At 39.1% G+C, this 144,179-nt stretch overlaps 4 long non-coding RNA genes across 6 annotated transcripts; all 4 read right to left on the reverse strand.

The window, feature by feature from the left end:
- Positions 1–16,181: 16,181 nt before the first annotated feature.
- Positions 16,182–23,546, reverse strand: LOC134161428 (uncharacterized). Its single transcript, XR_009963970.1, has 3 exons — positions 22,755–23,546; positions 20,283–20,355; positions 16,182–16,626 (listed from the first exon to the last, which is right to left on the reverse strand). It is a non-coding gene; the product is annotated as an uncharacterized LOC134161428 (long non-coding RNA).
- A 1,453-nt stretch (positions 23,547–24,999) lies between these two features.
- On the reverse strand, positions 25,000–37,056 carry LOC134161429 (uncharacterized). 2 transcript variants are annotated; one of them, XR_009963972.1, is made up of 4 exons: positions 36,818–37,056; positions 34,388–34,602; positions 27,309–27,360; positions 25,000–25,145 (listed from the first exon to the last, which is right to left on the reverse strand). It is a non-coding gene; the product is annotated as an uncharacterized LOC134161429 (long non-coding RNA). The 2 variants fall into 2 exon arrangements; XR_009963971.1 differs by having other exon boundaries at positions 34,388–34,642.
- A 2,769-nt stretch (positions 37,057–39,825) lies between these two features.
- LOC134161430 (uncharacterized) lies at positions 39,826–109,238 on the reverse strand. Of its 2 annotated transcripts, none has more exons than XR_009963974.1 (5): positions 108,385–109,238; positions 42,918–43,054; positions 40,951–41,023; positions 40,778–40,855; positions 39,826–40,114 (listed from the first exon to the last, which is right to left on the reverse strand). It is a non-coding gene; the product is annotated as an uncharacterized LOC134161430 (long non-coding RNA). The 2 variants fall into 2 exon arrangements; XR_009963973.1 differs by lacking the exon at positions 108,385–109,238 and adding an exon at positions 49,311–49,713.
- LOC134161410 (uncharacterized) lies at positions 45,816–47,123 on the reverse strand. The gene is made up of 3 exons (XR_009963965.1): positions 46,972–47,123; positions 46,357–46,451; positions 45,816–45,900 (listed from the first exon to the last, which is right to left on the reverse strand). It is a non-coding gene; the product is annotated as an uncharacterized LOC134161410 (long non-coding RNA).
- Positions 109,239–144,179: the final 34,941 nt, after the last annotated feature.

Here is a 144,179-nt window from a genome sequence, read left to right on the forward strand (position 1 = left end):
TGCAAGAGTTACAGCATCTTACCTTTGAGCTTCAAATGGAAAAGATTAACAGCTCTGGGTCAGGGCACTTCATATTGTAAAATCCATGAGGTCTCATGCATGCATCACAAGTCCCAGCATCAACAGGGAAAAAGGCTCTAACAGTTCCACCCCATGTCCCTGAAAATGTAAGCTCCTAGTTACCGCTAGTCAAACCAGGACACTCTGCATTCTTGTTTTTTTTTTTATTCCAAGTATTATATATTTCGCTGGTTCATACAAGAATCTTCAACTTCCTGCATGCAGAGGCATTCTCAGCTTTGCTCTCCGTTCCACGGTATCACAGTATGTTAGAGATTGGAAGGGACCTCAAAAGATCATCTAGTCCAATCCCCCTGCCGGAGCAGGAACACCTAGATAATGTTACACAGGAATGTGTCCAGGCGAGTTTTGAATGTCTCCAGGGAAGGAGACTCCACAACCTCCCTGGGCAGCCTGTTCCAGTGCTCTGTCACCCTCACTGAGAAGAAGTTTCTTCTCAAGTTTAAGTGGAACCTCTTGTGTTCCAGTTTGTACCCATTACCCCTTGTCCTATCATTGTTTGCCACTGAGTAGAGCCTGGCTCCATCCTCGTGACACTCCCCCTTTATATATTTATAGACACTAATAAGGTCACCCCTCAGTCTCCTCTTCTCTAAACTATAGAGACCCAGCTCCCTCAGTCTTTCCTCATAAGGGAGATGCTCCACTCCCTTAATCATCTTTGTAGCTCTGCGCTGGACTCTCTCCAGCAGGTCCCTGTCCTTCTTGAACTGAGGGGCCCAGAACTGGACACAATATTCCAGATGGGGTCTCAGCAGGGCAGAGTAGAGGGGAAGGAGGACCTCTCTCGACCTACTAACCACCCCCCTTCTAATACACCCCAGGATGCCACTGGCCTTCTTGGCCACAAGGGCACAGTGTTGGCTCATGGTCATCCTGTTGTCCACTAGGACCCCCAGGTCCCTCTCCCCTGCACTGCTCTCTAACAGGTCGTTTCCCAACCTATACTGGAACCTGGGGTTGTTCCTGCCCAGATGCAGGACTCTACACTTTCCCTAGTTATATTTCATCAAGTTATTCCCTGCCCAACTCTCCAGCCTGCCCAGGTCTCGCTGGGTGGCAGCACAGCCTTCTGGCGTGTCAGCCACTCCTCCCAGCTTAGTGTCATCAGCAAACTTGCTGATAGAACACTCAATTCCCTCATCTAAATCGTTGATGAATATATTAAATAATGCTGGTCCCAGTACTGACCCTTGAGACACTCCACTAGTTACAGGCCTCCAACTAGACTCTGCCCCATAGACTACAACTCTCTGGCTTCTCTCCTTCAGCCAGTTCACAGTCCACCTCACTACCTGATCATCCAGACCACACTTCCTCAATTTAGCTATGAGGATGCTGTGGGAGACTGTGTCAAACCCTTCACTGAAGTCAAGGTAGACCACATCCACCGCTCTGCCATCATTAATCCACCGTGTTATTTCCTCATAAAAGGCTAAGAGATTGGTCAAGCATGATTTCCCCTTGGTGAAGCCATGTTGACTGCCCCTCATAACCCTCTTATCCTTGATATGCCTTAAGATGGCACCAAGGATAAGGTGTTCCATCACTTTCCCAGGGATGGAGGTGAGGCTGACCGGTCTATAGTTACCCGGGTCCTCCTTCTTGCCCTTTTTGAAGACTGGAGTGACATTTGCTTTCCTCCAGTCCTCAGGCACCTCTCCCGTTTCCCAAGACTTGGTAAAGATGATGGAGAGTGGTCTAGCAATGACTTCCGCCAGTTCCCTCAGCACCCACGGGTGCATCCCATCTGGACCCATGGACTTATGGATGTCCAGATTGCTCAACTGGTCTCTAACCCATTCCTCATCGACTAAGGCAAACCGCTCCGTCGACCTGACTTCATCTAAGGTCTCAGGGGTACAGGGCTCTTCAGGACTGCCTGCAGCACAGTAGACAGAGACAAAGAAGGCATTCAGTAACTCTGCCATCTCCGTATCTTCTGTCACCAGGGCACCCATCCTATTCATCAGTGGGCCTACATTGCCTCTGGTGTTAGTTTTATCTGCCATGTATTTGAAAAAGCTCTTTTTTGCTGTCCTTGACCCTTCTCACCAGGTTTAATTCTAAGGAGGCCTTAGTCATCCTAGCTGCCTTCCTACATCCTCTAGCAGCAGCCTTATATTCCTCCCAAGTGGCCAGCCCCTCCTTCCATGACCTGTAAACTCTCCTCTTCCACTTGAGCATACCCAGCAATTCCTTATTTAGCCACGCAGGTCTCCTGGCCCTCTTCCTTGACTTCCTACGTGTCGGGATGCTCCGATCTTGAGCTCGGAAAAAGCAATTCTTGAATGCCAAGCAACTATCTTGGGCCCCTTTACCTTCAAACAGCCTTGCCCATGGGATTTCCCCTAGCAATTGCTTGAAAAGGCCAAAGTTTGCCCTGCTAAAGCCCAGGGTTGCAATTCTACTTGCTATTCTACTGGTCCTACCACACAAGATCCTGAATTCCACCATCTCATGGTCGCTGCAACCAAGGCAGCCCTCAACCCTTACTGCTTCGACCAGATCCTCCTTGTTAGTGAGGATGAGATCCAGCAGCGCTCCTCTCCTGGTCGGCTCATCCACCATTTGCAGGAGGAAGTTATCATCCATACACTGGAGGAACCTCCTGGACTGTGGCTGGGTTGCTGAGTCTTCCTTCCAGCAAACATCAGGGAAGTTAAAATCCCCCACGACGACCACGGCCTGTGACTGTGAGGCCGCTCTCAGCTGCCTGTAGAAGGCCTCGTCAACTTCCTCACCCTGATCTGGTGGTCTGTAACAGACACCCACAACAGTATCGCCCCTGCCAGCCTGCCCCTTAATTCTCACCCACAGACTCTCAACTCACTCGTCATCTGTCCCTGGACAGAACTCAGTGCATTGTAGTTGCTCCCGCACATAAAGAGCAACCCCACCACCCCGCCTGGCTGGCCTGTCTTTCCTGAAAAGGACAAAGCCCTTCATGACTATATTCCAGTCATGTGAGCTGTCCCACCACGTCTCTGTAATTGCCACCAGATCATAGTCTCCTGACTTAACACAGGTTTCCAACTCCTCCTGCTTATTTCCCATGCTGCGCGCATTGGTGTACAGACATTCCAGGGAGCGAGCTCAGCACACCGATTTCACCCTAAAATGGCATAAGAGAATATGCAGGTCTTGTGAGACTGCTGAATCCTGTTAGTTTCTCAGTTTACTGGGCAGCGGCACAGGGAAAAATCCAAACCAGTTTACCTCCACAAAAACCCCTGCTTGTGTTGAAACCAGAGAGACATTTTAATAGTTTGCCTGTTAAACATTAACTTCCAAACTATTAACTTAATTAAAGGCCTATATAACCCTATGGTGAATACTGTAAAACTTACAAGGGTCATCACTCTCTGTAACCTGAACAGTGTTGAAAGGTGTAGATTGGAAGCAAGCTATCTGCTCTAAAAAAAATTAAACCAAAGCAAGCTGTATCACCCTAAAGTGAATGGACATAGGCTGTATGTAATTGACATAGTTTTCAGCAGCAGTGCTGGTTTAATCAGTCTGCACCTCCAGCTGCTAATTCCCTCTGTTTCCTTTCAGTGTGCTGGGGCAGGTAGTTGTGCAGCTGTGAGGCTCATGCAACTCAAAACCACTATTTTCTCTGCTGGGTTATCTGTCAGTGCAATCACTTCCCTCTTTGGTTCACAGTGTAGCTGAGTAAACACACCAGGACACAAGACAAGTGTCGTGGTTTAAATCCTGTCAGCAGGTCAGCCATGAAGTCTACTCCCCCCCCCCCCCCCAGTAAAATGGCAGGAATGAGAAGCCAGTGCGCTTTAACTGGACGAAAGTTCTTTAAAGCTCTAGAGACAGTTAAGAAACCTTTCACACCTTCCCATGTTGGTAAAGCTCGAAGAATTCCTCTTTTTCCTAATGTGTACATCACAAACTCTTTAGTACACATTTATATTTTAAAAGACTGTGAAGGAGTGGGCTAATCAAACCATACATAGTGAATAACAAATCGTCCTTTCTGAACAGCTGGGTTCATTTTATCAGTGTAACTTCAGTTCACACGTGGCTGTATCTACCACGTGTATATATCTAGAGATTTTTTTCTCTCCATAGTGTTGTGGTTTTTTTTCTATAAATCAAACTTTGCAAATGGCCTTTCATACACATAAAAGAGGAGAGGGGGAAAAAAGTCTCTCTGCTCTCTGGCTGATGTTCAAGGCAAATTCTAAGAATTGAAGTTTCTTTTGTTTATTCACTTCTATGCATAAGAAAGGGACTTTAAGGGTCATACTCAGATGGTCACTGATGCCATTATAAAAGAAGACCTTTTTTCTTTATTTTCCCCCATATTTCTGTGACATGCCAGAGATTCTTTTCTTTATTTCAGTTGAGTGAGTTCTGCTGGCTTTTTAGGCGCACTTACAGTTTGTATTAGAGTATGAGTATCATAGTGCTTTTTCAACATCTCTGTTTAATACAGCCTTCCTTCCTACCTGCACACTCAGCTAGGATTCTTTATGTTTGGCCCCCTCAGGAAGATCTTGACCCCCTCAGGAAGCTCTCAGGAGAACTGGCTACACAGGATTTGGAGAAGGCTGAGGTTCTGAATGACTTCTTTGCCTCGGTCTTCAGTGCCAAAGGCTCTGACCAAACCACCCAAGTCTTGGAAGGCAGATGCAGGGACTGTGAGAATGAAGACCTTGTGCCCACTGTAGGAGAGGAACTGGTTCGAGACCATCTTAAAAATCTGAATGTGCACAAGTCCATGGGTCCTGATGAGATCCATCCGTGGGTCCTGAAGGAGCTGGCGAATGAAGTTGAGAAGCTGCTGGACATCATATTTGAAAAATCATGGCAGTCAGGTGAAGTTCCCGATGACTGGAAAAAGGGAAATATAACCCCCATTTTCAAGAAGGGGAAAATATATGACCCAGGGAATTACAGACCAGTCAGTCTCACCTCTGTGCCTGGCAAAATCTTGAAGCAGATTCTCCTGGAAGGCATGCTAAGGCACATGAAAAACAACAAGGTGCTTGGTGACAGCCAGCATGGCTTCACTAAGGGGAAATCCTGCCTGACCAATTTGGTGGCCTTCTATGATGGGGCTACAGAACTGATGGACAGGGGTAGAGCAGCTGACGTCATCTACCTGGACTCGTGTAAAGAGTTCGACATTGTCCCACACAACATCCTTGTCTCTAAATTGGAGAGACATCAATTTGATGGATGGACCACTCGGTGGCTAAAGAACTGGCTGGATGGCCGCACGCGAAGAGTTGTGGTCAATGGCTCAATGTCCGGCTGGAGACCAGTAACGAGTGGTGTCCCTCAGGGACTGATGTTGGGACTGGTCTTGTTTAGTATCTTCATTGCTGACATGGACAGTGGGATTGAGTGCGCCCTCAGCAAGCTTGCCAATGACACCAAGCTGTGTGGTTCGGTTGATACGCTGGAGGGAAGGAATGCCATCCAGAGGGACCTTGACACACTTGTGAGGTGGGCTGATGCCAACCTCATGAAGTTTAACCATGACAAGTGCAAAGTCCTACACCTGGGTCGGAGCAATCCCAGGCACAGCTACTGGTTGGGCAGAGAAGAGATTCAGAGCAGCCCAGCGGAGAAGGACTTGGGGGTGTTGGTCGATTAGAAAATGAACATGAGCTGGCTTCAGTGTGTGCTCGCAGCCCAGAAAGCCAACCGTATCCTGGGCTGCATCAAAAGGAGTGTGACCAGCAGGTCGAAGGAGGTGATCCTGCCCCTCAACTCTGCTCTTGTGAGACCTCACCTGGAGTATTGTGTGCAGTTCTGGTGTCCTCAACATAAAAAGGACATGGAACTGTTGGAACAAGTGCAGAGGAGGGCCACGAGGATGATCAGGGGACTGGAGCACCTCCTGTATGAAGACAGGCTGAGGAAGTTGGAGCTGTTGAGCCTGGAGAAGAGAAGGCTGCGTGGAGATCTCATAGCAGCCTTCCAGTATCTGAAGGGGGGCCTATAGGGATGCTGGAGAGGGACTCTTCATTAGGGACTGTAGTGATAGGACAAGGGGTAACAGGTTCAAACTTAAACAGGGGAAATTTAGGTTGGATATAAGAAGGAAATTCTTTCCTGTTAGGGTGGTGAGGCCCTGGAATGGGTTGCCCAGGGAGGTTGTGAATGCTCCATCCCTGGCAGTGTTCAAGACCAGGTTGGACGAGACCTTGGGTGAGATGGTTTAGTGTGGGCTGCCCGTGCCCATGGCAAGGCAGTTGGAACTAGATGATCTTAAGGTCTTTTCCAACCCTAACTATTCTATGATTCTATGTTTTTAAGCCAGGCAGCTAATTTTAGAGGTTTCTGTTCCTAAGCACTTGTTCCTGACCCTGTGCCACTGTTTTGGTTGTGCCAACACTCCTGCACCTGGAGTTACCTGGGCCAGAAAATATCTTCCAGGGTTCTCTGGTTTGTCATTTAACCTGAAAAATGTAATTGACTGAACCTACAACATATTTCTGTAAGTTCTTCAGATTGCCACAACTCAAGTGACAATAAATTCTGTCACAATGGAGGAAACATTGGTAAGGGTGAAGAGTGATGTATGAAATGCGAAAGTATATTTTGTCAGATAGTTTATGATTAATATGATATTTTTTATAAAGCTGTGTTTCTTCTTGAGGAGATTAAAATTGAAAACCAATGTTTTGTAGTCATTGATCGTCTTTTCTTCAGCACTGCACACTTTTAGACATACCCTTAATAACTTTATTCCTGTTAATTCGGTTGTGTGCTGAAGTGAGACATCTGCTCAGGTTTCCTTCTTCTCTCTATCAAATATTGTTCACTTTTGATCATGTTTATTTACTTGGAAAACTTTGTTTCTCTGTTGTCAATGGCCTGAGTTGCAATTTCCAATGCATGTCTGCAGTTCCTACAGATCATGTATTTGATAGCTAGAATAATAGCAACAAACCCCCAACATGTAAAACATAAATAGAGCATTTAAAAGTAGTACCATTACCAGAGAATTTGTTTCATATGGATAACACTTGCCTGGAATAGCTCTCAAATGAAATAATCTAATCTGTCAGTTCTCCAAGACTTTCACAAGTGGCACCCCCTGAAGGTTATAAATTCCTGCTCACAAACATTTGGGTTAGCACCTATCTGGAGTGTACATGAGCTTCTCATCATCATATCATTGTAATCATTCTTCATCTGCAGGCCTGTGAAGTAAGGGAGCTATTGCTTCTGTCTAAAAGTTGGCAAACTGCACTGCTACTCTTTCAAAATCATACACAAATCTGCAGAATATTTGGGAATAATCTGAGATTTTCCCAATTTGTAAAATAGCATGAAACTGCTGTTTGACCCTTCCTCCATCCACTAATGAAAATTCCACAAATAAGATGAAACTTGCATTGGCAAAGGATGACAAAATAATCTGATACAAACAGAAAGAAGGATCACATTCAATTAGAGGAAAGCTACAGCTCTATTTGTGCACTAGACAGAGATAGACTTCCTGCCATAGAAATTTCCACATGTGGAATCTGGATTTAGTCCCTTGCTCTTGCCTCACTGGGAGCTGGAGAATTATGAAACACCCTATTTCTTCTTTTGGATATGCTGCTTATTAAATTGTTCTTTAAAAGTGCTCAGCATAGTATAGTGTTAAGTAGCAGTGATTGCCTGGGCTGCAGAGCTCCAAAGCTAAGAGCTGTCACATAACTACATTTTCCACTTCCCTGTTTGCTGCTAAGTGGGAGAGAGGGGAGGGGACACCCTAGAATCAGTGACTTTATTGATACAGATTTCCTTTCTCCCGCCATAAATTGTTTACGTTCTCCCTGTGGGATTGCCAGTTGTACATGCTAGCAGGCAACAGCTCACTCTCTTTACACTTTGAAATCAGGACAAGCTTTTTTTTTTTTCCTCTTTTTTTCATAGTCACAAAATAACTTGTTTTAATATTTTCAGAATTGCTTTCCCCAGATTTATTATCATATCAGTGCAGTCTCTTCACAACCTCAGTAATTTCCACACCTGTTCTCTGATACTTAAAACAACTAGTTAATTCTTTACCTTCTGGAAGTACAGCAGGTTTATCTATCTTTACATTACTCTCTATTATTTAATCTCAGACATTTTCCTCCAGTTCTTTATCATTTTCTTTTCAGTTACATGCCTTATTAAGATACTCACGACAGCTTTCCTAATCATTATCAATCTTTTTTATTTCAGTTTGACATTTTCTCTTTTTATGTCCTTTACTTTTAATTTAACATAGTCTGATCTTCTTTTCCCTTTGGTTTTCCAGTAACCTGTTTTCCATCTTTCATCTTTTCCTATGTAATGAAACTCAAATAATTGTAGGGTTTGGCTATTAATTCCTCGATTATGAACTGGAGAGACTGTAAGGAGATTAATAGGCTTTGTGTGATAAATATTCTAGAAACACCTCTTTGGGTAGGTTTAAAATAAACAGGAATTTAAAAATTGATCTGAATTTAAATGAAGTGGAAGCCTAAATCCATATGCCAAACAGAGAACCTAATTTAATTTACCATATATAACATAGATATTTCTTTAAATAGCCAGTCACAAAAAATCAAAAAGTTCTTATGCAGATTTATTATCCTTAGCTCTCCCGGAGGACTTACATTAAAGACTAGACTATATCATGGTCTTTCCTTGTCTAGAGACATTACTGTGGTATCTGGGATAGTATCTCACAGGACTGCTTTGGTGCATAACTGCCTAGTGTTTGGAGAAATCATCAGCAACTTTCAGGTCATAAGAAAGATGCCTCAGTACTGGTAATAAGTATGTCCATTTGTTATCACTGAAAACTTGACAAACTTAAATTGGGAACATTTATATGATGGCATGTTGAGCAAAAGTTTTATCCTTTTATGTTGTGCAAAGCCATTCTAGTATCTACCTGGTGAGATTTGTGGACTGTATGAACTGTGATGATAGTCCAGGTGCTCTGAGAAATTGTATTGGTACTGCTTTGCTAGACTTGAGGAGCCCACTTAGCAGTCCATGGCACTATCTGTCTGTCATTCCCTTGAACTGACTTAAGGAGCTCAAAATACTGCTTTGTTACTGCCTTTCCCTTACTTTGTAAATTCATATGCCGTAGTCTGGGTCTATACAGTGACTGTTTGGGCTTTTTGAGCCCAGGAACATGAAACAAGTACAAGACAAATATTTCACTTCATGTTTCAGTAACTGTTTCTTCCCTGCTTGATTATATGACATCAGTTAGTGCCTGCTGTGGTTTGTATCTCCCTGTACAAACAAGCACTCAAGTATGTTGCTTCAGGTATGAGAAATTCTTATTAAAAACAGATCAATTATTCCAATAGGCTTATTAACTTAGAAACAGTTTAAACGGTTTAAAAGACTTTTAAAGTATGGTCTGATTTATGGCAGTTTAATTATTGTGAATTTGACGAATCTTTTGGATATGTGGTATCCTTATGGGAAACATGACTTTGAATTTTTTCCTTATATTGAGTTCACTGGAAATGTTCAACACTGATAAAGTTGTCTAAAATTCATGTCAACTCATTATAACCTTATATTTTCTTTCATTTAAAAACAATTCCCCTCCTCTGTCTACCCCTTTCCACAAGTAAAAAACACACTTTGGTGGAAACAGGGCAAAATGCAGCTCCTGAGATTACCTATTCCGCTTCTACTTTCAAGAGGAATGCAAAGGTTTAAAAATCACTGAAGAAAACAGGAAGCCCTTTATTATTTACATGAGTAAGGGTTGTACAGATGGAGCCTGACACAGGGGTGATTCAGCGGTGTGGGTAAAGAGAAACTTCTCCAAACCTTTTCACACAACTGGGAATATGTCTCATCTAGTGTTTTTCTGATGCCTGGAACAAAAAATACCCTTTTCATCCCTCTGTAGAGTTTGTATTTTGTATTTGTATTATGTGTTCTGGGTATTTTCTTCTGGTCATCTCACTGACTTAAATAGGCATTGCATCAGGCAGGCCTTACTAGGAAAAATTTAGGCTGGATCTGTGGCAAGTATAAATACATGTAGCTTTGTCAAATGGAGTGGAATTTTGCAGCTGAGGTGGTTTGATTGTGTTTTGATGAGACTGTAAGCCTCTCTACATGCATGAACATAAACAGATTGATATAAATGCATACAAAGTATCTGTAGAGCAAGTTCTTGTCGACAGTCAAGCACTATAGCATTCCCTATTCCAAAGGACTGTTTCTTGTGAACCAAATATGCATGCATTTGTGTAAGGTTGCAAAGCTGCCATTACGTGTTCTTCAGTTTTAACAAAATCAAAATCCAGAATTTGGAGGCTAAATTAATACTGAGATCAGTGTTTTGCAGTTTGAGAGCATGAGATAGGCCTACAGTTCTGTGGCTGAGTGGTTTTCTTAAAGCCTGGTTTCAAAATGTGTGATATATCTTCAGTTTTACTTTAATGAGATATGAGGGTAGATACTCAGCTTCTTGTTGATCTGAATAAGGTACAAAAGAAATGTAGAAACCTGATGTTTTCATTGAAAACATGGGAAATCAAGGGCCCTTAGCATCTTTGCAAATCCTGTGTGAAGTGCCTCTAGCAAAAATTGCAGTTCCCTAAACAGAACTCCAGAGTGCCTTTCACACTGTGAAAAATCTCCACTGACAATATTCTGGGTTATGGTATTAAAATCAATACAAACTAAAAATTAAACGAAGCCCCAAAAAGTAGTGCCAAAATGGATAACCCTAAATCTCCTGACACATCACCTCCTGCAACCCAAGCTGCATACATCCCTCAGTTGATACTGAAATACTTGGCATTAATCTATTGTTATGAATGTCACTGTTCTCTACAATTTGCTCAAGATTTTTTTTTTTTTACTGTAATAGTTGTAATGACTGGCAGTTTGACAGAGCATAAAGTATGAGCTAATGAGTTGAAAGAACAGAATATACTTGCAAATTCAAAGCATTTACATATGAACTATCTGCAGTGTCTTCTGGAAATGTGTATTCTGAGTACCAGGTTGTGACCTCGCCTGCAACTCCATTACCCCATATTCAACACAGAGAAACATTTTCTGATATAGTAGCTTCCCCTTTATAAAGAATTATCTTGTATTTTGTATATGTAACTCATAAAACGTCCTTAAAGTAATTGATGCTCTGCAAATTTCTCGGCACTAATGAAGGTCAGAAAGACAAACATGACCCTTTGCTTCCTCCTCTGATCTTTCTACAATCAACACTACTTACAAAACTTTCTAAAGTGGCAGTGTCGGGTTAACAGTTAGGCTCAGTGATCTTAAAAGTCTTTTTCAACCTAAATATTTCTGATTATATGACTATGCTCCTTATACCCTTCTGTATGCTGTGATCAGGAAAATTTTGGCTGTACTTTGTAGTCCATCTTCTAACTTCTTATGTGATTGTTATGTATTATCTATATATACTTCAAAATATGGAAGTCACGCCTGTAAGAATCATAAGTAGACTTTATACTTGATTAATTAAATACCGCTGAATTCCCCTTGGGTCTCTTTTTAAGTGATGAAGCAGTCTTAGTTTCAAGTTTGTCTCCATAGCAGCAAATGAAGGAATTCCTGTATGATTCCTGTGTGCAGTCCCCTAGTGCAGCCAGCAGCTATGATATCCTGCCCAAGTATCATCAGCCTCAGGCATTTTCTGGCCCTAGGACTTGACTTATACTGAAAACTATTCCAGAAACCCTGATGATTATAAACATCTCCCTAATTTCCAGCCAAGGTATCATAACTCTAATTAATAATCATGATACCCCCCTCGTTTTACACAAATAATGGCATCTCTGTTAAAATATTTTTACCTGCATACTCCAAATTCATCAAACAGATGAACAACTGAGAGATCTTGCTCATACACTGAAAGGGATGTGAATAATAAGAATGTTTAAAACTCACTGGAAAGTGAAATTCATGTTCGATAGGCCAATTGTATGACCAAGATAAGAAGGGGCTCTAAGTTGCCACATCTTTGTAGTCTGATAGGCTGATGTGATAGCAAACTAGTATACAGACATATTATCTGTTTTAGAAGTCCACAGAAAGGATCCAAAAGAATATTACAGTCCAGACTGTTATTAGCTATGTATTTTTGTAAAAATTTTATCAAATATTTAAAATCCATTTTCTGAGGCAAATATCCAGAGTGAAATTTCCTTCAGGAAATATACAAAGCATTTGTGTATATCATATATATATATATATTTGTATATATCAGTATAAGACAACGCAGAAAGAATTGCGCCCTGCCTATACCACCCAAGGAGACCTTTCGCTGTGCTTTCTGCAACCGGATTTGCCTATCCCACATTGGCGTTTTTAGTCATCAGCGCGCTTGTAGTGAGTGTGGGAAAAGCCCTTCCCAAATCTTCATTCCTGAAGTCAAGCCATGATGAATATCAGTATATATATTTGTTTTAAAGAGCCAATGCTGTTTGTTTGTAAAGGATTGTAATCTGACATCTACATATCCAGGTTTTGTTTAACTCTTAAGGAAAATTTATATTATTTGGAATCTCCTTCAAAAGCATTATACAAATGTGCATGAAACTCTCCTTAGTCATTTACAAAATCCTGTCACCGTAACAGAGAAGGTTTTCATTTGGCTTGGAATATGTTTAGTAGTGTCAGTTAATTGTAATAACACTAAATTATTTCATCGCTGAAAAGTGACTACATGAATGCTAAAATAAAATAACAAACTGTTTTCAATTGGAAGTTTTCATGCTATTAAACCAGCAGACAATTAAAACAGTTTGTTTTCATGCCTTTTATTATTGTCTTTGTAGAAAATCATTACATGCACTCAATTTTTAACCTAAGATTTCTAAATCCCATGGTTGGATTAGTGAGGTATTGATTAACTCACTAATTGCATGCAATAGTTTAACTATAGAAAAATTCATCACAGGACAATTTTTACATCACATGCTATTTAGCTACTTATTTGCAGTGGTGCCTCCAAATACAAGTCAATAATAGCACCGAGGCACAAGAAATAGGCAGAAATATGGGGCTGTTCATATATTAACATAAAAATATTAATATTAAATAAAAATTAAATAAATACTAATATAAAATATTAAGATAGTAACATAAGCAATCCTAAAAATATTCTTCATGCAGAGAAACAGAAAATGTTGAGTGTCATTGACAGATGATTTCTCAGATGGGGAGCAGTAATGGTTTACAAACCAATGAAGGATTCACAAAGATTCACAACTTGCGCCCAACCCGGTTTTAAACTCAAGCAAAAGGATTAATCTCATGATATGACAGTTTTAAGGTAATAAAAATATGTCTGGATCATAACTAATAAGCATGTACAGAGGTTAAACTGTCTCTATACTGGGAGTTAACAGAGATAAAAAACTTCATGGCCACAAAAAATCATCAGCTGCTGAACTGATAAGGATATCACCTATTTTGTATTTGTAACTGTAAGAAAGGTTGTGGACTGCTCTGCAAAGGCAAACTGATTCACAGAAGGCTAAGAACAGAATTTGTTTTGAGCCAGCAACTCCCCAGCTAAAGTAAGATGTTGCCTTATCTTTTTGTATCATAGTATTGGTCTCACCGTGATATATTAATAACCATTCTACTGTAACTTACTCCACATTAATTCCCCTGTATAAACAAGTCCTCACATTCACTGGGAGAAAAAGTTTATGAAAATAATACAAATATTTTACAGTGCAGGATTTACATTTATCAGGTGTCAGTGATTATGGAAGTTATAAAACTGTACTTAGCAAGTGATGAATTGGGTACAGTTGGGTGGTCTCTATGTTCCTAAAGCTGGCCTTGTTCTAGAAGCATAAACATTAATAGGTGGCTGCCAGCACCTATACAAATGCTCTGTTTTCTGCAGTTTTTGAGATATGGCATTACTTTGCATTTTGTCCTCACCAATTTTCTAGACTTGTTAACCAGTAACTTAGCTTGGCTTCTACAAGTGCTATATTTCCCTTTTTCAAGGAACTAACATGAATTCTTGTAAAACAATATGAACCTGTTATGCACAATTCTTGATTTTAATTGTAAGATGGACTAAATTTCTGATCAGGCAAAACTAGTGGAATACAGCCAAACTCCTAATATTGCTTACCAGTGTAGAGAATGGGAATGCCTTCAGCAAACCCAGCTCATTAAAGGCTTGAGGACAGTTCCTTTAAATTTATGCTAACATTGCTTCCCAATTTACTAGAAAGAGGAAACTTACACTGACAAGGAGATGATGTCGTGGGGGGTGCAAAACAGACACGATACAATCAGTGAAGCTAGAAGTGGGAGGAACAGCTGCTTCTTAAGTAATGATATATAAGTAATATTAGTCCCATTGGTTTAATTACATTGTAACCTTAAACAACAAACATGTTTTCCATGTTTTCTTCCCAAAGGCCCTGACATTTTCAACATAACCAAACCCTCTTATATTTTTCATGATAAAATAGTTTGAAGCAGTCAATAGTATGAATGTTTTTAGTATTTAACCCCCCCCCCCAACACATCCAATCCCAAAACCAAGATCCACATGAAAACCAGATCACAGTTGTTCTCACAGTTTTCTTGCCTCCTGTATTCTTGATTGTATGCTACAAAATGCAGAGATGAAAGATGGGGAAAATAGTAGATGAAGATGTATCTTTTTCTCCTTTTCTCCTGTCCTCATGAGTGTTTGCGGAGAACATATACCTATGATCTATGAGGCATACTTAACTTTCAGATCAATTCTGTTTCCAATATAAAAATAACTGGTGAATCATTGTGCAGATCTCAAGCATGTTTTTAAATTCTCTTGTGTTTTCCTTTCTCTCTTCAGTGCATCCACAAAACAACCCATTTTTAGGTTTTGTATGCTTGGGATATGATGCACTGCTGTGATAAAGGGTGAAGGAATCTGCACAAGTCCATGTGCCATACAGGGTGTTGGAGTGAATCACAGAAAAAGAGAAAAAAATCCTACAGGGCAAAGTCTTGTTTTATAGTAAAATTCAGTGTCCTGAAAAATTGTGTTTGCATGTACATGCTTCTAGATAGCAAGTAAAGGGTCCCTAGAAATACCTAAAACGAGACAACTAGGGAGGAAGGGTGAGTGGGAAAGGTAAAAGGTAAGCAGGCTGGATAGTCTGGCAAATATGGTTATGGGCTTGTCTGTTGGAGAAACTCACCTAAGATGAAGAACTCAGTAGTCTCCAGTGGAATTTATCTATGGTGTAGGAAATAATTTGTGAAGGATGATTACCAGTGCAGAATTGTGGACACAAATTACTATTGCAAGATGCTTTAAATTGCATTATGTTTCAAGAATGAAATGGTACATAGTAAAGATGGAATTCAGATTTAGAATGCATTTTAATAATTAACAAAAAAAATCGTTACACCAACATCATAAATTTTACAGATTACATGCATGGTACATACCAGATTAGCTGTGTCTGTGAAATGTTATACATCTGTCCAGTATCTGAAAGGGGCCTATAGGGATGCTGGAGAGGGACTCTTCATTAGGGACTGTAGTGACAGGACAAGGGGTAACGGGTTAAAACTTAAACAGGGGAAGTTTAGGTTGGATATAAGGAGGAAATTCTTTCCTATTAGGGTGGTGAGGCACTGGAATAGGTTGCCCAGGGAGGTTGTGAATGCTCCATCCCTGGCAGTGTTCAAGGCCAGGTTGGATGAGGCCTTGGGTGATATGATTTAGCGTGAGGTGTCCCTGCCGATGGCAGGGGGGTTGGAACTAGATGATCTTAAGGTCCATTCCAACCCTAACGATTCTATGATTCTATGATATGGAAATTCACAATTAGAGACACAACCCAAGACATTTCATTATTTTAAGTCCCTTGCTACAATGTACTGATTGTTAAAGATGTATTACAATAGTTCGAAAATAACTGCTTTTTACAGTGGCAAATAATATTTGCAAATACATCATATTCCACAGATAACTCTGATCTGAAAAATACACAAATAAGTGTTTGAAACATTTTTTAGTATATTCCAAGCATAATAGTAGTCATCTTCTGGTTTGTTATAAAAAGTACCTGAATTCAATTTAAAAGGGATAAAATCTAATTGGAATCTACAGAAATAAATTAATTTCGGAATGAATTCTTTGCACAACATCCTTTTTTGTTTTCCAAGAAGACTGTGCTGTCTTGCATGCAAAAATGGGTAATTCCCAGTTACTTTCAGTCCACCTAGCAGTTATTTTCAGAGACCTGCAATAGATTTTACTCTTAAAATGCTCTTTCTACAGTATCACAGCAGAATCCCTTACTTACTTGCTGCTTCCATGACACATGTTAAGGATCATACTGGAATAAGTGTGACAAATGTAGCCTCAGATCTTCCCGCCATTACCAATGCCAGGTATTCATCCTGATCCTTTTTTTTTTTTTTTTTGAGGGCTTTGCTCTCAACTACAGTCAGTTAATGGAACGTGCATCCCCATCTTCCTTAAGATTCTGAATCATGAACTGAAACAGCAGAGGCAATAGCAGACACTGTGTTCTACAGGCTCTGTTGCAGGGAAATAACCTGAAGCAGAAGAGGAGTGAGACAAAAACTAAGTTGTCATAGTAAGATTTTTGAGTTCATTTATCAGTATCTTGCCTGCCACATTAGCAGTCTTAAGTGTAGGAGTACTTATGAACTAGGATGAAGTCTGCTTTCTCGGTGTTGTATCTTTGATCTGTGATGGAAGGCCATGTTTTTAAACTGGACCTTCCTTCTTTTGGTTTCTTTTTAATTTGTAATTCCTTTGAAAAGTGACCATCAAAACTAAATGCATTAATCTGCACATTCTCACAAGATACAGCATCAGTGCTCCTAATCAGTTTTCTTCATATTAAGAGGCCAGCATTAAATTAGATATCTTAGCAAAGTATCCCTCTGGGAGTAATGATAACCCCAGGTATGTTTATATACAGCCTCCAATCTTGAAAAGACATCTGCATGCATTTTGGGAATAAGGTGCACAATTGTAGCTTCTGCATCTGGCCTCTGGCATTCAGTTGTGTTAAAATGCAAGTTTGCTAAGCAGCCTTGGAAGTTTTCCAGTGAGATTAACATTGAAATGAAGTCATTGGACTCCACTGGAAAAACCCCAATAAGGTTCCCCATTAACTCAGTAGCTTGCGATCTGTCTGCATCCTCTGGATTTTTCCATACATATTCCTCAATGCTAAATGAAATGCATAAAATCTATAAATTTTACGTGAACAGCAGACTGATCTGCTCAAAATTTGCACAGTTTGTTTGGTGACATTTAATTCCATAGAATTGGAAATGATTTGCAGTGCTGCTATTTTTGTATTTCAGTCCCCATTTATTTTTCGTCTTGTAGTATCTGTTTCTATACTTTCTTTGAGCTTGACTGAAAGCTGTTTTTCTTAATATTGCAACATTCAGTTGAAGCTAGAAATTGTTTCACAGTGTATGCTAAAGATATAAATAGGAAGTAAAAAATGCTTAAGTATGTGTTATTTGTATTTTAGATTCTGTTACACAGGGCATGTATAAACTGCTAACAGTGGTCAGGCAGCAGGCTCAATCACTGGATCCCTGATCATCCACACAGTTCCTTGTTTTACTTTGGATCATTCCAGTGATGGAATTGGAGTGCTTCCAAAAAACAGGATGATTCAAATCAGTGCATCAAATTTAGCTTCCTCTACCTACGCAGTCTTTTAAAAATCTACCTCAGAATGTTTAGTGCCCTCAAATGCACCCTCATGCCATGCTTAGGTCCTTCTTGTCACCTCAGTTGTGTGCCGTCAAATCAACCTCTCTGGTTGGCTGCCAGGAAGCATTGCTGTATTACAGACTCTTTGAAGTTCTAAAAGTGTACAATAATGATCACATATGAAGGCAACAGAGGGCCATATGGGGATGGGAAGACAGTGAGATCCAAAGGCCAGGTAGCCTGGATCTGGACAATCTACCACAATCGAGGCTACCCTTAAGTAGCGTAGATAGTAATTGATACGCTGTACTTGGTGTTGGAGTTGCTTAGGTATTTGAAATGGGTAGTGTCGAGCATGTGAGAAAAAACATTCAAGGTTGGGTTTCTGCTCTACCTCAATGATATTGCATGGGAGGAAGTAGTTTAAATTAGAAATTTTGTTTTGATCTCATTCCTAGTTAAAAAGTTTTAATTTTTCTTAGAAAAAGAAGAAAAATGTAATAACCTAAAGCTCTTTGCAAGAAGGGGTTTTTGTATAAGAAAAAGTGTAGTAGGACCCACTCATGTCATCTTTGTACCAGGCCAATCAAATGAAAGGTAGTGTTGCAATAAGATAGCATGAATGTTTTTCTTTTCATGATTTAAAACGTATATGTGATGTGTCATTCCTGATGATATTAACTTTAAGAAAAATATGTAATTGCAGATTTTCAAGGGAAAAATAGAATATTTGTTGGCTTATCTCGATTTTATTTCTTCACCTCAAACAACACAAGAAGTCAAATGTAAAAGCTTAAATCAGTCCTTCTTGCACTGAGTTGGCAATGTCTCCTGAGCTGTAGAAGGTGATGTTGTTAAATTTTGTTGTTGTTAAATTTTCACAGAATCTTGTTCTCTGTGCAATTTTTACCTCTGATGGATCTTGGCTTTGAGATGTTATAGTAGGGAATTATGGGCTGAGAAATGAGGTAACTGGTGGCTTGTAGGAAAAACATATTCATGCCAAATTAATGGGTATTTTTCATGGGTAAAATGAAATTCTTCAGAGGCTTGGCTGTAAACTCAAATGTCCTGATATATAGTGAAACAGTTTTCTTCTGTCATTTCTAGTAATATGTGATTAGTAATAGTAATATATATATATATAAAAGTAATATATGATTATGAGAAATTCTAGTATCTTGCCTCTATCACTGATGCTGTATGTTGGATATATTGGAACCTATCTTCATTTCTGTACCCAAACTCGACTATCACTTCCATTCATACTAACTCTTGTGAACAGCAATCTTCCCATCAGACTCAAAGCTTATGGAAGGGACCTCATCACCTTAAACAGCTGCTATGCTATTTAAGATGCTGTGGGCTTTAAATTGTAAAGGATATTAATAGAGAATACATGTCAATCAATCTGCAAAGACTGGATAATGAAAAAGATGGAAACAAACAGTAAGGTGGCATCAGCAGTGCTTGGCTCTACTACGTATGAATAATGTTTGAGGGAGCAAGCTTGAGAAGGAGCCAAATTTGAGGAACTTACTAGCACATCTGTAAAATTGTTTCCTTGGATGTTAGCCTGTCCTTGGTCTTCAGGTTTTAAGAGCCTTCGATTTGTGAGTTCTACAGTAAAAAGTCATAATAACTTTTTTTTACAAAGCAGAACAATGTAAGCTTTCCAGAAGACAAACTAGGACATTTTAGTCTGGCAAATAATGCAACACAACCTAGATTTTTCCTATTTACACTCAAGTAAAATGTATTTCCTTTCAAAATAAATTCACAGTGAGTAAGCTGGAATCCTTACTCTAAGTCAAACAATTAGATGAATACAGTAGTCAAGGGGGCGGTGAAAGGTCTTGCAGCTCACACCTTTGTGCTGAGGCATGATCCATCAACCTTTATTTGTACAGTTGATGTTTAAATGCACTTAAAATCCACTATTTTTGTCACTGGGAAGCTTCTGTAGGGCCTCATGATGGGACCACAGTATTTATCCATTGTTTTGTCCTAGGATAATGTATGTGTTTCCAAGCAGAAGACTTAACTATCTTCATTATATAATGCCAACTATTCAGACAACAGAAGCTAAGCCTGTTGTCAAATTGCATTTCCAATTGACATTCTGTGAGACATTAGAAGTTACTACATATATCTTTAGTGCATGTGGGAGTCATGACATTAAAAATGACATAAAACTTATTATGCAGACAGAAAATAAACATTTTCTTCCCTTAAAGAATTTAAGATTGATAGATAATTACTTTGCTTGCCAAGAAGAGACTTCCATAATCAGTATAAATCATAAGGTCATTAAATTGGTAGGGCAATGAGAGATAAATCAGTGCCCTGAAGATGACTTGTAATTGCTTGTTGGAGGATACATGGCTGAATGATATTTTGTAAAGACCATACTGTGCATCTATCTAATTGGGTTGGATGTGTTAGAGAGTCTATAACAGAGCTAACTGAATAAGTCAAAGACCACCCACATATGAACCAAATGACTTACGTGTCTGTGGGACACTCAGGAAAATCTGTACTTATTGCTCTGTCTCAACTCTATCAGGAAATTCCTGGGCTGTCTTAAAAAAGGATAGAAAAAGAAACAAAAGGTTGATGCAATTCATTTTGTATAATGCGTCTAAACCCAATGATATGGAGACAAAAGTGACATGCAGTCATAGCGACAGCGATGCTATTTTGGAATGTTCTGCATGTACATATTTCATAATTGGATTCAAATGACCAGAAAGTGACACTTCTCCCACAAACAGCCAGCTCTTCCTTGTAGGCAAATCTAATAAACAGTTCAGAATCAAAATTGCAAGAAATTAAGACTTTGCAGTTCATGACCTTTTTAGGACGGTGGGTTTCTAAATAATATATTCATCAAAAGCAACTTAATTAACATGCAGAAAGGCAGTAAATAACTGTTCTGAAATTGAAGTAAACTGTGATAAAGGATTATCAGCGGGCTTCACATTCTAGGGAATTGCCTCAAGTCTGTCTTGCAGCCTGGGCAAAATAATTGTGCATATATAAACCCCATTTATTCCATTGTTTTCCCTGTGGATTCTGGACTACTTTGTTCTCAGTTAACATCTATATCAGTCTGTTTGAACTCCACTAAAAATAATAGGATCATTCCAGATTTATATCAGTGTCATTTTGTTTTTACATGCCTGCTACTAGTGAAGGAAAAGGCAGGGATTTATTAAACATTGCTGATTCAACATGCTTGCTTACAAGCAAATGTGTTTGTTTAGTGTGGATGATAATGATAAAGTAGTTATATGAGATTAAGGTTTAATCAGTCTCTAATTTCTCATGTGCTGGGAGCTGTACAAATATAAAGATACCTTCCTTACCTCCAGACATCTTAAGATTACAATTGCAAATAAAAGGCTTGGCAACGTGATCCATTGTGCAAACGAATGGAAAAAGTTCAGTCAACGTAGTTTTGTTTATGTATCGTAGCTGGGTTGTAGGTTTTGTCTGTTTGGTTTTTATCTAGGAGAAGACATAACGGAAAGAGGAGACAGTAGGAATAGCCAGATTAGTTATAGCAAAGTTATTGGAAAAGTTATTGGAAAGGCATAAGATTCATGTTTAATCTGAATTCCTCAGTTTTATTGTTTGCTAACTGAGAATAGGCAGACACAAGTGTTAGAGACTCTTCAAAGTGCTTATTAAAGCACCTATTAAAGTGGTTCACGGCACAGTGCCATGGCTACTATCCAAGCATGTAATTCAAAGAGCAGTGAATGTCATAATTCAAAATTCCAAACATTATTCTAGATTTAAAATGTGTCTATTGTCCCAATCTGTATAAGAAGCCAAAGCAAAAACTGCATCAGAACTCCAAAGCATACAGGCTGATTCATCCTTCTGAATGTAGCTGGTCAAGATCTTTCTAAAAACAAACTAGACAAGTAAAGTAAAATTTTATTTTACACTTTTCTAATGAAATCCATATTTAAAGTAAATTATTTTTATATTTAATGTTAAAGCTTTGATGGCAAATTACTAAGACAACAGCAATAGAGCTTCCAGTCTGTCAAGTTACAGATAAATCTATTCAGTACATTTAGAATGAAGTATTCAGCTGCCTTGAGGATTTCATGGCTATCTCTACTTGCCTGAATTATCTTGAATTAGCCTTTAGAAGAAAATCCAAAAGCTTTGAATCAGGTGGTAACATGAGCAATTAGAAAATACATTACAGTGTTAACCATGATCAGTTTTAACATGGATACTTTGCTTCAGTAGTCACGGCCTTCTAGTAAAATGAGTTTGCCAAACATAAAGGGATAATAATACTCCTTTCATTGTTTGATTAAATTCTACTTTAACTTTCATCCTGCCTTAAAACTTTTCTGAACTGTGACAATTTATTTTTTCTGGTGAGAGTTAAACAGTTATCCTTTTCTTATGTTATTCATGAGTAACAATGAAATAAAAAGTTCATGCTTTCCTGACAGATTGTTGTTTCTGCCCTGGTTTCTTAGACATTGGGCTGTGCTTTCAAGTGCAGCAGTTGAGTGCTGTTCCATCCGATCTGATTCTTTTTATCTAACCAAACAGGCATTCAGGAGGACAGTGCATGGGAGAGGTAAACAGAGCAGACACTGGACCACAGGGCATTGAATTGCACAGGTTGCACTTGTACTTAATCATTATGATTGTGTGGTCTGTGCTTCACATGTTAGGTGGAAGCACTGGTCCTTGTGTTAGGCTTGTGAACTTGGATGCTTACATGTAAAGGGTGCAGAAGATGAGAAAACATTTTTGAGTCTTCATGACTAAATGTCTTTGAGGACAAATCAGACATTTAGGCAGGGAAATAGTCTAAAAGATGTTTTCTACCTCTGTTTTCCACAGGTCTGTGATAGCCCCATGCCATTGTTTTTCACTTTCTATATACTTGCATACTGACCTCATAAAAGAATTGCAAACATGGCAGATGAAATTTCAATATTACCTGGAGAAGCAGATAGAAAGAGGGAAGCCAAAACCATTTCTTATTTTGGTGCTTAAAGTTGAGGATAAGAGGTGTTTTCCCTTGGCCAGGGAGAAGGAAGGATATGCCAGCTGCTGTGTTACTCACGAAAGCAAGATCCCACTAATTCAATGTTCTCCACCTACATACAGAGAATAATCATCTCCTAAAAATATTTATACATCCATACTGATTTCAAATAGAACACGTTTCCAAAAATGTAATAAAGAGATGTTCCAATAATGAAGGTTATAAAATATTTAAATACTTCCTCCGCTTCTTTCAAGAGGAAATGCCAAATAGCAAAGAGGAAGGCGATTCCAACTTCTCTTGTATTTAGTGTGAGGTTCTTATTCCCCTTTGCTTTATCACTCTCTTCTCCCAGAATAAAAACCTATTACTATTTTGTGATGCATATCCTGATCCAAACTTCATACATATGCATTGCCATATGTTTCACACATCATATGCTTTCCTTAGTTTCATTTCAGGTTCAACATCAACACTCTTTACCCATCACGCTTATATACACATACTTTGTTCATTTCACACATCTTCCTATGTTTGCAGAGTGGAACAGAGAAAGTTGAATTGTCTGTACATCTTACGGGGAAGAAAAGACTCCAGCCTATGTCTAGGCCCTTCTGTGTCATCCTTACTCACTGCTTACTCTTGAAAAGAGTAACATGAGATATTCACTGACTATATGAATCCAATCTAAACTCCCTTGCTTGTGCAGGGATAGAATTTCAGTGAAATTAAGAAAAAAACAATTCTTTTATGTAAAGCATTAAGAGGAGATATCACAGTAAGATTTGGGTATCTCTAGGCAGCATTAAAAAATCAAATTTTAGATTCTCTGTCACTCAGTGGAATCCCTTGTTTTTGGTATGCCCAGGTTTTCCTGGGGACAGGAGTAGGGATTCACAGAAGCCAACTGCCTTGCACACATAGAGCGTAGATATACCTCCTTGCCTGCAGGCTGCGGGGAGAGCCCTGCTGCAGCTCAGGATGCTCAAGAGACCTAGAGATATGTTGTAGACTCCAAAGGTGGTAGCCTGGCTGTCCAGACAATGAAGTCCCAGCAGTATAGAAGTAATCCTGCTTCTAATGAGTGAATGGCAAAGAAAATAGGACATAAAGGAATGGCTTGAGGTGGCTGTTCCCAGCCCTAAATCTCCTAAGGAACTGCTTATGGAGGACTTCTCACATTCAGAGCATTCTTTGAGGATATTGAAATAGATAGGTGAAGTGACTGCTACACAGGAGAGATGTTCCCCCTGAAAATTTAAGTGTTGGTTTTTTTTTTACTGGAATTAATTATAACAAATTCTTCCCCTACCCCCAGTGGAAATGAGATGATACAGCAGTCCTTTTACTAAACTCTGCTTTCTTTTAAGACCATAATTATAACAGTCTGTTAATGTCTTTCAAACAGGCGTTGTAAAATAGCATTTCTTATCATGTTTAAATTTTACAGTCTGCACTTACAGTGTATAAGAGAATTAGTACTTGGAATTGTAAAACTCAACACTTCCAGATTTATAATAGTGCTAGGCATTCCACCAATGTATTTAGTATCTTACATGGGAATACTGCACACTATGCGTTTCTGTACAGGGATCTTTTTGATTTGTTTTCTAATTAGCATTTTAGTTATGGCTATGGATAGGAAGCATTTATGTTGTGCATCCTTACAAATTAAGACTTCTTAACTAAGAGTTCTAAATTAAGAGTTCTTTTATGCTTTAAAGAGTTTGCTTGGTTTGCTGACCTGTTTAGTGATGTGCTGGTTCCCAGACTGAGAGATCTAGTGCTGTTTGGTGTTACTCATGGACAAACTGACTTTTGAACCTATTCAGATATCGAAGAACAAGTTTTCAGGTTGTTTTTTCTTGAGATCCTTATAGTTATCAATGTAGCAATTTTATACTACTCATAATGAAGTCAATATTCTTACATAAGGGGTGGCTAACCAAAAATTTACTTAGGTAGTAATTCTGTTCTGCTGATACCTGAGAAAAAGCAGGTGGGTTTCACAAGTCATAGATTTTAAGGTTCTTAGTCTGAGGGGCATATAGAGTCTGGACATTTTCATTTATATCTCCACAGTCCCTATTTAAATATACTTAATTTTAAATTGTGTTTTGTAGTTCTATATCAGCAAGTGTGAAAATGAGATATCATATAAATTAACTAACAGTTTAGTGACTTGAGTGCTCACCTGGAAAGTGGAATACCTGAGTTCATCTTCCTTCTCCAAATCATGTCACGTAGAAGCATCATTTTGGGAAGAAGATAGGGATTTGGTGGTGTGCCAGTTAAGGGTACAGTTGCCTCAGAAGGATCCTGTTACAAAGTCACTAACTTGACCTGCTCGGAGGAACAAACCCCAGAGTACAGGTGTGAGTTATTGCTTTAGAATTCTGCAGTATCCCAGTTCATCATGTCCATTAACTTTTGTCAAGGGAGGCACTTCACTTGACCTTTACCCTTTTAGAGCCCTAAATATCAGAGGAAACAACCATTTTATATTTGATATTTATACAGATAAAAATACAGCTTTATTCTCATTTGACATTTATATACAGTTACATTATGGTTTTTCAGATAAATGTCAAATGAAAGGTTTCCAAATCTGACATTTTTTAATAGTATGCCTAAAAATGTTGCGGTCAGATGAAGGGCTGTGATTCATGTGGCACTTAGAATGGTCTACCTGGCTTCTGCACACAACTTGAAGGCTAATTCCAGCTAAACAGAGATCTGTATGGTAGCACCTGACCAAAAAGGAGGAGAGTTCTCTGTGGAATTAATCAAGTTGAAGTAAACCCCTTCTTCTTCAGTGACACTCTGAGTCTTACTGTCAAAGAGCTGAATGACCATTTTAATTCTGTCAGACTCTCTCTCTAACCAGGTTCTTATTTCACACATGGAGTGTTTAATGTTTAATACCAGATTTATTCATTTGTAAATCCTTATATAGGATTTTGATTCAGCAGAGTGATACCACAAGGTACTAAAATCACAACACATGTGCAAATGGCACTTCACAGAATACAGGAATTGCACTATACAGTAACCACAGTACAAGTGTGGGTTTTATTACTGGTCTTTATAATATGCTCACTGTCAAGATTATGGGTATCCCCAGTTGCCAGGAAGGTGTACATGGCTTGAAACTAGCTCAAGCTTATTGCTTTCTTCAGAGTTGATGCTGTTGTTTTTCCAGCTTTTATACTCTATTATTGGAGCCATATAACCACTCCCCTCGTTTTTGTCTGCCTAGCTCGGGAAGACACTCATACTCAATTGATGAACTTACTTAGGCAGAAACATTTTCACAACCAGGTCATCCACTCAGCTGATCTACAGCCACTCTCTGGTCCCTTTTATGTTCAGCTAAACTCAGTTTCCTTTGTACAGCTATGGGCAGTCTCAGTCTCTATTCTTCCCTGAGTTTTATCAGCATATTACCCATCACCCCTATGCTGTGAATCTTCTCCCAGTGTAGAGGATTATTGATCGGCCACAAACTTGTAAGACAAGTCCAGTTCTTTCCAGAAACTGATAGGATGAGCATTACATCAGAAAAAAAGGATAATGGCAAATCAAAACCAGAGTGATTCTTAATATATGCAAGCCAACTGTCATCTTTCAGGGATTTTTATCTATCTGCCTAATACAGTAAATTAAATTTTCTCTTCCAAAAATATGCAAAGTTCACTTGTGATCAAAGAGAGTTGTTCTTGAGTTGGCCCAGCAAAGGAATATTCTATTCCATTGAGATTACTTCAGAACAGTTTACTAAAGGCACATGGGATTTCTTGCAGCATTTCTGCAATGCTGTTGACCTCAACTGTTGATACTATATTCTGTGTGTAAGACCTTGAAATTATGTGACTAAATACTGACAAGTTTTCAGATTTGTCAGTAAGTGACTTTGCAATCTATTTTACAGTTGTAGAAGCCCTTTTGGAAAAAGTTTCAATTATACTCTTTTATTGCCTTACAGGATTTTATTTTGCTCTCCTACAGGAGAAAGGGACCTAGCCCCACAGCAGTTCATAAATGTACGTTTATTGGCACACACAGAATTTATGGCCTAATGATTAATAGATCTTCTAGGAAGGCTCTGTTTTATAGACACAGTTACCTCTAGTATCACTAAAAGTTACTGGCCAACAAGATGTTACCACTGGCTTTTTGATTGGTATCAACCTCTAATAGCAACCATTAATAAAAAAATGTATTAATCATATATTAACAGCTTATATTTTATGTATACGCTGCAGTGAATTATGCTCAAGAAAATCAGAGAGCTCTAGTACATTTTAGTCTCATACAGAAGTATGAAAGCGGCAATCTTACCCTCTCCAAAGATACAATTGATATTGTGGGCTCTAGACCTATCTTTTCAACAGGAGCATGCATTTCCTTGTGAGGTACTGGATCTCTGCTTTTCTCCTATATTTCTGTGAAATCAAGTATATGAACTTACTTCAGCTGTTCATGGAGCATGTTATTCAATAATACCACCTTATCCTAGCAGCATGCCAGAAGTATGATTCAGTGTCATTCATTACTGCTGTGGAACAAGACAGTGAAGAAAGTTCAGAGCGAGACAGTTTTCATTTTCACCCAGTCTTCAGGTTTTCTGGTTTGAAAATAAATTATTATGAATTATAAAAAGGTATTTCTTTTCCTTTAAGTGATAAGTTTGATGATGAATCAGAGAACATCTTGACATAAACAAAGATCCTATTACTGACATCCGTATTTTGATCATGAAAAGGAGTTTCTCCCATCAAGAATCTATAATTATATTGGTTGACCACGACACCACTGCAGATGTGAGCAAGCATAATACTTAAAGGCAGAAAGAAAATCTGCATAGAGAGGACTCTTTTCAGCATTTTGGTGTATGTGCAGATAAGTAATGACAAGATAGAAGGGAGAGAACTAGAAAAATGCTGGAAAGTAGAATTATGAAACTGAGTAACGCCGTGTTTACGCACTGGTTATCTCCTGGATATTTCTTCTTGGACTCAGGGATGGTGAGGGAGGCAAAGAAACCTTTAACCCATTCTTTCATGTTATTGGCTTTGAAATATACGAAAATGTGTCTTACCATTGCAGACTGATCACCAGGAGACAGATCTGTAATTGCCATACAAAACATTCCCAGCATGGCACTGCAAAAAGAAAACAAAACCAGGTACAGAGTCTTCGGTGACATGGTTTAGTGTGTGGTGTCCCTACCCATGGCAGGGGGGGTGGAACTTGACTATCTTAAGGACCCTAATTATTTTATGATTCTATGTCAAAATTCCATTTTTGTCATCTTCAGATAGAAAGTTCTGAACAAGACAGAAGGGTTTGTCTGAAGTTTGTTAGACATGGGAAGCCTATGGAAAAGATACAAAAGTGGATCCAGATCAGTCTGTTGCTTTTGATTTCCAGAGCATTCATAGGACATCGCTAAGGACATGATTATAAAATTGAAACCTCACTAAAAATATTAGGCCTGATTTTCTTAAAGGTGACTTTAACTGTCCAAGATGACACATATATGTTAAGGAACAAGAAATTTAACTCCTTGTCCTTAAATGCATGCAAGTTTTATGCCTCTTCTTTCATTCATGTCACAGGAAAAAAAATAAAATTGCCCAGTTTTCTCTCCAGGTTTGAATTTTCTGTATCATCACTGTTGGCTAAAAGACCTATTATTGGGAATGGACATAGTCAAACTTTAAGAAAGCCATTTGAATTTTACCAAGAATAACAAATATAATAATTCTTTTTGTCATATGATTAAATAAACACCTGAATTAGAAATACTTGTTTGGTGCTAATCATACATGGTATCTGCTTTGCTATTCTTCCTTTAAGACAGCAAATACTCCCATGGAAGATGCTGCACATGGATGACTTTACATTGCCCAAATCAGCAGCTAGATAGCCCTGGCCAATTCTTCAGGACTTCAGAGAGAGGTCTTTCAATTTCTGAACACCATAAAAGTAATTAAGCTTTTTTCTTCTCCACAAACTAATTGTAATGAAAATTTGCTTCACCAAAATGACACAGATGCCAAATATGAAATTGACAACTTTCATACATGATTTAGATTCAGATTTAGCATAGAATCATAGAATCCCAGACTGGTTTGGGTTGGAAGGGACCTTAAAGCTCATCCAGTTCCAGACCCCTGCCATGGGCAGGGACACCTTCCACTAGACCAGGTTGCTCCAAGCCCCATCCAACCTGGCCTTGAACACTGCCAGGGATGGGGCAGATACAGCTTCTCTGGGAAACCTGTGCCACCGCCTCACCACCCTCACAGGGAAGAATTTCTTCCTAATGTCAAATCTAAATCTCTCCTTTGTCAGGTTAAAGCCATCCCCTCTTAGCCATAAAGAAGTAGTTTAGCGTTAGTGCAATTAAGATGACTAATGGGTTAAGTCTCTGTTTTTACTCTATCTTTTTATTCTTATCTAAACTGCTATCACAGATTAATACATAAAGTAACTTGGAAAACAGAAACAAAATATTGTTTATTCTATGTTCAGAAAAAAACATGACACAAAACAATGAGATATTGAAAATGAGTTCCACTTTACCTGAACTGTTCAAAGATTAAATTTCCATTTTTTGTCATATATCATCAACTAAAGTACTTCTTCTAAATTTTATTAATTACCTATCCCTATATAAAGAAGCATCTTAACACGGATTGAAACAAATTAGACTATGCTTCTTCAAAAATGTGTACTTTAAATTTAAAAGAGAATGTAAAAAACCCCAAAACACAATATGCCTTTTAAAAATCAGATGGACCTGTTAGAAAAGAATGGTCATTGCTACACTTAGAGTTGTATTTCAGTGTCTGCGCCAGGTTTGCTTTTTCACCATAAAACCAAAATTCACATCTAAGTTTTTTTTAGTAATTTATAATCCCAACCACTGAAATTAGAAACAGATGCCAGTTAAATGAAAAGGCAGTGTAGAAAAATTACACAATGTGTTTTCCATAAGATGGGGGAAGTGTAAGAAATAGGAGAAAAAGATTGTGTCAAGTCACACAGTCAGAGGAACAAGGACACTCCTTCCCCCCCCCCCCCAATTATCATTAATATAAGATAGAATGTTTAGCATGATTTCATCCTTACATGTTAATATCTGAAAGAACTTGCACAGTCAACATCATCACTACTTATCTATCATTTATATCTATATCAGAGAACCTGAGGTAAGAAAGTTCATTACAGGTTTCTAGTCCGGTCTGGGTTTGAATTTGGGGTTTTGTTTTATTTTGGTTCCTCTCCCTCACCCCCTACTGAGCGATACGTTCTACTATACCAAACAATATTGTCAGCAAATAAGCAAACTACCAAACTAAAGAACATCTACAAAGAGAATTAAAAGGCAGACAGCACTAAAATTTTAGAATAGACAAACGGATGTACTAGAAGGGAGGACCAGATTTGACATGGTACAAGTGTAGCTGTTTGCACAGGAGTTACAGAATATCTTATTGGCTAGAATTTGTTGGCAGGAGGTTATTAAAATAATAACAATAAAAGAAAACATACATGAGATGACATCATTTAAAAAAGGCTGTATTAGCAATACAGTGTTTTCAGATAAAGTTCTTTACACTAATTAGGCTCCTAAAGGACAGGTTGGGTAGGAGACAGTCCATGTAGCATGTCATTCATTTTAAGGCTATGCTGGAACAATAAAACCTGATTTTTCTTGCTAGGAAAAAGCTGAGTTTATAGCCAGCATGTTAGGGGAAATGATCCTGTCAGAGCAGAGAAAACAACTAACAGAGCACTTGATAGCTAGTTTGCTTTCCAGTGCCTCCTTTGCATTCACAGAGCTTGAAAGTCACCATCTGTCAAATTGCTTCAAAACTACAGGAATAATTTTGTGAAACCCCAAAGTATGAACAAGATGTTTCATCTTTCCTTTCTCTCAAGATTTTCTATTGAGATTATAGAACGCAAGACTTTAAATTTAGGGGTATAAGAGAAGTCACAACATAAAACTAAATATAAGAAAACAGATTTTAAAACCTTTGAAAAGTATAAGGTCATGAAATACTATTGCTTTTTAATTATGATGATGTACATCTTGAGAAAATGTGAGAATTAAAGTCATCGTTCTCTTTAATCTGAGAGAAATCAGAATCAAGTCATTTTTGACTTTGTCTCCCAAGCTCTTAAGGTTGCCTAATTTTATAAAAAAAAGTGATGAATTTACCACATTGAAACTGCATTTAGTGGAAATGGAGATTGACTCCTAATAATTGTCCTGTGAATAGGAGAAATTAAAACAAAACTTCTTTTGCATACTTTAAATACTGTATTTATATATTACATTTATTACCATTAATTAAAAAAATCAGATGGAAGAAGACTATATTTGTTTCTTCATACTATTTTTAAATGGTATTATATTATTAATAAAAGTGAGAGTTCCTGATTTGTGTCCAAGAATGTTAAAATCCATGCTGTTAGAACTAAATGCAGAAACAATTAAAATAGTATTACCAAAGAATCTCTTAGCTCAATTAATCTAAACTTGAAAGAATATTGAATTATCCTTTCTGTATGAACAGTTTTGAGTAGTTAAGAACTTTGCAGTCAAAAAAGTTTTAATACAATATTAATAAGTTTGAAATTAAACAGCGCTGATTTTAATTTTTAGCCAAACCAAGGAAAACTTTGGTTTCATCAGGCAAGTTGAAGGGACAAGGAACATGTTTTGCTTCAGACATTTTCTAACATTTCTTTTTTCCATTCCTACACAGAAATACAGAATTGCCAAATATTTTATTAGAAAATTATCAGAATGTTTAATTTTGCAACAAACCAAATTACAATTTTTTCTTAATTTTTTTTTTCTCCTCTCTCATATTAGACTTTTGATGTTTTCACATGGTCCAAAACCTACAAATTCAGGCAGAGTCAAGTGCCTATAACTTTCATTTGCTAAATACTGGCAATGGGGTTTACTAATTTATTTATTGATATAATAGTGGTCAGGAGATTCTTGACAATGGGAATCTTGGATTTTTATCCTTGATTTCATATTTTGTCCAATGACTCTATAATGCAAAATACAAACATAGGAATACATGGTAGGGTAAAAGTTTGTCTCCTTTCAGGTTAGCTGTAAGTCCCAATACAATGGGCATCTCGTGATCTTTGATCCTTATGAGTTTAAGCACTTACCAGGAGCTGATGTCAGCACGTAGCTGTGGGTTCAGACTTAGGCATCTGGATTCTCATTTGTCCCCTAGACGGGTAAACCCTTTACCCAATTGTGCCCTAAACGCCTAAATTATATGTGTAAAGGTTAAATTCAACATGGCTAGGAGACAGGGAAAAGGAAAACATCTAGAAGCTGATTCTAGTGGTAGGGTCAGGAAGCATCAGAGCAGGGCAGACTATGTGCAGAGCTCTTACCTAATGATACAAGAAAATGTTGCATTCAAACCAAAACACATGGTGGGAGGAAGAGGGGGAGCTGCTTGCCAAGTCAAATATAAAAAGGCACTGCCCCTGCAGTGCCCTGCAGTCCTGAATTTAAGGAGTGGCACTAGACGGGAGAAGAGCTGAAGTGAGTTTTTCTCTGATGATTTAAGAAATTGTTATTATAGGCCTTTCTCAGAGAGGAGCACTACTGGAAGATCATAGAATCGTTAGTGTTGGAAAGGACCTTAACACCATCTAGTTCCAACCCCCCTGCCATGGGCAGGGACACCCCACACTAAACCATGTCACCCAAGGTTTGTCCAACCTCACCTTGAACACTGCCAGGGATGGAGCATTCACAACCTCCCTGGGCAACCCATTCCAGTGCCTCACCACCCTAACAGGAAAGAATTTCCTTCTTATATCCAACCTAAACTTCCCCTGTTTAAGTTTGAACCTGTTACCCCTTGTCCTATCACTACAGTCCCTAATGAAGAGTCCTTCTCCAGCATCCCTATAGGCCCCCCTTCAGATACTGGAAGGCTGCTATGAGGTCTCCACGCAGCCTTCTCTTCTCCAGGCTGAACATCCCCAACTTTCTCAGCCTATCTTCACACGGGAGGTGCTCCAGTCCCCTGATCATCCTCGTGGCCCTCCTCTGGACTTGTTCCAACAGTTCCATGTCCTTTTTATGTTGAGGACACCAGAACTGCACACAATACTCCAGGTGAGGTCTTACAAGAGCAGAGTTGAGGGGCAGGATCACCTCCTTCGACCTGCTGGTCACGCTCCTTTTGATGCAGCCCAGGATACGATTGGCTTTCTGGGCTGCCAGCGCACACTGAAGCCGGCTCATGTTCATTTTCTCATCGACCAACACCCCCAAGTCCTTCTCTGCAGGGCTGCTCTGAATCTCTTCTCTGTCCAAGCTGTAGCTGTGCCTGGGATTGCTCCAACCCAGGTGTAGGACCTTGCACTTGTCATGGTTAAACTTCATGAGGTTGGCATCAGCCCACCTCACAAGTGTGTCAAGGTCCCTCTGGATGGCATTCCTTCCCTCCAGCATTCCTTCCCTCCAGCATATCATACTACTGATCTATTTCTTAGAATAATTACTTTTTTTTCCTCATTCTGCCCAGATCTTTGTTACATGTCAGTATAAAAGAAGGCATAGCTCATGTTTCAAGTAATTTTTCATTAACAGAGTCATGAATCTTGTGACAAGTAGCACTGATCTTCAGACTGCCCAAACCAGAGCTTCTATCACTTACTTATTCAAGATGATACTTTCTTAACTACAGTAGGTTCTGAAAACAAAACCATAACAGATGACTGAATTTGAATATAAGAGATCATAATCTTTTTTAGGGAATTTGGCCACACAACAGTGATACTATACTCTGAAATCTGCTTTCTCTTTCATTTTATTGTGCTTGGCCTTTTAGCATATGGATTTTGGTGAGATCTTAAGGAACACAATTACAGTATTTTTAGAAATACAGTGAGGTTACTTAAATGATAATCAGATATTCTGAAAAGTCTCCAAGGTTTTTACAAAATTTAGTATTTGTGGAAAGTACAAAAATGGAACATCTTTTACCTGAAATATCTTAATGATCTGCATATTGTGCTAAAAGTACCCTCTTTATGAATGAAAATTTAACATAGTTCTTCATTTCAGCACACCTCAATTAGAATGTTAAATGACCTGTGGGAGACTCTGACTTTTTTTAATTCATTGTCTGTTGTGATACCAGTTATGAAAGAATGTCAACTTTAGAGAAGTCACAAATCTTATTGAATTGGCCTACCACTTTACTTGCTGTTGCAGCGTCATAAACAGTTGTGCAGCACAAAAAATTGTGTCTCTCCAGTAAAGAACCTGATGCATTTTTAAGTCATTCTGGGGAAGTTTGTATTTCAGTTTACTGACATTTACTGCCTAGACAGAATTAATTTTTTGTTAAACTTTTGCATTAATCTTGATTCAGTCTGTCTCCCCCTCTGTTCTGTTACTCTGTATTACTTTGTTTTTTCTTCCAGAAGAACTTTGGCAGTAAAATGAATGTTTCCAGTACCTGAAATATAATGCAATTACATGAATTTCCTGAGTTGAGCCCCTGTTTGGTTACCTTTGGGGAAGGTCCACCAGTTGGGGTTGTGACAGGAGTCAGCAGAGTTCTCCATGAGCAGGGAGGGGGCAGAAATTTCAATGCTTTGGAAAGACTGTTTCCTGCAGTGGCCCTTCAGTACTCACCTTTTGTTGTCCCACTCCAGTGAACGCATGATGGGAGTGTTCAGAGACAGCCCTCCAGTGATGCAGACAGAGCACGGTGAGGGCAAAGAGCTGGGAGGCAGGAAGGGGAGTAAAGCAGTTGCACACTTCACTGTAGAGCATAAGACAAGGCAAAAAACCCAAAGGTAAATATGTAAAATTTAACTAAGTGTATGCATTTGGAGGAATTCTCGAGACTGGTTCTAATGAACAAGGTTTATATGCACAACGGGGAATAAAAGCCACAAGATAGTGATTTTTAAATCTGAAATTTTAGTGTAGTATGTGTTTGTTTTCTTTGGCTGAAGCATCTTTTTTATTTACTACATTGAACGTATGACTGAAATACATGTGTGCTAATATACTGCTTCTCTCACAACAGTAATTTAAGGTGAATCTCATTAAAAGCCCTCTTTCTGAACAGATAAATGAAGCAATAATTTATTTCTAATGAGGTAAGGTGATTTCTTGCTGTGCAAATGTGCCTAGACCCTGTAAAAACAGTGTTCCCTTTCTACACAATGAGGATAATGATGAGTGTTTATCAATGCATCATTGTCCTATTTGCTGCTAAGACTGACCTAGTGAGCTACATATCAGAACTGGGGACTACTCTGCTAATAAAAAGGTCAGTATTGTTGTTGTGAAAGGGCACTGTTTCATTGTTTGAATTATTATAATGTCATTGGCATAAACTTCCAGAACTTTCTTTGAATTCTTTGTTTTTCAGGGAAGTATGGAAAGGACTGAAAAGAGTGGGAAAGGTGTTCTCCAAGCACAACATGACAGTCGTTTTAGAAAACAGCCAGAAATAAGGCTGAAAGTATACCTGGAAAAAATACCAGCTTCTGAGATTTCTCCACCAGTGATCCACAAAAAAATGACAGGAAACAAATTCCTCCAAAATAAAAGTAAATTGTACCCTGGATCCAAACCCACCTGAACCTCTTTTGGTCTACTTAACATAAAGCATTCTGGATAATTTGGGAATTTATAGGTGTCATTATATATTGGACACTTCAGATTGTATTAGGATAAGGTGACCAAAATTGCATGATTTTGTGGATTTTTTACATTATGCCTAGTTGTTTTTTTTTCTTTAGTGTTATCTAAATTGCTTTGTGACATTTTCATATTAGCATTACAATGTTTATTACTGGTTTACATTTGGCTTTTTTTTTTACATTTTACTCATGGTAACAGGTAGAAATTCTAATCTCCATCACAGACCTAATCCTAATTTATTTCGTAGTTCTCCTGTGGGGACTATATTGTATTTTACACTAAATAAATTCTATTTCTTACTGTCTTCCTAATTTTTAATTTATGATAGTCATGGGATTATTACTCGTACCTACATGTAGCAAAGCCCTAAAGTACAGAGTTATCTAATTTGATATAAGGCATTGGAAAAGTTCAGATTTATGCAAATATCTCTGCTTTTAGATACAGGCATAATGTAAGCAGAAACTTTCAAAGAAAATGCATACTTTGGTCAATCAGCATTTGAATTAGTATCTAAAAGATTAATGTACATTGCATACAAAATGTTAGACCTGAGAAAATCTTGGAAACGATTTTCCTTTAATTTCCTATTTGCTGAAAAACTGCTTCCATAAAATAATGATTAATTCTAAATTGGACTCAAAGAGGGTTTTAACACTGCTGCATTTGCAAGGGTATTTTGTGAATTATTGGCACTTTGTTTTTTTCCAGTTGGAACTTCCTGTGGAAACATACATGTATTTTTTAATTTTTTTTTTAATATGTACGGCCAACTCGTTAGCTAATCAGTAAAAAACCACTGAGCTAAACGTGCAGATTCTAGGCAAAGACAAGGAAAGTGTTTTCGGAGCTTTAAATTTCAGTGACTGGACATTAGTTCTGAAGAAAACAGAGCACTGCCATCTTTTGTTGGAAGAGACTAACTGCAGCTTTCAAATGTCAGCTGGAAAGGGTCTGATTTGGACGCACTACTTTCTGTTGGAAGGGTTATTTACCACGTAGGCAGATGTTCTTTCTTATTAAACACACACAAAAAAAAAAAAAAAATTTTTTTTTTATTTGGTGAATATTTTCTGAGGGAGAAGACTTCATACAGGTATGAATAAGACTCGGAACCTACCATTCTACTAGACTGCTTGTACCTGTATAAACAAAAACACTTCAGGCCAAATCCATAAGTCTAGATATGGTCTTTTCTTACAATAAAAACAATGCATTCAAGTTTGATTTGTTAATGCAGCTGAAGTTTGTAATGAAGAAAAAAAAAACCCCAAGTACCTACCCGTAACCCACGCTGCTGCTGAATCACAGTTTATTTTCTGAGAAGAGAGATCCAAGTCTGGGGTGGTCAGAAAGGTCTTTGCTTTCTATTGTGTACCTCAGGGAGGAAGGGGTGAAATATAAAATGGTAGTTAATGTACATGAAAAAATAGAAACCTTTACATCTCTGATTTTACTCACTTGTATTATGGCAAATAATAATTAACAAATACTGTTGCTTCATGAATGAAGGAGCTTGTAAGAAACAGTGACATTTCATAGTGCCACAGAACCGGGAGTTCTGTGGGTTTACAATAGTTATTAATTCTTAATTTCCTTAAGTAGAAAGACATGTCAGATCCACATCTGCCATTTTGGTACACATAATTTGCTCATTTTTACCTACTACTTCTTATTTGAGGGCTTTTTTTCTGACAGTTTTGTACTGTGGCAAATCAGCACTCTCAAATCTGCATTTGACTGCCGGTCTTTTTCTGCAGATGTACAGTAGATCACCTATGGGCATCTGTAGTTTGATGCCAGCACCTCAGTCGGAGTTTAAAAAAAGAAAAAAGAAAAAGAAAAAAGTTGTATATTCTCATAATTTAATAAATAAGCATCTCCTGTTCTTCCTTCCTCCCACACAATAGATTTCCACCTGGAAGTTCAAGATGGTAGAAAATGCTTGTGACAAAGGGAAAGGAGTGAATATGCCAGATGGTGGAAGGACCCTCATTAATGTGAGTGCTTGGCTTAAAGCATCTTTACCTGTATATCCCTACTGACAAATATTTGTCCTGAGTATGTAGAACTGCCACCAGCCATCATAAACTGCAGTGGGAATGTGAAAACTGAATTCTCCTCTACAACTGTGGCTGTAAAGTTTTCTTTATATTCCCCATTCAGATGCTATCCAAGTTTGAACACTGGGCATATCTAAAGGGCAGCCACTATATCCTTGTCTATCCAAGCCCCAGATGACCTAACCTCAGTAGGAAAATTTTTTTTTTTTTTTTTTTTCTGGGAATATCCAGATCTATACTATAAAGGTATCACTTTGCTTTACAACCAAAATTGTTTTCTAAACCACTCTCAATACTTTAATATAAAATGTCTTCTCCTTTGGTGTCTCTAAAATTAGTTTCCAGGTTACAGTGCTTGACCAGACATCGGGGAATCTGATTTATTTAGTTTCTAAGGTTTCAAATGGTCCATTTCCTTTAAAAAGTGTTGAATCAAAACATTATTTGCTTTATTTATATTTTACATGTACAGGGAATTAATTGGCTTGTATAAAACAAGAACTGTCAGATCTTAGTCTTTGTATATGTCAAGAGCTCAAATTTAGCAATGGCCCAGTAGCTTTACGAAGGAGCTTTGGAAGTGCATTAATTGCCACACAGCTCATCTTATTGAAAAATCAAATGGGAGAGAAGTTCACTCAGTATTAATAAAACATATAACTCTCTCCTGCCAGTTACCAAAATCTTTATGTTTCAGTGTCATTAATGCTATTTGTGCTTTCCATAAGCCCAAGGCTAAACAGATCGGTGTCACCAATGGCTTCAGCAAGTCTCTGAGTAAGTAGACTAATTACATGACCTCATGCATGTATTTGGATGTCTGGGGCATAACTGCTGTAAGCCTGAAGTTATGAAAGAAGAGACCTGTAACATCTTGTTATTCATCTATGGAATGGCCTACAGATCTCTGCCTTGCCCTTAAGAGACTATCCTTAAATCTGAGATATAATATTTAGATAAAATAAATATTCTCGTAACCCTTAGAGTTATATAACTGTCACCTCTTTCCAAGTCTGAAATCCAATTTGTGGAATAAAAACTCTATATAACCCATTTTGATAAAAGATAATTAGACTATTAATATATTAATATATATTTAATACATTAATATATTCAATCAATGCACTTACTTATCATGCAGTTTTTATTCTTAGTTTTCCCAACAGGCTATGGTAATGACTCTTTCACAGTCTCAAAAAAATGAACTGCAAAAAATCTCATTTGACTCTGAGTAAAATCTATTTGCTCAAACAGCAAAATGTTAATGAGCATACCCCTATTAATTTCTGTACCTTTTGTTGACACAACTTGTTAACAAGGCTTCACATAAAAATTATTGAGCAATTTCATTCTATAGTTTTTTTCTTGAATATGTAAGCACTGAATTTTGAAAGACGTAGATGCCACTTACTTAAGTCTTCTTTAGGTAACCTCTCTTAGAGGTCTGGCCATGCCAATGCTTTTATGAATATTAGCACAACTGCACATTACAGAATGCCCAAATATTTTGTTTACTACAAGGATAGTTCAGTATATTTACTGGAGGTACCTTTTAATACACCCATTCTATCCAAGCAATTTTTGCATAAAATAAGGTACCTAAAAATATTAACACTTTTGAGTATTTGCTATAGGAAAGGAAAAGTGTTTATGCCCAAGTCAAAGCTACAGTCAGTTGTCAACCGATAAAACAAAAGCACTGAATTCACTCTTACCTGCTTTAACAGACTTACTTTTCCCTTCTGTAAAAGAGTAAAAGTTCTAGAAAAATAAATATGCATGGTAAAAGCAAGGCTCCTCAAAAGTAATACACACAGCTGGGGTAAAACTGAGAACAATGATGCTTTTCCCGGCTAGGAAGTGATCTTGGACTTCTACTAAGTGAGGGGCAGTGGGCAGTGCTCTGTTTGTTTGCACTGCTAGCTCTCAGCTCAGTTCTTCATGCAACAAAATTGACATTACAGTTTTTCCAGCTCTAGTGTGTTAAAAGCTTGCATAGTAAAATCCTAAACTAGGGGCATGATGTGGGGGATTTTATTATTTTTTGTCTTTTTATATAATAAGCATTATTTTTGTAAACTGAATATGATGAGATGGTTATGGGCAATGCAAAATCCTCATTATAATAATAAATATAGAAGAACTACAAATCACTCATTCAACAATCACAATGAATTTCCTTCCAAGTCTGGGATTTTCAAACTATTCCCCCCATGTCCTGCAGACCAGCAGCCACCTGTTGCTGGAAGTGAAACTACTAGATTGGCGAATTTGGGCGCATCCTGGATTGTTTCTAATTCATTCATGATCTTGTACTTACTAACTGCTACTTCCCAAGTAATTAGGTGGTATCTACTTGCATGTAGTAGAATAACCTCTGTCTCACGCATTCATGCCTCATTTCCTCATTTAATGCTCTTTTCAGTCTTGTTATTTATTTTCTTTAATATTACACTTCCAGCTCTATAGCCAGATGAGTCACACTCTTTGCCATCCACAGCAGCATTCTCCAGGGCCTGTGAAACAATAAAGTATTTTATAAAAGCTTTTCCACTAAAGTTATATACAGTCAGAGAAGCTAACCTTTATTTTAGTGGCACTTGAATTAGGATGAAATTTCATTCAGAAAAGATTATTCATAATAAAATACAGAACATCACCATGTATTTTATATTATTTAAGAAAAAAAAAGAAGCCACAACTCCATAACTACACCACACAGCACAGTGCTGTGACAGGCAGTGCCTGACACTCACAGATTATTTTTTTCATTCAGAAATATAAAACCCTAAGAACAGGCTGAAAATTTCAGAGGAATTCCCTTCTTTGCCATAAAAAAGGGAGAACTGAGTTCTCAGAAATTCTACATTAAATACAGAATGACTGATTTATTTTCCTCACAACAGAAGAGTAATTTATCACGTCAGAAGGTTGTTTCCTTCAAGTTGCACGCGGTTCCCTGTTCAGCTGTCATTATCCATCTACGATCATTACAGTGTACAATTAGAATTTAGGATTAGAGAGTAACTGTTACCTTCCTGAAGGTGACACTGACAGAGAGACAAGTAAAATGACTGCGAGATAAAACAGAGGTAATCCCTTCTAACATGCATACAGAAAAAAATCTTGCTAGCCAAGATTAAAGGTATCCAGATGCCAAACACGGGAGAATCTATTACGTGTAACAGAGGGGGAACTCCTGTACTTTTTCCATGGAGGAAACTACTGTTGTTTCAATGACATCAGTAGAAACTGACCTGTGAAAGTATAGTACATTCCTTTGTCATTTTAACCACAAATTTCAGTTTATTCACTGAATGAGATGAAAGAATTGTTACTATTACTGTCTTACTTTTCCTTAAGGTAACTCTCTCCGTGGACTTCCTGTGGAATTAGGATCGGTACATCGAAATGCATGCTATGTTCTGTAAAATTCAAGGAAGCTTCAAGATGCTGGCCTGCTAAGACACTTTATAAAATAACCCACTGAAAACATTTAGTCAGATGCGCAGTGAACTAGAAGTCAGAACGCAGCACTGCTGCTTGCAGTGTGACAAGCATCACGATCTGCCATGTTTATTTCTCCAAATCCCTAAAGAATAAGATGGCTTGTCTCATTTGCAGTTGTTGAAAGGAGAAAGGCACAAATACTTAACAGCATTTCCATATCAAGAAAGATACCTCTTCACTTGCTGGGAAAAGAAAACTCATGTAACAAGGTATGGATGCAGAATAATTCAGTCTAATGTTTTGTTGCTCTTGAATTCTGTTATCTCGGGTTCCAGGGGACAAATAACAACATTGAACAGACAAATATTACTGAAATGGAGAAAATTTAGGGATTTGTTGAGTTTGTTTTTATAAATAAATAAATTTACAATTGCATGGTAGAGGAGATGGAAATGAAATGAAAGACTGATTCCTACACTTGTAATTTGAAGTTCAGAACATATCTAAAATGAAAGTATTTTGCCAAAGCAAAAAGAAAACTAGTCAAGCAACACAAAACCACCAACAGGATTACAAATTGGCATTGTGGCACTATGAAGAGTATTCCCTTCCCATTTAAGAAATATCTATATACTTCAAGAAATATCTATATACTACAAGTGTAACCTGACATATTCAAATATTGTAAGTTTTCACTAGTTTAAGAAAAAAAAAACAACATGCCAAACATTAAAAATAAATATCACTTTAATATCATTGCAATGCTATTAAAAATCAGAGTATAAAATTTCATGCTCAGATCATTGAATGGTTTGGGTTGGAAGGGACCTTAAAGCTCACCCAGTTCCAGCCCCCTGCCATGTTGAACTTCTGTTTAACAATACCCTAAGTCCTTCTCCCCAGGGCTGCTCCTAGCTCGTTCTCCTCTCAGCCTGCGTTAGTGCTTGCAGATGATGAACAGGAACATATATTTTATACCACCTTAAAAATCTACTTGTTTCTTCTTATAAATTGTGCCATTTTTCATACCTGCATACTTGTGAAGACCATGGTGTGTTAGAGGTCTGTGTAAATGTCACATACACAATTTTCAATCTTCTGGTATAGAAAATGTCGGATTTCTGTAATATTCTCTAAGAAACACAAGTGTCTTTGACTGCACACTGACATTGTTAGCAAAGTCCTTTACGACAATAGAGTACATGCTGTAATTTTCCCTAGAGCTAAAAACTCTTTCAAATGAACGTGAGTCAGGCAGTACTTTCGGGAATAATGTTGCAAAGTTGTAAATGCTACTTACCATCCCCATGAATGCTGCCTTTTGGAGACAGTACATGAAGTGTCAGACACAATGTGAACTCTAGATTGTTGGAGTACCTGTTAACATAGTGATATTTTCAAAGTTGTCTTGCTAAGTTTGAAGAGAAACAGCTATTTAGGTTGGCAAATGAAACAAAGGTTGCACAAACCAAGTACATGACATTGTCTGTGACTTGCTTAATGATGTAAATATGGGTCTAGATTCAAGGCTCATTGGCACTTTTTGATCCAGGATAATTTTATATGAAATACTGGTTATTCACAATCTAACACCAGCCTGTTTATTGGAGAAGCACTAACATTAACTAGCTTAGTTTTCAGCACTCTGGCGGTAGTTCTGAGAGATCTTTCAAAGACACATGCTCAGCTTTTCTACCTCCTACTAGGAGCCTGCCCCACTAGAACTGTGCCCTCTGGAAGTCTAGCCATGTGGTAGAGGTGATTACGATTACTTTAGTAATTACTTATAAGAAGCAGAAGAAACCACAAGGTAGCACAAAAAGAATTAAATCTGAATTCAACATGAATCATTTACTTCCTTCTGCAAACCTTTTCAGGAGAAGCTTTCTCCTTATTGATGATATCGCTGTTGTTTATTTCATGTAGGCTTCACAAAGGTGTGTCTTCTAGGGGTAGGTGCTGTCTTAGATTGTTGATGGTTTTCCTAGTTTTTTGTCAATATTGAACTTTAAAAAAAAAAAAGTTGTACATTAATATTTTCAAAATTGTCATGTTTCAAATGAATATTCAGAGTATTTCACTGTGTGACCAGATTAATAGTTCATAGAAATAAAGTTGGTGAAGCAGCCCTCTATTTTCATAGGCTGGGTGAATATATAGAGTTGATTTACAACAAGTATTCTAAGTAACTTTTTTTAAAGCGCTTGAAACAAAGCTGGGATTTCCAAAGCTGCATATGGCTAAAGTATTCAAAATCTCTTGTCCTGTATGTCCTTATGCCTTACATAGTAGTTCAGGCCTGTGTTTAATGAATGATGCATGAAGGGCTGTTAGGAAGTTGTGCTGCAGGGAAAGACTTTATTCTGAGTCATGAGCAGTGTTGAACTGTAGCCTCATTAATTTGATTAAAAGCATGGCTCATTATAGCCCAGCTGGTTATGCAATTTTTAAATAATACATAGTTTTCCTGAGATCTCATTAATTGAAGTTATTATGCATTTTATATATTTTTGTGACTCTTTGATCTAAACTGTTGCATTATCCTGCTGTTTACATCATGAAATCTGCCACTGGCCATACATGTGCAACACCTGAATGTTTGCAACATAATCCTTCTGATGCTTACCAGATATGTAGTTGAGTTTTCAGCTTTTTGGTATGGTTTGGCATTATGAATCACTAGAAAGATGAATAGATTGCATCCATTTTGAAAAATAATTATATAACCAGAAAGTACTGCTAATAAAGAAGTTTATAACAGAATTTTAAGTATGTTTTGAAAGAAACTTCTTTTGCCTTTTTTAAAAAGTAAATGCTAATAAGATACAGTCAACAAAATGATTTACTGAAAAATTAGTTTGATAACTGCTTTCATTCACGTACTTCTTTTCCCTGGTGGTCAAAGTTATTAAGGTCACAGTGATAAAATTATGCTTTCTATGAATTGCTCAGTATTTCATACCATGAGGCAATCAGCACTAAATCTAGCACAAACACTATTCTGAATCACCTCAAGAGATGCCAAGTCAGTAGGTAGCAAATAGGCAGTAAGTTTAAAAAAATAATTCATAATAAAGACTGAAAAAAACAATATTGAAAAAAATTCTACAGCAAAAGGAAAAATGTCAGCACTGCAAAGACAACTCACTTGAAACCTTTGGTTCATATTGTCCTTAGGTGAACTATCAATGCCATTTTTAGGAGGAATACATGATGATTTGAGTCATATCCAATCTACTGTCTCTAGTGAATACAGAAAGTTGACCTGTGTCATAAAAGATGCAGGAAACATCCTGGAATTTGACTCTAGGTGGAGAGAACAGTAATGAAAAATCTCCTTCAAGACATAAGATTTCTTATTTGTGAAGCCCTGGCTGACAGGCTGATGTTTGACATGTCTGGAAGTCTTGTGATTGTCTAGCTCTCATATGATGTGCTCTGATTCTGCAAAGAACTGCTTCATAACTCAATTATAGTTCACTGGGAATATAACACTTTCTAGTAAGGAACTGTGAATGACAGACAGATTCTTAGAACTCCTTGGGGGGGACTGGACTGTAGACCTTCTTATCAAAATCACATGTTCTTCTCCCTCATTGACAAACACTGGTTTTAGAGCTGGCAAATGCTGTTTCCAAGCTTGCCACTTTTGCCAGGCACTGCAAAGATGCATCCTGAAGGTCAAGCAGAACATAAATTACTGAGATTTTCACTTCCTATATGTAATTTTCAAAAATTCTAAGCCTTTACATATACAAAACTTCTAGTGTTGAATAAGAACCCCATCATCTCCCCCATATTAACTAAATCCAGAGGAGCTGTTAAGGTTTTCTTTCTGAATATTGAACTTAATTCAATGGATTAATCTAAAATATACCTGATGGGACTTAACCAAAGGAAACTTGGTTTTCTGGGAAGTGATTATTATGCTAGCTGAGAAGCTATGAGAACCATGATCAGAACTGTTGACCCAGGCTTTCTTATGAAACATGCTCAACTCCTTTCGTAAAATCTGGGCCATTCATACCCTATTTGAGGTGCTCAGGGTTAATGCATCTTTGTGGGATTTCAGCATTTCAGGCTTTCTAGTTCAAACACACGTTCTTCTACTTGATCAGTGTTCAACTTACGCAAAGAACAAGAGGAAGTCTCATTAAACAATATATGAGAAATTTGGCAAATGCCTTATTAATCTTACTGAGATGCATCTGAAAAACAAAGTACAGTCATATAAGTGATACAGCCATCTAAACCATAGAGCTGAAAACCACTGTGAATGTAAGATGGCATACAAATTACCTAGTATAATTCAACACTGTGCTATTACTCTTCTATCTCACAACATGCTGTTGAACTTTCATCCAAATTAACTTGCACCTGTCTTTGACACTGTCATGGTCCTTTCATCTACAACCAGTTTATCTGTATTTTATCAAGATACAATCTTGTCTTTAAATAAGGAAGAGATAAGCAGGCAAAGTTTGAAATCCACATACATGTGGATCTTTGAGCTAAGAAGCATGCAAAGTCATGCATCAAAAGTAATTGGTATTTGAAAATGTTAAAGTTTCCAAAATGTTTTATAATGGGTTTCAATATACAATGATAAAATATTTTGACTTGGGATTTTTTTAACAAACAGGAAAAATAAAAATAAAAACCTCATGAAAGAAAAATTTATATTCTTTTTGGTTTTCCCCTTTAATACACATGGTAATTAAGTGGTAATCTTTCCATTATTTAGTGCTTCTATTTTAAACCTTGTCTACAGAATCATGAATTGTAATTCCATGGACTATGGAAGCACTCCTGTGATAGACCCCTCTCTTCTATGGTCATCGTGATTTTACATCTGTAAAGAATCGTGAGTTATGTAAATATACTTCTTCTTATTAACTGATCAGAGTTTACATGTAGTTGCAGATTTGCTCTAGAGGGCTCAGCTGGTACACGAACAGAGTTGTCTTGACATTAGTTGTGCTGGGTTTGAATATGGGTTTTTATCAATAGGCAGATTTTAATGATTTTTCCCTACTGTTACTACATTCATATGGAATCATAGTCAATTTCTTTCAAAAAAACCCTAGAGATTTACCTATTCACCACTGCCAGCAGTTGGACTAGATGACTGTTGAAGGCCCCTTCCAACTGGAGCTAGTCCACTCTATTCTATTTAAATGAGCTATGGAGTTGTAGTAAATAACTGACATGTCCTTCTCTAGAAAGAGACCAATTTTATTTTGGCCAGTTTCACTGACAATACAACTGCAGTGTTGAAAACAGAAGTTTTCCTTACATCAAGTCTTACCTTGCAGTAGTACATGAAGTTCTCAGCTCAAAGTCCAACATCCACTCTTCATACTCAACCCCTGAAGACTTCCCAAGCATGAAAATGTAAATCGCCTGTTGGAACAAGTTGGGTTTTCTGAAAGAACGAAACCAAAGTGACTGAAGAGCCTGGGTTAACTTTACAAGACATCTATAGGATGAATTCCTTTTAAATCCCAGTCCAGTTATTATGCATTTTACCCACCACTCAAATAGACACAGGATTTACCCCAGGGAAAAAAAAAACAGAAATATGATTTCACAATTTATACAAAATAACAGGTAAATGAACAGTTTAGATAATAAAGAACTAGTCCTTTCAAAACAAATTTCTAGAAGACATGGTTGTGCAGCCAAAAGCTAGTGTAGAGTTAGTGAACCACAACTAATCACTTTTCACTGTCTCTTTGGCTGTCCTGACTGTTTCTCAACAGAAGCTTGGATGCATTTTTTTTTTTTCTGAAAACAATGAAAATGTAAAGTAGCCATTAGAGCACAGAAGTTTGGGTCTTTTTTGTCTTTTTCTAAAGCAAAACTTCAAAGTGTTGGGGGGGGGGGGGGGGGCAGGAAGGGGAATTAAAAAACCTGAACTTACTTTTTAGCAAAGTTAGCATATCAAGAGGAAAAAAACTGTCCTCAGCTGCTGCTTGGAAAATGGACCATCCAAGCAAAACACATCCCAGGAACAGAATTGTGGAAGACACCTACCTATTTCTGAGATGAAATATTTTGTTGAATTGAAGAGGACTGAACTTACTCAGGTGGAAAGACTTAAAGAAGGAAAACTGTCTGGAATCAAAGAACCATGGTTCAGTATTATCATTTATTTAATTTTTTTAGAATGAGCAGATTTGGGCAGGTTGCTTGTTAGCACAGTTACATTCTTCTGGGCAAATTGCTATACAAAATAGAACTCTGAACAGACACACCAGTTTTTTGGCAAGAGATAGATGAGCAGGCACAAGCATCCATCTTCACTGTGTGTCTTATCCTCCCAGGTGATGGCATAATTTGCTTCATGGTCTCTAAGCATAATTCTACCAATAATGATTAATTTTTTTTTTATAGGAGACATTTACTCAGGAACATTCAGAAGTATAAGAAATGGTTCTGCTTTCTAAAAAAAGACAAAATAGCTAATGTCCATGCTCTAAGAAACTTTTTGGAGCAGTATATGCATCAGACAGCTTGTTTATATAAAGCATAAGCTAAACTGTAAGATCACAAAAAGATCTAAATAATACAGATGTTTCTTATCTGTATAGCGTGTTTCCTTTCAGAGCATCTCTGATCTTTTCAGTATTATCAGACTTGACTTTTGGGCAAAAGAAGCAGCTTGTAACCAAAACCACCAGAGAATTCTTACTTTCTGGGTACATGCAGAGCCTCTATTTAAAGTCTCATACAAAAGGTTTCTATAGAAACCTGGAGGACTCAGCCAACCAGTACTAAAATGCTGAACCCTGAGGCCTATACAAAATCCACAAACATATTTATTCCTCCTAACAGCTCCTTAAGTCACTGATCTCTATCATGCTGAAGCATAACTACCTTCTTAATATATAGTGTTATACCTTACACTAGCATACTCTATCTTTGAAAATAAAACAATCTGGTAACTGTTAAAACCATGTTTTTAACTCAGGTCCTTAACTGATCCCATAGCTAGTGAATTGGAAATTAACTCTGATCTCCTTTCTGGCATATACTATCTCCTAGGACTTTTTTAAAGGAGATGTTTGTCCTATATATAGTTATGTTTCAAATTGTTACTCACTAAAAGAGCAAGTATTTTTGGTTCCTTCTGAAAGTCATATTTCCATAGTGATGCCGAGCTGACAAAAATATGCAATACATCATGATAACTGAAAATTAACTCACTATCACAGATACTGCTCCCAGATGCCATTTTAAACTTCCTCTGGAATATTATACTGGTACAAAATTCAGGTTCTCCTGAACCTGATTTTAATATATGTTCAGTATGAAGTATTCTCTCCTCTTAATTTTCAGTTTGTTCCTCATTTCTCTTTTGGGTTGTTTGAGTTAGTTATCCTAGGCTAAAGCAGAGATAAGGACTCATTTCAGGGTTCGCTCCTGAACAGCAGCTTGGATGGGACTGTGCTAGGTTTGGCTTCCTCCTCCCTGTACAGTGAAACACTCTCCTCATAAGCACTGCACAGTCCTCCAGCAGGCTTCCCAGCAGACTTCCATTCTTCATCTCCACAGCATCTCTTTCCCCTGTGCTCATTTTCACATTATAGAACCACCAGGGTCATCATTATTTCTCCATGTTTGTCCCCTGGAATGTCCGTAAATGCTTATGTTCTGCTGGCTTTTAGGGCTACACGGAACTCCAGAGAGAGATACACATTGGTTCACCAATGCTGAAAACTCACACTGAGCAGAGGGTATATAGCACAAGACAGATGGAAGTCAGCTCAACTCTCTCAGTTAATTTGGGCAGTGCTTTCAATGTGCCTGAAAGGACAGACCACGTATTTCTCACACCTGTTTAGTGGGAGGTTTTTCCTTGTGCAGAATCTTTCTGCTTTCTTGACAATAGTCTTAGAAATGCAGATTCCTTCATTTTCCTACTTCTGACATTCCACTATGGTTGAATCTCTGTTAAAATAACATTTCAAATATAATTTAAGTCCATAAATATAGTAATATTTCCTTTCTGTTAAACCAAGAACCACCTGCAGGAATGACGGAACTCCAAAGTTCAACAGCACACCAATATTTCACAAAGAAATGGCTCTCCAAGACAAATTGGGCATTCATCTCTCTCTTGAGCTTGCAGAACTATGATACTAGGACATACCACAGACACCAATTCCAAGGATAATTATTCATACCATCTATGAACAACTCGCCCAAATGTTGTGGAGTTTGGGGCAAGTTTATCTTTATAAAGAATTCATGACATACCTCCTTTCAATCATCTCACATCCACCCACACTGACATTTCACAAACCAAACTTATCCGTAATACCTCTCAACGCAAGGCATTTTCTACACATTTGTTCAGGTCAGCGTGCAAATGTTCTCACTTTCCAGACTTAAAAAAAGAGAAGGAAAATAAAAGGAAAAAAAAAACACATACTCCCACATTCTTGTACAAAAGACTACTCAAGGTCAAGATCAAGAAAAAAGCCTTTTGTCCTCCCCTTTTGTCCTCCTCTTAGCTTGTGCAGTACCTTCTTTCACAGAGTGCGCAATAAATTTCCAATCAGAATTTCGCATCTCTCTCAAGCTCTTTCTCCTAGGGGAAACAAGATCAGACAGAATCAAACAGACAAATGTTACAATCTTTGTCCAAATGCCATTGCAAAAAAAAAACAAAAAGAAACACCACCCCCCCAAAAAAAACCCCACCCAAATATAAAAAAAAAAAAAAAAAGACCCTCTGAAAAATTAAATTACAGAAAACAAAAACCTCAATCTTTATTTCTAAGTAAAATCCTCACTGTAGCTTATTTATGCCATGGTTGTTGGAAATACCTTTTGAAGCACTTTACAGCAGATTTGCTGCCTATGTCTTAATTGCCTGCTAAGTTCTCTAGACCATCTTTGATTTTTACCATTTTTTGATTTTTACCGTCTTTTTACATCTTTGATTTTTTTCAAAGATGTAAAAACTGCTGAACAGCCCTTTTCCCAATTCTAAGGCAACAGCTCTGCTTTTCTCTTGGACAGACCTCAATGACATACTTCACATTAAAAAAAAATGACAAGAAAAACAACGAGAGGGTTCTTTTTATGGCAAGGCAATAGCTGTCTCAGCTGAAGACAAGCTTCTGTGCATGACAGTTATTACCATCATATTGGATGAATTGCATTACAAGTTGGAATACTACTTGTAGGAAGTAATGTGGTATTTATGTAAAGGAATAAACATGAAAAAATATATCTACACTCTGTATGACTTAAAATGATGTAAAGGCAGAAAATGCTAACTCACATTTGCTGGTTCATCAAGACAATTATTCTACAGAATTAATTAAGTAGTAAACATTATTATTCTCCGATTTCCAGATTTTTGTTGTGGAAGTGAAGTCACTCACTCACAGCCTGCTAGTGTGTCACGACACTGGCTCTATGAAAATGAATCTGACCCCAAAAAGCACAAATGAAGGATCAGGCCTGAATGAACTAAGGATCCATTCCTGCAGTTTTAGAGAAGAGTCCTCACTAGCTTCTCAATTTTCTTGCTGTACCACTGAAGCACCATGCAGACTCATTCAAGGAAACAGCCTTCAGCAACCCATGTCAAAGGATGCTGAGCAGACTTTTCAGAGGCTTTTAATTCATTTTTAATCTTTGTTCCTAAATGTGGGGCTGATGCAAATAGAACGGCCAGAACAACTTTATTTTAGGAAAAAAGAGTCAGTTTTATGCCAGCATTGCTCTCAGGTAGGGCTGAAATGTTTCATCTTAAACTCCCCCAAAATGTCAGCTTCAGGCAACTCATCTCAAGTTAAAAATATCAGCTTTAGGACTGAACTACAATAAAGCAAATGAAAAGGGCCTGGCAACTGGAAGTGTTGGTAAAGCTTAACTATGGATGACACTGTCAGTTCCCTGTGCAGCACCAGGAACTACACTGTCTGTGTGGTAAATGGTGGGTTTTGTGATCTGGATGTACTTCCTAATGATCTGCACCACTTCCTAAATGTCAGACATGTGATGTGAATTTCTATTCATGTTACCACTTCAGTCTATAATCCTGAATAATCACTATAATCTGTTCTTAGCAACTGTGGTCATGGTAAGGGATGTACATCCACATCCATCAGAAATCATTGCCAGTTCTCACAGAAAACTTCAGGAGAAAAAAAGACTGAAACAAACGAAAACCCTTCATTCAAGATTCTACAATGCCAGTATGACTTGTGCCCTCTTCACTTCAAGCCCTTGAACACATGTATAATTAAGAACTTAATTAATTCCACTGAAGCAAATAAAGCTGCTTTATACACATCACTGTTTTGAAGGAGTGCAGTATTGTTCTCACAGCAGTAATATTTCATGGAATGCTGTTGAAAATTAAGTAGTATAATTTTTTAATTACATGGAATAAAAACCAATCCCCCCTCAATAAAACCCCCAAACCCAATATTGAAACTTAGGAGAACAGACATGCATCAATGTATTTCAAGATGTAAATTAATAGACCACATTTAGATCTCTGTCAGAGAAACTAGTTAGATTTAGTTAGAGAATTTAGTATTAGAGTCTACTTAGAGGACAGGCGCTTTTATGCGTTCAGAGGAAATACTGCTCCTATCTCTTTGCTAAATACCAGCACCAGTACTACAGAATGACTGCTGCTGCTGAAAAAAGATCCCCAAAAGCGATCATAAAGGCAATAGGCACCAGATCTGATTTAAGCACAAAATCACCTAAAAAAAACATGTCTGCATACAATGTAGCTGTAAGACAAAAGTAGCAGACTAGTCTAACCAATACAAATTGAGGTACTCAAAAAGGAATACTAGTAAACACATATTTGACATGCAAGAAAAAAACAAAGAAAAATAAAAGTAACAAATGCCACCAGTATTGTAGACTTTGTGTCTGAATATTCTACTAGAGCTAGTAGTATTTGTTACTTTGCCTTATAAAGGAATGATTGATTGATGACATTATTTCCTTAATTAATACATTTTAGCTGTATCACTTTTAGAATTTATTTGCTGAGCACAGGTTAGCCTGAAGTTAAAATCCTCTTAATGGTTCATAGCAATCAAAATAACTGAATGAAATTGAAACTGGATCAACTTAACACAAATCACGTCATTCTGTGGTAAAACACCTTACCATAATAACTAATACAGGCTTTAAAGTTCCATAAAATTGAATATTCTGACAATGTTCTGATCTGTCTAATGTTCAAAAGAAGGCTTCCAGGGAAGGCTGAAGTAGACTAGAACTACTATTTCCACCATGACTATCTTGGTAAAGGAGCTTGGCAGAACCAGTTTTTCAAGAAGGAATAAAACTCCAACAGAGAAGGATTTCTACAGAGTCTTGATGGAAAAAACTTTATCATTCCAGACAGAGGAGCAGCAGAGAGAAGTCTGTGACTAAGGACAACAGATTTTAGATGTGAAAAATTAATCTTGTCATTTTCTAATAGTTCTCTAGCAAGACATCAAGTAACATTTGAAAGCACCACTGATACAACTGTTTTAAGAGAGATTTTAGGGAGGTAGTACTATAGATGAGAATTAATGAAGGTAGAGACTGCAGAAGAAAGCAAAACACTTCATAACACATCTGGCTTCTGATACAATAATGTAGATATTGAAAAGTGCTCATTTACATATCAATGTATTCTAATGAGCAAGGACAAAACAAATCATAAAAGGAAGGAAGAAGCTGAGCTTTTTTTGTTCAAAGCTGAGCATCACACAAACACACAGAGTAAGGCAGGCCCTGGTGTTCGCTCCAGTTTCTAGGAGTAAAAGAATCTTGTCTCATCTTAGGCTATGTCAAAGAAAAAAAACAACCCAACCCTCACTTGAAGACAACTTCAGCAGTAACAACATTCCTTTCCTCAAGTGGCGGATCCAGCCCAACAAGGTGTTCTGTCTTGCTGTAATGTGCCACAACCAAATCCCATTTTATGTGTAACAGACAAGACAGGGAGCAGACTGTGGCCTGTGAGCATCGCTGACACAGAACCCTTTCCTAAACTTTTTGCTGACCCTTCAATTTAGTAGAAGCAAAATTAACCATTTACTCAGCGCACACCCTGCAAAGCATCTAAACTTTCACTAAGTCCTGTTTTTCAAAGTTAGTATCTTAAAAAAAAATGTAGCATCACACATACACCAGAATAACCGTTTCCAAACAGAATATTAACATTCCACATGTGGACTTCTGGATGTTAAAGAAAGATTAGTATTCAAGTAAAGGAAATAAGGAAGGTCTGGGTTACTTTGTTCTTTCATTCCTGGGAAAGGAACCTCATGCTTGGCTATCACAGAGCTTTTGCTCCTGTTTATTTGAAGAACCAAAGTGTCAGACTGTGCTCCTGCGGGCTGATATGTCTTTTTCACTGATCAGCTAAATTTATCTTTCCCTGATTTTTTGTTTTGTGGTAAATATTTCAGACATGAAAAATTAATCTTATAATTTGTGAACTATCCTATAAAAAGAGATCAAGTAACAGTTGAAATCAAGTGTTAATGAGACTGCCTTGGGACTCAGATTTAAGGAGGGAAGGACTCAACTCATTCCTGCTCAGTATCGTGCAGGGTGCTGGCCTGTAAGAAGTTAAAACAAAACCTGTTAAAACTTCAGACTCAGAAGAACATACCCCCAGAGTGTATTCCCTCTCTTTGCCTTTCTGATAAACAGTTGCATTATGTCCTTTGCCAGCCATCTGATATGTTACAGTCACGCTGCTCTGCCTGAACAATGAATCCTCTCGTAACACAGATACTAAGTTAGTTGACTAGGTAAATTTACTTCCCACTATGACAGAATGAAGTAGCTGTGCTACACCTGTTCTTTGGGTGCTGATATAATTTTCATAGGTCTAACTTGTACTGGTAGGAGACCAAACTTATTCCAATATATATCTAAAAACACACAATAAACTGCATGTCCTAAAACCAAGCAGGGAAGTAGAAACAGACCACAAAGGCACAAACAGAGTGCAGCTTTCCACTTTTCCTCATGTGACTTCACCCCATTACATGGGTAAAAACCTGTAAGTGCTATCAGATAAAATTTGGATTAGAATTTTAAAATTTTTATTTTTAGGATGGGACAACATGGAAGGCACTATGATAAGAAGTCTGAAGGTGAACAGGATGGTATGTTAAGCCACCAAAACAGAATTTTATGATGGAAAATAACATGGTCCCCAGATACTCCTTTAACGTAGGGATGGCAACATCTTCTAAAAGCAATATAGTATTGCAAATTAATTAAAATAAAATTAATAATGTATGCAATTAATATCTTACATTGCAAGAAAATCTAAATAGTTTGTCAGTGCATAATACATACTGCATACAGAAATACATAAATGAAACAAAAATGAATCACTTGACTTTGATGCTATACTAGCAATTAATTTTCTGCCTAATTCTTCGAAATTTCCTTACATAAATATTGCATTCTCTTGATGTTTGCTAAACAGAATGCTCACCAGTGAAAACTGTTGTCCTTATGCTCCTCTGAGAAACTGCATTCACTGTATGTGTGCACCAATCTGTTCTTCGTGATTGTCTGCAGTTGACACATCATATCCTCCAACAGCATCACAAAAGGTTGAACCAGCAGAGGCTTGCTAACCTATCCAAGCTGAGGTGCTAGTCTTTCCCTTTGCTAGAATACATTATAAGTAGATAAACATGAAAATATTAATTCATTTGCATATGAATTAAATCCATATTTGTGGAAAGTGAGTTACCAAACTAAGACGTATTTGACTAGGTTTTGAGTAAGCTCTTGAAAGAGCTATTGATCCAAAAAAACATCAAAGGCTTAACAGAAAAGCTTGCCTTCTAAAGAAGGCTTGCCTTCTAAGTCAGCAATGCTCTTCAAGGAGATAATAAGGCATGCAGAGGCCTTAAATTTCATTCCAGATAAAAATATTCTTCCTTAGCTAGTAAGTCTCAGTAAATGACGTAGGTGCACAAACTTCAGTCAGGCTTTTCTAGTTTTTGTGAGCATCTGCTACAATGCAACTACTGCCCTTGGTTCATGGGGTATATAAGTATTACTGACTGCTGTATTACAACACCAGTAGTCAAAAATGCCTCAGAGAAAAGGAAACAACCAGCATATCTAGACAGAGCAGGTAAAATTCACAGACAAAATATTGTTTTCCAATGAAGTCTTGTACAAGATGCTGTGTACTGCCATGTCCAATTGGCATATTAGGCAAAGAGACAGCATTTGAGTTTCCAAGGACATAACTATTTGACTCCTAAATCATTTCCAGCAGCAGCTTTAGTTTCCAAACTGTTCTGCATCAGGTTTGCCGCAGGAAAGATAAAAGACTAGCTTAACTCCCAATGTGTGACTGGCACTGCTCCCTTCACATTTTTTAACTTTATCTACATTTGATAAAGCTACTTTCTATAAGTCCAGCACCTCTTTTTTACCATTCCATTTATCAGTCTACTTTGGGAGTTCTCCTGGCACTGGTATCTAGAAAGGAAGAAGAGTAATAATTAAAACCAGGAATCAAATCCCTTTTTGAACAGATTGAATTGCCCACTGTCAAACCATTAAATTTTGCCCTTTTTATATGTCATGAGTTAACTCATTCTAAGCTTTTCATAGATCAGACTCATCAGCCTCTTTTAGGCCATTCTGCTTTAACAGTTACATAGGGTTCTGGTTAGAGTTTTATATATATATACAGATATTACACTGAGAAATTCCATCATTCATCTAACTAGTATGAGATTCTCTCTTCTTTTATCAAATCCTTCTTGAGATAGACACTAACCAACAGACAATATCTGTGAGGCAAGCAAAATAACAGGGACCTGACCTATATATTCAAAATATATATTTTGAAGCTATACTGTTATGCCCATAAAACAATTAGGAGAAAAATACATGTTATTCAAATTCCAGCTTAGATACCATTAAGACTGTGTTATCAGCTGATATACCTGGACTGACTCTCCTCTCAAGCTACTCAAAACAGAATTGGAAGCATTTTATGCACGGTTTTTGAGAGAAATCCAGATCCATCATTTCAGGCTAGAAAGCATTAATAGCTGTTTATATATACAACTTGCTTATATACAGCTTGCTGAAGATGGCCAATACCAGAATCAAGAACATTCCAAGCAAAGACTTAAAAATATGCCTTGTTTTAGGGAGTGAAAATTATTTTGACTGACAGCAAAGGATACCTTTATGTATGACAATTTAAGCATCAGTGTTTGCAAAAGCAGACCTTTTATTTGCTAAATATCTGCTGATGTTTGGTTTAATCTCTCTGAAAATAAGGAGAAAATCAATTCCATATCATACTGGCTGAATTTTAAAACATGAGATTCTCAAAAGATTAAGCTTTATCTGGAATACTCCATGCATTTGTCATCACTAATAAGTACAACTTTACTGGAGCAAGGAAACAGAAGAGCTAGAATAATTAAGAGAAAGATGAGACCAAAATGCTCTTGGCTTAGTATTCTCAAAAGAATTAAAACTTTTGGAGGAGAGAGAAGGATAGAATAAAGATAAATTTGTTTCCTAGAAACATAGCAGAGAACAGAATGCAGTCAGGGAAAAGGCTATGTGAAAGTTCAACATGTTGACACCACAAGTACACATGAGTTGTCCATAAATAAGTTTAAAAGAAGCATCTATGTATCAAAGGAGTGAGGGTCTGGAAAAGATCCTCAGAGAGAGCATATTCATTTATTTTAAAATGGAGCCAGATGCATCTAGTAAGAAGGATTAAGATTTGATGGCCCAGATTTTTCATAAGACTGTGTTCCAGTTCTGGCCTTGGATTCCCAGTTCCGCCCCTTTTTCCATGTCATGCAGGTTTCCCTTTGTTTAGGGAAGCTAAAGGTATTTTATTACAACACAGATATGGCATCATAGTTTGGATTTAAATAACCAAAAGTCAAGCAGTGACATATGGGACTCTGGAAAGAATTACCTTCACCAGTTTCAGACTGACAGCAGGATGTAGGGCTTCAATATTTCCAGCCATTTGGGAGGCGAAAGTGGGAAGAATGAATAGATGGTGAAGCTTCTTTTTTTTGCTTGCTTTCTTTTAGCTATATTTTCACCTCCCATCAGGAATGAGCTGAATACCAAAGATCCCTGGGCATCAGTTCCCTGAGTTATGTAATCTGACTTTCATTTCTTTTGGGATCCTCTATTTCCAAGTATAGGATGGAGATTACTTGAATCTCTGGAAATGTCAATATGAGATCACAATGCCAACATTTCTTATGTAAGGTACACCATACTTCTATGTACAGAGGATAAATTCAAGCAATTTATTCTCTACAATGTCATCTAAGCTTATTTTGAAAACATTAATGTGATAGGGAAGTAAGCAAACCATGCAAAGCACATCCAAACCTACCAGAATGAAATATTTCCAGAGGCAGCCAAAAAATTAATCCTTTGATATATGATAGAAATAGAAGGCTAAGAAAGACACCTGTACCATGCCTTATGCATAAAACAATGGATTTTCTTGGCTGTCCCAGCATTTCTTCTTTAGTTCCATTCAGCTTACTGCCTGACCCCCAAGACAAGTCTTCTGGCTACAATGACTACGGCAAATATTAGGGCAGAAAGCTGAAGCTGTGGTAGGGCTGGTTCACTTCATGCAGAATCCTTTCAGCTTACCCAGTCCACCAGAACTCCTCATCGCAGAGCATACCTCCCTGCTTACCCAAGACCAGCCATCATCTGTTTGCACAAGCTCATGATTCAGTTGTTGAAAAGAGCAACACCCTTTTTCGCACAGCAAGATTCACTCTCGATGCAAAGAGCAATCTGTACTGTGAAGTACTGACAGAACAAGAGGAAAAAGTGTAATTCTTCTACAGCTCTGATGATGTGAACTCAGTTGTTTCAGGGTTTGGGGTGTGGGGTTTTTTGGAGATATTGAGAGTTGTATAAGGGGAAACTGGTTCTTATCTGTAAAATCCAGTTTATGCCCTTACTATGGAATTACTGGGACAAAATAACTAAAATTAGTGTAAAACTGCTTAAGACATTTATAATACAGACTCATGAACATGATGAGATTTAAAAGATGGATGTAGCTGGAAGGAGGAGGGAGGGGGGAAAGAGAGGCGTTTTGGTTAGAATTGATAAATTATTCAGACCCTAAACAAACTGTTCAACAGATTTGAACAGAATAATAGAATATTTAGGCACCGGCCTCTCCCCCACCTCCCCAGGCAAATATTTTGCTTCACATCAAAGTTTAGGAAAATGCTATGGACTGAAAATAGAAGAAGGCTTTTCTGCATTATTTCTAGGCCTTATTTTAGATTTGGAGAATTTTAATAACTTGGCTAAATCTTATTTGTCTTAATAGAAGACAACAATTCTCCCATTTATCACCAAATGGTAAGGATATTTCCTAGAGGATCTAGAGCCCCAAAAGATAAAATTCAAATCTGCATTTCCATAACAAATAACTACTTAATTAAATTCTTTCTATTTTTAAAGATGAGTGCAGTACGAATATGTACAAGTGCAGGTAGCTTACTTTGGTTTTGGGATACACAACTGAACTTTGTAATATGAGAAAAAAAAAAACCACAATTAAATTTCACCTTTATTACAAGTGCTTCTATACATAAGGAGAACACGGGGTTAACCAGTTAATATTTTTCATACATTTATGTTTTAAATGCACCATTTTATGCTTTTAAATTTTCCTTTATTATGATGGAATTGACTTAAAATGAAGAGGGAGGCGTAAAAAAAAAAAAAAAAAAATCTACCCTACCCAGTGTCAAAAAGAATATCAAATTATTGCTCTGCAGACAGGAGGAAATTAAATATGGGATCCCCTTCTCATTTAAAAGAAAATAATTGGAATTGCTCCTTAAAAGTTCACAGAACAAATAGATTAAAAATGTAGTCATAAAATCAACTACTGTCTTGAATGTGTCTTCTGCAGAAGTTTTATTTACAGAACACCACAAATATCAGGGTTTATCAGAAGAGTAAGGACTTAACTTTCTTTGCTGACCTTAACTCTTCTGCGTATATAGCCAGAGACATTTCCTAGCTGTGATAGCCAAAATTATTACTTCACCTCTGAAACCCAATTTTTTCAGTGACATATCATCTTCATATATTTTACTTCAGCAAGCTTTTTCTTCTTGGATTTCTTGAAAATATCTCTATATTTTATCAGAAGTCAGTCTAACAGATGGACAAAAAACAATCAATACTTTTTCCATGGAGAGCTACAAAATCATTTTTGCAGCTCTGAGGCCTGAGTTGCACTAATCTGGCACACTTTATTTCCATTAAATATTCACGGAGGGTCAATCCAAATTTGTAACTTAACTGTAAACTGTTTATATCAGTGTTATTGTATTTTTACCTGCATTTAGTGTCATTCCACATATAGCTTGGTCTCTACAGAAAACAAAGAATGAGATAAAAGAGACCAGTGCCTTACAGGTGTCCAAGTGTCAGGAAATTCAGAGACAGAGACTTAAGCTAAAGCTAGTCTTTATGATTACATCTTAACAGTCTAACCAGTACTCTCCATGTGCCAGTCTCTGCCAGAAAGCAGAATGCTTTCTTTCCTTTCCCTGACAGTAGGTGGAACCGGAGATGACCATACTTTGGATAAGTTTTCCTTTCTAAATATTTACATCCCTGTACAATTCAGGCAAGTAGCACCAGTACCATGGACACCGATCCCCATGCTCCCAGAACACAGGCTCAGGTATTCAGCTATAGCCTCTAAGACCTATCTAAAATTCTATTTCCATAGATAACAGTAATTTCCATTCTGTTTTTCATTCTTGTGCATACACACTGTAAGTGGTGTAATTCATGATAATTTGAGAGAAAAGAAAGAGTCTTAAAAGGATTGTGGATATTCAGGCAACAAAAGCTTGAACACAGGATCTTAAAAGCATGGAATAACCCTGTTTAGAAGGGATCTTGGTAGTTCATCTAGCCCAAACCTCTGCTGAGAGCAGGGTCAGCCCAGTGATTAGGCACAGCTGATCCATACTTGAACCCAGTCAGGTCTTGATAAAACTCTAATGATGGAGATTTACAATTCCTCTGGACAACCTGTTCCACTATTCCAATGGTGAATAATGGTCCTAGGGTGAAAAAGGCTTTCTTTGAATCACAGTTGGAACCTCTCATGCTTCAATTTCTTTCTGTTGTCTCTTGCTCTCATGCACAGGGCACACATGGCTTCCTTCATGCTCGACTATGTAAAAATGTGAGTAGGATACTGTTTTCCAGCACTGATACAATAGTTGTACTGAGGTTAAATACTTCGAGTACAGAAAATACAGTTTTAAGTTGCAGATTATTACAAGTAGCTTTATTAGTTTACTTAATAAAAATAATAGAAAAATTAAAAACCAGCTTGCTCTCTGTTCACTGTTTGAATTCCCACCTTTCATCTATGCTTTTCCAGCCTTACAGCCCTCTGACAGAAAAACTAGGGAAAAAATGGGAAGAGAAGAAAATCTAGAAATAAAAATAAATCAAAATCTCTCATAAGTTTAGAGCTTCCATTTGATTGAAATACAACTTCAGATCATTTTTGCTATCTTCAATATTTTTCAATTCCAATATAGCTCAAACTTTTCATTCCTACTAAATTTATCAAGAAGAAAAAGTTTTAAGCTCCCCTCTGAAGTATTTACTAACCCTACCCAAGAAATTTCTTGCATCTGTGGAATTGTTTGGAACTCTTCAAACCCTGGCTCATTCATTTGATCAGTAGCACTGGGAAAAAAACTTTTGTACAGTTCTCCTAACCCACCTTGATTACATGCAAAGAAATCTCAAAACACAAAGAATTCACAAACTATAAGAAATAATTTGACTACATGACCCTGCATAAATGCGGGTGCTGTTAACTATGACAGATATTTGGACAGAATATTTTGTTAGTTGAACAGATTTATCATGGAATTATTTCTAGGCAAAGGCTAACACTTTCAAATGTCAGTACCCAAAAATCAATCTCCAGGCACACAGTGAAACAATCATTTTCAGCTGTACATCTGTGTAATTTTAATTTTCTCATGAAAATCTCATGAATCCCAACAAGATTGTATTGTGTGTATATGTAATGCCAACGTCTGAGAGGCTTCAGGTTTTGAGGGGAAGGTTTTCAAGAGGACCCTCCCTTCTCCCTGCCTGACCATAGATATTAAGTAACTCTCAACTAGCTTTGTACCAGTTTACATCCTATTATCCTTCAACAAGGGAGAAGAAATTAAATGGTCGAGAATTGCTGAGAAATAGACATATTAAAGAGATTATCAGAAAGTTAGGTTTTATGAATGGCTGCTCACATATTAGGGAAGGTAGGCTTAGCATACATGAAAAAACCTCATTTGTTCCAAGCTGTCTTTTCCTGTGCAAGTGTGCTTCCTTACGTCTACAGAAAAGAGAGATTGTTTTTCTATTTTGTTTCCATCCACACAGACCAGATAGTATCAGAAATACCATCCAGACAGTTGGAAGTGATGGTCTTGATTTTTATATTAAACTGTTTTACTTACATACAATAATGTTTGGGATGACAATGTTAGAACACGTTTTAACAGACATGTGCAAGTCCCCAGTTTACATAAGGGAAAGGGGGGTATTAAATGCACATCACAAATTTAGAAGTAAGCAGCTGGCTGACAAATCTTTCCTCTGCTGGTTCTTGTCTTGTTAGCTTTTCTGTAAGTCTCCCAAGAGTTTCTTCAGCTGCACCATGTGATATGTCACTACTGCTATTTTCCACCCTTAACAGCAAAACCTACTATTTCATCGTAAACAGTGTTAACACTTGTGATGCTTAATGTTTTGTCAGTTTGCTCAGCAAGTGTGAAGAAAATGCAAACACTTCCAAGCCTTTTTTCATGCTGTCAGACTTCACAAAGTCAAGATCTCCCAAATAGATGGTCTTGTATGCCGCATTTAGATCATTTGCTGAAAAATTAAGAGCTGAAACTCATGTGATTCTTAAAACAGTCAACACCTGGTTAGTAAAACCTCTATTTTCCACCTGGAAGAAGTAAACATTTTTCTTCACAAGAAGCATTGAAGCTATGGACATATTTCTTAGCTACAACAGGCTTGCTTCCCAGAATGGCCTGTCTTCCTTTCATTTCTGTGAATAGCATCCTAGATATTCCTATGTATAATTTCCTATACACATGCTTTATTTTATTTTTTTATATAAAAATCTGTACATTATCTACCCACGTAGATATGTTTTTCCAAACCTAAATTTTTCATCTCTATTTAGATCTTTCACCACTTCATGTAATTAGTCCTTTTTGGGGAGGGAGGGGTAAGAAGAATAAAAAATTTATCACAGTGAACTGTTTTGCAACATACGGATTTTTTTTTTCTTTCCTTCTTCCACTGGTTTTATTCAAATGTCACTCTTACAGAAAAGCTAGCTGGGTCGGATAAATTACTAATAACAGATACATTAACCAGTTGCAATAACTTACATCAATTCTACCAAATACGGGTAACCTTAGGAAAAGTTGATACACACAATTCCCACTCTGCAGACTGATACAATTTTAGGGGTTTATATAAAGTACTCAAACACGTAATCCTGAAACTTACTGTCCCTTCGATTTCAAAAGGTGCTTGAGATGCATTAAAACTTTGAAATGTAAAGTTCAATGCATTTATCAGGTATCTAATGCTTTTGAAAAGGCCTATGATATTCATACTTACCTCTGGCTGCTAATCCAGAAAGTTACAGGTTTCCACAGATGAGAATCTGCCAGCCCCACACAGCTGGTGTAGTCCAGTCTAAAGTATTGTAGGTATGACCAGAATTGTAATTAGAAATAACACACACACAATCCTCTTCCAAAATTTTCACTGAAAGCCTCCATAAACCACGTAATCTTACTTTGGATGTAAGAGGGACATGACTAGAAAATTAAAAAAGGAGCTTTTCTTAGGAACTGCCTAATCCTGGATGCGGGTTTTATTACCTACGTTACCACATTACATGTGCAACACACATTATTTTGACAAAACAAAACAAATCAGTATCTCCTTTGCCATTTCAAACCAGATCTTATCACATTTACTCATTAATCTAATAAACAGAAATTAAGAACATCTGGAATTGTAACTCACGCTTCAGTGCATCACCCAGGAATCCCCTTTTGAGAAACAAGACCAGCTCTAACAGATACACTCTGTTTAGCTCAGCTTTGACACTCTTAGAATGGAGCAAAACAAATTTAAGAAAAAACTGACCTGTGAGGTTTAAAGAAAACTCTCATCCTAGATACTTTATTTCTAAAAAATTTCCATAATCACTGTGAATGTTTTATATGTAACTGTATTTTATATACCAATTTATTCCTGGTTAAATAATTACACTATTGGCATCATGAGAAATCAATTTCACCAGACTAAAGACGACAAAACGAAAACATATACAAGAGAAGTAACAAATCAACGTTAGCTAAAACACTGGACAAAAATCAGGCAATTGCAGCAGGTTCTAGGGAGAAGAAAAAAAAAAGCAAATTATCACTAACTCTGATTAAAAAAATTACTTAGAGACAAACAGAGCTTTCTTACTTGAACTATGTAATAAACTGCCCATAGCAACCTCTTTGACTTGAAAGAGACTGACCCAACAGTATAAAAAAAACAGCAAATAAGGAAAGGTATCAAAATCAAGCCTCCAAGTTGCATAGTATCTGAGGTAAGTAGTGACTCAAGCTTGATTGAGGTCTCAGAATGCTACTGTTACTTAGGGATTAATTTGTTCCCCTGAAAGGCCTAATTCCAAAGCCAAGAGCGCACTGCCATTCCTACAGCTCATATGAACCCCTTCAAGCACAATACTAGAATAACCTGTTGGGGAGAGGAAAATAAAAATCTATCTGTAGCAACCTACTTCCAGGCTATTTACCCACGTTGATGGCAACAAAACTGGAAGCAGACTAGTAGCACCTGCAGGATTTAGTTCAGAGAGCACTCAGCAGTCTCTGATGTCAATGAAAGTTTCCAAATGTCTATCTAAACTTATTAATGGATACAAAACACTGCGTAAGGGGGAAAAAAAGTTAAAAAGGGCAATTATACTCCATTATTGTTATTAAAATACTGCCTTTCTTATTTAGAATAAATTGCTACAATAGAAGTAGCCCAGTGGTGTGAGACATCTGATTATGTACAATATTTTTAAAATAAAGACTAAAAGTTTTTACAAGAGAAACGACAACAAAATTAATGCACAGGCAAAGTTCATTTCTTGCTTCCTGCTGGACCCTTGGTTTGTATGTTTTTATTCTGCTTCAAAATGATTTTTAAACAGACTTGGACACCCCTTTACATAACACTGTCAGTTTGAACCAGGTTTATTTGTCCAATAAAGTATGTTTTATCAGAACATTCTTTACCCTTTTTGAACACGGTGGAGTCAAGGATCAGAAAGCAATTTTCCTTCTTTCCTGTTCTCAAAAGTACGATTTTTTTTTAGTGAGGTTAAGCAGTGCTTTTTCAAATTCCCTGTGCTTGATGTGTCATCTGTGGATGAGTCAAGCCTGTTATGCTGGAACTCTGAATACAAGAACAGTCCCTCGCTTTGCAAACTTTGAAAAGGAATGCTTTATTGTCTCTATAAGGGACTCTGAAATATGCTCTCCTTTTATTTGTAGATGTCATGGCCATACCCACTGATACAAGGTGTTGACTTCGTACACAGCCTCTTCAAATATTCATACATCCACCATGACTGCATTGACTAACTAGTTCTGTTTTGAAAGACTAAAGCTACTACATCGACATGAACAGACTAGAATTTCTTCACATTTTTAGGAACATCTGCTCTACATGTCACTACATAATATATCCATATATTTACTGTAAAAGAAATTAAGGTGTTAATTTGCTGCCAAAAACTTAAGCATGTACAGGACATTACTATTTTTGATATGCCGCAGATGGAGTGCTTTAAAAAGGACAAGTTTAGCCTTTGAAGCCACAGGTAATGGATGCATATCCATCCTCCAGATAAAAACAACTCTAGGAAGTAAATGTTTAGTCTGCCTTTCTGCTTTTCACTGAATTTTACTTCTAACAGCTGCTTTCTAGTTCAGGTAAAAACACTACTGATATTTGAGGGAAGAGCTATGCATCTAAAACTTGATGCATGATTTTCTTACTGATCAGCTTAGCCCCTTCCTTAAATTAAGCGAGTTTGAACTCAGAGGTCCAAACGCCCAGGAAAAAATTCCAATCACACAATGATAGGCTGCACAGGGGTACCCTTTATGACTCTTGATATGAAAACGTGCCATTATGTGAAGCAGCATGTAATATTCACGGGGGGGGGGGGGGGGGGGGAGAAAAAAGCAAAAGTATGAGACCTTTCACAGTGGTTACAATTTTTAGCTACAACATCTGTAGTTTCTAAAAGCTCTTACATCCCTTACCTTGCTTAAAGCATAAAGAAACAGCAAAGAAACTTAGAAGGCCTATAGAAAACGCTCAAGCATTGGCATGCATTAGGAGATTTCAGGGCCGTAGACAATCAGGAGCGGAGGATGTGTCAGTCTCCCAAGATACCCACTTCATTGCTACAGCTGAGGCAATGGTGCAAAATGAGGTAATTTTTTGCCTGATCCATCTTTTAATTTCTCAAACTCTGCCTCTTCTCACTGAACAGTCTTTGCTGGACATTTTTGTTCTTGGGATACTTTAACTGCAAAAGGAAACACTGGTTCCATTTAAAACTAAATTGTCCTTTAGAGAACACATCTTATTTTGTATCACCCAAAAAGTTGAATTGATTCAGGAGATAATCCACAATATCTAAAAAAAAAAAAAAAAAAAAAAATCTTAATCCCAAAGTTTCCTAACATATAAAGTAGCCACCCCCAGCAAGTAGATCAACATCTTTATGACAGTTATCTGGAGGGGAATTTGTAAAAAGGAAGGGGCAATATCTGAGCATGAAGAGTCTCCTGTGTTCTTTTACCTTCATAGTTACATGCAAGAGCCAAAGATTAATCCAGTTTTAAACATTCTTTTTCTGCAATGTTCAGTTTCATGTAGTATTTGATATGTAGAAAGTGAAGGTCTATTAATGTTTCAGTACAGGTTAGAAAAATCCTACTGAGGCGAGCCTCTGAGCATTCCCTTTGACTGTGCTTGACCAGGAGTTGGATTCTGCCTACAGGACACTGCAGGAGCTCCCTTACCACACTCCAGCTACAGAGGGGCAGGCAGAACACCTGGGGACTATATTAGAGCTAGGCTGAAGGAAAACCACTCCAACAGAGGCAGAGTGGGGATGTCCGGTCCTCAGCACCAGCTGGTTTCTCCTGCAGATCCATTCCTATTTACCCACCTGCTAACACAGAAGTAGCTCAGCTGCCTGCCAACTGTATGTTAAGAACCATGACTAGCATTTCTTGCATATGCTCATTCTTTTTGTGTCTCTCTTACAAAATCAGGCTGAGAGATTGATGCTAAACAGCACAAGACATTCTCTCTCTTCACTGCCTGAGCAATCTGTCTCTGTGGTCTTCCCAGCCTTTATGAACCCAAGGATTTGGAAAATAAAACTATCAACTAAACTTAACTAAATCGTATTGTACAGAACAAAGCAGAGACAGAACTCACCATTCAGGAGAACAGTACTGTGCTTAGATCACTGATATGTGGAAAAATAAATGCTCTCTCAACTGACAATTTTTCAATTTAATTTTTTCTTTCAATAAATAATAATGAGTTAGTAGAGATGCTTTTTAAGGTGGAGAAGAATGAAGCAAAATTAAGTGGCATTGAACATCAAAATATCACTTCAGCTAAGCAGCAGGATGAAGCTTGTCTGAACTACTGGAAGCTCCTTGACACTGCAAAACCATGCAATACATTTTAAAGCAGGTCAAATATTAGGCCCTTCCACTGCCAGGAATTTCCCCATCAGCAAAAAGAGAGGATGGGGAGGAAAAACGCTCTTCCGTCATTTCAGAACCTAGGAAAGGCTGGTACCACAGTCAGGTGACAGGGGTATTGGATGGTGTTTTATCTAGATTTTCCTTCTACCACATTTGATTATACATCATTAATGTTTTTTAACTAGGTTACAGGTTTTTTTAAGAGTACTTCTGTTCAGATTCAGAAGTGTTCTGAAAATGCAATTTCATGCAGGCTTATGAAAATCATTATGGACAAATATGTGCATAAAATATTTAATTGCATGTATGCATGTAGATAATTTCCACCATTTGCATTTACACATCCCTGAGTGTTGGCAAGAACAATCATAATATTTGGACATAATTTATTAGCTGGACAATTACACAAATTACGTATTTGTATTTCAAATGAGTCCCTTATTTTTTCTACATTTTGTGTAATATTTGATTAACTCATTAAGAAACAGTTAAAATTCAGGAGTGGATGGATGCATGCCTGTTACACTTAATGTCTGCTGAAAGAAAGATCTGAGAATTATCATACTGTATGATGACAAAGATCTATGCAGCAGTAAAAATATTCTGCTCAAGGTTTTAATCTGGTTCTTTGGTAAGTTTAAACAGGTGAAATAAAATGCAGTATTTTGCATTATGTCAGGACTTCATTTTAGAGTTTTATTTACAAATGCTACAAGTCATTTAAAGAAAGGAATCCTAGTAGGAAGGTGTAGTAATACAGGCTTCAGTATATATTAAATATGTATGCCACACATTAAGAAATTGACAGAGCAGCAGAAGATTAAAATGCAACACTCTTGGTATAAAGATTTCAGATACAATACAGGGCATGAAAGCAAAGTAACAGAGTAAATGTGAAACTCCTGCTAAGATGCTGAAAATGTTCAAAGGGTTAAGGATGGCAAATCACATTTTGTTGCTATGTGCAGCAAGGATAAAAATCTGCTGGAACCCCCTTTAATAGGTGAAAGGTGGTCTGAGCTAAAACGCACATACTGACGTCCAACCCTTCCCCAGAGAATCAATGATGTTTTTTTGTGTGTGATCAATGTAATATTCCACAGCTAAATTTAGGGACTCTGCATCCTATGAAAATGGCACCTCTCTATGACTAATTAACAATAAAAAATTGTGGTTATCTACAGGTTTAATTATTTGACCTCCAAGCTTTTATTAACTTAAATCTTTTTAGTAAGGACAAAGAAGTATATGGAAAAAAAAAATGCCTTTCTAATGTTGTTTATTCAGAAGGGATTCTGTAATTTTCCCTAGTCAGCTTGTAAGGTTACACCTTCTTTGCTGTTAAATCCCCTAACCCAAGCAACGTACAGTGCGAGACAGACTGCTAATAAACCTGTGTCACTGTGCTTGTGTATTATTTGGCTAAATCATAAGCTATACCTACCTTTTATTTATGTAGGCATTATGTATTTATTTTAACAAATAACTTTTATTTTGGAATGGTAAAGACTTAGTAATATAGAGATCATAAGATTCAGTGTTGGATTATGAGGTGTTAGAAGAAAGCTGAAAAGTTAAAGGCAAATGTCTTTAGCCACAGTGATGCTAACTGGTTTCAGGCATATTTTATAAAGCAAATAAATCTTTACATACAAGTCCACTCTCTTTGGTACTGGCACTGCATCTGCATGTTTATAAGTCATGGGGTGATACGTATTGGCCCACCAAAGTCAGAGGGAGCATTGTTTGACATCACTGGGGCCAGATTTCACTTTTAATAATTCATCTGGCACACACACTGAGGTATTTGAAGTGACAGAGCAGGTGGATATTGTGCAAAGAATGAAATAGGAAAGAGACATTTTCACCATAGAAACTCTTCCAGGAGTTCCAACACCATTGTAAGTCCCGTTTTCTCCACGTACTCTGAAGATTCCTGCTTATACCTTATTGCTCTGCCCCAAAATGCATAATAATTATTTTAATGAAGATTTAAAGGAAGAAAAAGACCTGAAACTCAGGGAATAAGAGTTCAGTTCTCAGCTCTGACACCAGCTTGCTCTAAAACCATAAGCAAACCCATATGGCTCAATTTAGAAACATTAATAAGAGAAATTAGCATGTGAGGAGATTTGAATCATATCACAGTGAGAAAAAACCCAAGAAAGTCTGCTTTTGGAAATATAATCTGGTCTCTTCCTGTGTTTTTTCCCGTAATATTACACCCCATAAATGAAGGCACACTATAAAAATGAGTATTTTAATATCAATTATTGTTCTTAGAACTTTCAATATTTAATTTATTTCTGTAGAACTTGCCTTACCAAGCATAAGTTCATTAGGGATAACTTCATATGATGTAGGCATTATTCTGAAATAGTGTTTATGTTAAGCTTACATTCAAATGCATTTTTACAAGAAGAAGCCTGTGCTAGCAAATGGAACACATTTTCAAGAACCAATTAACCTACATGCACCACCAACAAAAAAAAAAAGGCACTTTGTCCAAATACCTGCAGAAAAGTTCTATTTGGATGATTGCAGGGTGCAGATGTGATCTTCCCAGACAGAGAAGTTGTTGGTTTGATGATAACACTAAGCAAGAAAGGAAAATATATTGATCAAGAAAAGTCAGGCTCAGTTTTTGCTATTGGCAAGTAAGCAACACATGGACAACCCAGTTAGAAAGTTTTATACTTTATATTACTTGTTCTAAATCAATGCAAAACTTTAACCTACAATTAGAGCAGCCTACACATGCATTCCCAGACTCACAGTATCACAGCTCTACACTGGTATTTTTATAGTTCAGTGCTAACAATACTTTCTTGCTCATCTACAAGTTCTGATACCATCATCCTACAACATAATTGATACATACCGACCTCTACTGCTGTTACATGTGTTCCTTTACCCATTGTGTTTTGTATTCAATACAGGGTTTGTGCAAATATTTATATTATCACAAAAATATGGCTCTTGTCATTTTAGTGGGTAAGTGTAAAGAAAAAACAACATTCAAAACATTTATTTCTTCCTATTGCAATAGCCATGTAAACAAACAAATCAGATGCTGTCTTGGATCATTCAGCTCTGCCTTGCCTTGAAAAGGCAAGAGCCATATCTGTCAGGATGACTGCAGTCCTATCTAATCTCTGCTGAAAAGCATGAGGACTTGTTTTCACTAGCTTTATCCACAGTCTCCCTTCACAGACGGACTCCAGATGCTAACATTTCTCTAGAAATAAAGTTTCATGGTCATTTTACAACGACATGGCCTTTGGGGGGGGGGGAGAGCCATTCACATATTCCCCCTCATACAGATTAAATAAATAAATAAATAAATAACAGAATTCAGATTTATTCCATAGAGAAAAAATATTCACAGAACTCAGCTCAGCCTTCCTCTCTGCAGAGTATTTTGTATTAAACATTAAAGTAAACTGAAGTCACTGAAAGACACGGAAGCCTCAGTGATTTAGGAGGAGAAAACACTTCTGAATTCATAATGACCCCCCTGCTGGAAGCAGTGGCACTCTTGACTGTCACATAGTAAAATAAGGAAGCCATTGCTATTTCACTTGGATATGTGTTGTCTTGATTGCTAGGCCCATTATAATCCCAGGTCACAAGCTAGGGAAGTTAGGCACTTCTCTAACAGAGTTAATATGATAGAAAGAACAAAGACCCAAAAGACAGATGAAAAACTCATTTGGGAGATATTCAAACATTTGGGGAACTAAGTAGCAGATTCAGGTCCATTCCAACAAAGCAAGGATGTGCGTGGTAGACCTACCAGAACATCAACAGCTGAGGCACTGGAAGACTGCGCATTCATTTAATAATTTGCTGGAAGTTCTAGCTGTCAGGATTTCTAGCTGTACTTCATCTGATCTCAACTTGGTTCTTGCTATATACAGTGATAAAGGCTGATACAATGAAAACAAATTTACATAAGCTACAAATTATGTTTGTAGGTTTTTTCAGTTGTTCACTTAAGAATGCCCCTGCAGCCCCAAATGCTATCTGATTATTCCCAATGGTGCTCCATTTCAAATCAGTGACACAAAGAAAGGTTGCTTGAATTACCCAGAACCTGGCTTTGAAGCAAATTATTCTTCCATATGTTCAATATTTCTGGAAGAAAATAGTCCAGGCAGCCCTGTCTATATTTAACATTTCTGAAACAATTTTGAATCCAGCTGAAGTAACAGGTGACTGAAGAAAAAACCCAAACACCTATATGTGATCATAAGCTGTTTTTCAGATGACTCTGTCATGTTCCTGACAAAGAATAGGAAGCTTTCACGGTATGTATTATGTTGTCCATTGGAATCCTGCTTTATTTGAAGCAAAAAGGAAATATGTGTGCTGAAATGGAAGAAATTGTGGAAGAGTAGAAAGCTGAAGGACAGCAGGCTTAGGTAACTTCCAAGGTCACATACAACAAGGTACTACAAGGCATAAGCAGAAGATTCTTTTTGGTCTCTTCTTTCAATAGCTGAACAATGGGCAGTATGAAGAAAAATCTGTCCATGTAGTATGACGAAATACTTGTTTTGAGCTGACAGCCCAGCTTTTTGTCTGTGAAGTGCTGTGTGCTTGCTGCTCTACCCTGGGCTTCCACACTGGTAATGGGAAAAATCAGTCATGAAACCAGCCCAGCTGTTGGAATAAACCTGATAACACTTCCGGTCTTTTTACAGGTGATACAATCCACTCTTCCTTTTCTCAGATCAGTTTCTCTAAATGCATTCCTTTTCCATTTAATACATGCAATGGAAAACTACATGACTTTTGCATAAACAACACTTCTAAACACTCACAGACATGTCACATTTTCCCTCAAGACAAATACTTTCCCCTGCATAAGGTTTCTAGAAGATGGACTTCTGGCTTGCTTTTAGGATCTCTGTAAAAAGGTGAAAGGACACTCCTGAGCATCAGGGATGTTTAGTCACATGATTAGAAGTAGCCAGGAAAATTTCAAGATACAAACCCTTTCCTGTCTCGGAGCTGAAATGAATGTGTCCATGGAAGGTGGGAGTAGAACATCACATCCAGAAAATAACACAGGCTTTGCAGTTCTCAGGAGTACCCTTACCCAGTGTGATTTAGAGCAGCCACCAGGCAGCTGAGATTTGGGGCACTGTACAGCACAACACAGCACTGATGGGAATGCATGATGCATTCTTTAATATTTTGAGTACCCCTCTTGTACCCTATGTCAACATTTCCTTCCCTGAAAGACTTCTGTCGAGAAAGAATTCTGTGAAATTTTTTCCCAGAAAGAATTCTGTGAAACATTTTTGGCTGTGGGGTCACAATGAATCTGACCCTGTACCATGTTGTGGTGCTAACACAAAAAACACTGACCAAACATCATCTGTGGCTCACAGTCTGTAAGCGCAATTTCGTGTTAGAGATACACAATTACTTGTTCCTGGCTTCATTATCTGCTAACAATATATAGGTTGGCCAGCGTAGCACAGTTCTGTGCTTGAAGAGGATCCATGGCTGTCCTGTAAATAAGTTAAGTGAAATGCGAATAAAAGAAAAACCTAAACCAGTTTGTGAAAGGCTGCTTGTAAGTGTTATATTAGTACCTTTGTCACCACAGGCAACCAGAGTGTGAAGCTGGCAAGAAGTAAAGCAAGGTCTTGACGTCAGTTTTTCCTCATTTGGAACAATTTTGAACAATCCATGACTTATGTTCATGTGCTGATTACTGATGAAGCCACAGGGATGTTTCCTCTGGTGTTTCTTTGCCTTTATTACTATAAACAATGTAGTACTTTTCCAAACCACTTAGTTTCAGACTCTGCGCATGGTCTATTAATAAGTGAACCCTTATAGTCTTTGTTTTTCATTAATACCTAGAAGACAGCTGATTTTCTGACAAGCTCTGGATCTCTGAAACAGACATTATTATCAGTACCAAGTTATGTTTATTTCTTAGTTGCATGCAAACCTTAGAATTTATGCACAAAGAAGAAATCATTCCTCTAACAGCATGATCAGTTTTTGTATTTCTCCGTGAAGTTACACATTAGTCACTTGGCATTTTCAGTTAAATGAATATGTTCACTTAAAATAAATAGTAGGGAAAAAACAATAGCACATAAAGACATCATAGGCAAGCAACAGCAGTAACTAAGGGACTTCTGATGTTTTTAGAAGCCTCTCATGCCTGCCTTCATTCACACAGCACAGATTTTAGAGAGAATTAATTTCTTTGAGTATGTTTTATTAAAACCAAACGAAAGCTCCAGTGCACAGATTAATAATCTGTGAGTTATTATTTCAGCTATGTTCAGTGAATATTGCATGTGCATTTCATGTTTCTTCATAGCATGGAACCCAGTAATATGGACTCCATGTGTCTTTTCAACCTTTTTCCATATCATTCTCAAAAGCCATTGCTATTTCTTACTAACACCCCATTAAAAGCCTTAAGTTGTCTCCTGGCCATTGTTTTTCAAGGCAGAGTCACTGAAATAGGTGCTGCAGCTCAATAGATGAAGTCTGAGAGCCTTTTTAGAGGAGGTGTGGACACTGCAACTACTAAACATAAGAAAGCCTGGTAGGTCAGCTATGAATTGTACATGGGATGTCTTGTACTGTGTGCTGAAGCTAAACTTGCAGCTGTCAGCTCAGCGAAGATGGGAATCCAATACCACAGCTAATAGGAAAGAACAACACGCCAACAATTGCTGTGAACAGGAAAACTGTTCCTTTTCTTCCTATCTCTGGTTACAGTCAGGAATGGCTCATCCTTCAGGCTTGCACTGCTCTAGACCATAGCAGAGCAGAGATGCCTGGCCTGTGAAGGAAGATGGGAAAAGGGAGTATTCCCAATGCAGGAGGTGGAAGGGAGCAGTCTGAAGTAGCAGGTATGCAGAAGTACAGAGAAAGGGTTTGCCCCTCTGCTTGCAAGTTGCTAGACTCTATTGACCTCAGTCTTCTGATTTCCAAAGTATTACTTATCTTCACAGAAAGCATGTAAGACTTTTTTCTGGCCGATTATAAATTCAATGCATCTTTAGCTGAGAATGACCCAGCAGAATAAGCCAATTATGAAAATCTTCAGATCAAATGCCTGGCTCTGCAGTTTCCATCCCTAGGAAAACCATTGGAAACCTCTCTTTTAGGAGTATGTGGAATAATATTCAGCTACTAATTCATGAGCTGAATGCACAGAAGCACCAATTAAGAGTGGTACAATGCAGAGCAGTACGAGCTGGCAGACTAGTAGTTACATATTTCTGTCATCAGGTCATACAGTACCATGATCAGCCTACTACCAGCTAGACTTAACTCTTTCAATAGGATGGTGAAACAGAACAATGTACATATATTCAGTCATTTTCTGGGATTGTTTTTTGTTTCTCCCAGACATGCTCTAAACTGTGACAAGAGGGAAACCCCTTAAGCTTCTTCACACATCCTTTTCTCTCTAAAAGGTGTTGAAGCATGAATTCAATGCTACTAGGATAGTTCAGGATAAGTCTTTTTGTGTACATTATGACGTTAATTATTGCTGGTGCTGAATGTTACATTCACGCTACTACAGTTTTTCCTCCACTGGAAATACTTGGATGATTTAAATGATCATTGTCTTGGATTTGCATAGCAATATTTTGGTAGCAGGGGAGCTACAAGTGTGGCTTCTGTGAGAAGATGCCACAAGCTTCCCCAGTGTCTGGTGGAGCTCCAAGATGAACCCACCACTGGCCAAGGCCAAGCCCAAGCCCATAAGCAACAGTGGTAGTACCTCTGGGATTACATGTTTAGGGGAAAAATACCCTGCGCAACAGCAGCTAGAGAGAGGAACGAGAACATGCAAAAGAAACAGCTCTACAGGCAGGTGCTGGAACAGATATCCATCTGCAACCCATGAAGGTACTCAATGGAGCAGATATCCACCTGCAGACCAGGAGGACCCCATGCCAAAGCTGGGGGATGTCCAAAGGAAGCTGTGACCCTGTGGGAAGCCTGCACAGGAGCAGGCTCCTAGCAGGACCTGTGGCCGTGCGGGAACAGATTTGCTGGCAGAAGCTGTGACCTCACAGGGGACCTAGGCTGGAGCAGCCTGTTCCTGAAGGACTGCACCCTGTGGAAGGGGACCACACAGGAACAGTTTGTAAAGAACCACAGCCTGTGGGAGGGACCTACATTGGAGAAATTAATGGAGGACACTCCAATGGCAGGGACCTCATGCTGGAGGGCATGAGGAGGAAAGAGTGGCAGAGACAATGCATAATGATAAGTTCATAATAATGAACTGATCTCAACCCTGCATCACTCATGGGGAGGAGGTAGAGAAGTCCAGAGTGAAGGAACAACGGAGGGTTTGGGGGAAGATGTTTTAAGGTTTCTTCTTATTTCTCATTATCCTACCCTGATGTCCTGGGTTCAGCAGTAGCAGTCATGTTTTTCCTTTGTGGTAGCTGGTACAGTGCTGTGTTTTGACTTCCAGCCTGAGAACAGTGTTGGTGAAGTCGATATTTTCAGTTGTTGCTAAGTGATGTTTACCCTGACCAAGGACTTTGTGAGGCTCATGCTCTGCCAGGGAGGAGGGGAAGCCGGGATGAAGCAGAGACGGGGCACCTGACCCGGGCTAGCTGGGGAGGTATTCCATACCACAGCACGTCATGGCTGGGGTGGGGGGTGACTGGGAGTTACCCGGAAGGACACGGGCTTCCGGGTGGAACTCGTTCTCTTGGCCGGTGGTATCATATTCTCTTCCCTTGTTATTTTCCCTTATCATTGTTGTAGTTGATAGTAGCGGTGGTGATTTGTGTTGTACATTGGTTGCTGGACTGTTCTTGTCTCAACCCGTGGGAGTCGCACTTTTTTTTTTTTCGATCCTCCTCCCCGTTCCTCCGGGAGTGGGGGAGAACCCCGGTGGGGGGGGGGGACACGAACCTCGATTGCTGTCAGCTCGGCACCACTCACTGGGAGTGAGTGAACAAGTTACCTGACTGGGTTTAAACCACAACAGTTCTTTTGGCGCCCAACGTGGGGCATGAGGGGTTGAGATAAGAACAGATCTGACTGGATTAATAGTCACTCATCACAATGCTGATTTATTGGCTCTCAAGGTTGTTCCTCTTGATTTCACAGTTTCAGTATATAGTATCTTACATCCATCCGGTATTTGCTGTATTAGTGTTTTTCAAGTGTGGGGCTTGGGCTAAGGTTTTTGTCCCATTGTACTTTATGGTAATGACTTGTAATACAATAGAATCATTGATCATGAAACTGATCTGGCTTATGTTCCCAGTGTGGTCACCACCTTTATACTTTGGGAGGTATATGATGGAGGTGCTTAGCAATTACACATCTTTTTTCTCCTTCTCAGGTGCTCAACCTGTGAAGGAGACATTCTTTTACCCTCCCAGTTACCTGAAAGGAGATAGTAGAGAGGTGGTTGACAGTCTCTTTTCCTAGGTTAAAAAGCAGTAGGATGAGAACAAACAGCCTCAAGTTGTGCCAGGGGGGTTTAGATTGGATACTAGGAAAAATGCCTTCACTGAAAGGGTTGCTAAGCCTTGGAACAGGCTGCCAGGGAAGTGGATATCATCCCTGGAAGTGTTTAAAAGATGTGTAGATGTGGTGCTTAGCTTAAACATGGTTTAGCAGTGGACTTAACTGTGTTAGGTTTATGGTTTAACTCGATGATCTTAAAGGTCTTTTCCAACTTAAATGATTCTATTATTCTATTTTTAGAACTCAGTATCAACAGTCCTCCCCCCAGACCATTTACATTTGAGAGTTTTGAATTTTTTGAATGGCATTTTAATGCTGTTGAGACTTGTTTGCTGATGGTGATGGGAATCACCATGCTAACACGCATACAGAGTGTGTTTTACCCACTACTGATTTCAGGAGTTAAGCAGAGTCAGGTTTGGGTCTTGTCTGGGGTCAAACGACGATGTAGGAGGACCGAGAGATTTTCCCTGAGGCTGGACAGCCATGATTGGCAGGGTGTGTGGGACAGTATGGGCAAGTATCTAGGTCAGTGGGCCCCTCCAGTACTTTGGAATTTCACTACCGAACAACTACAAAATCCAGAAGAATTAGTAAAACACTTAAATGAGGTGTGTGGTCATTCTGGCCATACCAGAGATGGACAAATCACGGCAACGTGCTGGGGCTTGGCCTATGCTTATAGGGCCTTGTTCAACACTATCCAGCACCTTCAAAAGGAAAAGAATGTCGGCAGATCTGAGGGCAAAGCAACAGTCGTTACTCAAACTTTGGCTGCAATGAACAGCGCAGCTACCCCAGCGGCAAGTACAGCAGCTGTTCAAACTTCAACTGCAACAGACAGCGCGGTTACCCCAGCTCCAAGCATAGCAGCTACAACACCCCCAACAACAAGTACAGTCGCTACTCAAACTTTGGCCTCAATGAACAGAGGAGCTACCCCAGTGGCAAGTACAGCAGCTGTTCAAACTTCAACTGCAACAGACAGCGTGGTTGCCCCAGCTCCAAGCACAGCAGCTACACCACTCCCAGTGATAATCACTGCAGCCAAACCAGAGGACCACTTTGTACCAATATCGGTTGCCCCTGTACGCAAGAGAACAAGTAAAAAGGAGGCAAAAAGGGTGAAGCGAGATGAAGAACCAATGAATTCACCACCCGGTCCAGAATCTGATCAGGAGTCATCATCACATGACGAAGAAGAAGAAGAAGAGGTAACTTCTCGACCTTGGACCTCAACCGAGCTACAGAATATGCAAAAAGATTTTACCCGTCAACCAGGGGAGCACATCATCACCTGGTTACTCCGATGCTGGGACAATGGGGCCGATGGTCACGAACTAGAAGGTACAGAAGCCAAGCAGCTGGGATCACTTGCTAGAGAAGGGGGAATTGACAAAGCAATTGCAAGAGAGAAAAAGTCCCTCAGTCTTTGGAGGCGGCTCTTGGCAGCTGTGAAAGAAAGGTTTCCGTACAAGGATGATGTTACGAGTCGTTCGGCCAAGTGGACTACTATAGACAAAGGCATCCAGTCTCTGAGGGAATCGGCCATCGTAGAGATGCTCTATCACATCAAGCCGAATAACGGGGATACACCTATAGATCCAGATGAAGTTGAATGTACACGACCCATGTGGCGGAAACTTACACGGAATGCACCGTCGTCATATGCCCATTCACTGGCAACAGTAACCTGGAATGACATAGTACCACTAACAGTGGATGAAATGGTTCATAAACTCCGAGAGTTCGAAGACAACCTCACCCCTTCCATCATCTCAGCTGTGAAAAAACTGTCCCAGGACCTCGAACAATTGAGGGACGATCTATCTGATTTATCCAGCTCCTCACGTGTACCAACACACGTCTCAGCTATTAACAAAAGGCGTCCTATTGTTCAAGAGAGGAGATACAGAAGGTATACGCCACGGGGTACCCTATGGTTTTACCTGCTGGATCACGGAGAAGACATGACAAAGTGGGATGGAAAACCTACTTCAGCTTTGGAGGAACGGGTGAGTGAACTGAAGAGGGGAGCAAGGGCCAAGACTGATCGTCCCATGAGAGCTACGGCTTCAGTCTCTGGTGAGCAGTTTCCCAGATGGAATGGAAGAGCTGATTTTACTCCAGCTCCTGTGATAACGAAGAATAATCCCTTTCACCACGACTTAAGTGTCCAACGCTGTGACGACCATTAGAGGGGCCCTGCCTCCAGCCAGGTGGAGGTAGGGGACAATCGGATTTACTGGACTGTGTGGATCAGATGGCCTGGCACATCAGTCCCACAGAAGTATAAGGCTCTAGTAGATACCGGTGCACAGTGTACCCTGATGCCATCAAGCTGTCAGGGGGTGGAATCCATCTATATTTCTGGAGTAACAGGAGGATCCCAAGAGTTGACTGTGCTGGAGGCTGAAATCAGCCTGACTGGGAGGGAGTGGCAAAAGCACCCTATTGTGACTGGTCCAGAGGCTCCATGCATCCTCGGCATAGACTACCTCAAGAGAGGGTACTTCAAAGACCCAAAAGGGTATCGATGGGCTTTTGGTATTGCTGCTTTGGAGACTGAGGAAATTGAGCAGCTGTCCACCTTGCCTGGTCTCTCAGAAGATCCCTCTGCTGTGGGGTTGCTGAAAGTTGAAGAACAACAAGTGCCAATTGCAACCACAACAGTGCACCGGCGGCAATATCGCACCAACCGAGACTCCCTGATTCCCATCCATCAGCTGATCCGTAGACTGGAGAGTCAGGGGGTGATCAGCAGGACCCGCTCACCCTTTAATAGCCCCATATGGCCAGTGCGAAAGTCGAATGGAGAATGGAGACTAACAGTAGACTATCGTGGCCTGAATGAAGTCACACCACCATTGAGTGCTGCCGTACCGGACATGCTAGAACTTCAGTATGAACTAGAGTCAAAGGCAGCCAAGTGGTATGCCACGACTGATATTGCCAATGCGTTTTTCTCAATTCCTTTGGCAGCAGAGTGCAGGCCACAGTTTGCTTTTACTTGGAGGGGTGTCCAGTTCACTTGGAACCGACTGCCCCAGGGGTGGAAACACAGCCCTACCATTTGCCACGGACTGATCCAGACTGCACTGGAACAGGGGCAAGCTCCAGAACACTTGCAATACATTGATGACATTATTGTGTGGGTCGATACAGCAGAAGAAGTCTTTGAGAAAGGGAGGAAAATAATCCAAATCCTGCTGAAAGCCGGTTTTGCCATAAAACGGAGTACGGTCAAGGGACCTGCACAGGAGATTCAATTTTTGGGAATAAAATGGCAAGATGGATGTAGGCAGATCCCCACAGATGTGATCAACAAGATAACAGCAATGTCTCCACCAACTAATAAGAAAGAAACGCAAGCTTTCTTGGGTGCAGTGGGGTTCTGGAGAATGCACATCCCGAATTACAGTTCGATTGTAAGCCCTCTCTATCATGTGACCTGGAAGAAGAATGATTTTAAATGGGGCCCTGAGCAGCAACAAGCCTTTGAGCAAATTAAACGCGAGATAGTTCATGCAGTAGCCCTTGGACCAGTCCGGACCGGACCAGATGTAAAAAATGTACTGTACACTGCAGCTGGGGAGAACGGTCCTACCTGGAGCCTCTGGCAGAAAGCTCCAGGGGAGACTCGAGGTCGACCCCTTGGCTTTTGGAGTCGGGGATACAAAGGATCTGAGGAAAGCTATACCCCAACTGAGAAAGAGATACTGGCAGCCTATGAAGGGGTTCGAGCTGCTTTGGAAGCGATTGGCACTGAAGCACAGCTCCTCCTGGCACCCCGATTGCCTGTGCTGGGCTGGATGTTCAAAGGCAGGGTCTCCTCCACACATCATGCAACTGATGCTACATGGAGTAAATGGGCTGCACTAATTAACACAACGAACTCGAATAGGAAATCTCAGTCGTCCAGGCATTCTAGAAGTCATCATGGACTGGCCACAGGGCAAAGATTTCGGAATGTCACCAGAGGAGGAGGCGGTGCGCGCTGAAGAGGCCCCACCATATAATAAACTGTCAGAAAGTGAAAAGCAGTATGCCTTGTTTACTGATGGCTCTTGCCGTATTGTGGGAAAGCATCGGAGATGGAAGGCAGCTGTATGGAGTCCTGGACGACAAGTTGCAGAAACTGCTGAAGGAGAGGGTGAATCGAGTCAGTTTGCCGAGGTGAAAGCCATCCAGCTGGCCCTGGACATTGCTGAACGAGAAAAGTGGCCAGTACTTTATCTCTATACTGACTCATGGATGGTGGCAAATGCCCTGTGGGGGTGGTTGAAGCAATGGAAGCAGAGCAACTGGCAACGCAGAGGTAAACCCATCTGGGCTGCTGCACTGTGGAAAGATATTGCTGCCAGGGTGCAGAACCTGGTGGTGAAGGTACGTCATGTAGATGCCCATGTACCCAAGAGTCGGGCCACTGAGGAACACCAGAACAACCAACAAGTGGATAAAGCGGCTAAGATTGAAGTGGCTCAGATGGACTTAGATTGGCAACATAAAGGTGAATTATTTTTGGCCCGGTGGGCCCATGACACTTCAGGTCATCAGGGCAGAGATGCAACATATAGATGGGCCCGTGACCGAGGGGTGGACTTAACAATGGACACTATTGCCCAGGTTATTCATGAGTGTGAAACATGTGCTGCAATTAAACAAGCCAAGCGGTTAAAGCCTCTTTGGTATGGAGGACGATGGTTGAAGTATAAATATGGGGAGGCCTGGCAGATTGACTATATCACACTGCCACCAACCCGCCAAGGCAAGCGCCATGTGCTTACCATGGTGGAAGCAACCACCGGGTGGCTGGAAACATACGCTGTGCCCCATGCCACTGCCCGGAACACTATCCTGGGCCTTGAGAAACAGATTTTGTGGCGACACGGCACCCCAGAGAGAATTGAGTCAGACAACGGGACTCATTTCCGGAATAACCTTATAGATAGTTGGGCCAAAGAGCATGGCATTGAGTGGTATATCACATCCCCTACCATGCACCAGCCTCTGGGAAAATCGAACGGTACAATGGGCTGTTAAAAACTACACTGAGAGCAATGGGTGGGGGAACTTTCAAGCATTGGGATACACACTTACCAAAGGCCACCTGGTTGGTCAACACCAGAGGATCTGCCAACAGGGCTGGCCCAGCCCAGTCAGAACTTTTACATATTGTAGAGGGGGACAAAGTTCCTGTGGTGCATATGAAGAATTTGCTGGGGAAGACAGTCTGGGTAATTCCTGCTTCAGGTAAAGGCAAACCTACTCGTGGTATTGCTTTTGCTCAGGGACCTGGATATACTTGGTGGGTAATGCGGGAAGATGGGGAAGTCCGATGTATACCTCAAGGGGATTTGATTTTAGGGGAAAACAGCCAGTGAACTCAATTGTATGCTGTTGTCTGCTGTGTAATGCTTTTATAGCCCATCAACTAGATGTCTCCAGGTCACCAGCGACTGGCCCTGACTTCCCTCCAGCCATCATCCCAACAGAGAATGAACTTTGACCATCATGGACCGAATGGACTCGGCAGTATTATAGGGATTGGTCCATGCACTCTGAAAATGGTTTTTTCCTCTTGGTCTGTATGTATATGGATGTATATATATATGGGAGAGCGATGGTGTATTGAAAATGTGGGATCTGAGCACGACGTGAATGGTATGGAATAAGGGGTGGATAATGTCCTGGGTTCAGCAGTAGCAGTCATGTTTTTCCTTTGTGGTAGCTGGTACAGTGCTGTGTTTTGACTTCCAGCCTGAGAACAGTGTTGGTGAAGTCGATATTTTCAGTTGTTGCTAAGTGATGTTTACCCTGACCAAGGACTTTGTGAGGCTCATGCTCTGCCAGGGAGGAGGGGAAGCCGGGATGAAGCAGAGACAGGGCACCTGACCCGGGCTAGCTGGGGAGGTATTCCATACCACAGCACGTCATGGCTGGGGTGGGGGGTGACTGGGAGTTACCCGGAAGGACACGGGCTTCCAGGTGGAACTCGTTCTCTTGGCCGGTGGTATCATATTCTCTTCCCTTGTTATTTTCCCTTATCATTGTTGTAGTTGATAGTAGTGGTGGTGATTTGTGTTGTACATTGGTTGCTGGACTGTTCTTGTCTCAACCCGTGGGAGTCGCACTTTTTTTTTTTTTCGATCCTCCTCCCCGTTCCTCCAGGAGTGGGGGAGAACCCCGGGGGGGGGGGGGGGGGGGGGGACGGACCTCGATTGCTGTCAGCTCGGCACCACTCACTGGGAGTGAGTGAACAAGTTACCTGACTGGGTTTAAACCACAACACCTGATTTTATTGGTATAGGCTCATTTCCTCCAGTGGAGTCCAGTTTGCCTGTGTTAGTAATTGCCAAGTGATTTCCCTGTTCTTATTTCAATCCACAAGCTTTTTGTCATATTTTCTCCTCCCTGTCCTGTTGAGGAGGGATAGAGATAGAACAGCTTGGTGGGCACCTGGCCACTAGCCAAGGTCAATCTGGGCTATCATTTAACTATCAAGGTATCACTAACTACAGCTTTGAAGTAAATACCACTCTCACTGATACTAGTAAGAGTTTTGCATTTTTTTCCAAAGATTCTAAGTGCATGCCAGTCATACAACAATGATATCCTGCTATTAAGTTGAAAAGAACCACATATTCAAAGTGCATACTCAATGATACTAGAAATACTAAAAGCTTTCCTTTTGAATGTTTATGTCAAATTCACCACCATTTAAGAACAAAACAAACTCTAAAAGCAACAAAAAAGGCCTAAATCTGCAAGAATTAAAACTTAACTACAAAGGATTTCCAGTGGAAAAACTAACATTTCTAACCACTTCTTTGAGGAAACCTGCTTCTCTCAACTCTTACGGCATTATTCCCAAGTAAGGCCCTTAAGGATGTTCCACTTGGGCTTGTTCAAATCATCATTCCTGCTGTAGGAAGGAGAGCAGAATTATTTCTGGAAAATAAAAGGCCATGGACAAGGAATGGAAATAGACCTAGAAAGGAAATATCTCTGCTGAGATCCCCACCATTGGAGATGAAGCTCACTCTACAGAGAGCAGTGAGACATCTTCCTTCCTCACTGCTCCCCCTTTCTGTTCCTCACCTCCAGATACTTATTCAAAATACTCCTCTCTGAATGTGCCGAGTTTTGGCCTGTGATATATGGCATGCAAATTCCAGCGTACCAAATAAAACCAGGATCAAACTCTATTAAGCCAACACATTTTTTGGGGGTGGGAGGGAGGGGGGTGTCTGACAGATTTTCTTTTTTAGTTCAGTGGACCTACAAAGCATGAAGGGCTAGCAGTTATGTTTCTGACACGCATGTTGGAGTAGTAGCAGGTGGTTTTCAACAAACTCGAAGACTACAGTCTCTTCAACACCACGTAAATTCAAGAGTGTCACAGTGTTGGATGTGTTGGGTACCTGAAGGCTTTCCTCTCCCCAACCTTGCAGACCAATGCAGTCTCAAAAAAATACTGCTGTGTGTACAGCTAAGCAAACACTCAGACTGAACTCACTGAAGGCAGCCACAGAGGTTTAAAGAGACATACTATTAACACAAAGTGCTACACGAACAGCTGGTAAGCCCTCAGAAAAGCATAAACAAACTAATTAGACACAGAAAAATCTTCAGTGTAATGATGTCCATCCACGCATTGTGCCACCATCTCTGATTAGCAAGGGCAAAAAGGAAGCAACACACTTTCAGTTGCAGGCATATGACCTATCCACTACTGACCTTTAAATAGCAGGGTATCTCACATACAGCTATGTGCCAATGTACACAAGCATGCCTGGCTACCCCATTAACTGCATATAAAATCCATCAATGCCTCTGCACAGCCTTTCAACCCCATTCCCTCCCCCCTTTTTTTCTTGACATTTTAAGAGCTGCACAGTCTAAAATTCCTGAAGGAATGTGTGGGAGCACACGTTACCTGTGTGATATTACTCTGATTGTGAAATTTTCAATACCTATAATGGAATACTGAAGACAAGTCATTGTACAAAGCAAAAGCATCTATTAACATTTAGTTAAGAGTTTCTACTGTTGTTTCCAAAAACCTGCAATGTTTAGGTTTTCTGGCACACAAGCAAGACTACTATCCACCTTTTGACTACAAGAGTAAAAATTCTTCATAGCAATTTAACAATTAATGCATCAGACTGGGGAGAAGCTGAAAAGGGAAGAGTTCTACAAGAGCTTAGAGATGACTACTGAGAGATGTTCCACTTTGACAGCAACCATGCATATGGATGGTTGAGTGTCTGTCTACTTTCTGATTAACAGATCTAATTCTGTTCAGAAGGAGGTTCACATCAGCTTCTTCCTTTTCCATTTCAATGATAATACCACAACACAGGCATGGACTAAAGTCGGGTGCTTTATGAGATTTGTGCTTTACATAAGACTTTTCACTGCATTATTTTATTCCTCTCTAAATAGCATATTTATTTGCTTTTCAACTCAAAGGTACTGTCCTAGGTTCAGCAGTAGCAGTCATTTTTCTCCTTCTTAGTAGCTGGTGCAGTGCTGTGGTTTTGACTTTCAGCCTGGGAACAGCACTGATAACACCGATGTTTTTAGTTGTTGCTCAGTAATGTTTACACTGACCAAGGACTTTGTGAGCCTCATGCTCTGCCAGGGAGGAGGGGAAGCCGGGAGGAAGCAGAGACAGGACACCTGACCCAAACTAACCAAAGACGTATTCCATACCACAACACATCATGCCCACTATACGAGCTGGGGGCAGTTACCCAGAAAGGCTAGATCACTGCTCGATCGGGCTGGGTATTGGTGAGTGGTGAGCAGTTGTATTCTCTTCCCTTGTTATTTCCCTTATCATTATTATTATTGGTGGTAGCAGCAGTGATTTGTGTTATACCTCAGTTACTGGACTGTTTGTATCTCAACCCATGGGAGTTACATTCTTTCGATTCTCCTCCCCATCCCTCTGGGAGCCGGGGCGGGGGGAGGAAGAGGGAGTAGTGAGAGAGCAACTACATGATTCTGAGTTACTGACTGGACTTAAACCATGACAGATACCTGCAAGAATCTCCATATCTACACAAGATTTGGTTTTCAAAATAAGACACCATACCAAAGCACCCAGTAAGCACAGCTGCTGGCTCTAGTCAAAGCAGAATCAGAACATAAATGCTGCAGATTAGATCCTGTGCTGTTACACAGTAGTGCAGTTTAGTTTAATCACCTGATTAGTGGTGGGTTTAGTTTAGGTCAGGATGTCCTCTGACACAGATTTTAATGACAAATTAGAGATATAGATAATAATATCACAGTTTTCCAAATTTTGCAAAAGTGAAGTGAGTGAAAATCTAAAGCAAACAAAAAATGGGTTTGGAGTGAATTTAATGCTGATGAAATAACTAAGATTTTCTCCCAGCTATAGGTTTCCTAAACTCAGAGATCTGTGAAGTCATACTTCTATGTTCTTCTTGGTAATGTGAAATATTCTATACATTGAGTTATGTGTAAAAACTACTACTACTACTAACTACCTGCAACTTTTCCACTGACTGTAGGGCACTGCCATTCTGGCTACTTCAGGTGTTCTGCGAAGTCACTTACTGTGCACTGAAATTAAAACAAATGGAAGATTTTAAATTTCACAATACTTCAAGCAGGCAGTATTTTGAAACAGAGACAAGTGAAAACCTTGGATCACAAAGAAGAATACAGGCAGAGGCTCTGTTCCATATGCACCATTAATGATTACACAGCTGAGGAGGGAAATGAAGTATGCTAGCACTGGTAATCTACCTTCTAATGGCAGAAATCAGCATAAATTTCCCTACAGCAGAGGAAAAGCACCGATTTACATCAAACACTGGACCACTTTCTGTGGCCTACAGTGGACCACTCACCCACTCTCAAGGTGTGAGCCTAGGGTATGTATTCTACCATTCACTGGCAGCAGTTGGAACATTCCCTTCATCTTAAAAAGAGAAAATCTTAAGCACCCACTACTGTAATTTTTACATTTATAGTAACCTGCCAGCTTCTGCTTTTATTTAAAGTAAGTTCTAATTGAACATGGGATTTTAGATCTCAGTTTATATTTGTAATAAGAAACGGTATTCTCCTACAGATTTTTTGAGGAAAGCTGAGAAAACACCATTTTTTTTTAAGAATGCAAGTGACAAGGTAGAAAATCCCTTTTTCTTAAGTGCTGGAACAATAATTTAAAACAGAGAGAATGAGAAGCAGTACATGACATGTATTTTCATTCATATACTTGCTATTGTATTTCCACTAGAGTCAGAATTCTAAAATTTGCCCTACGAGTTTCATTATTTCATTTTTAACCTTCAACACTTTATTTTCATATAAAAGATTTTTACAAATACATAATTCCTGTGGGAATATTACCAGTTTATTTGTAAAAGACTTTTTTTTTTCTTCCTCCCCTTGAGTTTTCCATTCTAACTAGGAAATGATGCTGCTAGTATTTGGATGAACTCCAGGAAAAGGAGTAGGCTAATAGCATATGTGCTGGATGAGAAAGGATTACAGACAATGGAATACACTGTACGTGTATGCTTAGTTCAAAAAAGAGATCCTGCTCTTGAAATACTTGAAGTTTTACTGCTGCTCCCTGCTGCTTACTCTAATGAAGACGTTATCATCTTCACATTTATAGATCCTGAAGTATAAAAGAATCAGTCTGCAGGGAAAATATTAATTGCAGCAACCATGCCATACTAGCAGCAGGATTTACCCATACCCTCACTTGTTGGCTCAGTGATTTAGCATACCAGTGAATGTGTAGATTTAACTCACTGCAGATTTCTTGTAAAAGAGAACACTAGATGTTTTCCTCATTCCAGTAGGCTGCACTTGTCCTGCTCATGTGAGAACCTTGTAAACAACACACAGTACTCTAATAGTATGTCTATGGAGATCCCATAAAAAAAAAAATAACTAAGAAAGTAATCCAGAGTATGACATTTGCTGAATTACCCCAGTTTGAGGTTTTCTCTCCTCCTTCCATTTCTCACTCTTTAACAAAATTACTCACTTGCAGTGCCTGGTATTTGCACTCTTCCACCTGGCTATGGAGCAGGAGGTCTGATAGTTGGAACCCAACTCATAGTCAGGATGGAAGGGGAAGTTTTTAATATCCTAAGAAGTGGAAACTCATAGGTTGGGGTAAAGGAAAGTGGGCTCCACAGACTGGGCAAAAAGCCCCCAGCCAATCTCCTAATGTTCTGTGGGGAGCAGGGGCCCAGAAAACAGCACACTCCATTATTGCCACAAGGTTTTCACCTTTTCAGATACACATCTCATATTTGACTGTGATCATCTGACCAGTAGAATACATGAGGACAACAACAGAAGAAATTACAATTGTTAACTTTGGAGTGTATTGCCTCGGAACATAACCCCACGGTCTACAAAATCCACAAGGCAAACAGTCACTCTTCCAAGCAACGGGCAAGTAAACACTCACATGTACTGCACTGTATGGCTCATAGCTATATTTTCAGTCAAATTTTGCTCAAGACTTGATGATTATCAAATACCACATAGCATTGTGGGTTTCCATACATAATACTTTGCTTGTCCAGCAAAATGAATGTATCATGTAAATTTTTGCCACTCTTTATCCTCATAGCCCTAAATAAATTCTATATATCCACTTCCGGCATAATTTTTCCAAGTCACTTCAGTGAAATATACTAAAAACCCCACAATGTAGTACCCGAAACTGAAGATGCTAAATCTCAACTTCAGGAACATGAAAAGACACGAAAGAAAGGCTGGGTAAAGTTTAAGCCAATGGAAGTATGAGTCATTATTATATAACAAGCAAGTTGGGCATGTTCTGATATTTTAAGCTGAAGAAGAGAGAGGTTGAGAGGGGAAGAGAGCATAGAAGTGGGAGTCAACAGGGGAACTGAGGTAAAGTAAGTGGGTATGTAAAAGTTTAGGAGCACTAATAGGAACTTCTATGTTCTCTTAATTCTTGTTTCCCTTTTTTTTTTTTTAAACTAAGGTAGACCTCTATAAAAAAGTTAAATCTATTTTCTTCCCAAGGGATGAAGTATCCATGTAAACCATACCAATGTAATTAATTTTCACTAGGTAGCGATTAGGCAACTTCTAGGTAACTTTGACAAACTTATTCTGTTCATAGAAGACACAGCTGGGTAGAAATTAGTCTCTAAAAATACTTTCACACAACCTGCTTGTTTTCTAGTCACTGTCTTCTTATGTTATGCTCATTCCATCTGTCAATAGATATGAGTCACACATTCGACCTTTCAGTTTCACTTGCGCACATAAATTTCTTCCAATTTCCTGTGAAACAAACACTTTTAACTCTTTAGGGGCACAATTTGCACATTTGGCATGATAGAATGGTTAAGGTAGAAGCAAGCTCTTGGGCTGATATTATTAGCTTTCCAGTCTGCACTACCTTTCAAAAGCAGACAGTGTCTTCAATTTGGTGACCACACTTCTGCCCACATCACCATTTTCAGTGAAAAACTAGCAAATACGTTGAGCTCCAGTTTAGAAACAACAGTCTAACCATATTGTCCTGGGTTCAGCAGCAGCACGACACATTTTCAGAGTAAGCTAAACAGCAGAGAAGCAAATACAAGTCACTCCTGACATTACCAGCCATGATCAGCAGATTCACTGATGGAAAGCTGTAATTTTACCATTTTTACATCTGAATCAGGCAACATTTGGTCCAAAGCTAACTTAAAAATAAAGACTCATGCTTGCCCAAATGCTTCCCACTGACATAAATCATGATGCCTTTACCAACAGATCCTATTTTTCTCTCCCTAAACACAATAAACACCTCCAGTATGAACAAAGAAGGAATACAGCCACAAAGAACACTGCAAAACATGAAAGCTAGAGCAGTATTCTGGAATTTGGGAGTAGATTGTGTTACTCTTTCTTTCAGGAATAGCACACTTAATTTTTCAGGGAGCTTTCAAGAAAAAGGGGAGAAAATAATCAGTTTTAATAAGAACCACAAAGCTGGATTACTGAACAAAAGACCAAATTCAGCACGTAGATCTGGTAAAAGAAAGAGCAAGACCTGAAATGTACAATTTATTGGCAGACCTCATTTGTGAGCTGCTCACTCATTATTATTGAAACAGCAGTTTACAGGCAAGATGCTTTAAACAGACTAGTAGACTCATAGTCTGTTTCAATTAAGCATTACAATGGCATACAAATGTCTGTGGTTTGGCCTTATAGGTCTCTTTTAAAATACACCAGACTCAGACCAACTGCAATACCGTCCCATGAAAACTACTTTAACCATCTAAGCAAACTTACTTTTCCACTAATGACTGAGATTTCTCCATCTACAGTAATAAGAGGATACTTTTAATGGAGACAATAGGATGTCAGGCCTGAAGTTCAAAGCCCACAGTTGCTGGAAAGGATGACTGGATGAGGTATGGCTGAGATGACACTGGAACTGCTCAAGCTCCTGTGCCTGTACACCAATGTGACAACAGCGTGATCAGTGACACTTCAGCACTGCCATACAAGAGAAGTGCTTTAGACAACACTGTAAAATGTGCAAGTACCCAGATGTAGTATGAAGACTGATTTTTTTTGACCTTCAGGATGTCAACATTGAAATAACAGAATGATGACCTGTTGATACAATGGACATGTCTCCCAATCACTTAAGTCTAGTCAAATTATTGAACCCAAGATGACACTGTAGATGCACATATGTGGTCTTTTTGTTAAAAACCTATTCCTTCCTTGCAGGCAACACACACTCCAAGGATTAATTTTGGTGACTTACCCTCATTGTCAACTTAAGGAAACCAATTTTTCTTTTTTTTTTTTTTTTTTTTTTTTAATCCTAAAATTAGCAACAAGCCCTATTAGCCACTGGGGCTATTGGTTTGTTTCATTAGGTGGGGGTAGGATGAACTGTGGGGTTTTTGGTTGGTTGGTTGGTTGCTTTTTAGTGTCAAGAACTATGCAAGTTGCATTTGTATACTGATATTTTGGTCATTATGTGTCTTTAGGCTAAACTTACATTATCATTCTTCAGGCTTTTCATATTCATTAGTTCAGATAAACGCTTGCCATTGGCACACTGTTAGCTGATAGTAACACCTACTGTGTAAAAAAAAAAAAAAAAAAGGAGCAAAATCTGTTACATGATGGCTCCAACAGGCAGCTTTTCTGTGACAAACAGTCTTTCAAAAATGTTATGATCCATTTACAAATCTATACACTGCCTACTGTTGCTTTCTTAAGGCTTCAAATCAGCATATTTTCCTCAGCTTCCAAAAGCATATAGAATCATAGAATAGTTAGGATTAGAAAGGACCTTAAGATCATGAAGTTCCAAGCCCCCTGCCGTGGCCAGGGACACCTCACGGTAAACCATGCCACCCAAGGCTCTGTCCAACCTGGCCTTGAACACTGCCAGGTTGAACAATGCCAGGCAACCCATTCCAGTGCCTCACCATCCTTACCATAAAGAATTTCTTCCTTTTATCTAACCTGAACTTCCCCTATTTAAGTTTTAATCCTTTACCCCTTGTCCTACCGCTATAGTCCCTAATGAAAAGTCCCTCCCCAGCATCCTTACAGGGTTCCTTCAGACCCTGGAAGGCTACTATGAGGTCTCCACACAACCTCCTTTTCTCCTGACTGAACAGCCCCAATATATGTCTACTGTTGCCTAAACATCTCACTGAAGTCAGTTGGATTTAGAAGGTGACTTTCATAACTTGGTGTGACAACACAGTAACCTAGCCAGACTGTTCCAAAGTCAGCGCATATTTACTTCTCCATAACACACCAATCTTATTTTTTGGCAAGACCAGATTCTTATTTCACAAATCAGGCAGAGAAAAGATAAGTTATATACATTCACAGTATACATTAACAAAGAGAAATTAATATGAAGATCTCAAATGTTTCACAGGAAACTATCACAAAAATTTATTGTCAGCTGTGAAATTATGACCTAAAATACAGATGCTGACTCAAGGATAATTTAAAATACATCTAGGTATTTTTACATATTTTAACCTGATGTATTTTTTTTTTTACATACTTTACATATTTTAACCTGATGCTACTTTACATATTTTAACCTGATGCCAAATTAGTTTAAGTCAGTGGGATTTAGATTAAAGTCAATCAGGAGAAAAAAAAAAAAGCATTTCAAAAGCCCAACTTCATTTTCTTTAGTTATTAGAAAAACTCAAGATGACCAGTACAAGCAGAATGAAAGAATCAAAGATAGTCTGCACTTCTCTTAAAGGGTCCTTCACAGAAAAGCAGCAAGTGATCCATACCTTGCTAGCAGTGATATTAAGGACGAAAAATCTGTATTTATGGATTCTTTACCAGATATGCATTTGCATCAGGTCACTCATCACATGATATAGATTTTTCCACAAATCTGCAGAGGTCTGGTGACTACAGTCATCTTTTATTTGTGCTGGATAGTTCCCAAAGGGAAGGCAAAATTTGCAGCAGTCTTCAGTCTTTTGGACCGAAATTCATTACCGTCATTTTCCATGAAGTTTCTAAAAAGGCTGAAGTTTAAAAAAAAAAAAAAAATAAAACCAACCAACCAACTCCCCAAAAACAAACAAACAAACAAAACAAACCCACAAAACAAAAACCATAGGACTCTGTGTTCATTCCTTCCAGATAGTTACTTATCAAATAGGACCGTTCCAAAACAATCAAGAATTGACCAGGTGTTATTGTCACCAATATTTTCCAGCCACAGTTACTAGAACATTTACTAAGTGATTGCAAACAAACAAGGAATAACCTGATCGAAGCATCCAGACGGGAACAAATTTCACATGTTTTTCACTTTCTGCAGGTTGTTGCGGAACCTTAACTTTAACCAAATGATATGAAATGGGAATAGGCAGCTTATGATTTAGCACACCAATATGCCCAGACACCTTCATCTGTATGCTGGCAGAGTTTTACAGCTAGAAGCTGCATTAAAATTGATGAAAGACAACATAACTTCTTGTTGGATGATTCTGTGCATCTTTGAGTTGACAAAATAATGCAGCATTCCTAATTTTTCTTCAGAGGAAAGGCACCCAATATTTTCCTTGGTTTATTTAATAAATGCCTTTGCTCTAGATACCTTGACTTCCTGTTTTGATGCAGTTTCACTGTTTCCACTTTTAGTTCTTTGCATACTGCAACCATAAACCCAGTGATTAAGCCCTGTTAATAGCAAGTTAGTGACACAAAATTATTTGCTAGAATTCAAGGGCATGGGAGACATTTAAAATCCTTCAAGTTCTGTCATTGCAGAAGTCCCAGAATCACTGAGGGTTTTAAAAATCATGCACTAAACTGAATAAGTATCTTAGTGATTAATTATTACATATACAAGACCATGTTACACTTGTGTGCTTGATATACGTGTACAGGTGCACTGCAGAGTAGGAGGGTAACATGCATGTTTGCATGGCAGAAAGGATTTGTTTTGAGTTGGGGAGGGGTTGCAACTGCTCTGGATTGCTTCATTACACAGCAAAGTCAGTTGTTCTGTTAGTGCTAATTAAGCCTTGGGGAACCATTTGTTGAGGTAGCAGGAGAAAATTTGGATGAGAGCAAAAAAAGGAATTTTAATGCCTTAATCCCAAACAGAAGCAGAAGCTTTCAAGATCTAAACTTCTGGGATTGCAGCATAGGAGCTCAATGACTGATCCTGCAAAGAGTAAGAACCCACAGTTTTCACAGAAGCTTACAGACGTTTACACCATGTTGTACGATTGAGCCTTTTAATGGAGGTCCGTTAGTACATTAAAATAACTTTAATTATCTGCATCATTTTATATAGTTGTACTATTACAGAAGACTCTTCTGTTTGCCAGGGTCACATTCAGGATTTTATGGTTGTATAGGGAAGTACCATAGGTAGTGGGTTTTCATTGCTAAAGATTTTTCTCTTAAATTTTTTCAAAGGCTTGTTACCAAATGAAGGAACCATCACTCTTCCAGCAAAGTAGTTCCTACAGCAACTATTTAATTTCAGTAAAAATCACGCTCACAACATCTCAAGAAACAATGCTAATCCAATAGGTAGTTCTGCTAGATTACTGAGCTAACATACAAAGACTTCTCTAAAAAGAGAACATCCTCACTGTGAGAGCAGTCTCACTACCCTCACAGTAAAGAACTTCTTTATATCTAACCTAAATCTCCCCTATTTAAGTTTGAATCCATTACCCCTTGTCCTATCTCCACAGTCCCAGATGAAGAGTCCCTCTCCACCATCCTTGTAGGCCCCCTTTAGATACCAGAAGGCTGCTAATTAGCTAAAAAGTAATTCTAGCTGGAGCAGCATGACCACTAGCAAAAGAAACCCATCAAACCCAAGTGAAGAGACTGAGCCTTTGTACCTGATAAGCATGAGAAGCGAGGGGGACCTTTAACCAATAAGGGGTGGAATACTAATTAACAAACAAATTGTGTAACTCTCAACCAATGGACACTGATTTCTTTGACAAAATGTAATAGCTTAAAGTTACAATCATTGGGGTGCTTGATTTGTGGAGACTTCCACCAAGCACCCTAAACAGAATAGACTGTTTCCTTTCTAAACTAGACTGTCTCTTTGATTAGGAAGCCCCAAATCGGCAATAGCCCTCAGAGCAACAGCACTGAAGCCTGCAACCCCATGCTGTCATATTAGCTTGGATCAAAGATGGACTGCTAGCACAGGAAACACCTCATCTTTCACCTAAATGTGAATTGGGGGGATGGCTGCTTTTTCTTCTAGGTCATAACTTACAGAACTGAGAACAGATAAAAGGCAAACAAGATAAAAGACTGCTTGCCTCTTTGCTGGCACAAAAAGTGGCAAATTGGAAGGCTGTCTAGGGATGAAGGAAAAAAAAAAAAAAAAAGAGCAAGAGTTCCCTGCCAGGGGAGGCAGAGGGGAATGAAAGGAAGAGAGAAGGTCCTTCCCAGATTGGCTATCTGCTTAAGAGCCGAGAGAAACAGAACAAGCTGCTATGACATACAAACACTACCTACTTTGTTATGGACTTGCAAGGGGTAAAACCAGAGGAGAAGCTTATGGAATCATCTGCAGGCAGGCAAGAGAGATGCAAGTATACAAAGATTTGTGTATTTTGGGGTAGCGTTTTGCTCATATAATGTTTTAAAACACTGGAGATGAAAAGTATCCCTTCTTTTAAATTCCCAAGAGTCTCAATACTTTATAAACCAGAGAAAGACATACATCAGAAAAATAAAACTGGATTCTCTGCTGGGAAACATCACAGCAGCAGGTAAAAATAAAAATTCTGGTTTTTAAACACAGTCCCTGCCCAGTTTGACTTCTCAGAAGCCTTTAGTTGCAGAAGAACAGAATACATGTGTTTTACAAATACATGTGTTTTACCAAACCCCATTCTTCCATTAAGTATCCTCTCCCAAGATTCCATGAGTTTTCCACCATTTAGAGTTTTGCAGTCTTCCCACAAATCTCCATTTCTCTTCATTACTCTTTCTGACATCCCCTATCTTTCTTCAGTCCCATCCAACCAACTCCTCTGCATCTATTTCTCTCTGCAATTCTGTCATTCCTTGAGTTTGCTCATAGTCACTGTTGTTCTTTCCTCTCAATTTGCATTCCTACATGCACCTCTTGCACATTAACCTTCTCCCCTCAACTTCCTCCTGCTGCCTCAAATTGTAGCCATCCTTCCTTGAACCAGCTTCTCTGCTCCTTCAGGGAACAAAGCAGGAAAGTGACCATCTTGTCTAAATTCAAGCAAAGTTTTGCTTCTCAGAGGATGAAGGGCGATTGTAATCATTTAACAGCATGTTGGAAAAGTAGTCAAGTTTACTAGCGAAATAACACTTTTCTGTTCTAAGCCACAGTGTATATATTTGGAATTAAGAAGAAATCATTAAATGATGGATGTGCACATTTAAATAACGTTTTATTTTTTCTGAGGAGAAATAAACCAAAACCCAAACACACACACACACACACACACACACAAAATAATCATAAACCACCAAACCAAAAAACTCAAACCCAATCTTAAATAACGTATGTTCAACACAGACACCCTCAGGAGCTTAGCGGCTGCTCAATAGATGTCTCTATGCAATACAAAACCACCCAAACAGATTTCCTTTAATGTGTCTGAGAAACCCTCAAATACATTTGGGGATTCTGCTGTTAGCACCTACAGGCCACAATCTGCCCAGGCAGAACAAAACAGCAGCTTTTGTTTCAGCAAACAAGAGGCTGTTAAGCTAATGGGCATAGCTAAAGTCAAGAGTTTTAGGAAAAATAACCGACCCCTCTCCATGAGGCCCCTCCAAACCTCCTCAATCCCTCAAGTGTGTAAGACCTGACTCACTGAAAAGCCCAGAGGATCTACTTTTAAATAATTTCAACTCATCATCAATTACCAAAGGACTTGTTATTAAATATATTTTTTACACACAGATTGTTCTCTAAGTTTGGGAAGTGTGATACCTGTTATGTGGAAAAGCTGAATTCTTTTGTCAAAGGAAAGGATTGATGCACTCTTGACCATGAAGTGGTCTTCTGAATTTCCAGGATGTTGACTACCTTTTAGTTGCCATTTCCCCCAGAGCCCAGGCTCATAAAACCCAAAGGCAAAAATGGTAATCAAACTAAATCACCAGCTGCCTCAAGAAAGCAAGCAAGAGCTAGTGTAGAACTCCAGCATTGAGAGCAGTAGTGTTATTCCTCTAAGCAGAAAAAATACAACCAACAGGAAGAAAAAAAAACAATATATATTAAAAAATCTGGTTACTCCATGGGTTTTTTTTGGAAATTAATTTAATACTGCTTTTTGCATCTGAATTTTCTGCCATGTAAATCCTTCTTCGAAGGTTCAAATGACCCACAATTATTCACAGACTTCTATACAAAGAGAAACTATAACTCAAACACAGCCTGAGGGATAAAGTCTTTTAAACCAACATTTAAGATATTAACTAACACTCTCAGAAACCATTTATCTGTTTCAACAGATCAAGGATAACAAAGGAGTATGTAACAAGCCAACAGATAACTGAAAAACACCAGTAAAGCTAGGTAAGTTACGAAGTTTACCCAAAAGAAGTTTGGCATAAACGCCCATTCTGTTCCCAGAGTTAGAATTCAATAGTTCAAGCCTATTTCGAGTTCAGCAGTTTAATTGTGTAATTAAAATAATGAAGTAACTGGAAAAGTATTAAACATTTCTGTACCTCTTACTTTGGGTTTATAACTCTCTTTCCTAAGACTTCTTCTCCCTTAAGTATCTCCTTTGATCAATAGAGCATTTTTAATTTTAATTTTTAATTACACATAAGACTTGGGTAAAAAAATCCAACGATCAACCCTGAGCTCTAACATCACGGTTCATATATAGCTGAACACTTGCCCTCTAGCCTAGACCAAGAAAGCCTGAAAGAAGAGATGGTAAAGATGAAAATAAACTACTGATGATTAAGCCTGACGTAAGGTTAGAGCACTGGTGCAGGTTCAAGGCAGCAGATTCAGAATGTGATATACTGAAGATGTACCAAGGCCTAGAAAATCTGCAGCGAGTGGTAGGTGAACCAGAATATAACTGCATATCCAACACTAGCTAGATTTATCTTGTCACCCTCACTTTAAAATTAGAGGTTTTAAAGAGGAAAAGCTAGTACCATCAGGAGTTAAAGCTAGAGGTAAAAGCAGGGTTAGGATCAGCTGAAGGACTGTGTTTATAGCAAAGCCTTTTGAAACACTGCAAAGGTCATGCGCAGTAGACAAGTGAGTTAAGACGTTGATATAGAGACAGGCAAGAAGTATGGGTAAGATTTGCTGTTTAAGAGAGCACAGGCTGAGAGAAGAGCCAAGTTGTATAGAGGCCCTGGGCAGCTTAGGGAAATACTAGAAATAAAACACAGTTCATGGCATAGTCTGGCATTGGGTGTGTTAAAGACAGATTTGACACTGGTTTAGAGTTGAAACATAAAGCACCTTGATCCCCAAACTGAAGTAATCACTTCATCCTACAGGAATCTTAAAGGAGATCAAAGACTACAACTTCAAAGGCTACAAAAGGTTTTTAGGATCAGCCCTTGATTCTGAAAGCTCAAACTGAACAAAAATCAAAATACACGGACAAGAGTAACACTTACTACTTAATCCATAGGATAAGCAAGGGTAATAAGGAAATATTTAAAATAAAATTTCAGTTCAGACATAGCTGCAAAAAAGAATTCTAGAAGAGTCAAGAGATTAGGATGAAAGCTATGAATCACTTGGGATCTGGATTATGTCCCTTGCAGGCCTCTGTTCCATAACCAGTTCCTAGGTTATGTGGCTATACAGTTTAGGGTGGGAATAGAGTTAAGGGTTCAGTGACTAAGACCCAGATTTATATCATAGTGCTGGAAAGGCCCAGGTCCACAACAAGAATTTATACTGGCAGAGGAGTTTGAGATAAGCAGAAATCCCTTAGCTTGGCTAAGAAAATAGTGGGAGCTTCCTTAAAAGATTTAAGGCACATACAAGATTGTAAATGGGTTAAAACTTAAACAGGGGAAGTTTAGATTGTATATAAGGAAGAAGTTCTTTACTGTGAGGGTGGTGAGGCACTGGAATGGGTTGCCCAGGGAGGTTGTGAATGCTCCATCCCTGGCTGTGTTCAAGGCCAGGTTGGACAGAGCCTTGGGTGGCATGGTTTAGTGTGAGGTGTCCCTGCTCATGGCAGGGGGGTTGAAACTAGATGATGTTAAGGTCCTTTCCAATCCTAACTGTTCTATGATTCTATGTTGAAGTCAATGACTAGCACTACTAAAGTATGTTAAAGACTTTTTTCACCTTTACAGGTGTGCTGGGTTCAGCAGTAGCAGTCATTTTTCTCCTTCTTGGTAACTGGTGCAGTGCTGTGTTTTGACTTTCGGCCTGGGAACAGAGCTGATAACAATGATGTTTTGGTTTGGTCAAGGACTTTGTGAGCCTCATGCTCTGCCAAGGAGGAGGGGAAGCCGGGAGGAAGCAGAGACAGGACACCTGACCCAAACTGACCAAAGAGGTATTCCATACCACAGCACGTCATGCCCAGGATGTAACTGGGAGGGACCCGGAAGGGCTGGGAGACGACAGAGTTGGAGGAGGTATGGGTAGGTGCTTGGTCGGGCTGGGGGGGGGGGGGGGGGGGCGAGTTATCAGTCGGCTGGTGGTGAGGCGATGTATTCTCTTCTCTTGTTATTTCCTTTATCATTGTTATTACTGGTGGTAGCACTAGTGATTTGTGTTATACCTTAGTTACTAAACAGTTTTTATCTCAGCCCATGGGAGTTGCATTCTTTTTTGATTTTCCTCTCCGTCCCTCCAGGAGTAGGGGGAGGGGAAGAAGGGGGGGAGTGAGTGAACGAGCCCTCTGCCTGGTTTTAAACCACGACAACAGAAAACATTCATATTAAAATAAACATGGAAAAGTAAATAATAACATTATAGCCAAAAGTAACGAGACCAGATTATCTCCCTGTCTAAATCAGAAGACTTGAAATAATACAGGTGAAAACAGGAAAAGGAAGCACTGCAGGCAAAATTATCTGTTTATTTTAAGGTTTGGTGGTGGTTGGCTTTTGTTTTGTTTTTTAACTCAGGGAAGCAAAAACAGTATGCATTGTATTGTCTTTCTCCTGAAACACTTTATGGATTTTTTCCCTCTACTTTTTCCATATGTTATAATTCAATTTCATATGAGGATAAACAACTGTCATTGTCTATATTCTGTTCATAACTAAAACACAAACTTGGTTTTGTATTCAAGTCAATCCTAACAGAGAGGAAGCATTTAGAAATAATTCCCAGTTAAAAAAAAAGTTAGTTTTATTCAAATACCATAACATGCAGAAAATATTTTATTAGTGTTCCATTTTGTCTCCTCTGTATCATTTAAAAACTGTTTATTGAGGAAGGGTACTTTTGAGAACTTTTAAAGGCATAATTCTTGATTTAACAAGATCTAGAATAAGCACTAAAGATTTGCACTACCTGAGGTCTTACTAGACTATAAAACTAGATCAATAAAATATTAATCTTTTGAACACCATATAATCAGGAAAATATTTTAAAGAAAGGAGTTAAAATAACAATGTTTCCCACACCCACAGTAGAATATATTTCCATTTAAAGACTCAGTCCAAAAGTAAAATATTTTGAATTTGTCATATATAAGCAGTCAGGTATTAAGTGTTTTACTTCATCTGGATGATAGTATCACCAGCTATATTTTCTGTTTTTCTGCTGCAGGAGGCTTTCACTGGGAATTAATTTGTTTACCTACAGCACACAGGTGGCTGAAGGCTGTTTCAGTTACATAGATGGCAACTGTACCAGGCCTCAGCACAAAGGCAGGCTAGTTTTTGATGAAGTGGTTTTGTCCCAGTAATCCTCTGTCTCAAAGCTTCGTCCCCCACATCACCATTTCTCCACCTACATAACATTTAAACAACTGATGAATCACAAGAGCTCATCACTCCATAGCTGGCAGCATCTCCCAGACACATTGCACAGCTGTAAGTGGCCACACAGCTGCTCCAAGTGGCCACACAGCTGCTCCAAGTGGCCACACAGCTGCTCCAAGTGGCCACACAGCTGCTCTAAGGAAGGTTAGACTTGTATTTCATTCTACTTTACTGTCGTGGGCTAGGTTACAAGCTACAGAGGCCATCATGAAAGCTATCAAGAACATTGAAGAGAGGGGTAATCTATAATCACACCAGCTGAAGATGACACAGGACATCCCAGATAGTACTTTTAGCAAGACACAATGAAGTGGCTTCACTTTCTTCTAGGCATCTACTTAGGAGATTAGTAGAAAAACCAGCAGTACCAAAGACCACATTTTCCCTTGCATACTCCTATAATGAAGAAGGCAGCTGAGATGGAATGAGGAGGAAAGAAATGCAGAGGAAATCCCATTTTGTAAGTTTTATAAACTGGTTTACTACCTTGAAATAAATAAATAAAAAATAATCACACTGACAGCTCAGTCTTTTAAAAACTGAAATGTATGAAGTTATGGAAACACCTAGCTGCTTCTCTCAAGAGGTTTCATGGATAAGCCAGACAATCTTGTTTTTCAGTGCCTATGATAGAGCCTGGGCAGTTCATGGCACTGCTCCATTAACATCTGGCTACTGCCTCATTGATATTCATTGCCTGCAGTCGGAATAAGATGCTATTCCTGATCAAATAAATGTTAAGTCACAGAAGACAGCTGATTTCTCTTTTTCCCCTTCTCCAGTCAACCATAGCCAGCAATTCAGAGGAGTGTTTTGTTATTTGAGGAAATGAGTCTGTGGCTATTCAACAAACAGTAAGGACCCCAAGAACACCTGAACAAGATGCTGCTTTAAAGCTTCTCTATAAGTAAGCATCCGAGCACTAGCTTAGGTGCTTAAAACACAGTATGTGCATGTCCGTGGTGAAACATCATTACTGCAGAGCTAATCTAAAGGGAACAAACTAGGTAAGAGGTCAATAACGAGGCAAGTTCTCCAAGACTGACTCATTTACACAGAGGGTTTTTTTTGCTGTCCTGCAGCCAGTGCATAAAATTGAGAAGTAGTTATGACTGTACACTAAGAGTACAGCTGCATGAATAATCATTCTCTCTCTGAAATGGGGGGATTAACCGGATAACTTGGATACTAAGGGTAAGGTTTGGCTTTATGAGCCAGATTTAAGGCAGCTTGGCATCTGCCTCACTTCAGAGGCAGATTTCTGTACGTTTTAATACAGAAGTAGAAAGGGTTTATGCCTTACACATTTTCTCTTTTGACAGACATAACTACAACTGACATCATCCACTGCTAAACCCTGGCTCCACTAGCAAGAACCATTTAAATTAGCACTAGTCCTGTTCCTAAGCACAGGGACTTGTTTCTGTGCAAGACAGAATCACACTCCAGTTGACTGTAAGAAATAACTGTTTATTACTTGACTAACATCTCACATGAGACACTGGGTAGACCCTGAACATCTCGAGAGCATTCCTTCAAGTAACAAGTTGTTCAGCTGTTTATATTCCATGGTTTTGCCTCTGCTTTCAAAGTGGGAGCCCCAGATTTGGAGGTGCTACCACCCAAGTGAATTCCCAGTGCCAGAACTCCAATATTTATAATATGCAATTATCCTCTTCTCTGGAAACAGGAGGAGAAACAACAGCAAGGTCATGCATTGCCACAAAGCAGCACAGAAAATGTATCAAATCTGAAAAGACAGCCTAAGCCGTCTGACCTCTCTGTTCACAGTGCCAAACATCTCTCTCACTGTGCTGTCTCCGAGGGAAGCATTGCTGGAGAAGCCACTTCACACCTGCAGAAATATCTCTGTTGAATAATGGGGTGGATAAAAACATAAAATATTTTATTGCTCGGGTTTTCTCACAGAGCCACTATCTGGCTGCAGGGCACTTCCACCTACACATCAACATAAGAAAGATCCTGCTGTGAATGTGCTGTCCTCCCCCACTGGGCAGGAGTAATGGGAGAGGGGAATTCTTCAGTTACTACTCTGCCTAACTGGAAGACAGACATTCTTGTAAAACTGTGTGTGGGAGCATTTCACAGTGAAACCAAAACACTGTTTAAAGTAAATTCAGGGAACTACTTCTCATGCAGTGCTGTTACATGAAAAGATGAGGGTATTTTATTATATACACACAAACTGCCAGACACCAACACCACTGCAGTGCCAGGTTGCCACCAGAGAGCTTAATCATACCTATTATTAAGGCTGTGGACCAAGTCATACCTTCACATGCCAGTCCCAATCTACCCCTTATCAACCCAAAGAGCTGAGGGCAACATGTACCTTGTTGCTTCAGCTTCTACGTAACTCTCATAGCCCAATTTAAGTCTTGTTTGGAGATGACACCATCAGCTAGCATAAGTCTGTGTGGCACCCTTGACTTTCTAATCATACCAGATTTATGCTGATTAAAAAAAATTAACAGAGGCAGCGTTACAACACTGCCATACCATCAACAAACTTCTGTGCCAAGTCTGTTTAACAAGAAAAATTCATTGCACCTAGCTGCTCCATGCAGCATCAGTCCAAAGACATACTGAATGCAAAAGAGGTCTTACTACAACTATGAGGCACTACATTTTTAAAAGAGCCATATGGTAGGTACGAAGAGTAACATGCAATTGTTTTGTTTTGCAAGTTTTATCCTCAATATGACAAAATAATGAAGATTTACTCTCTGCCTTAGCCCAAGTTGACAAAATGGAAATGCTTGATGTTTAATATAATTGATTTTCCACCCACCAAGAAAAATAGTTAAACACTAAAAATCAATGCCGATCTCTAAACTCCTACTTTTTTTGGCTCACGTTTGGCTGTTGCATAACAAGTTATATAGAAAAGCGTCAAAGTGAAGGGAAAAAAGTAGCAAAGGAAATAATGTGGTCAAGACCATCATGCCCTTCATAATAAACACTAAAGGCATCAAAATATTAATGACAGAATAATTCTCCTTGGCATTAAAAGTACATTGGCTGTACAGGACACTGGTATCTTAGAGTCATCCTGTATTCCCACTTCATACCAACGGGAAACAAAATTTACAGCAATGCAATCCTGTGAATGCCAATAGAGCAGAACTGAAGCTTCATACTCAGCCTGAGCAAGTGTAGCTACTGCTTACCTATAATTTCTACTCTTCCATTAAGCCTCTTCATGCCTCAAACATTTGCAGCTACTCCCACCCAGATTAGTGGGAGTATGAAGGCATACAGATTAGTGTTGCCAGAAAATATTTAAAGAAAAGTTTTTTAAACTCTTGTACCATTGCCACACTATGTTCTTAGGGCAATCTAAGAGAATGACAACCATGGGCATTGCATACACACTCAGGTACTGTCTATAAGGGAAGCGCACTCAGTGGGAGCCAGTTTCACAGTTTATATTCAAGATGCTGTTACAAATGAAAAAAATATGAAATAAACTACAAATAAGCATTAGCTGTTAACATTACAGTGAACCTTTAAAAATATCAGGTCACACAAGCTTTATGTAGAAAGTGCTATATACTCTACCCAAGTGCATACCACTGTTTCATCTAGCCAAGCCAAGAAAAGCTTCATCTTCAACTATTTCACAACTTTGCAGCCTTATTTTTCTATGGAGATATTCACTGCTTACACAAAGGAAGCTCATACTCGCATCACACACTAGACACACAGGTCAAGAAGTATTCCTGAAGCCAGCATAACCAAGTGGACAAAGTCAGGCTTTTCCTTTATTATCAGCATTGGATAAAGATGCTTTTAATTTCTATCAAACATTTGAGACTTCTTTAATAATTCATAACTGGACACAGTTAATGAAATGACCTACTGATTGTTCTTTGTTAACCTGTGTATTAACTAACCATAAAAAGCTTTGGCCTAGCAGAAAACATCCCAAATTCTCTCTCTTTAATCCTCATGGAATGTAGCAAGTTTTCTTTGTCCCTCAGGAAGACTTCTACCCCAAAGCAGGAGTTGCAGTGCTGATAACACCGCATTTAATCAGACAGTGTGCTCTCCGATACACAGGGCACAACTCTTACAGTTTCCTACCAATACATAAATTTATCCTTAAATTTGAACGAAACTACTAATGGCCTGTGCAGTAGAACTTCTGCACTTTTTGGTTTACAGTATGTAAAATCAGTTTTATGGAAACAATCACATGATGGTGTTGTCCATAGCGCTTAGTGATTAGGCTGTAGGCACACAGTCACTTCTTAACTGGCTACAAGGATACTATAGGCTCTCCAGCCTATCATAGCTTAGGAAAATGTGCTTAGCTATATTTACCTCTGTGAAACTGCAGTTCAATTCATATTTGAGTTCAAGTTCAAGTTAAACTAGTTAAGAACACAATAACAAGCTTCTCTTCACTGAGGCAGACTGCTCCAAGTGATAAAGTAAACCTTAAGGAGTCAGGGTCAGTGGAACTGAAAATTGGCTTTACACTTTCTATCCTGAGCCACCTTAACTACACCACTAAAACAAACACACAAAGCTAATATTCACATCCAGCAGAACTAAGACATCTTTTTTTGCTTCTATTTAGCCAGGAGGTTGGTTTTTTTTGGTGTTTTTTTTTTTTTTTGTGTATGAGGTGCACTAGTCATGAAATTATATTATAAATTATAAAATTCAGACACAATACTGTATTCTGTGCTCCACATTGAACTGTGTATGTAGCACTGAAATAACAATTCATGTTGGTCAGTTATAACATTATATGCATGAAAACTGCTGCTCAGAATAAATCTTGTGTTATCTGGATTGACATGGAATAAAGGCTTTAGTTCTGTAGACATCCTGACATTCTACACCATATTAAATAGACTTAGTTAACACCATAATGAAACTTGTGCCATACTTTCCAACACTGAGCAGTTCCATCCTAAAGATCTTACCAGTGAGAGCAAGACGGTTTGATCTGTCATTTTCTCTCTGCCAAGACCAGCAAAGTCACATATCTCCACTGTGCTAAGGAAAACTATAAACAAAGGCACTCTTTGAGCCTGAGAGCAGTACTCCCATTTATCTATACAGGGAACTAGGTCAAAGAAGCCCCAAGGCCTCTCTGAACTACGTAAGCAAGCAGAGGCCCATAAAGGGATATTTCTGCAGCTGAGAATCCCTTGTGCAAAATAACAGCCAATTAATAGTCTTTTCAAGACACACCCGTGCACTGGATACAGGAGAAAAGGACAATGTCCAAGTTACTCCTTAGTTCAAGAAACATCCTGTTGGCTTGCTAAGTTAGTTCAAGGAGAAGAAGGGAGTCTATACAAAAGAGAGCCCAGTGGATACCAGAGGAGAGCCACAGGCTACTATTTACTGCCAGCTGTAGCAAACAGCCAAGCATTTTACCTATTGGGGACTGAAAGGAGACCAAACTAATTTCAGAATTGTTACAGTCCAATTATTGTTTGGTTGCAGTGTACTATCTCAAATTCTAAATACAACCTTGCAGCTATATGTTTCTATAACCCACTGCCAGTCATGGGCCAGCCAGTCATCTCCAACTATATTTTCTTACAGCAGATTATAACGAATCAGGAATTTCATCAGACAGTTTATCAGAAAGATAGAAGACGAAATTTCTCTTAGATGCAACATAGAAACCACTTGCTTACATACTATTAAGAGTGCATATATACAGGAAAACAAATAAGAAAGAAACAAAATACAACCTGGCACAAAGGAAGAGACAATTCTCTTAAAGCTCAGCATCCAGGAGTGCTTCAACCCAAATAAATGTTGTACAAAAACAGGACTGCAGCTTGGGAATCACACTGCATTTATGGAAATGATACCAAGGCGTTCAAATTTCTCCATTTTCTCCAGGAGCGCTGCTTCCTACATACTAGAAAATTGTATCAATAAACAAACCTTTTCCAGCCTCCAATGAAATGTTTAGGAAATCTTAGCACCAGGGCTTACTCTGCCTTCTCAATTCTTTTCAAAAATACTATTTCCAGAACAACTAGTTTCAGCTTCCCCCATGCTTCCCCAATTTTAAAAGACTTCTTATCACAATTTTATGTCCAAGTTAATTTACAAATGCACAGCGGGGTGCTAAGAGAACCAATCCTTAAGACAATGTTTTTTTTCCGAAAAGCTATGGGATTGCTTTATGTAAGAAAAAATCCCATATACATTGTAGAATACATAGGTATAAATACTTGATTCAGCAATTCTATAAAAATTAAGAAGTTTATTTTCAGGGAGAGTGATAAATACCAATTTCAATATCAGCATAATTCATGCAAACATTTACTTATTAATTTTTTTAATAAATTAGCCTTGTGAAGTACATCTTCCCACATGCCTGAGCACAAAACTACCATAAAAGTCTGTCTTTGATGATTTTGGAGAGCACATAATTGCACATTACAGATGAAGATGCAGCAATAACAAAACTCATGACAGGCTTGTACTCAGATCATTCTAGCCCATGGGCCTTCTTGATGCAATTCACATCCCTCTGCTGCATCTCCTCCCTGGAAGTTCTAAGTAGTACAACTGCTTTCTCTGTCAAACCTGAAACAACCTTCTCCCTCTGAGCAACCCCGGTGGCTCTCTCTAGATACATCCAACGTAAGTTAGGTTTTAAGCACAAATCTTCCCCATGTATTTCTGCTTGCCAATGCTGGAAAAACAAGAGGCCAGCAATCCAGAGTGCATCTGGTAATGCCATCCTTACTGTTTAATAGGCATACCACACTAGAGGTGACACCCTAACCCTGGTGCCTTTCCCTTATGCTAGTTTCCAAATATCTGTTTAACGTCAGGCAACATAAGATCACAATTAACATAACTAGTACTTTTTGGTTTTACAGGAATCTCAATGCCAAAATATTGCATAGTAAACTGATCAGCCCTCTATGCACACAATATGCTGGTTTATAGGAGTACCTATTGCTTTGCATCAGTACCACATTCAGCAAGCACTAAAACTAGCTTTATACATTTAAAGTACTTTTAAAGAGCTTAGAGCAAAATGCACTTCCCCCAAAATAAGACAAAGAATTTAATAATCATGCCTTAGAGCCTCATAGCTATGTAATTTTCCCCCAAAAAATTTGTATATTAAAACACCACTTCATCTCCAGAAACCATGTTGAAGCTCAAACAGGTACAGGGCCTCCCTATGCCTTCTCACATTATTATTAGTTAGTATACAAAATCTGCCTGAGTCTGGGGACAAGGCATTTTAAGAAATCAGGTACTAATAATAATCACAAATCAAAGCCCAGGGACATTCTGAAAACTCTACATATTGTTTAAACTGAATTTCAGCAATATTTTGAAGGTGTAGAAAAACAGCCAGCTTGTTCTTCTCAGCCTCCCTATCCAGTCTAACACATGACCTTTTCCCTTATATTTATCTTTCTGGAACACTTGTCCCCCATTACCTCAGCCCATCCCAAAACCCTGTGGCAACATCCCTATTTGCAGCAGCCTTATTTTTTACCTAGTTTTTGGTGGGAGTTGGACCTGAATTTTGGGTTTCTTTCATGTTAATTTCCTCAAGAAAGAAATTTTCTCCTATTAGTATGAGCAGGGCCTAGCACAGAGGATTCTAGACTGGATAACCTCTGCATTGTACTAAATAGCACATTTTTATGGGTTAAATTAATGGGAAAATGGGAGTAAGAGCTCAGTATAGTAAAATAAGAGAGAGAAATGCCAGTTAAGAATCCTACTGTGCCCACACAGAGGAGTACACTAGTGGGCAATTAATATAATTTCTTTATATTAGAGGTGGGGTGTGTGAACAATGGAATAACACATTTATGCAGTTTTGATAGGCAATGTCTAGAAGTAAATATTTGTAGGCTATCAGCTTAGAAGAAAATAAGATATTTCAAATGGAGATTATTGCAGATATGAGATAAATAAGGGTGTGCAAAATGAACATTTGTCCAAATCTATAGGAATTACATAGTCAGAAATCTCCTTAGACAGAGAAGATACCACAACTTCTCCCATTAGCAGTACCAGTTCTATGTGGATAAAAGGAGTAAGTTACCACAGTAACTTTTGCTAGCTTATTTTTAGATATAACTTGAGCAGCAACACCATACATACTGGAATACAGCATGCCACTAGTAAGTTCCTACATCCCTGTAGAGCCTAAACCATGAGGGCAAGGACTTAAATAGAACATTATGTACAGCAGCAAGCAGAAGAAATGTGTTGTAAGAAGACAGGTTAACCATAGTATGCCTTACAATGAGCCATATAGTAACTAGATCAATAATAATTAGGATCTGAGAAGTACAAATTACAATAAGGAAAGGTAATAATGGATTACTTACCCTGGTATTGTAGCTGCTTCAAGTTCCCATCTCTTTAGCTTCATAACTGCAGGTACATGACACAGAGCAGTCTGCCAAGCATATCACAAAGTCCAAGTTTTCAGGAAATAAAGCTGCACAAGTAAAACAGTACTTCCCCAATTGTTCATTTATCCAACATTAAGACAGGAAAAAATCACATCTGTTAAGACTGAACTCCAAATTACAAACTACAAGAACAAAGCACAAAAGAGTACTGTCTGTGTTCACATGTTCTGCAACCTGACCCAGGAGATAAATTGGTTACAGGTGAGACTCCTCAGAGGCCCTCATCAAAGGAACCTGCTGAGCTTCACCAATGCCTCTTATTTTATATACTGGGGCTAAATCAAATATCTGCTCCTAGTCTCTTGGTTTTGCTGTTGAAAGCACAAAGTTCTACTATTCCCTTCTCCTTATCAAATCTTGGCATCAAAAAAGTTTGAGGTTTAAAATGAAGCCTACAAGACTTTTAAGTTACAGTATAGAGAAAATAATAATAAAAAAAAAACAAAGAAATGCGCTTCCAGGTATGTCAAGGCTCAGAAAAAAAAAGGAGAGTTTTGCTTTGGGTTGTGTGCTTTTTAACATTATAACCTTTATATCTGACTACTGGCAATGTTCTCTGATTCCACACAGTAAACACATACAGACCCCACACACACTCAAACTCCCTTGATTCAATTTACAAAGAGATGAAGAGCTTGACATATTCAGTAGATTTTGTTCCTGGTCAAAATCCTTCTGAAGTAATGTCTAAACTTTCTTGCAGCTAATATCTCAATAGTCTGTCTGTTTAGATTTTCTGTACTCTTACCACAGATTAAACACTCAACATCTAGGCCCGTGCAGCCTCAGAGCTCCAGTTCTGCACTTGCAAAACTGGTGCCAGGGAGTGGTAATCATATTTCAATGACGTTATTGACTGCAAATAATTAAGCCAAGCATGACTGATAAAGCTTCACTAACCACTTCTATTTATAACACAGCACCATTCCATACCCATTCAGATTTAGCTACATGTGGTTCTTGTGTGAAGCAGGGCTTTACTGCCTCTTAAGTCTTGGGGGCTTTTACAGTAAGTGGGAATTATTCTTTCATAACTGGTCATAATGCCATTTGGAAACTTCTCAAAGCTTCTGGGATTTTGGGAGACTGCAACAGAACGTTGTTGTTTGCAAGCAGTGTATTTTTCATTTTCTCGGTTTGGATTAACATATACTGCCATCATGTGGGCAGAAGTAAGAAGAAAAAAGAAAAAAATGAAAGCCCCTCACCTTGAAAGCCTTACCTTCATTTTAAAACCTTCGTATTACCAATGCAGACACTAAATCAAGATTATTGAAACGCTTAGGGACATGGTTTAGGGGTGGAATTGGCAGTGCTAGGTTGGACTCCATAAATCTATCATTCGAAGAAAATCCTGGCTTTTTGTTTGCTTTTGTTGTCCTTTCACAAAAGAATTAAGCCACTGCTTGAGGACTTAGTAGAAGGACCATAAAGCTATGCCGCAGCAGCACAGTAGCTGACTAGCACAAGTGGAACTATACCAGCTTCAGCACAGTATTTTAGCTACTTTTTTTCTCCTGCTCATTGACTGTAAACCTAGACATGACCCACATGGGGCTGGAGATTAGTGACTAGATAAAGAGAATGTAAGCAAAAGATAAGCCCCAATGCAGCAGTGCAAATGCTCAGTTTGCATGGCAGTGCCCAATATTACCGTCTTTTAATCCATGCACAAAAGAAACCTATCAGGCGAAAAACCAGTTCCTTCTACACATCACTCCCTCTTACCTATGGGTTCACCCTTTTCCCTGAGCACTGCAAGAGTTTATTTACCTCTTTCAGCATTAGGAACTTAAACTTGAAGTACTGTTGCAAGAGATCCAGAGCATAAAGGATGGAAAGAAAAACAATGATTCAAAAGGATATATATGTTGTATTTTACAAACATACCTTGAAAGAAAAGCAATAGAGAATTTAGGCATATCAAAAATGTCTTACCATTTTGAGGAGCCTTGTCATTAGAGGAAAGCCCCAAACCCTTCAGTTTTCAAACTGCATGTACTTGTATGGACTAATGCTATTTAAAAATATAAGACCTGTATGGTTTAAAAGATAATATAAGCATCTGATATTGCCAAGAACCCCAGCCCCCACGCTGAAATAAGAATACACTTAAATTCTAGAAATCATCCTGGAAATAGCAGCAGTTTTCAAGTTTAACTACACAGTAGAAAAATAGGGGTAGGGTGTTTAAATCTGTATATTAAATGTAGCTTACCAAAAACTAATACTTAAGTCTCCACTAAAGTACTAAAGTACCCCAGTTAAAGCTGAATTTACCAGCTTCATGGTCTCTCTGCACAGCCATTATAAGCTACTTTTTGAGGTCCATCACATGGAACCCATTAGCGGCATTTGCCTTCACAATGAGAAGCACTGTGTTCCCGAAGAGTCCCACTGAGTAATTTGCTTCTCATACAGAGCTCAGTACATCAGGATCAAACAATTACATAGTAGAATATAAATAATATGTTGATCCCCCTAGTGTAACAGCTTATCAAGGAGTAATATGAAATCCATTAAATATGATTCTTATTCAAGAATCTTACCTTTTGCAGAAAATAACCTTTAACACAAGAAAACTATATCCAAACTGCATAGGATCTGAGATTGTATGCTATAATCATTTATAAACAAACCTACATTGTTTAACATAAGTAACTTAGACAAAAACACGCATATAATGTCACACAGGTATTACTTGAGAAATCAACATTCACCAACAAGACTGAAAGAATATTTCTCTCCACATTTACCAACAATGGTTACCACCAGGTTTTTGGTTTACGGTAACTATTGATAACTATTTTGTTAGGAAAGAAGGATTAAAAAAACTTGGCCAGTCTAAGAGTTTCATTATTAAGCTTTTTTTAATTATTTAGTATATAGAAACAATTTTTCATTCATTCATTTTCTGAGTGCCATTTTCCTCTTTTCTTAAAAGCAGATCTTTTCCTGCAGCTGCCTTTTAATGAAGTTATTTAGTTGCTTCAGAACTTGTCATGTCATGGATTGCTATTTTACAAGGTATAGCTAGAGGTGAGAAATAACTGAATTTATACCAGATGTAATTGTTAATATGAAAATAATTTCTTCAATTTAATAGCATTAATCTAGATTAAGATCAGGTTACCTTTCCTTTTCACTAAAAGTACCAGAATTGTTCTCTTGTTTGCCTTTAGACATAGGCATAACAAACTACACTAATGGAAAAGAAAATTTAAACAGATGAGCATTAAAACAAAAAGACAGGAAAGTTGCAAAAGCATAGGAGAATAATGAAATATGGGAGAGCTATAAACTCTAAAGCAAGAGTTCCATCAAATACACTGACAAATTAGCTATCTTCAATAAAACATGATGTTTCATGGAATTTCTGTCATTAAGACTGAAGTGCAAGCTTGACAGAAAATTCAGGACTTCTAACTCATGGATCAAGCCTATACATAATACAGTAAAAAGAAATGGGAAAAACAAGCAAGCAGCACTTATTTCTGCTATTCACTTCAGGGTCACTCAGTCTTAACACATTTCATCAACATTCTCGTACTCTCCAACTGAAAATATCTGGATGAAAAGTAGATTGAACAGTGGTGCTGGAGTGAGTCCAACATATGTTGCTCGTTTGCCAATATTTGTAAGCACAAATAATTCTCAAAAAACAGTGCATGAAGTTCAAGGAAAACAAATACTAAGCCAAATATATCACATCCCTCTCTACAATTTCTATAACACAGGAAGTTAAGAATCTCCTCTGGTTTGGAAAGAGCCCTATAGATACACACATACTGCATTTTCATATCAAGAAATATATTTTTATCCAGTTTAAGAAGGATTTACGTAAAGATAGGACAGAAAGGCTGTTTTTAAAATATTTAAAATTGCTAACTGGATTTCCACGCTTGCAGCTAAAAGACTAAGGAAATTATTTTTCAGTTTCAGTGAGATTCATTTTTTCCAGCTACTTCCAAGTAGAATAATATATGGATACCTTGTTAATTATCTAAGGATGCTATCACAAAACCTGGTAGAATATTTGACCCCGATAGACAATTTTGTTACATTTTGTCACTATGACTTGAACCTACATTGAAATACAGGCCCTCCAGTGAGCTGGAGACAAAATTGCACTGCAACCTCAAAACAGAAGAACAGCTTAACCAACAGGCAGAGAAGTAGCCAGTGCTTCAGGATTCTTAAGCAGACTGCTACCTAGATAAAACATATAACAAAGAAAACATAACTCTGTAGTCCTTTTTTATATATTTCATTCTAAGACAGCAGTCTGTGAGGGTCTAAACAGTTTTGGGGTCAGTACCTTCTTACCTTGCTTTAACTGGTAATAGCCATTAAAAGCATTCTTTTTTTTTCCCCACCTCAGTCAAACCACAACATGCAGCAATGGTGAGACAAATATATCATGTTGGCCAATCAAATCAAACAGAGTATTTCCCCTTCTTCCTATAAAGAATTAGATAAATTTCTGTTCTTTTTTCCTTACCTTCCTAGATGTGAGCCCATATTTCATACAGAGGTTCACAGTGGTGTCTGGCCAGGTTCAGTTAACGACCAGAGCTGGTTGAAAAACAGGCAAAAGCTGAACAAATCTAAGAGGATTCATCGCAGCCCTGAGAACTACAACACTTGAGCTGAAGCACCAGCCATAGGGAAAGTTCAAATGGGGCTGTAGCCACACTTGCTCTGTGGCCTGCAGCTGAATCCCTCCGCAGGAAATTTGTCCACAGCTACAGGAAAGAGAGGAGTTAATATTTTACAATCTTTATATACCTTAACTCTGACCATCTGAATTTGGCTGCTTGCTCACTGACCACTTACGCAAAACTGAGCAAGCTCTGGGCAATGTATTGTGCTCCCACTTAAGACGTTGATTCTGCTGTGCACAGGGCAGCCTGTGGGGCAGAGCTTAGACCAAAAGCTGAGGTAAGTGAAGTTTGCCAAACTCAGACTGAGATTTGCATTATGATAAGAACAGGTAGGTTTGACAAACTGTTCAAAAAGCCCAGAGCTAGATACCACTTTCTGAAATGAAATCATACATTTCAGGGATATTTTAAGGATTGGGAGCTATATCCAGGTCTGAAACTCTCCAGTAAAATTAATCCCCTGAAACCTTAGTTAGACAAACAAATACTGGGGCAGATAATATCCTCCTGTAAATATAAGAAGAGTTGCAAAGGTACAGAAAATATAGCTGTTAATAAAAAATGCAAGTCCATTTTCTACTCTTGCTTTCTCCTCAATCTTGTACTTCACTCCCTCTCACCACCTAACAACTTGGGTCTGACTGGTTAATCTGTTTCCTGGGGTGATGAAAGATAATGATAGGTGCTTATGTTATAAACGATTAAGAACTATATTGAGTTGTATACACAACAAGGCTAAAACTGAAAAGGCTGATTAAGAAAACATTTTTTTAAGGTTTTGAAATTCCTGCCTGAAGGATAAGGTTATTTCTAAAAGGACATGCTATAACAGGTCTTCATTTAAGTCCTATTTACCCAATTGTAGCTACTTAATTTTTGAAAATCTGTGGTTTTGTTGTTATTATTTATCTTGTTATTAATCTCCTAGAGGTCAAGACCTAAGGACAATTAATAAAACATGAGCCCAAATCTACTGTCTACACTTGAATACATAGAATGTATTCACAGTAATCCATAGAAAGGCTGTTTAAAAGGCAGAGATCTGGACAAAACCTTAAATTCTGTAGCATACCACTAGAGGGTACACAAGGCTACTGCATTGTAACCTCTGCCTTCAGATACAGATAATCTCACAAAGCTCCAAGTAGGCTTCTAAGCAGTTACCCAAGCTTTAAAAGGTGTGATCCTGGACTTCAGAGGAATTGCATTGTTCACTTGAGTAAGGGCTGTGCTAGTCCAGAATCAGGCACAGTCAAATTTGGCTTTCTGTTCTGAATATCCAGATTGGCTCTTCCAATGTGCCAAGGTAAATTTGCCCTGTGGCTGCTGTTTTGTGGATTTTTTGGCTTTTATGCTGTTTCTCCACACCCTTTGGAGGAAACAACACAGCCACAAGCAAATTGCTGCAAATAGGTAGTCTTTCAAAAACAATTCAGGATTCATTTGCTCACTCTCTTGGAGCCCCTTGGACAAAAATGTGAGCTGAACCAGTCCATAAGATTCCCCCTGTGCCTGTCCTTTCTTCTAGGCTCTGCAGACTTCATCCCAGTGGAAGTCTTTGTGAGGGAAGGGTATAGTCTGCATTATTATTTCTAATGTGACTGGAATACTGGAAGTCATAGTAAGTGGGGGTGAGGAAACTCCAGTTGCAGAAAAACATTTGACAGGGGGTTTTCTTTCTTGTCTTGTGAAGGTAAGGGGATAAAACTGTGGCTCTGTGATTATTTTTCATGACTCTGGAAAATCTTTTCTGCCTTAGCCTTGTCAAACTGTTCAGTCGTCCTGCTAGAAAGGTGGTCTTACCAAACACTAGAAATTAAAAGAGCATCAGAACTAAGGGTGTCGAGGTAGTGTTTTGGACAGAGAACCACATGTTGCTGGCTTGGGATCAGACTCTAAGGGCTGATGATGTTAGGGGCACCAAGCTACCACAGATGCTATAGACGGAGACAGCATCAGCAGCCAGATTGGTCTAGGCATTGTTATGTTTTTCATTTGTAGATTACCAAAGGAAAAGGCACATCACAGCAGACGAAACAGAAATTAGCAGACCATATATGGAGAAATATTAATTTCTATTTGCTCTTTATTCAATTATTAACTGCATTTATAAAACAGAACCTGAGAGGTAAAGGCCATTAAAATGTCTGACAACAGTAAATAGTATTTTCTTAGGACAGGCAAGAGAACAGGGAAAATGACGAATAAAATAAACCCATCCTTACTGTTCCAGAAGATTGGAAGTCAAATTGCTGTTAAGGGAATTCACAAATGAAGATTTCATGTGAACTAGTGCAGTTAGTAGTCCTCTAAAAGAGATCTCTTTTGTCCGATTTTAATCCTTTATACTTCAGGCCTGCCTATTTGCTATCTACTGTTGTTTTTTAAGACCAAATTTTATTTAGCCTCTTCTTAAAGAACCCTTTTCATGACTATCTTTATTGTCTTTCTCTGCTATTTTTAGTTCTGCTAGGAGTATGAGAGTTATAAGTGACCACACTCAGGACTTTATAAAGTAGCATGGTAATGATTTTCACTATTTCACAGTTGTTTCCTGAAATTCCTAGCCACCTATATATTTTGACCACCGCTAAGTATTGAGCTTATGATTCCTGAGAACTATGAGAATTACTTTAACTTTCTTTTTATGGTAAAAGAGAGCCCAACCTTTTGTTAATGTTCGTATCACCAGAACCCTGTCAACTATTAGCTGTTGTTAAAGTTTATTTATGTGTAATGGCCATTTTTGTTTCATATTCTCTAAGGGGAAAACTATTTAGAACCATGCCTGATATGTTATTGTTTAATGTTTTTCACTCTACAGCAAGAAATGATTTATTTTCTTTGTTTAGAAACCTTATCAAACATCCATGAGGTATCTAAAGATACTGTTAATTATTTATCCATATTGACATTGTCACTGACTTCTTCGAAGAATCTAACAGATTTTGAAGATAAGATTTCCACCTGCAGAAGTTGTGTTTTGTTTCTCCCAAGATCACTGTTATCTAGATATCTACTAATTAATTCCATTTATTACAGTTTCGTATCTTTTCACACTGTATACATCTGTAGCTCCTTAGACCCACTGTCTTCTTTCTGTTCTGCAAATCATTGTTGAAAGTTAGCATAATTGCTTTATTAATATACTAGTACCTACTCCTTTAAGCAGCCACTCGGAGAAGTGACCACAGAAATGGAAGCAGCAATTTCATGTTTGATTGCCTTGACAGTCATTGGTTCTACCAATTTGTCAGTGGTTATTTTATCAGTTTGTCGTAGGTATCTCCAACTGATTCTTCATATGAAGACTGTTCCTTCAAACCCACACTTAAAAAGGATGATTCTCAAGGATAGAATATATTTTTATTTCTAATTGCTTACAACTGTAAAGTTGTGCAGAAAAGCTCCATTAATTTTTCCAACACACTTGAGTCCTCCCTTTGCACTTCCTTCAGAACAAAGCAATTCATCCTCACTAAATGCAAAATGGACTTATGTCCACAGATTCAGAAAAAAAAGCAGATTTAAGGCTGGGTTCAAAGACCATCTGCAATCAAATCTACAATGTCAAGGTTTTTCATGCAGTTAAGAATCACAACCATCAAAAAATCACAAAGATTTTTCTTCTTTCTGGCTGGTTGACTAACTGCATTATACTATCACTACCCTGATCATTATTCCTGGGGGAAACAACGGTTTACCACAAGAGCAGATGTTCTAACCTTTTCCTTCGCAGCCTGTTACAGATGCTTGTAAGTCAGCTGTCAGGTCCATCAGCCTTGGGCTTGTTCATTTGTGCATGTTTAAATAGATGCATCTCCTGGACAATTAATTTTTCTACTAACACTCATGATTTGATCCAGCTGTAAAAAGAGCTCTGCTCAGTTATAACACATATTTATTGTTTGTACAGTAAAACTACTCTCACTGTGACTCTTTTGTTTTGCTGGGCATTGTTATACGACATAAACACTAAAAAGAGGAATAAGGTCTTTGTTAGACACCTAAAAAACCATTTGGTTAAGCCTCCTGCTGTTGTTTTCCATGTCACTTCTCTTCTCCTTTCCTCTCTCCTTTCTCCTCTCCTTTCTTCTTTGCATTCCTTTTCCTGGACCAAGAATCACTTGGACCGTTTCCAAATACTTAAACCAATATCTTATGACATCCCAGCTGTTGCTATCTCTGGAAATGAAGTAATTGTTGCTATCAATTATGATCACAGAACATATAAATAACTACTGATGGCAGTCTAGATGCTTAGGGGACTTCCACTTGGGCATTTCTGTCTCAAGTGACCTTTTTTTTCCATACTTCTTCAAATTCATTTATCCTGGGAATGAATTTGGAAACAGTATTTCAACTTACTGTCAACAATTCTTAATTTGTCTGCTTTCTTGGCAATCATTTATTGAGATAGTGCAGCCGAGGTAAAGGAAGTGTTTTCAGCAGCCTGCCTTTTGAGATTTTTCTTGCAATAAAGATTGGGAGAAACGCACACAGCCTTTTAAGTGACTGAGATGTGATTTGGGTTATAATTGTCACAGTACAGCCTGAGAAAGTTGAGAGGCAAAGCAGTAAGTACACAACAACTGATGAAACATGAGATTCCCAAAATAAAACACACTATATTTTCAGATTTTAAAAGGGAACATTTCTCTTTTCTAATTCCTGCCCTTAATACTGTACACAGTTATCCCTTAGGCAGAGAGAGAGATAAGTATTTAACATGACAGAATGGCACAATCAGCTCCAGAAAGGCTTACACATGCCTAAATGCTGTTTCCAGAGAAATGAGATTATAACATTTTATGCATGTTGAAGGGCATTCTCTAAAACACTGCATACAGAAAAGAATGAACTGCTTGTCATTAAGTATATTTTCATTCTACTAGGACTATTTAAACTAAAGGATGAATTTTTCTTTTCTTCATGATACAAACCCAGAAAAAATTATTGAAAGGTGTAACCCCATGCCAAAATGAAGCTTTCATGAAGTAAGAGTCAATTAAGCCTACCAAGAGCTGAAGTTTGGTCCTTCATGTCTGTATTTAGAAAAACAGGTAGAAGATAAAATCTCTTGTTTTGAAGATCCACTGAACTAATGATTCACACAGAACTAATTCAAACATTTAATATACCGTGATAAACTGAGATCTCAGAAGAATTGTCAGATAAATTAGGGCAATTAGTTTGGTTGAGAATGTAGACTAGGTACTGGCAGATCAACACAAAAACAATCATGTAAGAGATCTTGTAACAAATCTTTAGGGAGGCAGAAGCATTAAATTTAGATGGTGGATGAAAGAACTAGTTACATTACAGTACCTGAGATCAACTGGAACGCTAAGTCCTTGCTTGAGTCAGAGTTTCTTTTGTAGTCTTTCAGAACAATTACTGTTTTATCACCACAGGGATTAAGATGAGAGCTTCAGTGTTGTATACACTTAATTGAGCTGATATACGGTTTGTACTATAATGTTTCTTCATGAAAAACAACAGAGTTTTGTGATGCATCACTTTAAGTGGTCATGAAAGAAAATACTTAAGAACTAAGTCTCTATTCAAAATCTTTTAAAGGAACAGTAGGCTATGCTAAAGTTTAGTTAAGAATACAAATACTTCAAAACTTGTTTTTACATCATGATGCTTTTCCCTTGCACAATCCCAATACAATATTGTCAGCCCTGCAGTCCAAATAAAATATTCTCATATTTAATTCATTGCATTTTTTATAACTGTGACCTTCTCCTTGGAACTGGCCAGAGAGTAAATTCACCAAAACATATCTTCAAGGGAAATTGAAGGGGGAATCTTTTAACAAAAAACTAATAAGAATTTAAAAAAGTAGAAAGAAGTTTTGAAACTGTTGAACAAATTCACTTTCTTGAGTAGTAGGATAGTAGAGGGTGTTATTTCCCTTAAATAAATGTTTTATGTAACACAACTTTTTTTTTTTTAAGCCTATGTGATTTATTTGATCTAAACCACGATTTTATGTTTTTATTAATTCAATAAAAAGTTTTCTTTCCTGTATTTCTCAGGATGTGTGTACATCTATTGGAAGCACATAGCTGAGTTTTTTAAACTGCCTAGTATAAGAACTTATTTTTAATGATTTGTATTTTGTTTGTCATTGTCTGAACCATGACTGTGGCTCCCAGAATGCAGGAGACTTGTTTGTGTCTTCCAGTGCTTTGTGGGCACTGGCAATGAGAAGAAAAGCAGACGAAAAGCTGAGATGCAGGGAAAAAGAACTTCAGTGGATACAATTTGGGGGATGTTGAGGTAAATTAGGAAGACAGGAGAAGTGAAGGGTAGTAGAAGAGTGGCTGATGGGAGAGAACAACTGCAAGAAAGCTAGGAGCAAGAGGAAAACATTTGAGCCACATAAGATGTGTGAACTTGGAGGATGCAGTTGGCAGAAACAAAGCAGGTGCAAGAGAGTTGAAAACTAAGAGAAGCTGAAGGTGGTGAGAGGAAAGCAGGGAAGGAGAGGTGTATAATCTTTTACCTATTTCCAGATGCTGTTAACTCAGGGTAAAAAGTAAGCATGGACTGTGGTACAGCCAACTTTACAATGCCAAGAGGCTTTCTCCCTGCCTGTCTACTTTGAGTGACTGCTTTGATAAGAGACAACCAAAAAAAAAAAAAAAAAAAAAGCTAAGAAGTACAATTAGCCCAATGTGGAAGATAAAACATTTTCATGCCCTTGCCTGTCACTCCTCATTCACTGAAATACCTCATCCAGGAAAAGGGATATGGCAGTATCTGTGCCTGCACTGAAAGAGAAAGATCAACCCTCTAGAAAAACAGAAATTGCTGGAGAAGTTTTCTTCTCTGTATCAACCACAGTTGATACAGAGAAGAAAATACATGAAAAGTGAAAAGAAAAGAAAAAAAAAAAAGAAATAAACCTAGTTCAAAAGAACATGCTCTTTACAAAATCAAGTACAAGTAAGAAAATGTCAAGTATAAACATTCTTATGTGATCTTAATTTGACTTCGCCACATACAGGCCAAATCTACTTTTAAACTTAGTCTATTTTTAAAATAGAGTTCATAACTGAAATTTGAGTTCAAGTGCTTCTTTGCTATCATTTGTATAATTAATTAAATCTGCACTAATCCAGCAGTGAACAACATTTCAAAATCTGGTCTTTTGGAGTAACTAAAGCATGAATATGATTGTGTTGCCTCTAGACTAGTGAATGATAAATAGTTGCTCCCAATCAATGAGACTCATTTGAATGTGGAGTAAATATTTATATCTGAATGATGAATATCTGAAAAACAGATTTAGCATGGAAAGTATTACAGCCTGTTAATTGCAGCACTATTCAAGTTGTCACAGAATAACATAAATCACAGAAACATAAATTACTACATTCAAAAGGAAAGGACAGGCATTTTTTGATACTTCTTTCAGATTGATTTACTATAAATATCAATATCTTCTGACAGTAAAGTAACATGGAAGAAGAAATGCGATGGATGTGATTAATCAGCATAAAATTACCAGCGGACACTACCTCAAAGAAAATAAACGTCTTTCCTTGCTGATGAAATGAAGTAAACAAACTTCTTTACTCCTAGAATGGAGATGGATAGGCTGAAAATGATGAAGAAATGCTGCACATTGTTCAGGGCTTCAGAACAGAATTGCTGAAGTCCTTTTATTCTCCAAATACTTTTGGTATCATGTATGAAGAACAAAGATGAACCATATTATTTATCTACTTAGAGCAAAATCAATCTACAAGTTCCTGACCCTTATGCTAACGGTGTCTTCCCCAACCATATGTCAGGGACTTATCCTTCCCAGACACCTTGTATCCTAGGCTGCATTCATTGGAGACAACACTCCAGAGTAAAACACTAGATTTTATATCTCACTTCCTTGCTGGGATCCTCTAAAGCTTCTAATTAGAACCAAGTATTTTCCTCCTTTTTTTTTTACTTCATATTAGTATCCACACAAAATGGAAATAAGATGAAAAAAAAGGCAGATAAAAATTAAGAATTCTATCTAAAAATGAAATCTAAATATAGAAATACTGTAATTTTGGCTATTGAGAGTGTTCTCCAGAACACACACAGTGTGAACTTTAGGTTGGGGGCTCTCAGTAATCAACAGCCAAACCGTCAAAAATTATGTTAGTGGTAATTTGCTGTCTGCACTCAAACACAAACGATGAAACTCACTGCTATAATTTACCTGTACACTGAGATGAGAAAATAGCACATATCTTATTTGGAAAATGAAAAATTAGAGTGAAAATTCAGTGCTAGAATAGAAAGATTAAAAATTCTAAGGTCTTAAGTTCCAAACTTTGTCTTTTGTATATAGTTTAGTAATACAAAGTGGGAGTCTTCTAATGAGAAAGAGCTCTCAAGTCAAACCCACTGTTTCCAGAACTGTGCACCAATTGCCTAGAAGGGCCACCTTTGATTTTCCAGGCTGAAAACATATGCTCATGTTGTTTTTTCCTAAACACAACTACTCATGTTATGCCAACAAGCAGTCGCTGACTTACAGAAATGCAAGCTGGTGATGTGTTACCATTCTACTGCAGTTTGAGTTCAAGCTCTTTTTTTACTGTTATGCCTAGCAGTGCCAGAAGAAGGCAGAAGCTGAACATGTTTCCTATACTAAACCGCAGTGAAAGCATACACAACCACTTCACAACCTGTGAATGATCAGTAGATTGTACAAATCATTCCTGACACCAAGAACTCTGTTTAAATTACAAATTTCAGCCTTGAAAAGTGCAAATGCTATAAATAATCAAGACTACGAGAAAAAAAAAACACAATATGAAAACACGGAAGTACTTTGCCAATGTAATGCCTCAAGGCGTTTTTCCCACTCAAGGCAAAACTTGTGGGAACAACACTCTGGTCCCTGGGTTAACTCTATTCTATTTTTCCATTATTGACTGGACATGAGAGGTAAAAATGCTTTTGCAATTATAGAATTGGCCTATAATTGACAATAATAGACTTCAGTTTCTACTTCTGATACAGAATTTCTATGACAAGCCACTTTACATCTCTGTGAGGACTTTATAGTGAGTTTATAGAGTTCATAATTTTATAAAAGTATTAGGAAACTGTTGCTATGTTAGCACAATCAAAGAATACAGCTGAGGTTTTAATTGCAAAGAAAGAAAAAACAAAACAACCCACCTTAAAAACTAATTTTTAGACAAGTTCTTAAAAGTATATTCAAATTCCCACACATGATTTCTGCATGCACTGAGGATGGTTAAGTGGGATTGCATCCGTATTAACATGGATGATCTCAAAGGAGTTACTTATTTCTGACAGTACTTGACATTCAGTAGAGAGCACTCATCTCTGTGTTAGTCTTGCTTGCAGGAAGGAGCTGGTAGAGAAGCAAACTGCTAGATGCCATTTAAGAGAGTATTCCTGACTAGGAATTAGAAGGAGATAAAAGGAAGTATTGACAGTGTTGCTTTTAATCTTGTGTTTCATCAATGCCTTTGGGTGACAGCTTTCAAACCTGACCTTGTCCCAGCTACTTCTGTCTTATAGAAAAATAACCCTCTTCCTTACTCCCCAGTGTCCTGAGCAGCCACATTTAAATAGCATTCTTTACTACTCCAGGTGGTACACCTCCTCTTTTCAGGAGGACTGAAAATGCAACATATGAGTACATAAAAGACAGAGGAAACACAGAGATTTTTACCTGAAATGTTAAAAGTTTTTAAACTGAATCAGCAGTAGCATAATAAGCTAAATACAGTGGGCCACATCAATTCTCTATTGTGTTTCCATGTACACATGTACATGGGAACAAGTTCTTCTTTCAGTGTTAACAGATGTGCTTGCCGTCAACTTTTCAGTGAGGCATAATGCTGGATGAGCAGCGAGGTGGACTGAAAACTGGCTGAAAAGCCAGCAGTGTAGCTCAGAACTGGGTCCAATCTTGTACAACAGAGTCACAGAATCATTTAGGTTAAGATCACCGAGTCCAACTGTTAACCCAGCACTGCCAAGTCCACCCCTAAACCATGTCCCTAAGCAACACATGCACACATCTTTTAAATCCTGGAGACAAAGCCTTTCCTTATGCAATGTGTTAAGTTAAAGTTTAGATTACCTGACACCTCTACCAAGGAGCTTGCAATCTTTGTCCGTAAGCCTTGAAATGCCTACATAGGTGTCCTGGGTTCAGCAGTAGCAGTCATGTTTCTCCTTCTTGGTAGCTGGTGCAGTGCAGTGTTTTGACTTTCAGCCTGGGAACAGAGCTGATAACAAGAATGTTTTGGTTTGGCCAAGGACTTTGTGAGCCTCATGCTCTGCCAGGGAGGAGGGGGAGCCAGGAGGAAGCAGAGACAGGACACCTGACCCAAACTGACCAAAGAGGTATTCCATACCACAGCACGTCATGCCCAGGATGTAACTGGGAGTTAGCCGGAAGGGCTGGGAGACTGCGGGGTTGGAGGAGGTATTGGTCAGAGCTTGGTCGGGCTGGGGGGGGCGAGTTATCGGTCGGCTGGTGGTGAGATTATGTATTCTCTTCCCTTGTTATTTCCTGTATCATTATTATCATTGGTGGTAGCAGTAGTGATCTGTGTTATACCTTAGTTACTAAACTGTTCTTATCTCAACCTGTGGGAGTTGCATTCTTTTCGATTTTCCTCTCCGTCCCTCCGAGAGCAGGGGGAGGGCAAGAAAAGGGGGGGAAGTGAGCGAATGAATTACCTGACTGGGTTTAAACCACGACACACAGGTGAGCACATCCTCATGAAAATGAACTGCTTAAATTCCATTTGATGTATCTGTAAATTGTGTATACACTTTCAAGGTAAGGCTCTAAGCATATCCTAGGTAAAACAAAACAACCTCTTCCCAAGTGCAAAAAACCCCTTCGGCTACAATATTACACCAAAGGCCTGTGATCTGTCACACACCTCGCTGGTTCTGTTGTCCTGAGAAGCTCTCCTCAGGAATCACTGTATCATCTGTATGGATGTTAAAGTTGTATCTTATTCACCTTAATTTCCTCACTTTGTCATTTTTGTGATTAATACATTTCTCTTTGAAGATGCTTCATTACTTTCTAGTTACATTAGTCATTCTTGTTGGGGTGACTAAAACCCATGACTAAAAGAATATAGATTAAGCTAAAAATAATAAAATACAACAGTAATTACTAGAAAAGTAATTAACATTTACTGATTTTTCACTCTTCCTTTTACATGCTTTACACTTTCCAGGAAATCCAGGCTAGTTCTTGTGCATCTCTCTACTTCCAAGAAAAAACAGATGCACAAGAGTGGGAATATTCATTCTAGAGCCTACCGATCTTCCTTTTAAGGAAACATTGCTACAGTAAACAAAATATGTAAAAAAAATGCAATTTTGCAGTAGGCACTTTTGTTGACTCCGGGTTTTGCTTTGTAAAAATATGTACAATAGCGTTCAATAAAAGGTATCACATTTTCCATGAAATAAATGGATTTCTGTATTTACGTTGAAGGGTTTAGCTGGATTTAATATCCCAAATTAGAAACTATCCTTGGGGCCTTTCAAGGCTCTGATGGCCTGCCTAATAAGAAGGATTTCATTAAAGGTGCAAAATTTAGGCTAATATGGCTGAATTAGTGCAACAGTTAGCATGCACCCCTGTAGTCCTGCATAAGATTACCTTTCCCCTTAACATTAAGTCAACCAGGATTGGATTTAAGCTAAGTGGTAAGATTACACAAAGATTTTTTGTTGTCAGAGTTAAGCCTGTAACAGTAAAGAGTTCATTGCTGCATCTTGACTGAAGGAAAAAACTCAAAGGTAGGCTGTTCCTTGCACAGTGTAGGTGTTGCTCCTATCACTGCTGTTCCATTACCATTTTTTATTACTTCATCCATACAGCTATTTCTTGGTACAGCTATTCTTGATATAAAAATCAATTACTTAATACAGTTATGTCTATATGTTATATAATAAAATAAATTATTAATATACTTATGCTCTTATGCTTATTTCAACTAAAAATAACTAAATTAATATTACAATTGTGCTTCGGGCACCACTCAGAACCACTCAGCATGATGTGCTGTATAAAGCAAGAATGGTGCTGATCCTAAACAACACGCAATGGAAGATGAAAATGGACAGCAAAACTAAATACTGAGAAAAATATGGTAAACTAACAGGCAATATTCCAAGCACTTTGTGTACCAGCTGCTTATAATTTCATGTATCACTCACAGGGAAAGAAATATGAGGAGCAGAAAAATAAACTAGCTTGACTGAACAGAAACAGCACTTGTTCCCAGATGAGGGAACTGAGGTCGAGGGAACTGAGGTCAAGAGAACTGATGAAAGACCAAGAGATCTCAGATGGGACAGTAAATGTAGCAGAATAATTATCATACTTGTGCTCTTTTTTTTCAGTAATCAGATCCAATTCAAACAAAAGTAAATGTCAAGACAGAAGGTGATAGGAGAGGAAACGGTATTGAGTGACCATCTAGAACACCTAGAACATAGTATTACCATATTCTATTTCTACTCCAAGTGAAGGAATAATTCATAAGACAACTACATTAATCTTTACTCATAACTTCATAATATATATCATAATAAAAGATTTTGAAACCCAACATCTAGGAATGGAGCAAAAACCCACAGTAGCAATGATGTAGTAATAATATTGTCAAGGGGTTGCTTTCCACATAATAAAGCACTGAACTTCTTTTCTTTGGGCAAGATGAAATTTCCTGACAAAGGTTTCTGTACTATTTAACTGTATTAAACTTCATGAAAGGACATTCTTTGTTCTTCTTCTTTCTTTTTTTTTATTTTTACATCTTCATTGAATTACCTCTTACACTGACAGCAAATATTTTCCCCAATTTCAGGCCTCACTAGGAGGGCAGTCACAGCCTTTCATATCCACCATGAATTCTGTTTAATTAATGAAGGCAATAAATAGAATAGTGACTGTATATAAATGAAATCATCACTGTTACTTATTTTAAAAAGCTGAAAATAAAACCTTGTAGAAGAGATCAGAACATGACAATATCTCTGATTGTATAATAGCTCTATTTTCTTCTATTTTGAATGTATGTAACGTTTTATAACTGAAGTGCCCTTCCAAGGCTGGACTTAGTAGCTTTTACACTAAAGCACATGCCAGGAACATTGAAATGATACAGATAAGCCCAAGTAAACCAAATTAAATAAATGGCAGAAATAATCATCTGCCTTGCATTTTTGCTGCTATACAGCAGTAGGGCGTTTTCCTCATTTTGCCAAAAAAATGCCATCACTATCACCAAAGCATAGACGATTTTATTATCAGTGTTTTTGTCTGTGCTAAAAACAGCATCTGCACAGGAAAGACTGCATGATCTTCCTCTGCCCTCCAAAGTTTCCTTAAAACCTCTTATAAATTTTCTGCTGTGTATCTTCATTACTTTTCCCTAAATATTTAGCTAGGCATGTGAAATTAGTCTGATTTGATAAACTAATTTTCTACACTCTTGAAGGTATTTGAATTAATTTCCTATCCTAATTTAGTAAAAGCTGGACATTTAAGTCTAACTGCAAAGATTATCAACTTGCTCAAACCATCTCTAAAGGGATCAACATGGCAAGTGGAAGCCAGGTTTCAGGAGTTCTTTGTACTAGTTGAGGTGTAGTTTAGAAAGAGACTGGAAAGTGAGCAGATGCATCACTGATCCAATTTTCTATGAATCACAGACAAGAACATGACAGTCACAAAGATCCACAACACAGGCTCACAAAGACAACCTACCCCACACATTACAAAAAAAGCCTGTCGATGCCGTGTAAGAACTGCAAGATTATTATGATAAACAGAAAAGGATCAAAATCCATAAATGGACAAAGGGCAGGGAAAGTAGTAACTGCCTTTACTATAATCACGTTAAGAGATGAATTAGTATGTAGTAAGCTATGCACACAAAGATAAAAAGCCTAAATATAATGCTAAATTATATTCTTTCTACATAGGTCTAATAAGCAAATAGTGCGGAGTAGAGTGAAGTGCAAACATTACACACAGAATTCTAAAGGAATACACCTCTGAGAAGCACAAAGTGTTCATCTCAACAAGCACTACAAATCAATTTAGGAGTATTGCATTTTCCAAAGATCTTAGCATTTTGTCTTCTTATCTCCGCCATAGACAAGAGACCTTCTGAAATGTTGACAAAATTCTATTTTTTACTAACTCCCCTGGTGTCAGAAATGACAAATGCTTCCTTTGAAATTGTGAGAATTTTTTTCACTCAGGTCCACACTAGTAATGTACAATCTTAGCTCCCTTTTTTATTAAATTATAACTTGATTAAAAAGTTGCTAAATGCTTAAAATTTTGTGTAATGAACAGCATCACAAAATGGTATTATGCCCTGTAACCCCTGTTTGACTTTTAGTTTAAGTTAGTAATAGCAAAACATGCTGGTGCTATCAACTGGTTCCACTGTGGTTATTATAGCCTGGATAAAATCACCTTCACATCCCTGCCAAAGGAAATGAGTCTCATTCCCTATGCCATGCTTCTCATGGTGTTTCTGCATCAAAGGTAATGAAATTGTTTGATGATACAGGCAATAACGGTGATGTAACAACTTAGAACTTGGACAGCTACTATTTCAGTATCACGGAGGCTCTTTATAAAGCCCTGGAGCCTTTTCCTTCTAAAATAACTAAAACCCAGGAGTGTCCACCTCTATTTGGGGTATTGTAAAACTCATCATAGCCATCTGAGGATCGATGTGCCTTTTTTATTTTATCCTGCTCTTAACAGCAGTTGGAGAGCAGTAAGGGTAGAATCCTAAAGCAGAAGAAAATATTGTCGAAATAGTCATACCAGTGATATAGGAAAAGTGAAATTAAAATTTATTCAAGACATACGCTTGAGTAGAAGTACAGCATATGATTATGTGAAATACTGATGTAAGCTTACTTAGCTCACTGCAAACACGAAAGCTAAAGACTGCTGTTTTCACAAAAAGCAGCTCCTGATCAGACCTTAAGTGACAATAAACCCCAGTTCTCACCCAGAGAGATCCAATTACTTGTCAGATGAAACAGTATCAGACAACCAAATCAGATCCTAATTTTTCCTCAAGAAATAAAAATAAGGAAAGACTTTCAGGCAGGGGGACTATGCTGTAAGTGCAGATAAAGACAGCCTGTAAATACAATAATACAACTTGCCTACTGGTCTATAAAAATGCAATATTTGCTATGAGTTAGATAACAGGTGCACAGTCTACTGGATATAAGACATTCATCTGGACTTTAATAACTTAAGGTACAAAGTTGCATTTATATGAAAAACCAGCCACTCAGGACACACTGAACTATTCAGTTTTCACCAAGAAAGATCATCCTAATAAAAGACTAGCAAGGCTAGCTTGCAGTATCCTGGAATACCAACATCTCTCTACATTGCTCTCTGGAGTTTATACCAACAATGACACAGTAAAGTATACGGACTAATTTTTTAGATCAAGATCTGCAGATTGGTTTTCTCAGCTGACAATAATATTCATAGACAGGAATTTACCATAGGTTCACACACAGTATCACAGTCTGCTAGAGATTGGAAGGGACCTCGAAAGATCATCTAGTCCAATCCCCCTGCTGGAGCAGGAACACCTAGATAATGTTACACAGGAATGTGTCCAGGTGAGTTTTGAATGTCTCCAGGGAAGGAGACTCCACAACCTCCCTGGGCAGCCTGTTCCAGTGATCCGTCACCCTCACTGAGAAGAAGTTTCTTCTCAAGTTTAAGTGGAACCTCTTGTGTTCCAGTTTCTACCCATTGCCCCTTGTCCTATCATTGTTTGCCACCGAGTAGAGCCTGGCTCCATCCTCGTGACACTCCCCCTTTATATATTTATATACACTAATAAGGTCACCCCTCAGTCTCCTCTTCTCCAAACTATAGAGACCCAGCTCCCTCAGTCTTTCCTCATAAGGGAGATGCTCCACTCCCTAAATCATCTTAGTTGCCCTGCGCTGGACTCTCTCGAGCAGGTCCCTGTCCTTCTTGAACTGAGGGGCCCAGAACTGGACACAATATTCCAGATGCGGTCTCACCAGGGCAGAGTAGAGGGGAAGGAGGACCTCTCTCGACCTACTAACCACCCCCCTTCTAATACACCCCAGAATGCCATTGGCCTTCTTGGCCACAAGGGCACAGTGTTGGCTCATGGTCATCCTGTCTTCCACTAAGACCCCCAGGTCCCTCTCCCCTACACTGCTCTCTAACAGGTCGTTCCCCAACTTATACTGGAACCTGGGGTTGTTCCTGCCCAGATGCAGGACTCTACACTTTCCCTTGTTATATTTCATCAAGTTATTCCCTGCTCAACTCTCCAGCCTGTCCAGGTCTCGCTGGATGGCAGCACAGCCTTCTGGCGTGTCAGCCACTCCTCCCAGCTTAGCGTCATCAGCAAACTTGCTGATAGTACACTCAATTCCCTCATCTAAATCGTTGATGAATATATTAAATAATACTGGTCCCAGTACTGACGCTTGAGGCACTCCACTAGTTACAGGCCTCCAACTAGACTCCGCCCCATAGACTACAACTCTCTGGCTTCTCTCCTTCAGCCAGTTCACAGTCCACCTCACTACCTGATCATCCAGACCACACTTCCTCAATTTAGCTGTGAGGATGCTGTGGGAGACTGTGTCAAACGCTTTGCTGAAGTCAAGGTAGACCACATCCACCGCTCTGCCATCATCCATCCACCATGGTATTTCCTCATAAAAGGCTATGAGATTGGTCAAACATGATTTCCCCTTGGTGAAGCCATATTGACTGCCCCTGATAACCCTCTTATCCTTGATATGCCTTAAGATGGCACCAAGGATAAGGTGTTCCATCACTTTCCCAGGGATGGAAGTGAAGCTGACCGGTCTATAGTTACCCGGGTCCTCCTTCTTGCCCCTTTTGAAGACTGGAGTGACATTTGCTTTCCTCCAGTCCTCAGGCACCTCTCCCGTTTCCCAGGACTTGGTAAAGATGATGGAGAGTGGTCTAGCAATGACTTCCGCCACTTCCCTCAGCACCCACGGGTGCATCCCATCTGGACCCATGGATTTATGGATGTCCAGATTGCTCAACTGGTCTCTAACCCATTCCTCATCGACTAAGGCAAACCGCTCCATCGACCTGACTTCATCTAAGGTCTCAGGGGTACAGGGCTCTTCAGGACTGCCTGCAGCACAGTAGACAGAGACAAAAAAGGCATTCAGTAACTCTGCCATCTCCGTATCTTCTGTCACCAGGGCACCCATCCCATTCATCAGTGGGCCTACATTGCCTCTGGTGTTAGTTTTATCTGCCATGTATTTGAAAAAGCTCTTTTTGCTGTCCTTGACCCCTCTCACCAGGTTTAATTCTAAGGAGGCCTTAGTCATCCTAGCTGCCTTCCTACATCCTCTAGCAGCAGCCTTATATTCCTCCCAAGTGGCCAGCCCCTCCTTCCATGACCTGTAACCTCTCCTCTTCCACTTGAGCATACCCAGCAATTCCCTATTTACCCACGCAGGTCTCCTGGCCCTCTTCCTTGACTTCCTACGTGTCGGGATGCTCCGATCTTGAGCTTGGAAAAAGCAATCCTTGAATGCCAAGCAACTATCTTGGGCCCCTTTACCTTCAAACAGCCTTGCCCATGGGAGTTCCCCTAGCAATTGCTTGAAAAGGCCAAAGTTTGCCCTGCTAAACTCCAGGGTTGCAATTCTACTTGCTATTCTACTGGTCGTACCACACAAGATCCTGAATTCCACCATCTCGTGGTCGCTGCAACCAAGGCAGCCCTCAACCCTTACTGCTTCGACCAGATCCTCCTTGTTAGTGAGGATGAGATCCAGCAGCGCTCCTCTCCTGGTCGGCTCATCCACCATTTGCAGGAGGAAGTTATCATCCATACACTGGAGGAACCTCCTGGACTGTGGCTGGGTTGCCGAGTGGTCCTTCCAGCAAACATCAGGGAAGTTAAAATCCCCCACGACGACCACGGTCTGTGACTGTGAGGCCGCTCTCAGCTGCCTGTAGAAGGCCTTGTCAACTTCCTCACCCTGATCTGGTGGTCTGTAACAGACACCCACAACAGTATCGCCCCTGCCAGCCTGCCCCTTAATTCTCACCCACAGACTCTCAACTCGCTCGTCATCTGTCCCTGGACAGAACTCGGTGCATTGTAGTTGCTCCTGCACATAAAGAGCAACCCCACCACCCCGCCTGGCTGGCCTGTCTTTCCTGAAAAGGACATAGCCCTCCATGACTATATTCCAGTCATGTGAGTTGTCCCACCACATCTCTGTAATTGCCACCAGATCATAGTCTCCTGACTTAACACAGGTTTCCAACTCCTCCTGCTTATTTCCCATGCTGCGCGCATTGGTGTACAGACATTCCAGGGAGCGAGCTCAGCACACCGATTTCACCCTAGGATTATAGGAGGCCTCCCAGTCTTCATCAATTCTGGAGTGCTGCCCCACTGGGGCAAGCCCAGCTACAACCCCATCCCCCTTCGAATCTAGTTTAAAGCTCTCCAAATGAGCCCTGCTAATTCGTGCCCCAGCATCCTTTTGATCTGTGAGATAAACCTTTCCCACTTGTCATTGTCCAGACTGGTGCCCTATAAAACCAGCCGTTATCAAAGAATCCAAAGCCCTGCCTGTAGCACCAGTCTCGAAGCCAATCGTTTACGGACTGAATCTTCCCATTCCTTCCCACATCATCAGTGGAAGATGGAAGGAGTGAGGAGAAGATCACTTGAGCCCCAGACTCTTTCACCATCCTCCCCAAGTCCCTGTAGTCTTTCTTCATCCCCCTCAGACTGCGGGAAGCAGCTTCCCCCTCACCTCTCTGGAAGACCAGCAGCGGGTAGTAGTCTGTCGGGTGCACCAGGTTGGGGAGCGCCCTGGTGATATCCCTGATCCGGGCTCCAGGCAGACTACACACTTCCCTATGATGAGGGTCAACTCTGCATATCGGGCCCTCTGTTCCTCTCAGAAGGGAATCCCCTACTACAATGGCCCTTCTTTCTTTCTTATCAGAGGCAGTCTTGAGGTGCAAAGTCGACCGCCTTTTCCTGTGTGGCCTTGTGGGCTGGCCTTGTACCACATTCTCACCTACCTCTCCTTCAAGATCCAGGGCCTTGAACCTATTATGGAGGGACACCTGGGGAAGCAGTGCAGGAAGGGGGGAGGGTTTCCCACGACACCAAACTGGAACTCGCTTCCAACCCTCGTCGTCTTTTTGGTCCCCTACCTCTGTGCAACAGCTACAGGGCAGGGCCTGTCTCAGGCCATCCTCCTCTGTGTGAGAAGGCAGGGGGTCCTTCCCCTTTTGGGGGGTATCTCCCTGGAACCATTCTGACTGGCACGCCAGGGAGTTACTCCACCAGTCGATCTCCCTTTCACACTCCCTGATGGTCCTCAGCGTCTCAACCTCCTCCTTAAGTCTTGCCACCAGGCTAAGCAGGTCTTCTACCTGCTCACACCTTACGCAGGTGGAACGCTGTCCTCCCTCCCCCGGCAGCAGCAGGCTCTGGCACTCCCTGCATCCAGAGACCTGAACAGCCACGGTTTGGGACGGGGTCTCTGTCTGAGTTGCTGCAGTCACCTTACTGCAAGCTCTCTTCTGGAGGCGACCATATTGGTCGGCAGTCTGGGACACCAGCAACAGGGTCAGCAACACGACCGGCTTGCTCCTCCCTGCCGCTGGCGGGCAGTGACACGGCGCTGCCCTCTCAGAGGCTCCTTCAAGGCAAGCGGCAGGGGGGTGGTCACCGTCACCGTGGGAACGCCCCCCGCCACGTCAGCCTCTCTCTCGCAAGGGCTGCTGGGGCTTCGGGGGTCGGGAGATGTCGGGAATATCAAATTTAAAATACCTTGCGAAAAAAAATACAAACTTTACAAATTAAAATATACCCAAAAAAGAGATTGATAGAAACAAGAGCATCTTTATTTTGCAGAAGTTTCCCCAATAAGGAATCGTTTTGGTGAAAATGCATATAGTGCAAGAGATGAAAGGGGTAAGCTAAAACAAACTCCAGCTTTTCCCTGCCTGAAGAAAATTCTGCCCTGATTCTACAACTGGTCGTTGCTGTAACCCTGATGTGTGTGAGAGTACACACTAACTAAGTAGCTGGAAGGCTTTCATAACCATTAGGGGAACAAGCTAACTGAGGTTTGTCTATTGTGTTCTGGAAGACATCAGACAAACTATGCACCAAGGAAAAGGCTACGCCTTCTCCCAAATTTAATATCATCACTGGTACAAGTATCACTTCAGCCAAGCAAATTGTTCATTTACCTAGAGATTAAAATATTTCCATTTAGGGTATATGTTCTTTCCAAGATCGTACTCCCTAATGGAATTATAGAAAAATTTGTATTTGTGCCCTATTGTGTCCAAGTTAATTATTGGAGAGCTAGAAGGGAAAGGACAATCAGAGTAATTAAGTCTTAATCAAGCTCAAAATTCACCAACATTTAATGAATTATCTCAGGGGAAATCTGTCTCCTTTACAAACATAAAAGTTTGTCATTTGCAATACATTTTCAGTCTTGTAGCTGCCATCAGTAGTCTACAGTCAGAAAAGATATCTTTCTTGAAGGATGCAGTGAACATTCTTACAGGATGTAAAAATGCTGAGATCGAGTGTAATGATGTTCTAGTACATGAGCACAGTGACAGCAACAAAACTTGTTCACAGCTGCTTGCAATTGAAATAGGAGCTTATCTCTTAAGCTTATCTGTTTAGGCTGAACAACAGTGAAGTGATTGACTCCATGGAATAAAATAAAATTCTGATAACCAACTGGCAGAGATTATCATCCTATTGCTCAGGTCTGTATTAGCTCTCTACAGAAATCGGAATTATACCAGTATGCCTGTTAAATGTCCTCCTGGAGCTTTAACTCAATTGGCAACTGAGCAACTACTTTTATTTATAAATCTATCCACTGCTACATTCCAGGTTACATTTTTTCCTTTGAAGTTTCCTAACAAACAATGACTATTTCAGTAGAAGTTCCTTTTTAAGTTTCTACAAAAATATCTGGGCAGCAAAATCCATGATTCAGGAAAACAAAATCAATTAAATATGTTCTCTGACCATTCTAGTAAAACAGATTTTCTGCAGTAGGGCTTTAAATAGTTGAATAAATATACAAAATAAAAAATATATACATTTATTTCTTATTTCTTTTGCATTAAAAATTGTCAAATACTCCATGCATTGTTTTAATAATAACCACTGGAATTCTCAACTACACATCAAAATTCCCTCTTTTGACAATGACTGATAAGATGGATAAGGGTGAGGAGAAATTCATGCCATTAAGAAACACCTCAAGAGTTTGAAGATGCATTGCTACCATGGGGATGACATAGAATCATGCATAGAGAAAAAAGCATTAGGAAGAATGTGTAGAGAGATAACAAGAGTTCAGTTTGACTCAAATTTCTCCATACACAATTGGGTAAGCTCACATCTTATGCACTCCTGGGTAAGAGCACCTCTCATTATACAGAATTTCATTGAGTATTTTCATATATGAGTATTGTCAGTGCAGGTTTTCTTACTCACAAAATGTAACTGCATAGGTAGCCCAAGAAAAATTTTTGTCTCCCTAGATCAGTGCAGTAGTCCAGGCATTATGGGTCTCCACAAATTTCCTGTACTGGACTAAACCAACAGGTGTTCAGTTCAGGTAATTTTGTAACATTTTCAACGCACATCTCTTGGTGATATATCTTAGCTAGATATTAATAAGATCAGTTACAGGCATGCTCATAATTTCACAATGGAACTTAATCAAGGTTTGTTCTCCATCTGAATTGAGTTCTGTTGCAAAAGAAGCCGAAGTGCGTGATCATATTCAAGTCAGATCATGGTGCCAGCATGCTCATACATGTGCTTTTTCACCACGGTGCCTGGCCTCACTGCTTGTAGAGAGACAGAAAAGGGAACCTGTAGCTCCTGCCTCCAGAAAGAGAGCTTGCAGTAAGAAGACTGCAGCAACTAAGACAGAGACGCCGTCCCAGACCGTGGCTATTCAGGTCTCTGGATGCAGGGAGTGCCAGAGCCTGCTGCTGCTGGGGGAGGGAGGACAGCGTTCCACCTGCGTGAGGTATGAGCAGATAGATCTGCTTAGGCTGGTGGCAAGACTTAAGGAGGAGGTTGAGACGCTGAGGACCATCAGGGAGTGCGAAAGGGAGATCGACTGGTGGAGTAACTCCCTGGCGTGCCAGTCGGAACGCTTCCAGGGAGATACCCCCCAAAAGGGGAAGGACCCCCTGCCTTCCCACACAGAGGGGGATGGCCTGAGACAGGCCCTGCCCTGTAGCTGTTGCGCAGAGGTAGGGGACCAAAAAGACGACGAGGGTTGGAAGCAAGTTCCAGTTTGGTGTCGTGGGAAACCCTCCCCCCTTCCTGCACTGCTTCCCCAGGTGTCCCTCCGTAATAGGTTTGAGGCCCTGGATCTTGAAGGAGAGGTAGGTGAGAATGTGGTACAAGGCCAGCCTACAAGGCCACATAGGAAAAGGTGGTCGACTTTGCACCTCAAGACTGCCTCTGATAAGAAAGAAAGAAGGGTCATTGTAGTAGGCGATTCCCTTCTGAGAGGAGCAGAGGGCCCGATATGCAGAGTTGACCCTCATCATAGGGAAGTGTGTAGTCTGCCTGGAGCCCGGATCAGGGATATCACCAGGGCGCTCCCCAACCTGGTGCACCCGACAGACTACTACCCGCTGCTGGTCTTCCAGAGAGGTGAGGGGGAAGCTGCTTCCCGCAGTCTGAGGGGGATGAAGAAAGACTACAGGGCCTTGGGGCGGATGGTGAAAGAGTCTGGGGCTCAAGTGATCTTCTCCTCACTCCTTCCATCTTCCACTGATGATGTGGGAAGGAATGGGAAGATTCAGTCCGTAAACGACTGGCTTCGAGACTGGTGCTACAGGCAGGGCTTTGGATTCTTTGATAACGGCTGGTTTTATAGGGCACCAGTCTGGACAATGACAAGTGGGAAAGGTTTATCTCACAGATCAAAAGGATGCTGGGGCACGAATTAGCAGGGCTCATTTGGAGAGCTTTAAACTAGATTCGAAGGGGGATGGGGTTGTAGCTGGGCTTGCCCCAGTGGGGCAGCACTCCAGAATTGATGAAGACTGGGAGGCCTCCTATAATCCTAGGGTGAAATCGGTGTGCTGAGCTCGCTCCCTGGAATGTCTGTACACCAATGCGCGCAGCATGGGAAATAAGCAGGAGGAGTTGGAAACCTGTGTTAAGTCAGGAGACTATGATCTGGTGGCAATTACAGAGACGTGGTGGGACAGGCCACATGACTGGAATATAGTCATGGAGGGCTTTGTCCTTTTCAGGAAAGACAGGCCAGCCAGGCGGGGTGGTGGGGTTGCTCTTTATGTGCGGGAGCAACTACAATGCACCGAGTTCTGTCCGGGGACAGATGATGAGCGAGTTGAGAGTCTGTGGGTGAGAATTAAGGGGCAGGCTGGCAGGGGCGATACTGTTGTGGGTGTCTGTTACAGACCACCAGATCAGGGTGAGGAAGTTGACGAGGCCTTCTACAGGCAGCTGAGAGCGGCCTCACAGTCACAGACCGTGGTCGTCGTGGGGGATTTTAACTTCCCTGATGTTTGCTGGAAGGACCACTCAGCAACCCAGCCACAGTCCAGGAGGTTCCTCCAGTGTATGGATGATAACTTCCTCCTGCAAATGGTGGATGAGCCGACCAGGAGAGGAGCGCTGCTGGATCTCATCCTCACTAACAAGGAGGATCTGGTCGAAGCAGTAAGGGTTGAGGGCTGCCTTGGTTGCAGCGACCACGAGATGGTGGAATTCAGGATCTTGTGTGGTACGACCAGTAGAATAGCAAGTAGAATTGCAACCCTGGAGTTTAGCAGGGCAAACTTTGGCCTTTTCAAGCAATTGCTAGGGGAAATCCCATGGGCAAGGCTGTTTGAAGGTAAAGGGGCCCAAGATAGTTGCTTGGCATTCAAGGATTGCTTTTTCCAAGCTCAAGATCGGAGCATCCCGACACGTAGGAAGTCAAGGAAGAGGGCCAGGAGACCTGCGTGGCTAAATAGGGAATTGCTGGGTATGCTCAAGTGGAAGAGGAGAGGTTACAGGTCATGGAAGGAGGGGCTGGCCACTTGGGAGGAATATAAGGCTGCTGCTAGAGGATGTAGGAAGGCAGCTAGGATGACTAAGGCCTCCTTAGAATTAAACCTGGTGACAAGGGTCAAGGACAGCAAAAAAGAGCTTTTTCAAATACATGGCAGATAAAACTAACACCAGAGGCAATGTAGGCCCACTGATGAATGGGATGGGTGCCCTGGTGACAGAAGATACGGAGATGGCAGAGTTACTGAATGCCTTTTTGTCTCTGTCTACTGTGCTGCAGGCAGTCCTGAAGAGCCCTGTACCCCTGAGACCTTAGATGAAGTCAGGTCGACGGAGCGGTTTGCCTTAGTCGATGAGGAATGGGTTAGAGACCAGTTGAGCAATCTGGACATCCATAAATCCATGGGTCCAGATGGGATGCACCCATGGGTGCTGAGGGAACTGGCGGAAGTCATTGCTAGACCACTCTCCATCATCTTTACCAAGTCTTGGGAAACGGGAGAGGTGCCTGAGGACTGGAGGAAAGCAAATGTCACTCCGGTCTTCAAAAAGGGCAAGAAGGAGGACCCAGGTAACTATAGACCGGTCAGCCTCACTTCCATCCCTGGGAAAGTGATGGAACACCTTATCCTTGGTGCCATCTTAAGGCATATCAAGGATAAGAGGGTTATGAGGGGCAGTCAACATGGCTTCACCAAGGGGAAATCATGTTTGACCAATCTCATAGCCTTTTATGAGGAAATACCATGGTGGATGGATGATGGCAGAGCGGTGGATGTGGTCTACCTTGACTTCAGCAAAGCGTTTGACACAGTCTCCCACAGCATCCTCACAGCTAAATTGAGGAAGTGTGGTCTGGATGATCAGGTAGTGAGGTGGACTGTGAACTGGCTGAAGGAGAGAAGCCAGAGAGTTGTAGTCTATGGGGCGGAGTCTAGTTGGAGGCCTGTAACTAGTGGAGTGCCTCAAGCGTCAGTACTGGGACCAGTATTATTTAATATATTCATCAATGATTTAGATGAGGGAATTGAGTGTACTATCAGCAAGTTTGCTGATGACGCTAAGCTGGGAGGAGTGGCTGACACGCCAGAAGGCTGTGCTGCCATCCAGTGAGACCTGGACAGGCTGGAGAGTTGGGCAGGGAATAACTTGATGAAATATAACAAGGGAAAGTGTAGAGTCCTGCATCTGGGCAGGAACAACCCCAGGTTCCAGTATAGGTTGGGAAACGACCTGTTAGAGAGCAGTGCAGGGGAGAGGGACCTGGGGGTCTTAGTGGACGACAGGATGACCATGAGCCAACACTGTGCCCTTGTGGCCAAGAAGGCCAATGGCATCCTGGGGTATATTAGAAGGGGGGTGGTTAGTAGGTCGAGAGAGGTCCTCCTTCCCCTCTACTCTGCCCTGGTGAGACCGCATCTGGAATATTGTGTCCAGTTCTGGGCCCCTCAGTTCAAGAAGGACAGGGACCTGCTCGAGAGAGTCCAGCGCAGGGCAACTAAGATGATTTAGGGAGTGGAGCATCTCCCTTATGAGGAAAGACTGAGGGAGCTGGGTCTCTATAGTTTGGAGAAGAGGAGACTGAGGGGTGACCTTATTAGTGTATATAAATATATAAAGGGGGAGTGTCACGAGGATGGAGCCAGGCTCTACTCGGTGGCAAACAATGATAGGACAAGGGGCAATGGGTAGAAACTGGAACACAAGAGGTTCCACTTAAACTTGAGAAGAAACTTCTTCTCAGTGAGGGTGACAGAGCACTGGAACAGGCTGCCCAGGGAGGTTGTGGAGTCTCCTTCCCTGGAGACATTCAAAACCCACCTGGACACATTCCTGTGTAACATTATCTAGGTGTTCCTGCTCCAGCAGGGGGATTGGACTAGATGATCTTTCGAGGTCCCTTCCAATCTCTAGCAGACTGTGATACTGTGATACTGTGTGACCTACCAGTTTGACACAGTTACCTTCCAATTCAGTTAATGAAGACTGCATACCCTATAAATGCCATTAAAGTTTTATTAATTAGTAGTTGTTATTCTACATCTTTCCAATTCAATCAGTGCTTACTGTGATTGTGTTCACTGTTCATTTTGCCTATGTGCTGCTATAAACCAAAACAAAAATGCGAGAAACAGAACAATAAATGAAATTTTATTTTATGCAAATACACATGCAGGACTCCTACTACACCTGAGTTGGGAAGGCTCTATTGCTGACAGGTTTTCTTTATTTTTTTACACAAAATGGTTCACTGTGTGTAGATGACTAAGAATTCAGGGGCAAAAATACCCATTTCTTCTTTGCACTCACCTGCTTTACCAGTAGGATCAGAAGTTATATAAACAACCAACCTTTATCTGGATGTCCCAAAATAATTTCACATGACAATGTTCACGATAAGGGCAAAGAACAAAGCATTTGTTTATCCCTCTCACTTCCTGACGCTTAGAGTACATAAGCAAGACAGAAAATTAGAGACTTTAGGAAGGAAATAATGATAACTTCACCTGCTTTGAAGGAATACTTAAAAATATTTTGTACTTGCATACTAAATTGTGTTATTCAAAACTGGTCATCAAACTTCAGTAGCTGATACATGTTCCCAGTAGTATCTGCAATGAAATTAGCAGGCTTATATTCTAAGCAAAGGTATTCAGATAGTAACATGCCTGGATGTCTCAAAGTCAGAACTATTAAATTGGGTTTCATCGGATACCCAGATCAGAATGTTATTTTTTTGTTATACATTGTAACTTAGATCTGATGCCAGGACGCTCTTTTTCTATTTGTCACTGGCATCATTTCCATTAGAGGTTCAATACTACATTTTTAGTGGAGTAAGTGTGAAACTTCCAACAGAAATGGCATTGACTGGGATTGCAGGATAACTGGTGATACTCAACATTTCTAACTTTTTTCCAGTCTCATGTGCACGTGCATCCCCACAGAAATGGAATGGTAAATGAAAGCACAAGGAATAATAGAAGAAGTTGACTCTTATTTTCATGGCAACCAATTCTGTTTTGATTGATACTGAATTGGATATGGGGAGGTAAAACAGGATAATAATTTAAGCAACATTTAGGCTGTATTCTGACGCACTCTTTTGTACTTTTCCAGTTATACAGTTGAAGAAGTTCTGTGTATTAGCAAATCCAGATAACAAAGAAATGGCAAACTCTCCCAGCCACCCATGGGAATGCATGCAGAGAAGAAACACAGTTCTATCTTAGATAAAGAAACCAGACTGTCTGGGAATTTTTAATAGTCTTGCTGCTTGTACTCATGTGCAGCTTCAAGCCTTTTTAGTATTTCCTTGTGTTTGCAAGAACAGAGGTAAAGAAGTAAATGAAAACTGTATTTTAAGTGTTTTGTTTTGGGGTTGTGTTTTTTTTTTTTTCTGAATAAAACAGTTTTGAATATCTACCTTAATTTTACCTTGAAAATCTGAGAGCATCTAGAGCTAAATACAACTTTCAGCTGAAACATGGAATTTTGATTAACAACAATTAAATAATAACATTAACTACATTTTTCTAATTAGCATCCTTTAGATACAGTGAGCATATCTGTTTGCACATATGTAGACCATACTTCATTTTATTTAAATAAAATGATATTCAAATTCAAAATCAACATAAACTATATTAAGTTCCCCACTACCATTACTAATATCGCATCTGGCATTTCAGACACATTAAGTTCATTTGAAATTGCATTCATTGATATTCTCCATTGCTTGAACATCTTAGCAGTATTTGTTTTCTTCCATTTATGGCTGACATAACTTAAAAGTGACATGCAATCGTAAGGAAAAAAGGTGGTTAGCATTTATTTTCACAGCTGGTGTGAATCTCCCTCTTGGCAAGGCCAAGAGGGAATTATATATCTGGAAGCGAAGACATTCATTAAAGGATTTGGAATGCTAACTGACTTATTTTCAAATGCTTTGTGCTTAATTCCTTCAGCAGGTAATGTTATTTAGTAATACTGATATAGGCATTTTACAGCCAGTTCTATGGCATGATTAACTTTCTCAGTTCTGTTATTTGAAAAATATTCAAATAGGGTGGGTAAGTTGGAAATACTATTGAGTACGTCCAAGCTCTGAAAAGCCAGATTCTGCTGTGTTTACACATTTCAAGTAATATCTCATACATACTTTTATTGATTCCTATGGCTGCTTTTCTAGATGAAAGGAACAAAGGCAGTAGAAATAGGCCATAATCATTCATCACATTCTACTCTACTTTCAATAACACAGAGTATTTCAACAGATTTATAACAACATTATTGAGAATAAAATTATTAGGGCTATTTGCCATCTGCATTTCAAGCTTAAATATCAAAGGTTAGTTATGAAAACACCTGAAACAAACACACCTTACTACTTGGGTAAACATCTTCAATGAAGAACATCTAGTTGAGCTTCATTCAGCATAATAATATTGATTTTTATATTTGTGGATCATAGAATCATAGAATCATAGAATAGTTAGGGTTGGAAAGGACCTTAAGATCATCTAGTTCCAATCCCCCTGCCACGGGCAGGGACACCTCACACTAAAGCATATCACCCAAGTGATTAGCATAAAAGAGACAATGTCAAGTTTATTTTTAAATGCAGTTATGTTGATCTATAATATATCTATATTTTTACATTACTATATTTGTTTATATATTAAATTCAATTATAATGCTTTTATTTAAAAAAAATACACTTCTGCCTTAGCTTTATACCCACTAGAATTCACACTGTGATCTCACTGAGGACTTTTTAATTTCTACAGGATAATTCACACACACTGGCAATAAAAATGTTCCATTGATCTTTTATAACTGTGGAAGGAGCTATATATAGTTCATGCTATTGTGGACATATGTTATGCCTCCAGGAGGGTCTGATCAGATGAGATACTTGGAACAATTCCATGAAACAATAAATTGAGATGAGTGCACTGAATAACTAAAGCCTTGCAGACATTTATGGACATGCTTAACTTTATGCACACCACTAATCCCATTTAAAACAGAGTATGCCTTTGTGTAGACAACACAGAGGTAGACACTAAACTAAATATTTATATTGCAAATTAGCAGAATATCTGTGTACTCTAGAGTCCTTATAAGTTTTGTCTGTTTACCAGCCCTCTGAGATGGAAAGTAATGCATTTATTTTAATCAGAGCAGACAATGCAGAAGTTTGTGGCTGAACCACATAATGAACTCAAATCTCACAAGTCCCATTAAACTACTCTATCTACTACATTATACTTGCTAAATCAGAGCTCACAAAATATTCCCAAGTCATACACAAAGATACATTTATCGTTTTGTCAAAATTTGCTAAAACTTTGCTAATGATTTGCTCTTTTTTTGGTACCTTGAAATTATCCCATTAAGTAACATCCAGTATAAATGCATACCTTGAATTTTTCAGTAAGTACTCTGCCACTGCTTACAAACAATCTGCAAGAAGATGCTCCTCATCTCCTCTCTCAGATGCGGACTATCTGAAATAGGAAAAGTGAATGGGACAAACAGGCAGGAGAACACTGCCCTAGACATTACCTAAGTGACGGCGCTCTTATTTTTTTTCCATAAATGACCAACTACAGATGAATGCCCTTTTGCAGCTAGAGTTCTATGTTAATAATGTCTATGTCAATATCTTTTATATCAACATAGAGCTATTTATGGAAGCAAATTAAAATAAAACCTCTGATTGTTAATATAAAATATTTTTAAAAGACAAATTTCACAGGAGACATAAATAATTATGGTTTTATTACATCACTGGAACCTTGGCAGCTGTGACTTAGAAGTTTTTGCTGAAAGGAATTTTTTTAAGTTTGGCCTGTGAAAACGTCTGCCCATGAATTATCTCCCACTATGTCAGAGATCACTGATGAAAACATTTAAAGGAGATATATAAGAAACAGTACAGGTTAAATGCTGTATTTACAACATTAAATTGCAAACAAATTAATTTAAAACTAAACTGAAATTTAAAAAAAATTAAAGCAACATTAGGATTTGGGGTTTGCTTTATTTTTTTCATGATACAACAAAAAGGGAGTATTTAATAAAAAAGGAGAGGTGGAAAATTGAAAATAACCAGGTTTTTTAATTGTTGCAAAGGTCAAGAATTTATCAAAAATGATCATGAAATCGTACAGTTTAAATATCCATTTATGTGATCATAAAATTGCAGGAGATCATCAAGCATCACATTTTAATTTTAGATTCTAAGTCAATTTAATCTACTGAAGATTCAATGTGACCTAATGCGGGTCACACTACTCCCCATCTGTCTGCAGAAGCAATCTTACAGCTTCCTTTGAAGCATCTAGTCCTAGCTACTACCAACAAGCAGGAAACTGTTGGTATATCTTTTACTGATATGTGATATAATTTGTCCAATTATAGAATATTTACAGGATTTTAGTAACTCCACAGGAAAGATAAAAATGTTTAATCAGATGGATCAGTATTTTTGCACTGTTACTTAATAGATTTTAAAACATTCTGTTATCTTACTTGAAATATACAGGTTGAAAAAAACAACTGGAGTATATACCAAACACACTTAATCAGAAAAGTGTAGCCATTAGAGAAAAAAAATACTTTCCTTACAAGGTAATAGCATTATCATCCACAGTGATATGGGAATTAGAAGTGGCTCTCTAGTTTTATGATGTGTTGCCACTTTCTTGAGGAGTATGCAAAAGATCAGGTTATATAAATCAGTTCATATCATTAGATCCCAGGTCTCATGGTTTAAGCCCAGCTGGTAACTCAGAACCACTCAGCCACTTGCTCACCCCCCCTTTTCTCTCACCCCCTGTTCCCGGAGGGATGGGGAGGA

This window comes from Pezoporus occidentalis, unplaced genomic scaffold, assembly GCF_034315485.1.
Source record: "Pezoporus occidentalis ecotype Australia unplaced genomic scaffold, CSIRO_AGI_Poc_V1 ctg173, whole genome shotgun sequence".
Taxonomy (NCBI): domain Eukaryota; kingdom Metazoa; phylum Chordata; class Aves; order Psittaciformes; family Psittacidae; genus Pezoporus; species Pezoporus occidentalis.